Genomic DNA, 144,179 nt, shown 5'->3' on the forward strand with positions numbered 1-144,179 from the left:
TTTTTCTGTCAGCAACTTGCGGGTACATTGTGTGGTCTGTTGAGAAAGCGAGAAAGTTCCAATATACAAAGTAATATCAAATATACGGCAGAGGGTGTCCGGCTATATTAACTTGAAGTAGTTAAACGGACCGAAAAATTTTAGAGGAGGCGCAAAATCAAAGGAAATGAAATTGTCTCTCTCTTTTTGTGTATGTGCGCGTGTGTGTGGGTTTGTGTGTGTGTGTGTGTGTGTGTGTGTGTGTGTGTGTGTGTGTGTGTGTGTGTGTGTGTGTGTGTGTGTGTGTGTGTCTGTGTGTGTGTGTTGGTGTGTCAGTTATGGTGTGGGACGTTGCGTCCGGACGCTCAATGTCCACAGTCTTGCTTGTCGTGAAAGCAAGGTCTACAGTTGAGGTAAGATAGAAATGATAATTGTAACGCTGCAACGCATATTCCTTATCGTAAGAATACCTTGGTAAAAAGGGCTGGGAGTGGAATGCTATAATACATGAATTGTTTTGCATAAATTGATACTGGCTTTCAAGAATTAATTCCTTTCATAAAGCCATATCTGTATCTTTATTCTTGAAAATATCTGGCAAAGAAACAATTTTATCGTTCCTCTTCAAAGCATTTTTTTCCTCCTCTTCAAAGTTTGACTCTGAATTTCCGAGCGGTCTTTCCCCTGAATGACCCCCTAGCCTTTTATGTCTGAAAGCCAGGCTACGCAGAGTCGCACAGGTCGTCAACCGCCGAAGAAACCTACATTTCATTATTATTAATATTTTTATGATATCAACACCCTGAAACAAGACAGCATAACACATAGCGCGGTGTCGAGAAGCAGCCTTCATGTCCAAAAACTTAAAAACATTTCAATATCAATACAACTGAGAAAGTGTGGTCTGACTGGCTAAAACGTAACTTTACAAGTTCAATTTTGACGAATCAATTCGTTCACGTCTACGCTGTGTAGGTTCTTTTTTTTTTGTTTGTTTCAACGTACATGAAATAATTCAGCTTTGAAATGTTGCCTTTACATTCTAATCCAATTTCCAAACATGAACCAACCTTCTGATGAAAAGGGGATGGTAATGTCCTTTTACCCTTAAAGAAAAGAATATACCACACCTGCACACGACTCCACAGGACATCAACGCGCTGGATGGGATCTCTTCCCTAAATAAACTTCCACCACTACTACTAACGCGTAGATGACGTATCTCGCAACACTTATTAAAGCTGATGGCATACACAAACACAATTTTTTTTTCAATAATCTGTTTGATTTCTGTAATTTTGCATAACAATACATTCATCTTGAATGTATAACAATATACAATCAACAATAATTGATCGCACCAAAAACATACTCAATGGAGTGACCCGAAGATCATAACACACATTTTAAATCTACACAGAAAATTACACGTACACACGCAAAAACCTTCCTTATGCCTCCTACCCCCTTATCTGCCCACCCCCCCCCCCCCCCCCCCGCAGTTCTATCAGGGTTCCTGCTCACATCCCAATCCTACACTTCAATGAATGATGTTTGATAATAAAATTCTACATACAAGCACTCGCGCGCGCGCACACACACGCATATCTAAATAAATGAATGAATAAATAAATAAATAAATAAATAGATAAACAAATATATTTTTATATATAATAGAGAGAGAAAAAAAGGGAGAGAGAGAGATACAGACAAGCAGAGTGAAAGAGGGAGGAGAGACAAAGAGAATTTGCATTTATATGTTTCTATTTTATAAGTACTTCTAATCTTTCTTTTTTTTCAATTTTTGTCGTGTTTTTTATCGAAGCAAAACATCTTCCTCACTGTGTTTTCTTAGGATATAGCAGGGAGGTTACCTCCCTGAATAAGTAGTAGAACGAATTTGACGGGTGTGCGATGCTTTAGATTCCACCAATCTAAATATGAAGATAGGTGTAACATTTTTGTGAGCAGCTAACCTGGCGTGGCAATTTCGTTATCACTGGGTAAATGAACAGGACAGCAAGTGTGACGAGAATTGACCTGATCTTTTACAACAGTAATAAGGGTAGGTAAGCGCACAAAGAGTTAACAGATATCGAATATGGCATAGCTTCATTCACAGAGATACAGCCACTTGATGAGTTGGTCGCTCTAAGTTGATATCGAACTCTGTTTTCGTTTAACTTGTCCATGGCTGCAAGGGAGAAGTGGAAGTTGATTACAACGAATTTTGTATCGAGGCAGCTCTGTTTGCATCACCACATCATCACTCTTCGCTGTGAATTTCGATTTGATCAGAATCGGTACGAAAAGAAACCTTTAATGGCCCGGTCCGATACGTTGGCATCAAATGTATTCGAATATTCATGGCATTTGATTAGTTCGAAATTCATTATAGTGATTTGTAGGTCGCCAATTAAAAGCAGGAGCAGAGAAAACTGATTTTTTTTTTCTCCGAAGTTGAAAATGATCAGTGGGGAATAACTTCTCGAATTGATTCAAAACATTATCTCATAATGTCGTATGTCAAACTGATTCCAATGAATGTGGTGTATGTGTGCCTTGTATGAGTATATGTGTGTGTTTTCGTGAATAGTATCACATTAACTTGCGTGTTCATGACGGCATTATTTGACAACATATACACGTATATGTTGTTCCACGTGCTCCATTCCGGGTAAGTTTTCAACCATTACATGGTAGATCATTTCATCCTTCTTCACTGTACATGATGATTCATCTGAAAACACAGGGCAGAGTGAATTCTTGGCTCAAATGAGTGGTGATAAATCAAATTCTTTCGAGACATTTACATTTAGTATCTCATTCTAACCACTAATGTCTCGCCAGAAACACATGACAAATTTTACGACATGCCAGTCTCTAATTTGATATCATCAAGTTTCAAGGACCAATTGCATTGTGTATCCAGCCCTTTTCGAAAAAAAAAAAATGCATCGCATTTCTTTTTTATCATTGTTGGTAGAGGGGAACATTGCGTGTTTTTTAAATGTTTAATGGATTTATAATCAATATGTTTGGAGATGCTTTTGTATCATTTTCGCATTTGTGAATAACGATCGTCCACTATGACAGAATTATTAACTACTGCGTGAGATTGGGTGCGTGTCTACCACACACATACACTGAATGAAAATTCTGTAAGCTTTTGCGTAAGGCAACGAGGCAGCACAACACAAAAGCGAAAATACATTCTCATTTTTTTTCTCTGTTTCTGCACAATATCAACAGCTTTAGGCTTGCTTAATCAACTGTGCGATTTTTCCTTTCTTCGTCCTAATTTGATAAGCAAGATGTGTTTCCAGTACCTCGCTGATTGTGTGCTCAGCCCACAGAATTCCAAATGGTGTGCCTTCTGAATTTTAGACGAATTTCCCTTCATATTTTACCATTATCGGCACACACAAAAATTTACGGCACCCCTTCTCGAAGTAAGTATCAATAATAGAATCTCAAAAAGCTACAATGTCAATGGAGAGTGTGGTTACCTTGGCGAGGGACAAGCTCAGAAGTGAAAGTCAACTCCTGAGAAAGAATGGTTGTCTCCGCCTTTTAAACACACGGAACGATCAACATTGTCAACATACATTAAGATATTCTGTTCTGCATTTATCAAATTAATCAAAGTTCGCGCGCGTGTACATACTTTGTCTCCCTTGCTTCGATATTCTCGCTATATATAACACGCGGAAATAACCGGGGGAAAAAAAATCATCGCAGTTAAAATTTCGGGCTTGATTTATGGAAGCGAAACAGTTTGCATTTCTTTACTCGTGAAAAGACATAATGAGTCACTATACATGACGAAAGAGAGAAGGAAAGAGACAAAAGGGGGAAGGTGGAAGGGAGAGAAGAGAGGGAATTGGTGGTTGGTGAGAGGGAAATCAAATGCAAGGCTGAAGAAAAAAAATAATGTTGCAGGAGGCATCAAGCTTCGCTCCTTCACAGTAATGACGGACACGACAAAAGAACAAGATGGCGGTCTATGAGTATGATTGTAATCGAATTCTAGACGAGCTTGCACACTTTCCTCAACTATGTGCACATTTTCTTTAACATCTCCCACACATTCGATCTCTCCTTATGATATTTACACGCATACAAGCACACTTTTTTTTTCGTTCTGATCAATGTATAATGTTATCATGGATATTATATTCCATTCATTGTCTGAGCATGCGCGCTGTGTGTATACATATATTAGTTATACGTCATACTTTGTATCAAAACTGTACCATGTAGAATAGAGTGTTATTCATAGAATATTGAAGAGGTATTTTTCTAAGCTTTACTTAAGTAATTCATTCCTCTAGATTATACCAAAAAGCCATCAGAGTAGAGAACATTGTTCAAAGGAAAAGAAAAAATAGTAAGATTGCAATTCTTAACTGTTTTGCAGCATTGGTAAGTCAGCTGTGCGAATTAATGACGCAATACATTCTCTTTCTTTTTTCATAAATTTTCACAAGTGCCAATGGCCGTGATGTTTTGGAGGGAGCATCTTTAACGAGCAGCAAGACCAATGTTGTCACTTGAATGTGTCATTGTTCTCACACTTTCATTTCGCTGCTTCTCTTGTGTGTACGTGTGTATTTGTGTGTGTGTGTGTGTGTGTGTGTGTGTTATGCTTAGACGAGCTGGGAAGTCTACATGGTACTGGGAGCCGCAAAATCTCGTGCCAGGTATGCGGGGCTCTTTCGTCCGGCCTGCACTTTGGCGTGTTCACGTGCGAAGGATGCAAGGTGAGTTAATTTGGGGAGATTATCTACCACTCTTTAGTCTATTCTCATAATCATTGAGTTAAAGACCTACAGGAATAGACCCTTTCTCTCTTTCTATCTCTCTCTCTCTCTAAAAAAACAAAAAACAAAAAACAAAAAACAAACAAAAAAAAACACCCTCCCAAAAAAAAAAAAAAAAAAAAAAAAAAACGAGTGAAAATGTTCACTCTTGAAGGAGTGAATAACAGAAAAGAGTGAGTTTAGAGTGAAATCGGAGTAGTAAAAATTTTCATTTTCATTAATTTTGGAGTAACATCAGGGATCAATCGAAGATTTTGGAGTGATTGAGGTCACTCCAGAATGATTGAAAATAAAGATTTTCACTCGAAATTCACTCCAATTTCACTCTAAACTCACTTTTTTCTGTTATTCACTCCTTCAAGAGTGAACATTTTCACTCGATTCATTTTTTAGAGAGGTCATCTCGCTAATGTGTCAGACACAATTTACTTGTACGTACAGACTCCATCATTTAGATTAGGTCTCATTATACCTTGCAACTGATTGACAAATTGCCCTACATCGACGTAAATCAGTTGCAATGAAAACATCTCGACGGAAGAATTTCATGAATTTGAATCATTATACCTTGATTCGTAATCAATTCTTGAATCCCCACAAAGCTGTCATATCCACTGCCTCAATCAGCATAGCATTTCTTACTGTGATTTACATGAATGATATGCTACCGTTGATAGAATACCGAGTTGTTGTGTTGTTCCGTTTTTCCAATCCTATCTCCAATGCTCTTTTAGAACATCCCACCATGACCTTCACGAAAAATCTGCACTATACTGTCTTCAGTCTCTTTGTCTAGTATAGCGATAATAATAATAATAATAGTTGATATTTTTAGAGCGCCTTTTCCACTGGATACAAAGCGCTATGAGATGTCATCCCTGGTCGCCATAGGAGACAAAATGTATTCAAATTACCAGCCAATGACAGTACAAGTCCAGTGCATAGACGCCATGGATAAAAGAGAGCAACATTTGCTTCAATGTGATCATTTTGACATTCATACTGATTACTATTTTCCTATCATTTTCGTCCAATATTTACCCTTTATTGTAGTTCCATTTAACAACAAGTTTTTTTTTTCTTCCTTGCACAAATAATAATGAGATATATCTTACCAATCCTGCATAAACAAGTTTGAGTTGTCAGGACTTATTTGCCATGAAGAAAGCCTTATACACAGCATTGCAATAACCCATTCGTTAAAGTTGATTCCGCTCTGTACCATGCATGCATGATTTCACGAGTTTCCTTTGAGAGATACGCCAAGTGAAATTCATTGCCAAATTGCATGCTTACCTATGATGCTTCCACGTTTAGATTTCAATTTTGCGTACAGACTGCATGCCTCATTTAACGATGTCCCACCTATGTTATCTTCCCAGAGGCGACTCACAGTTTGAATCTATGCACCAATTTCAAGTGGTCTCTATACCTTCTACTAATGTCACCATTGTAAAAGTTTTGTCCTTGCAGTGAATTGTTGTTATTGTTTTTATTCCTCTTTCTCTCTCTCTCTCTCTCTCAAAAAAAAATCCTAAATTAATCATTGCTGAGTATATCACTACGATTGAAACGTAGCGCAATGAACAATTCCAAAACCTATCTGTGCGCTTCTTTTAAGAGAGTAAAACTTTTCCCTGACGAGTGAGATAATGGACGGAAAAGATTGGATCGTTGAACATCAAAGGATCACAGCAGTTCACGAATAACGACTCAAATTAATCGTTTTTATAATAATCTAACCGAATCACCGGCCCATACGCAGGTTTTATGCGAGAAAGGGGAAATAATGATTGTATTGTTGTGATTCTTCCCACAGTCTAATGACTTTCTTTTGTGCGGGCCGATATTGATTGAGCACCACGCGCACGCCGGGCTTGAAAGATAAGGGAGATACATGAATAATGAATATCCGATAACATTTTGTAAACACTGGCGTATACGACGAGGGTGGAGGCGAGGGCATTGAATTTGGTCCTCTCTATAACCGGAACGCGCAGTACAGAATCAAAACAATGGGTAACGGCGGTCCGAGGTATGTTCATTCTTAATTAACAAAACAATATCGTCAATCGTCAATTTTCCGGAAAATATAGAAAAGGGATTGTAATTAGGGGATGTTTAGCAGCTGTGTAAGAGCTGGATTTGCAGTCGACAAAGCATAATTTTAAAGATTTAAACAAGTTGTGTATCATTAGACACACACACACGCACTCACATGCACGCTCTCGCTGAGACTTGCGAACGAATGGCGAAGATGATTGTCATCCTAAACTCTAAATGCTATTCGGGCGGGGGAAAAATATGTCCAAAAGTTACTGTTGCCATGAAGATTTTGACTTAATTGTTCTTCTTCTCATGCACTGTGAGGGTAATGTGATCAAATCGTATATCAGAGAAAAGCAGAGAACTAGTACAGCTGTGTGACGTATACATATATATAGTAGCGCGACACTAAAAAGCGCGTCCTCAATTATTGGAAGACCTTGTGCATGCGTGACTCTCTTATTAGATCGATTTGGTGTATGGTTCTTTATCTTAAAAAAAAAAAAACAACAAAACAAACAAACAGAACATGACTGAAAACAGAATTTGTTAATTTTCATTTTACATCTCAGCACCGAAACTATGCCTGAACAGTGACAATGGGTCGTGATCATATACCGACTAATAATTTACCTAAGTTAAAAACGGGTATGAACAACATGCGATGCCATCTAAAACTTAATTTAAGCGAACAAGAGCGTGGAGAAATCTTGAACATATTTTCACCTCTACACGTCTCCTGATTTCAGTGTCTTTGGGTGTTGGGTGTATTTGCATCATACGCGCGTAAAATATTTATCTATTTATTTATTTATTTATTTCTAATCTTTTGTCAGGGTAGTCCATTCACCAATAAATAGTGGTCTTCCATGGAGCCCTGAATAATATTGATGAACATATGTACATTAAATAGCAAAACGTATATACAGAAATATGCAATTCTATGTATCAAAAAATTTCATTGCTGCTACCTCTTTAACACTATGCTACACACACATACACATGCTTTAAAAAAAACTTCAGGTTATTCTAAACTCTGCTGCAAAGCTTGCGTCAAGGACACATGAGTTAATAACAGTTTTATTACCTATATTTGATAACATGTTGCATTTAAGATCTTATATACCTAAAGTTATGTTTTCATTGATTAGCTCTCAGAGTCTCTTGTAAATGAAGAGACAGCAAGATAATTCTCTTATCACGAAAAGATTTGTATGTAGTACCCCCAAATTTACACATATTTTGATGTTATGCTGCCTATAAACCATGGAATAACCTTGTAAATGACGTTATGCACACGCAATACAAACGTTTGAGAGATCTTTAAAAGGATCTTTCTTGGGTTTTTTTTTTCATTGTAATTTAGTACATGTGAATGTGCTCTTAGCAGCATTTTGGTTGTATTTCTCAATTGTCCACTTTTCCTTGAAGCACATTATAGAGACCTAATCAAAAGTTTTATGGGCTAGAAAAGAACTGTTTTAATGATGAAGAAAATTGTATTTCAAATATTATCAAGACTTTCAGATACGCACGGGGTGCAGGTGAAATATCAAGGTTTTGGCATTCAAGCCTATTATAATCATAATAATTATGCTTGAATGCTTGCACGTTAATCCAGGGTACCATGATTATGATAATCATGGATAATTTGCATAAATTTGTCACATATACATACTTAATGTAAGTATTGTCTATGTTGTTTTTTGTGTAAATGAGATTAAATTTATGTTTTGATTTTGTTCTGAGGTTGTCAAACAAAGTGTATTTTGAATGAATTCTAATCTGACATTCTTGGAACATTATTATGTTTCACACTGGCATGTACATGCATGCATTGATACATTTTCTTATGTATACATGCACATTATGTATATACGTATTTTTTCATTCATTCATTCATATATTTATTTCAAAAAGAAAGAAGCTGCTCTTTTAGATGGTACTGGAATGATATACTGTTTATACCGTCACAATAAGAAAGATTTGAAATGTGTATTCATCTACCTCTTATAAATCTTTGTGAGACGCAGAGACATAGCTTGCCCATTAGTCCGATTTCATATACATTCATATGTGTATATACATAAACATATATATATATATATATATATATATATATATATATATATACATACATATATATATATACATATATATATATATATATATATAAATGTATATATATGATAAGTATACATATATATCTATATATTTCGTTCAACAATATTCGTCTTACCAAATTTGGTTTATCAGAGGGCACCTTCGCATTTCTTCAAAAGGTCTCGTCACAATTATCGGTATCGCAGCCCACGTGCGTGCCTAAACTCCTTCCCGATGTTCCACTGAAGAGCTCAAGGCTGGTTACTGATATTTTAACGCGTTTTTTCTCTTTTTTTTTATTTTCCCTCGGATGTCGTATGCTATCGACATCAAAATAAAAGAAAGAGGAAAATGATGTTAGACCAAGGTCGAAATCGACGCCATTATAATATACGGGCTGCACACCAGGTGGCCGTAGCTTCTTCGCGTATCGTGTGACAGGACACGCTTGTAGCGAATTATTTCAAGCTTCTTTGCACTTTGTGTTCGCAGAAGGCCACCATCCTTCGATTTCTCCTTTTCGTATCCCCCCCCCCTCCTGTATCTCTTTTTCCGCTATATACCTTCCTCGCTTACCTCCCTTCCGAGCAGCTCGAGTCGCAACAAACTGAGAATGTTCCTGTGCAAGTGTAATCTAGTTAGATAATCGTCATTGTGTTCCCGTGAAAGGGGCAATTGCGACCGAAGAAAAAGTGATGAGAATTAGGAAGAAAGAGACAGTATATGGTATAGGGAGGTACGCGCGGAAAGAAATTAGATATCGGTCCTAGTAAAAAAAAAAAAGGAAAAAAAAGGCTATGAAAGAAAGGAAAATATCACACACAAACGCACACACACACACACACACATGTATATACATTGCATATATATATATATATATATATATACAACTGTATATATATATATATGTAGGAAATATATATTATATACATAATATGATATATATCATATATATACATATATATATATATATATATATATATACACTCGTTTCATCGATGAATTGTGTGTAATAAGAAATAATAAGGACAATTCAGAAGGAAAGAAACAAAGAGCGAGAGGAATTTAATGTTGTGATATGTATGGAAGATACTGTAAGTGAAAACAGATGAAATATTAAAGACTATGATAGAGGAATGGAATATATTCCATCAACGTAGAAAACAGACGCAGATTTGATTACCAGGAAAATCATATCTATAACAAGTATGATAAACATTAGTACAACTAATTAGACAAATCTAAAAAAAGGAGCGATGGATAACTTAAAGAGAGGAATTATGGGAGAGGAAACTAGTAGCTAAAGTAAAGGAAAGAGAAAGGGAGGGGGTGAGATTGACAACCTTAATTTACATTCTGCGTTTATCAGAATGGGAAGCAGTTGGAGTGAAACTTTCAGGAATGTTAACGAAATTATTTCCACAATGGTATAGAATAAGATAATGTACATATAGCAACAAACACAAGTTAAAACATAGGGTTAGAGTAAATAATCAAGGGGAAAACACCCTTATCTTTAGGAGATGTTGACTAAAGTCAAATTGTTACTATTGTACGATATACAGAATAATATGCAAAATTAATGTGCATGTGTTGTATATGCGTAAGTATACGTTGCAAGTATGTTTCCAATATGTCAATAACATTACTATAACCCTTGAATTTTCTCTTTTTCCATACCTGAGGCAGTGCTTCTACAGAAGAAGTATTCGTGAAGGGGCCAATTACGCATGCGCAAAGGAGAGGAATTGTGAAATTACCATGGAAACGAGAAATTCCTGCAGATTCTGCCGGTTCCAGAAATGCATCGCATTAGGAATGTCAAAGGAAGGTAAGTCGGACGGACATGTAATGATTTGGTCTTGGCTGTTTTATTTTCACTCTCATGCAGAACGAGAGCAAGAAACGAGAAAGAGAAAAAACATGAGACTTGAGAGATGGCTATAAAGGTCTGAATGGAGAACGCTAATGGAAAACAGATATCAGTGGATGTAAAATTGGGACAGAGAGCGATGAATGGTCACAGTACTTAATATTCTAGAACGCATATACATTATACAGAGCAGTTCAGTAATAACGGATTTCAACAAAGAAGGCAGACCAGCAAGCTTATTAGGAGATTATTGCGTTAGGTTATTCAACAAAGATAATGGCTCATGGACAAGTCTTGGTATCGTGGTTTCTTCACTGCGTTTGCAGAAACGGATTCTTTAAGTTGTGGTGAAGCGTACTCGTATGCTCTCTTTGCGTGCACGTACTATCCCAAGGTTGCGCGCTCTGAGCCCATACTTTACCCAATGTCCGCGTACTATTCCAAGGTTATTAGAGGTGATGAAATTCAAATTTGCTCGGTATAAAGGCGTAATTCAGTGTACGCGTTTTTTTTTTCTTATCTTAAAAAAAGGGGTTTTGAGGACACACGCCAGTACCGTCATTACACCACACGTGTGATTGATCATGGATGTAATCAATCGATCGTTCGTATTAATGGGACAGAACCTTGATGATGACGTCATCACGCGTCATAAATGAGGCTCTTCATTACTATAGGCCTTAGTATTGATCAATAATTTACAAACTAGTGTTTCGCAAGAGCAAGATTCTTTATTTCCCACTCCCATCGCATTTTCTTCTAGTGCTTTTGAGCATTCCTCCCCATTTCCGGCATTTCCGTACAGCTAAAATAACCTGTAACTGTGATACTGTGATGTTATTTATGTATTCAATTTCTGTCAAATATTTATATGTTTCTGTTGGGAATGGAAAAATGAATAAATGAATAATACCCTATTTCTTAGATGCTGAGACACCAACGACCACGGATCGACTCATTTTGTAACTTTCAACAAGACGGAGGTTTTGAATCTTACATTCGTAAATCATCGTCTTTGTGTTACAGTCTCCCTTGTAAATCTCTAAGCCCACACTGCAATTTGCATTTTCTTAGATTGACTAGCATGCAAGTATTAGTAAGAAAATGGAATAATTACAATACAGAATACTATCACTGTTTGCCACTAAACCTCACTCTTGTACTGGACGTGTCATCATTATGTGTCGTATACACATTGTTCAAAGTGTTTCTCCAAAGTTAGAGCTAAATGCGTTCTTATTCTTTATTCGTCATTGCTATAGATAAAACATATAAGTCTAAACCTAATTATTGTAGTTGTACAGCGAAAGTTTGTGATTCAACTTGCCCAACATCAAGTAGAATTGAAGTGAGAATTCTCATGTATGTTCCCTATATTCAGTACACGTATATCACTCGGATATGATATTATGACTAGAATATTTTACCGGAAATACAATAATTTTTGTCATAAAGTTACAGCTATAAGAAGCATTAACAACGGCGAATAGATTGCATAACATCACATTGGAATATCAAGAGAACGACGAAGTAGAATTTAGAATCAACACAAATTTGATTTGCAATGTTTGACAAATTCCTCAATAAGTTTTAGGTAAATAACCTTTCTTCTTATGTGTAAACCAAAAAAGCACGCTTTTTGTAAGCTAGATTAATGGAAATTGTTAAGCGCTTACATTACATAAATAGCGATGCTGCCTTTTATCTGTGTTTAGGGTTTCAGTGGAAAAGGCAAGAGTCGCTTTACTTTTAAAGTACTTATTTTACTGGCACATCTCTAATGTCACAAATAGAGAGAGAAAAAGAAATCAATCGTTTGTTTCATAAATTCCATAAAGGTGATTGATAAAAAAGGAACATGTAAACAAGAGCACCGCCTGAAAAGAAACAGTCTATGATAGAATGGTCCACTGCCGATGAGAATGTAATTACAAAGTTGAATAGCACTATAATCTCTGCTTGAATGGCTAATTACAGTATCGCATTCACATAAAATTGCTTGCTCTTGGATACCGAAGCGCTAGTCTAGAGACGATACTGAACATCGTCTGACATTGAAACCGACTTATTGATTGCCTTTTCGTGCTATATCGTGGTAATAAAGCGGTGCGGAGTGTTTTGACGAATCGACGCATTGTCTCCAGCCGGCGAGAACGGGCGGGAAGAGCGGGCAAAGTTCGCTTAACAATGCCCGCTGACCATCATGTTACTTCCAACTAAATGCTTGTTGATGAAACGTCGCCAGAATTAACCCCCGAAGAACAATCATTTCAAAGTTTCCGCAGATCCCAATACAGGAAGAGCCTTGCTATTCGCTCCTCAACTGTTTAATTCAACCTGTTGGATTTTTTTTCTTTTTCTTCATCAATTTGCTCTGTCGTGATTTAGTGGGTAATTTCGTATTGATTTTCGGGAATGAACAGCGATGAGGTCGTTAGTTTTGTGGGTCTAGATCAATAATATAGCCCTAAAACTGATTTCTGGCCTATGTAAATCTCCATTTGCACAATGGCATCGGCGTAATGACAGAATCAAACATACTGCCGACACGGACACTGCTTTTCTCATATCGCGAATATTCAAAAACAACATCTCCTATTGTGATTTTTGACGTACCGAGACAATGGTGTTCACCCCATCCTCGGGCTTCTGTTATACCCTTTACGTTCTCATATAACATGCTCAATAAGTTCTTCGTGACCTTCGAACATAATGACAACTTCTTCGCATAGATTCTGGAAAAAGTGGGCTGAAAACACACTGTGGGCGTTTATCTAATACCAGAGGCGAGTATTCAACGTCGATCCAGGGTGTGTAACTGAATGTCATCAGACATTAGACTTTGTCGATGTTACTTAGGTGGTATGTGATTAAAAAAAAAAAAAAATTGGCAAATTACTTCGTAAAATAGCAAAACGAAAGAGACAAGGTCACACAAACGAATATCCAGTCTGACTTCAGGTATCATCATTATAGTACAAGTGTATACTGTTTATCACTTGTATATTTACCATTATCATAGCCCATTGAAGTGAAGCTTATAGCTCTGGACGACTGAAGATATTAAGTCGAGAAATAGCTTTTATGTAGGCCCATCGTGGTTCTGTTACTTCCTCGAGACACCTTCGTACCATAATCTCACCATCGTCATTTCTGTCCTGTACTTTATTTTGAAATGTGCAAACCAAAAACATGGTTGTACGCGTTTGTACTCTCTCCTTCTTCTTCTTTTTTTTTTTTGTAAATGTCAAAGCAGTTGTAATTCCATTGAGAAATAAAGTAATATGAAAATGAATTGAACTGAAGAGATTAAATTCGATAATACAGACGGAACAAACTCAAAATAAGCGAGCCGTGAACAAATGAATATTGAATGGAGAATTCAGAAAATAAAGATAGAAAATAAAGTGAAACCATCCTTGTCTGACATCTTTTATGAAAGAAAAAAAATAATATAAAGGTAAGTTAACTTGAGCAGCTGTTGAGTAAGACTGTACTTACGTGTACAGAGGGTTAAGCGTGTTATAGGGGTATAGGGAGCCTGTAGTAAGAACAAATTTTAGCAAGTTTCCATGAGAACGTAATTTTGAATCCTGTCAGGATCTGAGACATGTTTAATCTAGTGATTCAGATAAAACATTCGATAACCATACTCGTTTTTGTTTGTTTTTTGTTTGTTTGTTTGTTTTTAAGCAGAAGAAAAGAGAGGAAATTAATAGTTCTCAAAATGAATAGCATGAGAGAGAACAACGAGTGTGAAGTGGGGGAGGGGAGGGGCTGGCGGAAAAGGGCTGTGAAACTCAGATAGGAGGAAAGGAAGCATGCAGCTAGTGGAAATGATTAGGCATGGATAAAGGAGTAGGATATACAGTGGACTCCCGTTATAACGAAGTCCTCGGGACCAGCAGTTTTCTTTCGTTATATCTAAATTTCGTTATAACCGAAAAAACAAACAAACATAGAGCAGAAAATGTTGTGGTCTGAATTTTTGCTTTGTTGTAAGCGGAATTTCGTTATAATTGGAGTGCACTGTATTGGATTCACTGTAGGTCTACATTATGGTGATTCAGTTGTAATTGTGACCTTCACTTCTCTGTTGTCGTTCAGGCATTAAGCTCGGGAGGCGTCCCAAGGCCGAGAACGAGCCTCTGCAACACATGTGCTTCTCTACACGGAGGGACATCGGTTCGAGTTCCATTGTTGCGGGCAGTCCCCGCAGCCTGTCCTGGTCACCCACTTACAATGGGCACGTGTCACAGGCGGACTTCAAGTCCCATCCCAGGGATCTCGAACTCGAGACCATGGCCAAGTTTGGCGTCTACGACGGGGCCTACCATATGAAACCCGAGAAGATTGGTAACTGTGACCAGTGCAGCGAACAATATCCACTACAATACACCTATATCTCTCAAACGGGCGTACACGAGGAGGTGAGCGGGTATGCTTCTCTGGAAATTGGTAGCATTCCTCAGAATATGCCTTGGAAGATCGAGTCCCAGTACAATGCCAACTGCTGCATCCAACCAAACTACCCAATGATGTGCTCTCCGCATACCACCGTCCCCGCGAGTATGGCCAGCGACGGATGGCAGATGTCGGAGCCGAGTCCGTCGACGACGAGCGAGATATCCTCGGACGATCAGTGGGATAACGCCTTGCGGACATCGGCTCCGACGCTGAAAACTCCCGTGAGCCTCACGATACCCGAGGTCCAAGCTGGAGCAGTGGCCGCACTAGCTTATGCCAACATGTACAGGGATAAAACAGGTGACGAAACAAACAATAGTAGCCACGTATCTACATCAGACAGTACCGACCGCAATTCTTTGCAAGCCATAGACCCTAGCCAAACGGATATAGACCATTCTAAAAGTTACACTGAACTCGTTCCCAGAAAATCCTCGTGCAGTGAAGAAAACCTCACAGCCGCCGGGAACTGGAATAGCCAGAACGGCGCCAACAGAGACCCCGAAGAAACTGAGTTGCACCTGCAACCACAGAGTGAAAGCGAGCGCCACGCCGCGGCGGACGTGACGGTGCGAAACATCTCACTCCCTCAGCAGACGATCGTAGGAGCTAAACCGAACACCAAGGCGGACGCCCGAAAAAGAAAGTCGGTCGACTCGGAGTCCCTCAACAACAACCACTATCCAAAGAGGAGGAAAAGCTGGTCGTCGGGACCAGACTCAGAGGATGAGGCGCAGGACGAAATATCGGGGGAAGAAGAGGAGGAACACGGAGAGACAAATAATGAAGGTGGCTTCGGAGGAGAGGCGCAGCGGGACACGGACGCGGTGGCGAGGCTTCCCCTGACACTCGTCACCAGATTGAAGGGAGCTTTCTTAGAAGTCACGGGCAGGATTAAAGCCCTGTGGCAGCAACATTTCTGCGATCAGGCATTAGTAAGTATTTACGCACACATTTTGCCTGTATGTAAGCTTGTGCATGTATGTGTTTATAAATTCGCGTTTGTGTGTATGCGTGAAAGTATGTATTTATATCATGGGTGTATATCGGTATATATAGGCCTATATAAACTTACATAATATAAGTTTATATAGGCCTATTTATACCGATATATATATATATATATATATATATATATATATATCATATATATGTATATGTGCACATATATATATATATATATATATATAAACATGTTTGTGTGTTTGTGTGTATGCGTGTATGTGAGTTTGTGTATTGTCTTCATTTGTCTGCCTGACTGTACGTTTATATGTATGTGTATCTCATATGTATGCCTAGATGTAGACCTTCACGTTTATGCTCATTTGTTTGTATGCATTTGTGTTTACTGCTTTCTGAGCGATCATTATCACTGTTGTTATCTTAATCGTGCTAAAAGAAAATACATTATGTCAGAACAATGTGTACTTCAATCATCATCTGGCTTTGTAAACAATGAAAGGGGTTTCTTTCTTCGTTTCACGCGAAATAAATGTGACTATGCGAGCCAATGCTTAGATTCACAATAATACATTATTCTGTGTAAATGTCCTTGATAACAATATCTCCAGTTAGTTAGCATTCCAAAGGTTTCCTTGGTATTCATTTCAGAGTGTGATCGATATTGAAGTATTATTTTACAGTTGAACAATATCAAAATCGATGATTAAGAAAAAACACAAACATTTTGTTAATTTATATGTATAAGTTTTCAAATAATTTAATGACAAATCGAGTGAAAGCACTCAGATATTCTAATCTGGCTCTCAGGCTTAGAAATATCAAACATTCATTTAGTACGTTTTAACAAAAGTGTTACTCATAAATGTGCCTGCGATTTTGTTTTTACAAAGCTCATGAAAGTCTTGCCATTTTCTATTTGAAATACTCATGGATAAAATGATAACAATAATGATAGTCCGCACGCTTGGCACAACAAATTGCAACGACAGCATGAAAAAAAAAATCATTCTGATACGACGGGGAGCTTAGCTTGATAATATCTTTTTCATGAAGATTTTCAATATAATCTTCTTCTGTTTGTGGTAGGCGGGAGACAAGGTGTACGAAAGACAGATGGATGAGTTTGTTCATATGAGGAGAACAGACGTCAGACAAATAATCACCGCCTATGCCTACAAAATATATGGTAAGTATTCCAAAGGAGTTTTCACTAAGCCGACTTTGAGAGTTAGCGACTTTCCCATTTGCTTGTTGCCTCCCTCAAATAAAAAAAAAATTATACAAAATAGTGTTTTCTTGATGAAATAGAAACTATGCAATGTATTCTTCCTGGCAGTCATCTTTGTTAGGTTACAATAGGTATAGATTATAGGTACAGTAGACAATTGCGGTTTTATGCCGATGATAGAAGTTATCCTTTAGATTTCATTTAACAAAAGGCAGCGAGATTTAGGAGTAAACATGTAAGGTGAGAACACTATCACTCAGCAAACTTCCATATTGGTTGTGAGAAATATCAGCACATGTATTTCTTGAAATCGTTATTTTGTAAAACTTTCTTTTTAATTGTCTGACATTGGCGAAAAAAAAAGAAGAAATGAAATGGATTAGTATGTCAACAATGTCAACATTTTGTAAAGCAGATTACGCATTGCAGATGAATGGTGTTTTTACCTTCCCGTCAATCCAGCCTCTTGAAAATTCAACATGCTTTCACTTTTTTTAGCGTATGAAAGAGCACTTGACTAACCGCTTTTAGAAAGCAGAGGAAATGTTTACCACCCTTGACATATGTCAGTGTCAAGTTGATGGAACGTGTAATTATCATGAAAAAAAAAACGAATTTTTGTGGAATTCTCTTTATATTTTCTTTACATTGTTGTTCACACATGTCGTCGTAAACTCTAGTAGTCCTCCTTTTCAGTAATTACAACACCAAAACTTTAAGAATTAATAACTTTTCCATCGATTGTCTGATTTTTCTCAAACTTTTACTGTGTTGTACTAATGTTGCTGTTTTCACTCAATCCACATTGCTCTTTGGGTTTTGGTTTCTTTCAAGCAAGTATGGGTTTCGCCCAAGAGGTTGCAAAGTATTAAGGCTGAGTCATGCATCTTGCGCTCCGTGCCGAATACATGTCGATTATAATCAACGTTGATTCCACTGTGCTCTCCCTTCCCTCACCACGCCCTCGCCCCTCCTCCAACCCCTGCCCCCACCCCCACCCTCTTTACCCCCAACAAGGTTCTCTCCCTGGCTCAAGCTGCAGCGAGAGGGCGCTAATCGTCATCTCGCGTCTCTGCCTCCTGCACCACACGTACGCCCAGCACGACGCGGACAAGACGGCCGAACGAGCAGCAATTATTTGTGCGCTGTCTCTTGTTCCATCGGGTACGTCGTCATTATCGCAACATTTATGCTTCAAACGAAAAAAAAATCCAAAGTAGATATGCCTAACAGCAAATGATTAAAAAAAAACTGGTTCACACAAGAACGCACACAATTCTAGTAAATAGAATTTACTATGACACTGCTGCTAGAGTTGATTCGGGGATGATGTGTTTATGTTGTCAGCAACATATGTTTTGTTGTTGTTGTTGTTGTTGTTGTCGTCGTCGTCGTCGTTATTGTTGTTGTTGTTGTTGTTGTTTTATCCATTGTGTAGTTTGCTCTTTTACCGTGTACTGATGATTTTTTTTTTGCAATAATTGAAAAGAAATCGTCAAAATGGAAAATATTCATTAGTATGTTCTATACCATGAACTACCGTAGCTCCATGTCTACTCTTAGAAATAGAATAAAAACTTCAAAATATGGTGTGTCAGTGATAATGTGTGCATAATTATGTGCCCATGTCCCCATTGAGAATTTACCGTTTTTGCTTAATGTATACACACACATGCCTGAAAGAGGGAATACGTCCTTTATAGCTTCCCTTGGAGAGACTCGAGGTAACACCATCGCTATGGTGTGTTTCTCCAAGCGCCTCTTCTCCAAATGACCTATTAAACGCATTTTCGTTCACAAGTCTATCACTATCTCTATCATATACAGGTAGTTCACAGTTGAACCAGTTGAGCAGCAGACAGCACAGTTTATATGCCGCCCTCTTTAACTATCTTAAGGGTATGTATTCCGTTACGTCATAACCCTTGTGCTAAATCCTTCAAAAAGTGCATTCCCATTCCATATTCAAGTTTACTTGGTTTTTTTTTTCCAAATAGGTAAATAACATTAGATGAACAGAATATGGTTGAATGCTGTTGTTACCATGACTGCAGGTCAAGTACAGGTACAGGTCAAGGAATCTATTCTGATAAGCTTTGGAAAGAAGAAGCCACCAACGAATGCAAGAAATGTGAATTGGAAAAGCTTGCTGTTTAAGGTTTTTGTATAACATGATCTATGCATATAGGGCCTAAATATTCATGATGTCGAATCCAACAGCATTTACCTCATACTGTAGGGCCTACTAGTACTCGCAGGTATCGCCTTAATCCGCTCATTGCGTACAGCAGATCTAGAAGAACGGGTCGTGTAACTCTGTTAACGCTTCAATGCAACTTACAGTCACAACTAATTATCAATGCTGGCTTATAAAACCCTGCATTCTGGTAACACATTGCTGTCGAAATTTCCGTATTTTGTACAGATTTTGCAGATCCGTCATTCTGTAGTCTCCAAAACTGCTTAGTCTACTACGTATTTCAATTGGTTGTTTCACGAAATAAGAGTTGGGAGAATCATTTTGACTTCATCCACACACACAGTGATATGAGTAATCCTCTTTCGAGATTATCTTTAGGTTTATCAAATGCTTTCATTCTTTTCTCATGAGGTGAAGCTCCGTAGACTCTGGATATTGACAATGCTCCTAACAAGTGAATGCCCTTTTGCTACATTGTGGTGATATCTTTGGGTAGGCTAATATGAAGTTGTCTTTTACATACAATCTGTGTTTTCTTACTCTTTTCTCCCTTGAACAGGACAAGATTATGAGACTGGCACGCTGCAAATCGACTAGACTAACAGGACAATTTAGTTGGAACTAAATCGGAATGGCTTGCTGAAACCGTTACAAGACCTTTTTTTTTTGTGTAGCAAATCCATTTTGTCTGGGAGTCAATCTGGTTTTCTGTCTCAAAAAAGATCTAGCGTTGGGTCTTGGTCAATTCTCTTCTCCCCTTCCCTCCCTTCCCCCTCACCTCGATGGGACAATCTCGGGGTGGTGAGTTCGAAAAGCAAGGTTTTTCTGTAGGCCTATATTTTCCGATTTTTTTTTCTTTTACGAGTCAAAAAATGGGCCAGCGGCAACACCCGACAGCAGCAGCAGCAGCAACAACAGCAACAACAACAACAACAACAACAGCAACGATGATAATAATAATAGGCCTAATGATAATGATAATAATAGTAATAATAATGATGATGATGGTAATAATAATAATAATAATAATAATAATAATAATAATAATAACAATAATAGTAGTAATAATAATAATAATAATAATAATAATAATAACAACAGCAGCAGCAGCAACAACAACAACAAACAAACAAAAAACAACAACTCTCCATTTTTGTACAAACATACGTGTACGTACTTGTTAGTGTCGCTCTGCGTGCTGTGTGCAGAGCAGGGACTTCCCCTCATGATCACACGAAAGCGTCCCTATCAACAGCCGAAGGGATGGATCCAGCTGACGGTGAGCTGAGCTGATACACGCGAAAAGAACTAACTAGTCTGTGTTCTTCTAGGATGGAGCAGGGAGTTGAGACAAAATGTGAAAGTATGTCGTAACTGCATTTGGATCGAAATGTTTATACGGACTTTTGTTGCTGTTGAGACAACTGCTTTTAACGTTTGTGGATCCAAGAGATGTTAGATGTTAGCGACGAGATTGTGTAGTCCCAGCTATAAGAAGAAGTGTTAGCTATTATTAGTAGCTATCTGTCATCTGCGCTTTACGGCTCAATCGACATCTTGCTTGCAATAGTGGCATAGCTCGTGGAAAAGGCAACTTCTCCAACATGATCTCATCATCTACATAAAGGCATTTCTGCCTCCTTCGATCTCGAGGATTTAAAAGAGCTGTGTAAACTTTTTTTAAACAATTGATAATATGCACTACATACATCATCACATGTAGATCTAACTACACGCAGCCGCTGTCGTGAAGCGACAGCGCTGTGCTTTGCACAGCGGTCTGGTCAGGCTAATGTAGATCTAAATGAAAGAGCAAACAAATCCGTTATGGCATGTTGAGCAGTGAATGAGGCGGTAGAGTCAAAATACAAACAAAGCCAAGGAGACAGTGCAGTGAGGAGTGTATGAAAATCTGACTTACTGTTATAAAGCTGTGCAATACTAGCAACAGTAAAGTGCAAGCTTAAAACGTGCAGTGGACGGATTTCTCTTTAAACTTTTAGTTAATTAGTGCTAGTGGGTGTTCATTTGCCCCCTGAAACCCAACAATTTACCAGTATGAGGAGACATAGTCAAAGACAAAAAAAGCAGAGGGAAAGTGGCCGGTCTGCTGACATGGCTTCAAAGGACCCCCCGACCAGACAATCTCGGTCAAAAGATGATTCCATGGAAATGAAAGTTAAGCAGCTTGTCAATAGTCTTGGGTTCTTGTTCATTGTCCTTGCTATATTCGCTGGCTTTGCATCGACGATGATATTTACCATACCACAAACTGTGGAGGACCTGGATTTTACAGGGTGGAAGCATCGCTTGTACATCACATACGCCTTGGTAGCGAGCTTGGGGCATTTCATCCTTGCCATGCACACAGACACTAGCCTGAAGATCGTACACAGTGTTGTGCAGCAGTGTGAAATTGATCAGCGGACCTCCCAGCCTTTCCGGGCTCACCAGTGTCGCTTGTGCGAGTCTGTCATCTTAAAGCATGACCACCACTGTTTCATGCTGGGAAAGTGCATAGGCTACCACAACCAAAAATACTTCATCTGGTTCTGCTTCCACATTGCAATGGCAGCATTCTACATGCTTTTCCAGATCGCTCTTTACCTCAGCTTGGCCTATGATGTCCAGTTTCCAGGTGCCTGGACATATTTTGTCCTCCTGCCCAGAGCCGTCATGAGATTTGTGCGAGGGGAAACGGAATGTATGGAACTTGCTTTGACCATGTACCTGTACATCTGCTTAATTGGGGGTTTTGTTGCTCTGGGGTTCTTTATGTGGGAGGTTGGCATCAGTGCAGCTGGACTGACATCATTTGAAGCTTTACATGGACAAAAGAGAAAAACAAAACATTCCAACACTATTTCTCACAATTTAAAAGATACTTTTGGAGCCTATTGGTTCCTCGGCATGATTTTGCCAGTGCGATTACCCCAGTGCGGCACTGGCCTGTACAGCATGAAGAGTTGCAGCTAAAAGTGTAAAAGCAAGCAAATATGTGAGTTTTCATGTGTCACAAGAAGTTTGCCTAAGGAAGATTTCATCAAGGTGCAAATCAATGCACCTACAATGTACAGCATTGTGAGCAACTGAAATATACTTGTCAAGTACTGTTTTTGTAGCAAGTGTGGGCAGGTTACAACTAATACAAGGATAACACTGCCAAAAGTTATGACGAGAGTACTACTGTACAAATATTGGTATGTATTGCTTACATTAGCGTGCTAGTCAGTGAAGTGTTGACTCTTTGATGTGTTGGCTAATTAATATGTACAGTACATCTGTACAAGTGGAGGTCATACAGTACATGTATTCAGTACTGGTATATTACAAATGTAGGTCACATCAAAGTACAGAATGACTGTCTTATACTGAACAGTCTTCTTTTTTTTTCAGGGATTGATTCATGTTACTGAAGAAAGCAAGGCAAAGAATGATCTTGTAGCTATCACTTTTGAAATGGCTGAAAATAGCAATTGAAAAGAAAAACCCTTTCTTCAGACAGAAACCCACATGGACACTGGTGTACAGATACTGTGGTTACCACAATTTGCAAAACAATGTGTATTACACGTACCATCAGAATTACAAATGGGATCTGATACATGTACTGTTATAACTTCATAGGTTCACCTGAAAGGTTTTTTTTTTCTGAAAATTAAAGAAAGAAATTTGTAATGATATGCAAAAAGTAGTTTGTGTTTGTCAACACATTGATTTTGTTCATCATTACCCAAGCATCTCCCAGGGTTCAGATCAGTACTATGCTGAGGATGTTGTAACATGTCTTAAAAGTACATTTGCATTGTTACGTACGTTGTACAGTGCTTTAAAATTGCATTCATCCATGCAGCAGTTGAAGCATTTGGAAAGTTTAATGAAGTGTACCTTTAAATGCAATTGATATAAAAAAAAGAAAGGCATGAAACAAAGTTTTTTTTTAATGCAGATAAGTTTCTGTAAAATCTGACGAAGGATTATCAAGGTTAATGGCTTGAATAAAAGATAATATTTAACAATTGTCACTTGTCAATTATTAGTATGTCATGTCACCATGAATTGTAATTTCTTCTCCTTTGATGTGTTATGAAGTTTCCCAGAAAATGAACAGTTTTCTCAAAATATGTTGTACAACTAGTTTCATCATTGATCGGGAATGTCACACATGTTTGTTCTAGAACAGGATGCCGTTTTACATAATTGCAATAAGCAATCAAAATCATTACATGTAGAATTGATCTGAATGAGGAGATTCAGTCTGTAACTTGGTTTCAATGTACAAGGTGTATAAAACAATAATTGTAAACTCCAAGACTGGGGTGGGGAGAGGGGGGGGGGGACTTATCAAAGAACAACTAAGAAGAAATTACTTGTCTAAATAGTATGTTTGAAAATGCCAAATTATTCAACAGTGCAAGTGTTAGAATCCACACGACTGTACTCATGTGATCACCACTGTCAATTCATGGAAATCTTATACTAATTTGCTACAGTAACTGTATGTACACAAATACGGATGTGACTTCTAAATCTTTCTTTGCATCATTTGACTCAGTACAACTTGTATTTTCTTTTTTCCCCTTGTTTATCATTGTTTGGATAATACACCACTACACTGTACATGCATTAGATTTCATTAATAAAGTAAAACATGAATGAAAGAATCTTACAAGTGTCATGAGAAAGGAAATATGTTCCATGGAAACGTGTGTGAGAGAGCTTTCCCAGTGCTTGGTATATTCATTGGCTATTAAAGAGAATACAGTACAATGTAATCTTGTAACCTGATGTATAGACAAGACATGTTGCACATGTGTACAGTATTTGTGTGTGTGTGTGTGTGTGTGTGTGTGTGTGTGTGTGTGTTATGTATGAATGCATGTTTAGATTTTAGAAAAGTTTCACTATGACCAAGGCGGTGAATCATCTCACCTCTGCAAGGACATACCTAATTATTATATGTACTTGTATAATGCAATTTACTTTATTCCCCTTCTTTATCATATATACATGTATAATTTGAAGTTTTCTTGCAAAAGGACCTAAATCCACTTTATAGCTAATTCTGAGTAAATTAAGGTTTTCTTATTTCACACAATTCTATACTTCCATTTTAAGAAGTTCTATTATGTGTAAGAGTCTTCATCAAAGTTAACAAAAAATGATTTGAAAAAATCCTGCAGATGTCATGAATTTTATGATTTCTTTTTTTTTTAATTATTATTGGGCCCTTTTGAAAGAAAAGTCTTGAAGGGTAATATGTAGCTTTCACATTTTAATTACAAAGTAGGTTTATCTATGAACGGAATGTGACAACTGCCTCTTGTATCTGTTACCCCTCCATCATCAGTCAGTCAGTTTTGGTTGAGATGGGATAGTTGGAAACCACTTACAGTGTATGAGATGTGAAAGAGCATATGATTCTATGTGGAATTCAAAGTTTGTTTGAAGACGATTGGTTCTGAAATGGCTGAGACTGTAAAAAAACAAAGTAAAACAAATGGTCCTAATAAAAGATGGGTCTCATCTTTTAGTAGGATCTCTATTTTTGGATATCAACCATTTCAAAACCAATCTCTATCAAATGGACTTTGAGTTACTCTGAGAATTGTATCCTGTTTCATATTTTAAGAGGTTTCTCATTATCTCACAAAAAAAAAAGAAAAAAAGTTGGGAACCTGAAGCCCCATCTCAACCAAAACTATACCATCTGTCTTTACTGTTCACTTGGCTACTGGAAACCTTGCCTGATATAGCAATGACTTAAAATTGATTATGAAAAAAAAATGAACATCAATAGCCATTTATGCCAGCAATTTCTACAAAGTACAATGCGTTGCACAAAGATGTGATCCTTAGTAGGGTTTACCTTCCCTTTTCCACCATCACCATCTTTATTCTTCATTATCAACATCATCATCATCATCACTATCATTATCAATATCACCATTATCATCATCTTTGCCATGGTTGATTTTGTAATTTCTTATCAATTTTTAACAAACTTCTTGACACTTGGAATTCAGATTATAGTCAGATTGGTGCACATGGTGAATGTCTATTTAGGTATGTAAAAAACTACCAAATGATTAAAATGGATGTAGGCCCTTTTGCAAGTAAGCTTGTCATATACATTATATATATGATATATGATATATATATATATATATATATATATATATATATATATATATATATATAAACATGCATATACACATGTATACATACATTTGCGTGTGTGTGTGTGTATGTGTACTCTCAAATCTGCTGACACATTCCTCATTAGATTATGTTCAAACTCTGAAGAGTGTATAATACAGTACTAATGCTTTTATATCATTACAAAATGTGACAAATATAATACAAGTGCATATTATGTACAAAAAGATCTGTTATTTCACAGAATTTTTATACACTGAATATCCACAATGCACTGCAGTTGATAAAACAACATACAGTGCACTCCCGTTATAAAGAACATGGTTATAATGAAATTCTGATTTCAACAAAGTAAAAATTCGGGCCTCAACGTTATCCACTCTATGTATTATTCTTGTTTATTTGTTTGGTCATAATGAAATTTCGATATAACAATACTGAGTATAACGAGGACTTCGTGATAACGGGAGTCCACTGTAGTTAATTTACATGTGACAATAAAAGACTCCGCACAGAACTGCTCATTTGTCCATGTTACACAGCACAACATTATATTTAAATATACCACTGATACTGTACATATATGTACATGACTTTTTTTCAGTTGTGTAAATGCTTGGCAAAATTCATGTACTGTATACTGTGCATTTAAAAAAAAAATCCACAAGATGTGAAAGCATTGTCTTTTGTTATCTATGATTACTGTAAAAGTGGAAATTTTCGCGGTGTTGTAATTTTCGCGCATTTCGCGCAACCAAAAACTAGTGCGAAAATAAAAGCACGCGAATATTTTTGCTTGCCATATGTTCCTGTGCGTGATGTTTTGATTCCGTGGAATTTGAAACACGCCAAACTCTTCTTACCGGGCCAAGTGTGAAAAATTATTCGCGCGAAAATATCCACTCTTACAATTAATTGATTACCTCTTACACCACACATTTTGTAGTGTAACTGCTGTTCTGTGAACAAAGTTTACCCTGAAAAGTTTGTGTTAATAGCTAAGCAAAAATCTATCATCTAAGTTTGGTCACAAACAGACAGATACATCTAAAGCTTTGAGCCATAATCGAAACGCGCCGTAAAAACTTAACATTGGGCCCTAAAGTTCATTGACTCTTGCCTGTGACCTTGACCTTGAGGTGACCTTCATGTTTTTTAAAATGTGTAACTTTGTATAACTACTCTTCCCTCCAAGTTTGATTGAAATTTTAGTCCTCAGTAGAGAGTTGTTCAAGTTTTTGTACTGTTATGGACGGACGACGGACAGACAGACGCCACAGGCGATCTCTTAGTCTCCCCACACCTCCGGTGGGCTCGACAAAAATCATTATTTTTTGGTTTTGGTCAGAATTGGCTCAAACTTCACTGTATTGTTCCTCTCATTTTTCTGCTTCTATTCACACACACTACTTTTCAGGGAGGGCTCCCCTTTAAAGGAGAACTACACCTCACATTTAAGTAGACTTGACTGAAATGAGTACAACATACATGTATATAGGCATGATAACAGCAAAAGAGTCATCAAATTGTTCAATCTGTTGATAAAGATTACTTAATCTGTTAACAATTTTACTGTAAGGGTCCAGACATATTGCTCTCCGCCGACGACAGAGGTTAGAAGTTCATGCACTTGTGAGTCATGTGTACCCTCCCTCACAGTTCTGAGGGAAAGTCATTAGCATAGAACAATTGGTCTGGAATCTTTTTTTTTTCCCTTTGTTTCTCAGGATTGCGCTATCACTAGACTTGACGTGTACAGAGTTAGCAGCTTGAATAATGTAAAGATATGATAAAAAGAGTCCAGAAACTGGACTCCTCAGGCAAACTTTCTGATTGGAAGGAACTACCTTTGCTATAAAAGCTTGCACATATGAAGGTTCAGAGTATGCAGTTAACCTGGTCTTTGGCAGAATTAATTATCTTACTTTTATGCAGTTATTGATATATCATATCATTTTCATGTTTTTAACAAGTATTTTTTTTAATGGGGAACTACCACTTTCCTTTTACCTTTATTTTCCTGCTGAATACTATAATTGCTGGAGGAGAAGTCGTAAAAAGAAAATGAATACTGATACAACACATGATATAATGTTGACACAAATTTGCTCTTTATCATCTAAAATGGTACAACACCATGATTCCTGTTCATATAAGACACCCTTCATCACACATTTCTGCACCCATAATACTCTGAAGTCAATCAGAGCTATGACTTACAACATCTATGTATAAAAAGTCACAATAACATAAATGTCAAAACTCACTCTTTCCTTCCTCTTTTGCATATAACAGTTCGTGGAGTATCAATATTACACTGTACATCAATGGCTGGACGGCATTTCATATATTTACAAACTTGAAAGTACACTGGCTGTTTGAACACAGGGACCACCTCAAAGCTGAGCTAGAATAGTTCCAACAACCTAGAAGGATTTAATATAAAAGGTAGAAATCAATCATTACAAAGGCATATCAGAGGCGAGTTGGTGCGGGCTGTCAAGGAGCAAGAATTCAAATCAGACAAGCTCATTATTACACAAGAGACAGCAAGGATTATACACTATATAAAGCACCAAAGTTTTCTGGTTTCCATCTGACCATGAGCAGTAATTGGAATGAAGTGTTGGAAAAAAGGATTAATTAAGTTGTACCAGATCGTTCACTCAGAATTTGTATAAGTTACTCTAACTCGAGTGGTAATGAGGCAAAACATTTATGTACTCTTTATCTGTCACATGCACTTACTATCTAAAACCAGTCTTTTCTTTCTTGCTATATTAAGCTTTTTATAAGCTTATAGATTTTAAATTACAGCAGTGCAGAAATACACTTTTTTTTTTAATGTAAACATAATTCTATCAAGAAGAGATAGATTTTATGCATTATAAAATTCTGAAAAAAAAAATACAATGTTACATGAATGAGTTCAATGTAGAGTCAGTATTAATCACAACATTATTGACATCATTAGGCTTTTTCAAAAATTCACACAAAAATTGCAGAATAAGATCACATGAGCAAAAAAACACCAAAAAGCAAGTCATAAAATCTCTGTGCACTGTACTCCAGGTACAAATTGTTAACACAGGGAATGAGAATTCATAAAGTATGAAAAAAAAAATCAAAGAGACACGTACCTCTGCTTTTTTACCAATAGTATCCTTCCTCTTACACAGCTTGGCAATGACATCGGTGAGTGCGACAGACCCGGTGTATATACCAGCTATACTCCTACAGAAAAGAGAAGGGTGAACACAAGTCAATTCAGAAAGGGTGAATATTGATATACATTTGTGTCGCAAAGCACACGTATGGAATCATAAATATGCTGGGTGGCGACAACATAAACTAGACAGATCTGAATGGTAAGCAGACTTTTCTTTGGGAGGTTTCCCATTCTGTATGTCAAACAATGGATTTCTATATACATAAGAATCCTTGATCACAAGCAGAACATGATATCCTAGCAGAGCTGCCAACCCTGGTTCCAACATTATGATTGTGTTGGCTCCTGAAGTACATTCCCTTCTCCATTCAAACACAACAGAGGAAATCAATTTCATGATGCTAAACATTCTGCTATTGTGATTCCATCTCACCGTGTCAAAGGCATACAATCTGAAGTGTGAACTGTACAGTCATCCAATATACTCTGCTTAACGGTAAAGGTATGGTCAGTCCACTAGCTGCTCTGAAATACACTTATCAATAAAGTGGAACCTGTCTATAGCGACCACCTGCCGTATGCGACCACTAAACACAATTCCCCCAAGAGAAAAGTCATGTTAACAACCCTGTCTATAGCGGCCACCTGTTTACAACAGTCAATTTTCCATCTCCCTTGGAGTGGCCGCTGTAGACAGGTTTGACTGTGTAATGATGTATTCATGAAATCACATCGCCCACATTCAGACTTCAAAGTACTGAAAAAAGAACCTGTGCACAATTGCCCTCTGCCTTTAGCAGCCAAACCTCTTTTCTGTAAAGATAGCCTCCACTCACTAGTAAATGAAACGGCCAACTTCGTGGAGTTTTTTGTACCATCCACAAAGATAAAGACCTTGTACAGATAATTGTAGGATGCCATTTTTAATGTTAGGCTGGCTTATCAAATAGTAGCAGTAGAATAACATACAGCAATCTGTGACTTCTAGTAGCTGCATGCCCCCTCCCCCCCCCCCCCCCCCCCCCCCCCCCACCATGCACAGAGTAATTCATTCATTTCATATGCTCAAGCTTTGTTCATTCCCTGGACAAAAAAATACAACTGTACTTCTTGTCTGCTCTGATACAAAATACCTAGCTTGGCTGACTTACCTACTCTCCTGTAAGCTCCCTGAGAATTTGGAGTTCCTATGCGCCACAAGATCCGTCCACCAGAAATGCAACATGGTCCGTATAACATCCAGGCTTGTTTTCACATAACTTAAAGAGGGAAAGAGATTTGAAATTAAGATTGAAATGTTTTTTGGCCATTGCATGTGGCCATAATTTAGGGTTTGGGTACTTTAAAAAAAAAAAAAAATTATTTCATGTGCAATCAACTTTGCCTGAGTCAAAGGGTGCATTCGAGCGCTCTAAAGCGAACCAAAGCGAACTGAACCAAAGCGTTGCGTACCGAACTGTGCCAAATTTGAAGCGTTCGAGCGCTCTGTCGAGAAAAAGTACATCAAGAGTTATTTTTAGAAAAGGTCACGCATTTTTGTTGCAAGAATGTCATCCATCTGGTGCTTGAACTACTTACAGCTGTCCCAAACAAAGAGAATGATGGTTTTGCATTGTGACGCATGCGCATGATACGCGCATGCTTTACAGCGAACTTTCGGTACGCTTTTGGAGCACATCGGAAAGTGGTCCACTTTTGGCTCGGTACAGTACGGTATGGTACAATTTAGGAGAGTTCGAGCGCTCCTCTGGAGCGGGTACAGTACGGTACAGTTCGCTTTAGGAGAGTGCTCGAACACACCCAAAGTTGCGTAAGTTGTATTTCTGCCAAAGTAGGAGTACATGTATATCTACAGACTACTGTGAGAAGAGAGAGTATAGATTACATAATGTAAGCAAATGATTGTTGTAATATGTTGTAAGTCCACAAACATCAAATCAAAAGAATGCGCATCAGTCTTGAAAGCCTTGCTACAGATTTATCTTGATATCCCAACAGCTTCTCTAAAATATATATAAAAAAAGAAAAAAACAACAACAACAGAACATAGTATAAAAAGCAAACAACAAAACATTTAACACAAAAATCAGGAGGCTTTGAGAGGATGAAAAGTTGACATCAGTGGAGGATGGATAACTTGTATACTTACTCTTCAAACTTGCTGCCAAGGAGTTTCCTGAGGGAGGGGAGCAGCTCAAAGCAAGCTCCCATGGACAGCTGTTTGCTGACTGGAGTCTTGTTTTTCATGCTGTAAAAAGAAGACAAAAATAATCAGCAGCAAGGCAATAGGATCTATGGAGTCCGGACATTGACATCAACCATATCCCATAATGCAACAGTGTCTGCAAGCCACTATTTTTTTGTTTGGTTGTAATAATTATACACAATGATAAATCCATCTACAAAAAAAAAAAAATTTGCTGGTACAGGGTTCCAAGGCAATTATTGTTTGTTTGTTTGTTTTTTCATTTTTCTAATGAAGCTTGTATGATGAGGTCCATGAGAAAATTTTTGTAGATTTATTGACAAAAGTGGCCCACATATCTTGCATACAAAAATGACTTTGTCTAGGGACACCAATGTATGGAAGTGTGCATTGATAAGCTGTATGCTGTCCATAAACACTCACAATGCATACTGCATAAACATCTATTCAACATTATTCCACATCCACATGACAAGAATTTCACCCAACAAACACATAACACAAAATACTGTAAAAGGGACTGAAAGATTCATTAGAAATCAAGAGTCATTTAAAAAGATTTATTCAGTATAAAGCTGAAAAGAGTGACAAAAACAGATAAGACAAGAGAAATACAGTTGACTTCCATAATAATAACAAAGTCCTGTGGACCAGCAGTTTTCTTTCTTTATACATGTATCAAAACTTTGTTATAACTGAACAAATAAAGAATAAAGATATAGGGCTGATAATGTTGGAGAATGAATTTTTTCCTGTTGTGACCAGAATTTTGTTACAACCATGTTTGCTACAATGAGAGTACAATGTATTATATGAAGCATATAAAGTATATGGAGTACATGAATCATAGGAAATATATGAAGTATATGAAGTATGTACATGAAATACATGTATATGAAGTATATTAAGTATATGAAATATGTGAAATATATGAAGTATATGAAGTACATGAAATATATGAAGTATATTAAGTATATGAAATATGTGAAATATATGAAATACATGAAGTATATGAAGTATATGAAGCATAGGAAATATATGAAGTACATGAAATATGTGAAGTATATCAAGTATATGAAATATATGAAGTATAAGAAGTATATGAAGCATAGGAAATATATATGAAGTACATGAAATATATGAAGTAGTTGAAATATATGAAGTATATGAAATATTTAGTATATAAAGGGTTCTGCTCTCATACCAATTGACTAGTACGGGAAGGGCATCCACGGTGGCAGCATCATCCTCTGTCCTCAGGAGATACGAGATGAAGGTGTTGGGTCCCTGGCGCCAAAATGTCAGGGCTGCGTTGAGATGGATCAGACGGTTGGATAGGACTGATTGGATTGTCAGGTGACCTGCATGCAGCTAAAAAATGAAAAGGAACCAAGACAGGAAACAGTAAGAATACCAATTAAGTACATTTATCCCAGGGTAAGAATGGTGTGTGGGTAAATGGATAAGAAAATTGATGATATTATACACTCAAAGTAAAATGGACACTACTATAAAAGCCTTGAATGGTTTAAGTTTTGCATAGTGATCGGCTTCAAATTATTGGTTAGCTGATAAAATTCAAAACTCTAATGGACTTATCATAAAAACATGATAGCACTGCTTTTAGCAATAGTAGATACTGGTAACATGCATAGACCTACATATTGTAGCTTGAGAGAGGTAATCCCCCTTCCCCCTCCCCCACCCCCACCCAAATAAAACCCTCAGCAACTACAACAACAACAACAACAATGAGGAACACAACATTTTATACTGATTCTTTTGACACAATTGCAACAAAACAAAATTTCTGTGACGCAAACAATATGAAGAAACAATAACCTCCAGTCCTTCAAAAGCTAAAACACAGAAAACAAACAAACAAAGAACAAAAGAATCACAGACATGTAATTGAACAGGACTTTGACACAACACTTTGTCATCACCTGTTCACAGCAGTCAGTGACTGACTTTCTACAATACTGATAATTAATCTAATAGGTCAATATTGGATTGAATTTTATGGCCTCCTAGCCCTCAAATTTGCATTTTGATTATTATGATTTGGTAATCTGCCAATCTTCAGAAATTGTTAAACTCTTTACCTCAGGAGGCGGAGGGGGAGGTGTGCCCTTGCCAGCTAACTCTGAGTGACGACCTGCCGGAATATTCTCCTTGTTCAGATCCTTGCACCTGATGTCATCGTTGTAGGGCGGGAGAAGGAAAGGCCTCTCAACATGGTGCCTTGCAGACGGTTTCCTTGGAGATGGTGACTTTACCTGGCAGTGAATTCAAGTCAGAAAACTTTAGTGTTATCATGTCTATACCAGACTTCATATTGACATAGTCTGGCACCAGGTTTGTTTGTTTGTTTTTCTTTGTTGTTGTTGTCGCTCATTTTACTAAAATAAGAATAACATGCAATGATGAATAAATCAACAGCATGTTCCAAAAAGAAGGTAGGAACTTCTATTTCACCCTATAATGAAACTAAAAAGCCATGATGTAACATTTATGATTTTTTTTTTCCTTGTGAGAAAATGCAAGAAATGAACCATCTCTGCATCAGGGGTCTGAACTTGAGGACTATGGGTACACACAATTTCTTGCAGCAACTTGTATGAACCCCTTCAAACTGTGACCTGACCATCTTTTTGATCATCATTGTGCAGTCATCTTCAATTATGTTTTTTCAGGTGTATGCGTGAAAAGGATTCTCAGTTTTGTGTGAGAGCCAACCTCCACTCAGGATGGTAGAGCTTTTTTTCTGCCAGTCTCTTCCTCTTTGTGCCACTTCTCATCACCTGTTGCTTTATCTTCCCAGCTGTGTCCTTGCCATGTCTTCCTGCAACATTTTTTTTCTTTTTTTCCCTTATAAGCAAATTTTCACTAAACACAACTTTCATATCTATTGTATTCAAAGTTGTTGACACAATGTCTATTGGATGTCATACGTCTATTGTCCCATGGCAATGAAGTTGTCCTATCTCAATCTTGTATACATTATAACACAAATTGCCTGCAACAATTGATGGTAGAGTTGGTTAATCCAAAACGAACTCTAGCCTTGTCAAAGGAAACCCTCTGTGGAGAAACCATGCATAAGAATTTAAATTTTGTCTCGACCACTATCAGTTATCCAAATTAATTCTTGAGACTAGAGTCAAATCTGCAGAGAGACACTAAACAAGCAAAGCAACCTTTATGAAGAGAGATAACAGTCAACCTTTAGAAGAAAAAAAAAATGGTCGTTCTGGGCCCCATTTCATAAGAGATGTTAGGATAGCAACTTTTGCTGGAAGGACAACTTCTAATAGCAACAGCCAATCAGAAAGTTGGATTTTGTCATAACCATGGCAATTGCCATTCCAGCAAGAGTTGCCGTCATATCAACTTTTTATGCAATGGGGCCCTGGAAAGTCATGGCAGCCATTTTGAAAATGAATAGACCCACTACTTTTCCATGGTAATTCAATGTAGAAGGTTCAAACTACACTACAGGTGGACATGTGTGAGGGCAGGCACGTTATATTCATTCGCAGAGGTGGGTGGAGTACACATAGGGTTCACATTTCAAGACATAAGGCAGAGCTCTGAAGTTTGATATTCAATGGGTATATATGAAATAGCATTCCATGTGACTGAATTTTTAGAATAATTACACATACGACTTAGAGAGCATTATTCTAAGTATGGTTATATACATCTCTTGGTAATGCAACTTTTGTAGACACAAGAAGCTAAACAGACAAAATATCTTGCCGTGGCATCAGACAAATGTGGTGAGATCATGTTTTGCTTCCTCCGGCATAGCTACCTGTAGTTCTCACAGTCTCCCTCTGGCTGAAAGCCAGACTCGCTCTTGTCTAGTCTGTACAGTGTGTATCAAGTACTGGCCTCATCCACTTACCTGTCCATGCTTATTGGCCACCTGCAGCGGCTGTCTGTATGCCTTCTTCACAGGAACCTGGTAGGAAGGTCGCTTTGCAGCACTTGGTAGGAATGAAGCAGAAGAAGAAGGAAATTTCACTGTGTTTACTGCATTGCGTACACTCATAATTATCCCCATATCAGATATGTTCATTATGTTTATTGGTGATTAATCAGCATGCAGAAAAGTAAATATGGGGTATGAATTCGTCGTTTACTCATTGCTGAATTTGTCACAGATTGTAACTGATGAATAAATATTTTACAAAGCTCATGGATGCACAACATCAGTATTGAAACAAATCATGTCCTTACTGGTAAACCAAAAAAAGAAAATTATAGATAAGAATTTTCAACATTGGGCAATGTAGTAAATAATAGATAAAGGCTCATGTAGTTAAACCATGATGTAAACCTTACACAATCAAGCAGAAACACACACACACAAAAAAGAATAGAACACTGGATATGCCTTTTAGCATGAACTCAACAACAAAAGAAAAGGATAATCTTTGAAAGGACGCTATATCCAAATGTCCTCTAGAATGCTTTTTAACTCATTACAGCTTGATTTGATGCAATGTGGAGATGAACAAATAGCTAAGCTCCTTACGGTTTGTTGCCGTGCCTCAGTCCAGCATAGTTTGACTGTCCAGGTTTGGATGGCTGTATGGAAAGAGAGAAAGAAGCAATGCCAACAGCTGCTATACCAATAATCCATCATTCATTCATATCACTAAGTAGAATATGTGTTGAGCCTTCTCTAACTTGCAAACATTTGTGACAATAATACTTCTTGTTGCTAAAACCCTACAAGCATGCATAAAGGAATTGATTAATCATATAATTTTGAATACATGTATTTATATTTTCCTCTTTGATGTGACAGCACATTGTATTCTACAGAATAGATCCTTTCATAGATTTTAGATAGTAGTAAATGTACATAAAGAAATTAAATGGAAAAAAAGGGTAAAAAAGGGTAAACTTCTCACCTTTCCTTTGATGTCATTATTGCTGACCCACACATACTTGTTCTTGTTCCAATCCCATTTCACAAATCCACCGTCTGCATTGTGGCCTCTTGCTCTATCTGCCATGACTCGTCAATCACTTGGTACAGTGCAGGTCTGCTTTCAAAAGATAATTGAATTGATCAGAAATTTAGCACTGTCAACATAAATACACTTGCTGCAATGTAAGAATATCAAACAAATCCCTTGCTGAATTAATTTACAATTGAATTTGATATGTTACATTGTATAATTATCAAACCTCTAAATTGTCCATGCTTGATAAATTCCTTCCCATCTCCCTGATATTACTGTACTACTTTACTACTTAGAACCACTACTCTTTAGTGTTGCAAAACTCATTTTCATGGACAAAATGAATCATCCATCCAATTAAATGCTATTGTCATGTAGAATTCCATTTACAATGTCAGTATTTCTCTAGGCCGCTGCTATTATCTACTTGCTTGAGGTCATTCTGGGATTATGTGGGAGTCAATATTGCATTAGTATGATTACGAGCCTTCGGCCCTTGGCCAATGATACAGGGCCCTACCTAGAGTACCTATTAAACTATGCACGGTTAAATGCTAAAGGTGAAATCATACTGTAATTGTAAATTTCCAACCACCACAATACAAATTAGCAATCCCAGTTTGATTGCTCAAAACTAACTTTGATTTGCAACATAATGTAACAATTAGAAGACTAGTGTAGTGACAAAGGCCTACATTATAGAGTATATTGTAGAACATCCAGTGCAAGCCAATGTGTAACAAATTATGTTAGCACATAGAAAACATTGTATATAGGGAAGTCAGGTCGAAACAGAACATAGCCCAACCAGATGCTGTGCCTGTTGTGACTTCTGTACAGCAACATAGCAGGGCTGTGTATAGTATGAGTTAGGCCTAGTTCAGTAGTTGACTTGAAACATATGACCAACTTAGATCAGCCTGTATCTTGTCGTCGGGGATACCAATACGTTCAGCGGAGACTGCTACGTCTGGCTTCATGGAATCCTCTCTTTATATGGAGAACCGTAAAAGTAAAGAAAAAATATGATAAAAAACCTTGCAGACAGACAGATTTTTCTGTCTAATGGATAGATCTACACATACACTGTAAATAGAACCCTAGTTGAAACAGTGCAGTGTCAGCTCAGTGATGCTAATAATAAAGTTTTTTTCTAGAGCTACTTCCCATTGCATTGGTCTGCAACTTCGAAGTTTGAATGTTACGTATGAACAGGCAACAAGAAATGCAGGATATTTCGTGTATTAATATCAAGTTTTCACTTATTATCAGTGACAGTACGTAACTATACACAACCCAGTCGCTGTATCCCCAGGCATTGAATTGGCATTACCATATAAATGCATTACCACTACCTGCAGATACAGCAACCTGCTGGGTCGGGCTACAGCATTGACAGTGCAGTGCAGTGCCAGTGCCAGTAAGACTATTAAAGAGTCTAAAATGATTTTAAATAAACGCACATGTGCTTCCAAATTTCTTTGCCCGCAAAATTTGGGATCAATTCTAGATGTTCTAAGCTGTACAGCGTCCGGACAAGTAAAAAGAATAAACAACAACCAGAGTGTTCCTAAAACAAACATAGTTTGCGTCATTAACTTCAGCGACGGACACTCGTGCATAACTGTTAAAGTGTAACAACTGTTAGATCCTAAGCTTCCGTCGCGTCGAGCGAGACATCGAAGAGCATGTCCCCCTGAACGGTCCCGCTGGGTTACCATAAGCTAGCCGTGTAGGACCGCAGCGTGCGTAGCACTGCATGCATGCCCGAAGTTTTGCACGAACAATCAGATGGAAACAGTTGTAAAACCACACAACAGGACGTTTGTAAATAAAACAAGATGTCTGTTTTCTTTATTCTTATGTTATCACATGAACAATCAAAAATTTACTATCACTACGTACCAGAGAGTATTAAAGTCAGTCGGTCTTTTCTCAGATCTATCGTAACTTCTGCCGGGTTTTAATTGCAGGCGCAGGCGGCGAGCTATTTAATATTCAAATAAGCTCACTGACCCCGATTCAAACCTACCACCGTTTGGATTCCGGCAATGTGATTGGCTGACTTTGACAGCGAGGTGGGGCGTAGCCAGCGGTATTATGTGAGGTACCTCGGATCGATCGAGGGCAGCCGCACGTCACACCGGATTCGCGGAGAGCTCTTGAAAAGAGATTTAGTAAAGTTAAGAGATGTAGTAATAAGTTTATGATGGATACCGGTCGGTGGCCTCGAAAAATAATATGTAAAAAAAAAAAGACGAAAAGAATAAGAAAAAGAGTGCTATGACGCAATTGGCATTGGTAACTACGTATTACGTATTAATGTATGTATATTGGTGTACATGCATGTACATGTATGCATGTGTGTATGTATGTAGGCCTAAGTAGGCCCTATGTATGTATGTATGTTTGTATGAGTATATGCACTACTCATAGTACATAAACTTCACTGAATGACTGTAATGGTAATTACAAGTTTTGTTCAATATTGTCCTAAGTTTGTTTCGATTGTAAAGTTTTTGATACATTTATTACATTGTATCTGAAAAAGAAAAAGCACTGAGGCAATAGCCATTGGTCAGTAAAAATGAAAGTATGTAAGATATGTACATGTATGATATTTTGTACTTGATATGCATTCACAATTCTAACTACATGACTGTATTGGTAAGTCGGGCCTACAAGTCTTGTTCAATATCGCCATAAGTTCTTTTTGATTGTTTTTAGGTTCCTCATCAGCCCATAAAAATGGACTCCGGAGACTGCATGTCTAATATCCAGTGGTTAATCGGGCATCCCCCGAATACAGAGGCCTTTAAAGGGGATGGCTAGTAACTGATCAGTGGGAATCAGTGGGAAATTGGGAATGCTGGGGGATGATTGTTCCAATCCTTGTGGGATTCATTTAAGAGTGCATTATATAATAATCTATTGTTGTGTGAAAATTGTTTGCGTCAGAATGGTCTCATATTCAAGTTGTGCAGTTTAATGTTTCCAGGTTAGGCATGCCTGTAAAGTGACGGGGCACTGAGCTGCACATGACTTAAATATGAGACCGTTCTGAAGCAAATGATTTTCACACAACAATAGATATATAATGTACTCTTAAATGAATCCCACAAGGATTGGAACAATCATCCCCCAGCATTCCCACTGATTCCCACTGATCAGTTACTAGCCATCCCCTTTAAAGAATATGTAGGGGCATATGATAATGTCAAATGAATACAGAGAGATAGATATAAAGAGAGAGGGAAGGGCAAGAAGAGAGGGAGACAGATTATTTTGGTCATTTTTAGACTTTGCACAATTTCTGCTGATTGAAGGAGAAGGCATAGCAGCATAAATAATAGTTCTCCTCACGGAAGACCAATATTGGCCATTGTAATGGGACCTTTTTTCACATAAGATCAATTTTCACCAGGGCTACTCAGGTGGAGCTCAGAATATGATGAAAAAGAACAAGGGGCGGGGCCGTTTCGCCACCCCTGCGGACACTGAAGTGAGGGGCCCTATATATAATGTCCTATTTGGGCAGAGCTGTGCCCCTTCGTTCTACTCAAAATATATTCACCTTTCATTATTTCCACTCGTGCCCCGCCAGAGGCTCGCACAGAAATGAACAGGAGAAAGAAAATCACAGTACGGAGTAAAAAGGATGGAGTATCATTTTAACCAGCATTCATTGCAACTGATTGACATATTGCCCTACATCGACGTAAAAAAGCACTGAATTGATCAGTGTTTTAGTAGTAGCTATGATAAAAATGCAATGAAATGCAATCAAAACATCTCGACTGCAGCATTTCATGAATTTGAATGATTACCCATAATTATGTACCCGCTGCATACTATAAGGACTAGAACCAACACTTGCTGTGGGGTGGAAGCTCGGTGGTCTAGTGGAGATGACGCCTGTCCGGAGATCAGGAGGTCATAGGTTCGAATCCTGCTCGAGTATGTACGCCCATGATTTTTTTTTTAATCATGGCTACTACTAAAACACTGATCAATCAGTGCTTATTTACGTCGATGTAGTGCAGTTTGTCAATCAGTTGCAATGAAACCATCTCGACTGAAGAATTTCAGGAATTTGATTAACCGGCATTTTTTCTTATATCTGACCCTGTTAAACCTAATTTAACTGCTGCAGTAGATTCGGGACGGGACTATGTTTATGTTCAGAATGATCGCTTGCATCCCTATTATCACTGAAGCATCACTATATTATACATGCTCACAAGGAAAAGACACACTTTAGTAATATGATTTCTTTTTTCAATGTACCATTAATCACGGCGTTGACCTACGCAGATTTGGGGTTCTTACAATGACAGCATGGACCTACTACAAATGGGCATTGATTTATCGCTCGGATATCAATTATTAGTTTCTGTCAAAAGCGTCACAAAAGCATATTTTATACGTGTCTTTCGTACTTTGTTCTCATAATTACCGCCCACATCCAACATGGATTAAAAAACAAAACAGGAAAAAAACGGCACTTTGAGAAATCTAAAACCTACATGCGCAGAAGATTTGATTTGATTTGATTTGTTTCCGCTTAATTCCGTTACATCAGATATGATTATGTACAAGTCATTTATGACAAACAGTATATCGACATACAGTTTTTAGTACAAAACAAGACAAATACAAACAGCTTAGGGAACTTAAACAGAAGGGTATCCAAAATAAGCCGAGTCTTGACGGTATGGAGACTCTATGATAATGATAACTCTCTTGAATTAAGACTTTTGTACGTGCATTTGTAGTGTATATTGGGAAATCATCAATTACGCAATTTCATTTGTGAAATGCACGTGTACTGTACAAGAGAAAGCAAATATTTTGGCAGGTTGATAGTGAATTGTAATCTATTTTTCCCAATTTTGCGTACTGTTTCTGAGTAAACATGGACAGTAACGGTAGACGACAAAATAAAGTGCCTTAGGGATGGTACAGTATTGGTGGAGATGAAAATAGGGCTTTAACTTTTTTGCGAGATACCAAAAAGTACTTTTGAAATAATACAGAGCATACCATTCTCAGAGGAATACAACGTTTATTTGATGAAAATCGGGTTTGAAATAGCTGAAACATCAAAAAACAAAACGATCGTAATAAAATGTGAGTCCCACACTAAATTTATTAGGATCACTCTGTTTTGGATATCTCAGCCATTTCAAAATCAATTTTCATCAAATAAACGTTGAAATCCTCATGGAATTACATGCTCTTTCATATTTCAGAAGAGGTTTCTCACAATCTCACCAAGAAATGATAAAAACCTGCAGTTAAGTCTCAACTTAAACTATACTAAACGATCCCCTAAGCAACGTTACATGCGTGTCCACAAGTGTCCACTTTAGTCATTACCAATTTTGTGACACAAAATTTTTATGGTTTGAGGTTTGCTGCTCCCCATCATTAGTGTTTATTCAAAGGAGATTAACCCGTTCCATGCTGAATTCTGAATTCCCCATAGACTTGATACACAGGCCGCCAGGCTCCCGTAGTGAATGGGTTAAAAGACGCCTGAGCCAAATTAAGACCGAAATGAGGGAAACGGCTCTTTTGTCAGTGACGATGCACAATCGTCATTGTCCAAGCACCTTGAATGCACTCATCAAGATGCACATAATCACGTGACGGCGGGGATGTATGGGACGGTATCAGGGCACTTACCCCCCGAGGGCAATTACTCCCGGCTAAATACTGGTTAGTGATAAGTTTAGAGTAAAGATTAGGGTTGGGGTAGGTTTAGGGCCTAGAGTTTGGGTTTTTGTTAGGATTGGGTTCGGAATTAGGATTAGGGTTAGGATGAGGGGAAGGGTCCGTGTAATTGCTCAGGGGGTAATTGCCGTGGACCCGATGGGATCAAAGAAAGACCTCCGTTCATGGTCACTATACTAGACAGTGTGTGGTAGGTCCAATATGATACTGTGAAACATAATTATGTATTAGGCCCTTACGCGGTTTGATCACGAGAACATCGTCATGGATGCATGTAAAACTACCTGCTGCTTCTGCACGGACTTGCGCGGAAACAGTTTTAGTCCAAATGTCATTGAAGGAGCACTTGCAATGATTTCATAGAATGATTAGATTATCAAAATATTACAAGAAATGCTCTACACACAATCATGATGTATAAGCGACACAAGGTAATGGTAGTTCAGATCTAGGCAATGTCTTTATCGGACCACATCCGATATTGTATTTCATTATTGATGAACAATTTGAATCCTGAACACTCTACAATAAAAAAAAATATTCTATATACACCTGAAGATAATTTTCATCTCGTGAGAATCCAAATCTCGGTAAAACGAGAAAAAGCTGTCTAACGAAGTTCGCATATAATAAACAGTGTAGAAGACAGATTAAGTGTTCTCGGTGTGTCGGTGTCTGATATGGGATCTCACTCTGAGGGCCGAGTGACGACCGTATGTTGTATGATATGCCATTAGGTATAAACATCTTTGTAACTTGATGTGTAGACACACATTCGCACGCATATAATTGCCAAGATTTTGGGATATGTAGTCGAGTGGCATTTCATGTACAATACCCTACCATGTTCAATGTGGCTATTATAAATTATTTCATCAAACCGAACAAGCAGAAAGGTCAGATTTTTTTTTCACCAGAATCTGACGTATAAGTTAGAACATAAATATGACATCCGTGGTGACAGTTCATGAGATTGAAAATCCAAAACGGTTACGTAAGTTGCAACTACATATCAACAGTCAAAATGAGGTAATAAGGTCACGGTCTTGCGAGTTTCCCTTTAACCAACAGAGAAAAATCGTTAGTACATATCTTTTGTTTGCCAGTTTGCTTTTGTTTCGTTTCGTTTTTGTTTTTGCAGTGCAACTCATGCCACGACTGCACACACTCAACTCACGGTTTGACTCTGCACTTGTTCGTGCTACCCCTGCGCACACGCCCAACTCGCACATAAATAATTATGGTGCACATGCTGCACATTTACTACTTGTCTCAGTCTCACTCTCTCTCCACCTCTCTCCCTCCCTCTCTCTCTCTCTCTCTCTCTCTCTCTCTCTCTCTCTCTTTTCCCCGATATTTAGCCTCCCGTAACCCTCTATCTCAAGCTCTCTTTCTCTCTCTCTCTAAATTCACCTTTACCTTCCTACATTATCCCTTCCATCCACAAGAAACACTTAAGTTCATTCCGTTAAGATTCCGAGGGTCCATTTTCCATCTTCGAACCGATATACATTCTCTTTTCTTCTCGCCCTTCTTTCTATTTCTTTCTCTCTTTACCATTCTTCCTTTCACTTTTACACTCTAATTTTCTTCCTTTCCTCCAACTTTAAAGGGGAATTCCGGACAAGGTAACAATTAGTAAATTGCACAGGCACAGCAGTAGAAATTGGGTAAAAATCGGATAAAAAGTATAAAGGAAGGTATGAAACTTGAAAGATTCACTAATTTTTGCGAAACAGTTCTCGAACAGCTGATATGAATAGGCTATGCAAATGAATGAGCTCATGATCTCATCACCTCACAATGACATCATCAACTCAGTGTTTGCATATTCATATCGACCGTTCATGAACTGTTGTGAAAATTGGGGAAACTTCACAATTTCATAACTTCCCTCATTTTTATCAGTTTTAGATCAAATTTTCGCTGTCGTACTTGTACAATTTGTACTCTTTCTGTTCAGACTTACTTTTAACTGGCCAAGAATTTATTTTTGTCTTTTAAGCGCGTGGCATAACTGGGACATGGGTAGAAGACGATAATATTGGAACACTGCACGAGTACTGTCTTAAAAACTTACCGAGGTAAATATTTATTAGATTTTCGATAGTCATTTACTCTCTTTTCAAGTGGACAACATTATACAATGATTCAAAGAGAGACAAAGTACACTGTTTGCGGTTCAATGAAAGAGAATAGTCAAAGTGCCGCGGAACGTACATCATTAGTGTGTGAATTTAAGATTTGTTTTTCTCCATTCTGGAGCACGTACTTATCTAGACAATATTCGTTAATCCAGTTAGAGCACAATGCTCCTTGTAAGGAGTCTTTCGAATCAGAATGATATAAATATATATATGAACTTCGATTCTAAAATGCTAAAAATAGTATATGCTTTAATACCTGACATGCAAACACATTTATAACAGTTTGTACCGTTTGTCAAGTGGAGAGCACATTTTGGAGATGATTCGCAACATAATAAATCGAGAAAATCGAGAAAAGATTTTTTTAAAAATCTGATTGATCGCTGTGTGAGAATTTGGGCAATTCTCGGACATGAATGGCATTTTCCCTCTCATAAGTCTCCTTTTGGGGTTTAAAGTACTATTTTGTCATCAAAGAAAACAAACCTGAAGGCATGGTCTGACTTTCTTTGACTCTCATGCTCCTAATGTTGTACCATCCCTCATACAGTAATAAAATGCTGCCGTCTTGGACACAAGCTGTTGGAACTTGATCGTTTGCCCCATAAAATCCCTCCATGGATTGCTTTCAGAATATGCACACGACGTCCTATACGATATTATGTACAGATGTTTTGCACTATTTCTTTTGTTAATACCTCACATTACGCTTCACATTTCCTTCTTCATTGCAAATGATAAATGATGATATATTTGCATGTCATATGTTAATAGATATACGTACATAATATTTGTTATGCCTCTGATTTGTGATGACATACAATATGTTGCATTCTCGATGAACGTTTTAAACCTCTATTATACATCCGATTAAAATCCTGACTGACAAAAAGCAAATGAACTGTAAGTTCTCGATAACGAAAAATTCTAGGCCATGAGCTTGCCTTTAGATATGATTATATTAGAACGGACATTATATGATTAAGATATTAAGGAACAATCCTTATAAATTACAAACGATATAATCATTTCTGCCACAGTATTGTTCAATATTTAATAACTTTACAAAATGAGTACAAATAAGCAATCTACGAGCTACAACAGCAACGGCGCATGCGTGCATAAACCACATTCACAAACCACATACGCATTTGGCACACACAAAATACACAGAAGACATTTCATCATTGCATAAAGTCAGTTGCCTTTCTTTACTTTACATTTTTCGTTTTACATACATCATAAATAGATGAACAAGAACACGTACATACCGCTATGATTATGTTTATCTCGTTAAAATGCGTTTCACAGCCTTTTTTTGTAATCTTTCCAAACTTAAAAGAAAAAAACTCTTTGAAATCAAAATTTCCACATCATTTTCAATCATGTCATATTTCTATCGGCAACAGAAATTTTGATGTCACTTAGACAATGCACAATATTTGAGGGAAGCTCAAGTTAATTTAGCAGAACGTAAATGTTGATAAGGTCATGCATAATTACTCTGTACACAAGTAAAATACACCAATACGATGACAGATTTGAATATAGTTTTGTGAAAAGTGTACAATTACATCACTTCTTCGCCGCGAAACCCAGGCAAAACACCATGAGAAATGCTGAGTATTTCATTCATACGAGTTCAACCGTGTTTAACCGAATGTGGCGGCCTTGGTGAGGGTGGCCTATTTGTTACGGCTCGTAACGTAGCAGCGGGGTAGGCTCTCGTCCATTCTTCGCCCAAACATGCGTCGATTCCGCAGAATTCAATCAAAGTTTTAACACGCAATATACACAGTACACATTCACACTGCACTGATTCCAATATCATCGCTTCTCGTTCATGTTGTTTTGCAGCTGTTACAGATTCGCGCTTCATATTCAGCGGAGAGAATCCCTCTAATTAACCAACGTGAGAATGCTTCTCGCAGACTTCAGTGTGTCTACAAGTCGTCATTCTCTCGCACCTTCCGCAGTCGACATGCCTTCGTTACACATCTAGTCTTCTTGGTGGTTTAGTTCTTTCTGCAGCGACAAGTAAAAGGTCTCGGCTATAACTTTCTAATAACCAACGTTGATGGCACCATTGTAGATTGATTTGCGTCCATCAAATTAATTTCTCACCGTTCCGGCGCCATCCGGGCGAGATCGACGCGTGTTTCCGTGCAGCGAGTGCGTCGTCCTGTTCGAGAGCTGAACTAGTGTCTTCGACATTGAATACATTATCACGCAAGAGTCGCTGAAATGACCGCTCAGAAATGCGATCATTATCGAGAAAGGCAGAAAGGCAGGTTGCAGAAGTGTTCACGCCCACGGGTTGTGAATTTATGTTGTTGTCATTCAAGTGGAAGTCCTGTTTTGTAGTTTTTTGTTTTTTTCTCTCCTGCAGTTGCTTCGTGAAGTCTGTTTGGCCTAAAAATCTGAAATAGATACAAAAGAAAATGAATTTTAAGTGAGCTTCTTCAGTTTTATGGTCTTAAAGAAATGTATTGTCCTTTATTTTACACTGTCACGCAAACTACTGTAGATACCTTACAACGTCAGCCATTACATGTTTTTCCCAATTAAAATGATGATTTGCCCATTGTTTTGGACCATTTTTACGAGTATTCTGTTTACCAATAATTATTTAGGTAGCCCATACTTGACTCAATGTATGGCTAGGATGACATGTGAATCAACACTGTTCGTTGAGCCACCTTCCAGCATTTAATTACCATGTTCTTCATTTACCAATTCTATACAAGATTTTAAAATCCTCACCAACTTCTCGCAGGGCTTTACAGGGTCTCGATATACATGTAGGTAATGGCAAAGTAACAAAACACACGGTGCAGCCCAGGCTATTTTTCATGGAATATATTTCAGATTTCCATACATGATTTATATTTCTATCTTTCTCTCGCCCAACAGTAGCGTGAATAAGAAATTCAATCCATAAAGAGAATTCTGATGAAAAACCCTCTTTTGCGTCGGATTAGAAAGGATTACGGTTGTACAAAAGTTGATGTCAAGGAAGGCACGGAAAAGGACGAATTATTACTAATAGTCATTTTATTTCACCGCGATCCTCCACACACTTCGTTTTGTGTGCTACCGGTGCTCTGTAATCAGGCCTATTGCAATGCCTCTTATTAAGTGTTCACGTCGAATCAGAAATTAGGTACAAACATATGATAACCCAATTTGTAGGTTTAACATCTATTTCGCAAGATCCTATATGAACACGACAACCACCATGGCCGATTTTGTTAGAAGTCCAGTCAATAACCGTGCTATCATACCGCCCTCTATGCCATCCTTCACTAATACGAGAGAAAGAGAAATGGCACAATATCATACCACAACTGACCTGATAAGCATTTGTATTCCATATCCGAGAAGAAGACCATTTCTTGTGAGAAGCAGTAGAGTCCTAGTCGCCCGCCTCGTAACGTCGAGTCGTAGAGGGGACCGGAGTCGGCCAGCACGCTGCTACCTTCCCATGCTGTCACCCTGCGGAAGATAAGGTGAAAGTTTCCTTGGTTACCGGGGAAAGAAAGATGGTTCTCAAGTTATCACGTGGGAATGTAAGCATGTCATGATTTCGTAGTCTTGTTCTCTGAATTCCTGTTCCTTTACAATGTGCATACGGCTGTAGTGTGTGGATGATGATGATGAATGCACGACTTTGTTCTTCGACAACCATTTTGGTCATCACCGGGTTCCAAGACTCAAATATAATTAATACACGAGTAGAAAAGTCTCAATGAAGGGGGAAGGGGTTGAGGTAAGACGCGGGTTAACCAAAAACAAGACGCTGTTCATTAGAAGCATATTCTTTGTCAAGATGACGATTAGTATCAGCGACAATTGCAACTGTTCCAGGAATATGACGTCATTTCCCATAAAATTCGGGTATTGTCTACTAACCTCACGATAAAAAGGCCTAATTCATCAATGTTTAATTGTTAATGAGATAGTGCCTTCTACGGGAGTTATGATTGAAAGAGAGATCAAACCTGCTTCACATTTGGCATATGAGGGCGCCCACAAAGATTGGTGGTAGTTCTGAATCAATGACATGCGTAAACTAGAAATGAGAGCGCAACAGTTTGGAATCCCTGGTCATGTGGAAGGCATGTCTACATTGTGCATACTTAAACGTCCAATTTTGGCCTTGCCTGAAAAAAAAAATGTATGCCGTTAACCCTTGATTAATTCTAGGTGGTGACTGAAAGACTAAAACAAAAATACATCATAGATAAAAATAAAGAGCAAAGTGACTTATGAAGACCAAATTCATTTTTCTGTGCTAATTTTTCACGGTACAATGTAGTTCATGCGAGTGGCACACGCATGGCTATCCCGATATATATCAAGTACTATATAACTTTCTTCAGACAAAATCTGGTGAAAGTTGGAGAGCTGGCAATCCCAACCCCCCCCCCCCCCAAAAAAAAAAAAAAAAAAATTAGAAAAAGAAAAAAAAAGAGAGAGAGTGTTAACACTTTTGAGACACATAGGTTAAAATAAGGATAGAAAGGAAACTCGGTAATGTTGCATCCCTAAGAAGTGTTCGTCCTCTCCTGCCCCTTTCGGCACTTCCTGTCCTCTTTCATTTGTAGCTCATTGTCTGCCAGCAGCATCACTGATGCCACATATATAACAAAAACCTTCGGGCATCCACCGACCTGAGGGTCAGCGGAAGGGAGCGGGACAGGGTGCGAGGAGTGACCCGCTTTCTCCGTGTCTTTGTGCACGAGACTGTCGTCACGGTGGCACCCTATTTTGAGGCCAGTCCGGCCAGAGGGGGAAAGGAAATTTCTTCTAATTGAACTATGATGCTTTGAACAAAGAGATCTGATTCTCCCCCTCAAAAAACTCCCCTCAGAAATAAGCTCACAAACCAGGATAGGTGAAATTAGTCTCCGGTTGTGTCTCTTTGGCCACCACAAGATTTGTTCACGTATTACTAAAAGATTCGTTACTAAAGATTCGTTATGAATATAGTCTTGAATATTTCATAATAAATAAACTAAATTCTATTACTGATTTATTTATTCCATCGATGTGGTATAAAGGGAATGTTTTGCTAATTTCGTGCTCTACGTAAATGTGTGCTGCATCTAAACGCTCGTGAACTGCGAAATTCCTTAGATTATCATAATACAGTTTTAAAAGGTGCGGAAATCGTTGGACTTTAAACGGATCACGTTTGTGTGTGTGTGTGTGTGTGTGTGTGTGTGTGTGTGTGTGTGTGTGTGTGTGCGTGTGTGTGTTTCCGCTCTAATAGTTATACGTCATTATTGCTTCCTTGCTTTTTATCTTTTTCAAATAATCATGTGTATAGATGAGTGATTGTAGATCTTTTTTCGGGGGGGGGGGGGGGGGGGACTATAATAGGACAAGGTGGGGTAAGTAGTTACATTGTAGTTACTTTCCCCCAAAAGGGCCGGGGTAAAATACTCACTGGATGAAACCATCGCTGGGTCTATGCGTCACTGTCCACCTGTAGGCGGTAAAGTCTTTCCATCCGATCTTATTAGGATCGCTCCAAATCAGTTTTACCTATGGGGAAAAACAAACAAACACAAAAATTAATCATGATGCTATCAAAGCCATCAAGGACGATGATGGACATGAAAGATTTCCTGATAATTGATATGTCATTGATAACACTATACTGGACGACAGAAACCTTAAAACTCTTTACTCCTAATATCGCTGTAATCTTTTCATCTAGTTTACTGCCCGTACTTAGTTACTTCTTGTCCCTGTCAACGCTTAAACGCGCGAAACTGTCCGTTGTCTGATTATCTGTGTCGATAATTCATATCATCAGCAAAATACTTTTCCCAACAGAGGTTTCCATGAACTCTAGGTAAGAACCAGGGTAATTACCGTGGAGTTCACGTCTCACTTTTAAATATTTCTATGACTGGGATTCGTTCAGGTCATTAAGGAAGAGTGTGACAATAAATTACGGATAAAAGGCTTTTGCTCCCTCTCTTCCTCCCGATCACTAGTGGGAGGCATCACCCACGGTCTGGCGGGAATCTGTAACGCCTGCTTCTCATCATAGGGTTTTTCGGCTGGCGTCAGTCATGGGCGGGTTAGAAGCATTCATCACCCCGACACCTCCGGGATGGAAACAGTACCGGACATCGTTCATTGGCACGGGACCAACCTCCCGTTCTTTATACTATCCTTCTCTCAAATGAAGAACCTCTTTTTTTCTCTCCAAAACACCTCAAAATTCTAGAACGCGTCAAGTGGTTAAGTCCACGCAGTATTCAGCTCTATGCAAGTATTTGATGTGGCATTTGTCTGGGTGTAAGACACGACCAAGTCTTCCCATTCACTCATCTCTCCGTTTTATCTAATATCTATCCATCTATCCATCCACATACCTAGTGAATAATCGTTTTGTATGACGTTGTTAATTTGTTAATCATTCATTCCTAGTTCTTAAAATCAACATTCTTTCTTCTTTTTTCTGTTTAACACATTTGTGCGTTTTGTGGTTCATTATCATCCCTCATTGATTTAACTAAACCGATCAATGACACCTTGATCAAATCGACCGAATCAAATTTAAGACAGTGCAAAACGTATCGAGTCCACTTTCTTTTACTCTCTTTCAAAGATTTTCATACTATCATATTGAAAAATAAGAGTGAAAAAAAAAAAAGAACAAAAAAGGGACAAAACCCAAGAGAGTCAGAGAGAAAGGACGGGGGGGGGGGGGGGGAGAAGAAAGACACACACAAAACAAAAATGGGACAGAGATAGAAAAGGTTAGTTATCACAACATTTTTGCCGCAATATCCTGACGTTGTTATTTCAAAATATCAACTTTTATCCTCCCGTCATACAGGACAATATAAACTACTCCCGAGACGACTTGTGGCTACTAGGGCTAGTACTCGTCTCTTCCCTTTCCTTCCACAGTCTTAAATGACGTCACATCTGATTTTTATTAATATTCATCAGACATCTAATGCCGCCATTGATGCAAAATAAAAGCTCTTTGTTAAAGTTCCATTTTGGTTAATTTGAAATGCAAGAAATTAATCGTAGTTAACGGCATTAAGGATTAATCTGGTAAGCCAAAAGCTCCTGATAACTTAATGATCATAATAATGACCTGATAATCATAGAACTTCACCCCTTTAATCATCATCGACTATAAGCTTGGGTCATCAAAGAGACAGGAAAGAATCACAGTTCGTCGAAGTGATAAACTCGGATTAATGAAATTACTCTAGTAGGAGTCCGACTGCTTACAGAAGTTACTAAGTTACGAACGACGTTTTACAATCAATTTATCGTATTCTATTAATAGTTCAGAAACGTCTTCTCCATCGAAGTTGATTCTCTCTTTTTCATAGCTTTCACGTTCTTCTTTTTCTTGCACGACACTCTTCCTTAAGGAGAGGTTTGCTAGTTTCTTTTTTTAGCTCCAGCGGAAATTGAGTTAGGCTCAAATTTTGAGATCTTCGCAAACTGTTTCGGTTTCCGATCAAGAATCCTTTGGGTGGAGTATGCTGGAATAAAAGTGCAGCGGGCTGACTTTGGGGTGGGGGAGGGGAGCTGAAGAAAATAAAAGTGTCAGTACTGGAGAAAGGGCAAGGGGCATTGAGGTGGGGAGGAGGAGGTGGGACGGTGACATGGCAAAAAGTCTAGCGGTGACTCACTGTACATCCGATTTCAGCGCTCAGGGGAGTACGGCATGAACATGCCATGCACGGTCTGCGCCACTAAAACGCCCTCTAGGGGCCGAGAACGCGGGGGAATATTAAATGAGCGACTTGGGAATAGTTTCCAAATATAGCCACGATCGCTTTCTCGTCACTTTTTTTTTTTCGTTGCCATGGAGGGGTGCGGGAGTTTCCTCATGTGTAGAAATGTCAAGGTCGTATACGGGATTCAAGGCTGTTCTGGACGTGTTCTTTCACAGGCACTGACCACTGCCGTATTCTTCGTTGCTTGATAGTGTTGAACAAGCATCGTTACCTTTGTCAAAATATATCATCCAATCATCAATTTACTGTGTTCCTTTTTAGGATAGCATCATAATCATATGGGCATGGCATCTACACCCATTCCATAAATAAAAAGTTTTCTTTAATCTGACTCTCAGTTTGGAACACATAGAATCTACTTCTATGATAATCTGTTTATTTTCATATTGATCTTCCATTATGATCAAGGCATAACACTGCAGGAGTTCTTCTTCTTTTTTTCGTTCTCACCTGGTCTTCTGTGTCACCAGTGTGCCACATAGCATTTCTCAAGTATTCACCGGGACCAGTTGTAGAGTTGATCAGCTGTGGAGGCGACAAAGAAAAGATGGAAAATAGATACTTCTTTCAGGTCCACATCACTGCAGTGGTAACGACACATTTATTCATGGGTGCAGCTAGCCCAACGTCAACGCAATGACATGTAGTCGTCATCAACTAACAACTGTACGTAATTTTAATCGTGAGCAACTGCAGATTAATTTACTAAACATTGCTCATAAGCCAAGGTTTTGTGTTAACTTTTTGTCATTTTCACACAGCAATGCAAAATTCAAAATTCAAAACAATTCTGTTACATCATCTAGTGCGCACGTCAAATGACATGTTCTTTTTATGTGTTTCTAAATGTGAGAAAAGTTTGCAATCATAAATTTCGATTCTCTAAGAATCTTGTGACTAATGTCTGACGGGGTATTCAATATTAGTGTTAATAGACTAAATTCTAAATTTGGTGAACACTTTTTGTTTATGATCATTGTTATCAAATTTATATTCGACAGCTGTATCCGCATGATTAGGCAAATACTCTTCTTCCGCACTTTAATAGAAAGCTCACACAATGCGCGATACCGACCTTGAGCTGTAGGCCAGCCGTGGCTTCGGCCGGGCTGGGTTTGGGCTGCCAGTATCTCTGCGTCACCTGCTTCCACATGACGGCGTAGAATCGGTGGTTGGACTGGTAGCCGAAGATGAAGCCGGCGTAGTCGTCGTCCTTGGCGGTGTTCACGTAGAAGGTACCACTGAACTGAACACTCTCGAACTCGTCATACCCTTGGATTCAGGAAAGGAAAGAAATTCGTTTAACTAAGAAGACACGTATAGCCTGTGTGACTATTAGTTTCACGGGTAGTACTTTTTTTTGAGGGGGGGGGGGAGACTGAGAAGCAAATCTTATTAGCTGGCTTATATTATATAAACTCATCACAAAATTATAATTGACGGGGAAAGAGTTAGTGTCAAGGGTACGTACTAGCATAATAAATCCATCGTCAAGTCGCTGGAGAGTCTCCTGCTCATGAATACAAACACTTGTGGTTTCAATTTCAATTTCAATTTCAATTTCAACTTATAAGGACGCCTTGCAAAAACAACAAACAAACAAAAAAACAAACAATCAAACAAACTCTGCCAAATCTACGCAAATGAAGGATACTGTATGACCGTGAAGGCAAGATAATTAATATGGTGTGTAATAATGAGAAGAGAATCATACTCAAACGCAACATAAGATTAACGAATAGTGATCACTGAAAGAGTAGACACCAGGGCGTGGCCTTGGTAGGGATTTGTTAGACCATGGATTGACACTAACCTACAGCTAGACCAGGATCGCTGTTGATGGTCTGTACCAGCTCCAGCCCGTGGTTGCGCACCATCCAGTTGGGCTCCAGCTGCGAGGCTCCTGACGGGTCCATGGGCACCATCTGGAAGGCGGAGAGATCGGTACGCTGGATCATGGCGTTCTCCGGGCAGGCGTCCATGATGTCCGAGTAACCGTCGCCATCGAAGTCGGCCTCGCACGCATCGCCGCGACCGTTCTCTGCGATCGACATCGGGTGAAATAATTTTCAAATTATCATGACAGTGACAATAATGTTTATGACAATGATAATAACAGCAATAGTCACGTATATCACAATTATTATCATCATTACCAGTTATCATCATCATCATCACGATCATTATGTTTTTCATGGAATCAGTATATATAATCATTATCATCCTGACAACCACAATCAATCATCGATATAATTTTAATCTGTTACAAGTCAGACACCTCAATCTTCATTCGGTAACTTTACGAAAGAATGAAAACATGGGCAGATCTTGAAATTGGATGACTTTTTGGTTTTGTTTTGTCTTGTTCCTGCAAACATGTGTCTTAAAAAAAAAATAACTTCTCGTAAGAAACGGTCATTATCTGTGGTGAAATGTGTCATTCCTGAAGGCTGCTGCCCAGCCCATGGCCTAGCCCGTGGGGCACGTTATCACGGACAAATAGACGTACCATCGGTGTCATTCTGACTTGGGTTGAAGATAAGTCTGCAGTTATCATCGCGGTCGAGCACGCCGTCGTTGTCATCGTCGGGATCGCATGCATCACCTGAACAGTGTGAAGACAGACGAAAGTGACAAAATGTCTTAATATTTCGCAGGCAGGGGTACAAGCACTACTTAAAAAGCAGAACTATCACTCATACTAGTTCCATGCTATATGTTACATTAAGACTTAGTATGTGCCTGTTTTATGACTCGTGTGATTCTACGACTGTACATGTTTGGTTTAATGCGCTGAAAGAGCTGAAAAACCAGAAATTTCCCAACATGCAGTGGAAAGGAAAATTGCGCAACACGTGGCCATCTGATGAAAAATCTCCACGTGTTATATAGTCCTTGCAGATTTGCGTTTTGGTCAATGACACACAACTCACTCTCTTTGTGGATCACAGATGTTATTGTTTGACATCAGGATACGTTCGGGGAAGGGAGATTGAGAGAGGGATGGTGGAAGTCCACTATTGTCTAAAAATTGCACGTGCAGGATGCGAAACCGTGATTTGATATGACATCGGGGAATATTTCTGCGATGTTGCCATCAGTGTTTCGCACCGTTGTGATTGGATAAGAGGGACAATTTCCTCTTGACAACATGAAAACTTCAGCGGGAAGTGAACTCTAGCGTTGGGAAAAGAAAAAGGAGAGAGAGCTCAGCCAAGGCACGAGATATTGATTCGGGCATGTATGTCTGGGTCTCTGCCAACTAATTTCCCCTCTCCCTTTATCTTCTATTTCGCTAGAGGCTCGGAAAGAATCCTAAATTGCGCAAATTTCCTCCCCGTTTCTCCGATAGATTCAAGCGTGTGATAAGTTCAGAGGCCCTAAACTCCCAAAGGGCGCCTTACTCTTAATGCAATCTGCCGGGAAATGGATAGGAAGAGGGCTTCAGTGCTTGTTGGATTTACAGCGGGATGGGGGGGGGGGGGGAGGTAGGAGTAAGGGATGGCATCTTGAGAGCAATTCAGCTGCAATTACACGATGAATAGGAGGAAGAGAAAGAGCATGAGCAGGGAAGAGAAATCCCAGAGCGGTAACAACCAGAACTAATATTTGGGGAGCGTGAGCATTCATGATAACTTGACGAGATGTGAAGACAAATTTCCCAAGAGCTAGCTTTTGTGACAAATTAGAAACTGACCTGGTTAAACAAAGGGGTTGATTTCGATGATACATGGCATTGTTATCATAACTTCCCTTGGCTGATAACCTATTTCGATGGGCAACATCTATTTTCTACGAAACCATCAGGGGGGAAAACCCTGGCAAGTAACCCCAGATAAGCTAGATGTGAAAGATCTATCGGACAATATCGCACTTGCGGTACAGGCTCAGTTGCTCAACATGGGTACTCTGTTCTACATTTTAAGATAAATCTTTAGAATACCCTTCACCCCACAAAGAATTCTTGTCCAAGTTTGTAGGGTCAGTGTCCATGTACAGCAATGAAAATTATCCTTATCTGTGTACTCCTCCTCAGCATCACTTTTGTCCATGGCGCGATAATTATATAAGAGAACATTTCATTCAAAGAAAGAAGTGAGAAACAGCCTAGTAAAAAGTAACACCTCTTTCTGAATATTCTGGCCTTTTAAACGCCATTGTGTCATGCAACTATAACGTGGATGCCTCACATAGGTGCAATGACCACTTCACTGACAAAAAAAATTGTAAAGTTCACAAGCTTTGTGTCATTCGTGTCCTAAACGATTTGTTTAGTGAATAGAATGTCATTACTTCCACTATTTCTTCGAAAACACATTTTCTCCCTGACTCTGATCAAAATTTGTCGATATTATATATTAATGTGTTCCTAAATACCTTCCCTTACAAGGAATAGAAGTCACTTGTATTGTGGCCCTAGTATGGGAAGTCATGTTTGATTGGCAACGAAGGGTCAAAATTTTTCCTATCGGTTCTAAAATCGCGCCCTGATTTTCAATCCTCTGCAGGTCATGTAGGCCTATCAAACACATATAGTGCGTTTTATGTGTTGAAAACGTCTCTGCATTTTTACTCTGCACGAAATTAGCATGGTAGAACATTATTTTGTTTTAGTAGTCATAATTGCTGATGATTACGTTCTCCTCAATTCACTAACCTAAGCCATCGTTGTCGTGGTCCTTCTGGCTGGCATTAGGGATACCAGGGCAGTTGTCTAGGTTGTCCTGGTGACCGTCGCCGTCCTCGTCGATGTCGGTGTCGCATTCGTCACCCACATTATCGTCATCGGTGTCGATCTACATCAGAGAAAACGGACGGGTTTGTTTAAGGTATACTGGTGTAATAATTCGCTTGAAGATATGATTCTGATTGAAAAACTACTAAATATATTGACACTGAATTGGTGAATTGGATCATTATTTTAATTTTCTGTATGGGTGTGTGTAATTCATGGCATGGTTTTGGATCTCATTAATTCCCCCATCCCCTCTTTCTTTCTTCCTGTCTCTAAATACAGGAAATACACCTTACTACCAAAAAGAGGCAGAAACAAACAGCTTGGCATATTCATTGGCAGTTACGAGAATGAGAGACGAGCATGCGATATTGTCATACGACATTTTGGAATGTGGTGAAAATAACGGCTATAGGGAGTAAATCGCATTGGCTGTTTTCCATTTGATCTGAACGATTCAAATGTCGTGTCAACCACAAATTACTCCCCACTCCAGCGTAGTGCAAATGATGAATTGCAAATAGACTTAAATAAGTTTGTCACTGAAATTGATAGAAATGCTCTCAAACCAAAAAAGAGACACAATAATTCATAAATTTAATTCAACGAGTCATAAAGTTAGACTTGCGCATGCGCCACGATTATAACCCTGTTTCCTCCTCACTATTCCATTGAATAACGATCATAGAGGTTTTGTCACTCTTAATGGACCAGGTAAGAAGTTGAAATATTGTTAGAGTCTTCCATGACGTCATAGTCCTTTTGTCCACTCAGACGACGGCATGGTCTAGCCACGCCCTCACACGTACCTGGAAGGGGTTGAAGTCGAAGGGACAGTTATCGCACACATCGCCAAAGTTATCGGTGTCGCTATCGTCCTGGTTTGCGTTGGCGTGCTTGGGGCAGTTGTCCATCATGTTGTCCCAGCCTGCATGTCAGAAAGTCGTCAACAGATGAAAAAAAAGTATGAAAAAATAATGCCTCCGGCACTCTTCGGCGGAGGCATAAAAAATGATCATGATAAGAATTAAGGGAAGGAAGGGAAGGGAAAGTGCAACAAACTCATGTTTTGCTCTCTGGTTTTAAAAGTCTCTAAAATCACGTCCACAATCTTTGCCAATAACAAGGGAAGCGAGTTGACAAAGTGCGCGCAAACAGTTACACACACACAAAAAAAATAAAACCAGAGGTCCTCACTGTAACCTCGTCTGGAACAAACAGTGTCTCACTAATGAGCGGAAATAAGCTACATCATCCATTCATTGATTTTTGGCGAAGGGCCACGACTTCTCTGAACGATATATCAGCAAGTGTTTACGATAATTAGCTGTCTAGGAGAGCAACACATGACAAAGGTAATCTCCGGTGACCTCAGGCGTCACTTACCGTCGTCGTCGATGTCGTCGTCGCATTCGTCACCATATTCGTCACCGTCAACATTTTCCTGCCGCTTGTTGGCATGTCGAGGGCAGTTGTCACAGGCGTTGCCGACGAGATCGCCGTCCTGATCCTCTTGCCAGCGGTTTGCCACCAGCGGACAGTTGTCCTGCGGAATGACGGGGACAGAGTGACGATGGGAGGTAAACGAGTTTCATTTCGAGGAGAAATAGAAAATTGATAGCTTAATGTGATAGCTTGTTGAGTCTTCATGAGTAGGATAACTTGGTTTCTGGCTCCCACTCAGCAAAGCAATTATTACTCCCTGACAAGAATTAGTACATTGACTCCTGAGAAGTCATTTCATTCTGAAGCTGGGGCGTCAATATATTGCCGTGTAAAACATGCTCACCGGCAGCAACGAGGTGTGTACTTACTATTCCACGAAGCTGTACATACAGTTTTACATTTACGTCTAATATATTCCTTGAGATCTTTTGCATGCACTCAGAAGACGCAGAAAAATGAATGATCATAAGACTGAGTATAAGTGAATTGGTCCAATCTGATTCAAACTGTGACCTTACCCTCTCGTCAATGATGCCGTCGTCGTCGTCATCATCGTCGCAAGCGTCTCCCTCTCCGTCCCCATCATTGTCCTCTTGACCGCTGTTTGGCACGCTTATGCAGTTGTCCTAGAATGTCGAGAAAGAAAGAGTAGAATGTAATCAGTCATGCGGGTCTGGAGACCTGCAAAATGTGGGTGATATTTCATGATTTGTAGTCCTGAATTTAGAGTCTGGTTATATTTCATGCCTTAGAGAGAGTGAGAGAGAGAGAGAGAGAAAGGGAGAAGGAGAGGGAAAGTATTGTAACATAATAAATGTAACTGCAGTGGGAATAAACGAAATGGAAGCAAGAATTAGAGCATTCGCTCTTCATCAATATCATACACATTTAACTAAAATCATTTTTCTAAATATGAATTGCAGCAGCGTTTCTTGATATCGATTGGCATCCCAAGTCCCCTGTTAGAGTGTATATAAAAGGTGGAGTTCTGAGATCTCAAACCTTTTTCCGCACCGTAACGACATGAGGAGAAAATGACGGTCACCGACTATGGATAGCCCTTACCTTCACACAGTGAACGTAGTCACCCATTCCAGAGCAGTCGAGATCGATGTCGGGTCGACCATCAAGATCGCTGTCGAGTCCGCAAGCGTAGCCATCCCCAGCGTATCCAGTTCGACACTGCAGATACGGCGGTAAGAAACAAGGAGAGAGAGAGAGAGAGAGAGGAAAACATGAAAATTACTTATCTGAATATCTCAATAGACAATTGTCGATTATCGTATTCCAGCAGTAAATATATTTCCTTCATTGCTGCATCGCTGTAGTAGAAGTAGTAGTAGTAGTAGAAGTAGTAGTAGTGGTACATGTAGTAGTAGTAGTAGTAGTAGTAGAAGTAGTAGTAGTAGTAGTAGTAGTAGTAGTAGTAGCAGTAGTAGTAGTAGTAGTAGTAGAAGTAGTAGTAGAAGTAGTAGTATCAGTAGTAGTAGTAGTAGTAGTAGTAGAGTAGAAGTTGTGAGATAAGTAGTAGAAGCACTATAGTAGTATAAGTAGAAGATGAAACAGTAGTAAGAAAAGTAGCAGTCCCTATGGTGGTCGTAGAAACAAAATATTATAATTGGATATAGCACTATTAATGGAGGTAACAATAGTAAAATAACAAGAACCAAATAAGAATATGAATTGCAGTGATAGAGATGGGGGTCATCGATGCTCAAATACACACACAATCTACACAGTAGGAACGTGGGGGCATGCAGCGCAAAATATCTTGTTATTCCCAGTCATACAAACAGGAACCACAGTTCTCTCAGAAGAGTGCGGCGCCGATTGTCCTATTTGTTATTTTCTCAGACGAGGTCATTTTCTTTTTCTTATTTTGACTCGCTTGTCCATGGGAATTCACCTTTTGAAAAAGATGACCTACAAATAGGTCAATATACTGTGGTATATATTCTGAAGTAAAAAAAAAATTGTGATAAACAGTCGCTTCGTTAGCATATCCGATTTCATTTGACGGTGAATCATATCATTCCGATTGTAAATGGCAAGGCAAAAAATGGTTGCTGTTTTATAATCTTAAAAAACTGAATTCAATGAAGAAAAAGAAAACTTTGAAAAAAAAACACTCGCAAGTATGTAACATACAAACATGGAAACCAAGAACTATTGTTTGTCAAACAGTCTCCGCTCACCTATCGCAACGTTACAGTATTCTCTTCCCCTTTCATGCATTTTCCAGATTGAAAAAACAACATGCATGACGAAAAGAAAAAGTGAATACCGAGTAGCTATTGAACGAAATTATTTAAACATGCCGATTACAACATCAAATTGCTATCTTTGGGGATGAAAATAAGGATGCAATTCTTCTGTACTAGTGAGTATGTTTACATTGGAAGAAAACAAAGCCTGTTACGGTATATCGCTCTATCACAAAGAAATGAATTACTATTATAAACAAAACATGTGTTTTGTTTTCTTCTGTTGCAACATAGCTTGTTTTATGAGTGACTAGATAATTCTCGTCAAGTTTTCCAAAAGTACATAGCATTTTCTTTTCATGTCGTTTTCTCAAACTGCAACGTATGAAAACTCAATACACGCGCTACTAATACATCACATTGTAGTGTGCTTCAAGAGTTGTAAGGGCCGTCTACTGCTGGTATGAAGGTGACGTCAACACTGACGTCACAGCATGCCCATGCATTACAGTACAAAACGAGACATGTCTTCGCAGAAATAAAGTGGAAGGCAGTAGCTATTCCAGGGTACGACCAGGGAGGGGGAAAGAGACACCTTCCTGGTACGAGTTCTCCCCTCGGGATCGAGCCCTGTATGCGAGTACCACGAGAGCTCGTTCGTCGGAAGAGGGAGCGCTATCTTATACCTCACGATTCTTATCGACAGGTAGAAACTGACCGACGTGTTTGATCAAAATCTGCGTTTACAGAGTTTGTGGTTTTTATGACGGAAACCTGATGGGACAAGGAGGAAAAAAAAAAACATAATATACCAAGTCTGATTCAACCAAATGACGCAAAGGATCTGTTCCTTGTTCTTCAATTACCCAGTATCGTTTAAAGTTGATAAGGAGAATTTCTCAAACGAGTTATCACTCACACCATCAGTGTCACGCAGAAAGGGTTTTACACTTCACCTAATGGGCCTGATATACACTCATTCATTCTATGTTCTTTACACCAACAACCTTTTATCTAAAACATACTGAACATGACATATGTAATAAGGATTTATATATTCACGCTCCATCCAAATATTTTAACACACACTTTTCTATTAAATATACTCTGAACGCTGTTCATACCCAAACACAACATCATTCTGGAATCTACGTAGACAGACAGACAGACAAGACAGATAAAGCCCACAGACAGACAAATAGACACACACACATACAACCACACACGACATTTCCTTACATATATCAAAAGCCATTCATAACGCTTTGTAAGATCACACATCGCTTCTCCGTCGTCCTACTCCCGACGAAGAAGCCCTCGTACTGAGATAATTTCTTATTGAGAGAAAGAAGAGAGGGAAAGAAAGAGACTGAGCGGGGAAAAAACCTACATCAAAAACCCGTGTGCACCTCAAATTCAATTGGCGTATCCCTGACCCCTTGCGGCAACCTACCCTACAGCTATGGTCACGAAATGTGAGGACTCCGAACAGACATATCAGCGGGTCATTATCGTGCAAGCTAACGAATGCCCAGAGGCGGCACGCACGATTGAACGACACCCTGCCGTGAGAATAAGAAGTATTTAAGTCAGTTTTTTTTTCTTACTTTTATATGAAAACAAAAGTGTACCCAGCGTATTATCAAAGATTGGCGGGAAAGGGCGCTGTTCATCTCACTTCTCACTACACAGAGATAATCTTGAGAAGTGGGTGATTGTTTTCAAATTCCTACTTCGTAATACTTCTGATCAGCGCGGAGATGCCGTCATATTGAATTATCTCAAATACCCCACGACTGTCAGCGCGGGCGGTAGTCAGAGCAAAAGAAAAAAAAAGAATACAATAAAAAAGAAACGATTGACAGATGACTTGTCGCGTCCTGCTTTGAAGTTCTCGCCATCTTTCAGATGTCATAGCTCACATTGCAGAAGGCTTTCTCGTTCGAGAAGTGCCTAAAGAAGGCGGTATCATCAATGGCGAAAAACAAACAAACAAACAAAAAAATACACAAAACACAGAGCCGTTATCCATTTCACCTTGGCACTGGCGCTATTCAATAGATTAGTAAAAAAACCATGAAATACCTTTCATATTGACAAATAAATTTTCTGAAAGCTGATAGTGTTACTGTTGCTTAACATTAAGTTAAAAGTCATACATACTACTCCCCCTCCCTTACATTATGTAGATTTAAAAAATGAAGACGAAAAAAGGGTAGTTTTGGGGTTCTTAGGTGACTTTCAACAAACCACTCATGCTACTCTGTTTGTTTGTTTTTTCGATATTCTCTTTCAGCCATTTCAACACCAATTTTCATCAAACAAACTTCTTAATTCCTCTTAGGATTGTATGCTCTTTAATATTTCATGTAAGTGGTTTCTAATCATCTCACAAAAAGTTAAAACCTGAATCACCACCTCATCCAAAGCTATACCACCCCTTTAATGGTGGTTTGGGTAGGTACAATAGAAATATGACCAGAAAACCCCAGAGTGCTAAATTGTCATTATTTCCTCTTCCTGCTGGCAGTCAATGCTTTTTGGTGTCCAATGCAATAACGCACTCAGGTATACTACCGATGACACATGTCATGATCCATTATAACGCCGATGGTGAAAAGAAATAATAAAACAGAGGGAGGGATGGCATGCTGTATAAACGAGCATCATGTACCCCAGAGAGGTGGGAGAGCCCCTCCCTGATGTACCTGTAAAAGGAACTTTTTGACATTGCCACCCATCGAGCTGGAGGAATTCTGATATTGTTGACAGATTTAGACGGGGCTCCCGCGCACGGAATTTGGTCTCTTTTGTCTACTTTTTTCCAGCGCTGACGACATGAGCCTCAACCACGGGCAAGAGCAGAGCGCGGGGGCCGAGCGAAGTTCACGTGCCGATGGAATGTGAAAATGTTGTTTTATTATCGCAGACTTCTCTACGCAAACAAGTGACCGAGATCAGCAGAAATTTCATGATCTGATGATGTTGAATTGAAGTTAGTCACCAGGGGCAGAAAGTCTTCGTGGAAAATTGCGGAAGAAGTGACAAACTAAAATCATTGACATGAATTTGACGTGTGACCCTTTCTAGAGTTATTACTTCAAAGCGGCTTCAGCTCGGAAATCATAACCCTGTGCATGAGCAACATATCATCAGCTGATGGCTAGATATCAGAAAATATGACTAGACTAAAAACGTCATAAAAACCCTCCTCTTGAAATATGAAATAAAGAAGAGGAAGAAGGAAGATGGAGAGGGGGGCGTTAAGGGGCGGAGAAGAAATGGAGACATGCACACTAAATAGAATACGAATGAGGGGCGGACGAGAAAAGTGAAAAAAAAAGAAGAAAGCAACTAAAGAATAGGGACATGATGACGTGTCGAACAAATTGAAAGTAGGAGAAAACAAAAGAAGGACAAAGTAGAAGATAATTATAGACAGAGGGAATTGAGAGGCCTGAGGATGAGGGAAGATGGGAGTACACTGAGAACAGAGAAAGAAGCAGAAGACACAAATGCACCAAAGAATGATGAGAAAAGGGTACAGACAACGACAACGTCGTTGTCTTGTCCTCATTGTCTGAATAGGACCATGGACCATAAGACTATATGTGAACAGAATACGGGTGATAAGGTGGCATACCGCCTTTGTAATTTACTCTAAATCTTGCTCAGTTTCTGAAGAAGCACAGCAACTTGCATCCGTGTGTTTCCTCCATGTATATGTTATGCTCTGATCTAAAATCGCAGCAGAGGAGCTCGCAGATAACGGTAGAAAAGAAGTTAACACCCATTACAGGCACGACACGTGCACTCACAACGCCTTCATTTCAACACAAGCTCGTACAGACACGTAACCCTTGTTCGAATAATGGAGAAGAAAATGAAATATATATTTCATCCAAGTATCTCGTTTATGAAAGAGGGGTGGGGAGGGAGGAAAGACACTCAATATAATCAGTCACAGGAGGGAAGTATCATTACTTCCTTGGTCACAGCAACAAGTAGTAACATGAGTTCTTAACATACCCGACATCCATACTGCGGCTGACTGTATGGCCCAAAGAACGTGCACTTCGCATCTGCGGCGCAGTTGTGCGTTCCTTCCGTGCAAGGGTTGATAGGAATACATTGCTGTGGAGGGAAAGAGAGATATTTCAGAAGAAGTCTCAAGGTTAGATATACTCTATATGTCACGTAACCCATGCAAACATACATATACAAGGCTAATAACAGTCATACATGATTTGTATTTGATTTGTTGTCCTGAAACCAAGAAATGATCATAATCAAATTAACCTTCTGTGAGACGAATAGAAGATGTTGTCATGGTGACGATGAGCCCCCCCCCCCCCCCCCCCACCCTTAAAGAAATGTCATGGCATCCAGCGTGAACTGAACAGGCGTAGATGTCGGAAATGAGTTTCATCACGAGGGAAATTTGAAATCGTCATGCACAATAAACAAACTCTCACCAGGGTCATTACGAAAACTGATGTTACCGACGACAAAGAAAAAAGATTAAATTATTTCAATCGAACTTAAGCAGACTCGTTCATAATATTAAAAAAAGGATATGTTTGCTGGAGGTATAGGAGCCAATATGCGAGTAAAAACACTATTATGCTGAATGAGAGAAGTGGGTGCTTCAGGACATTCACCCTACAGTCTTTATGTATCCATTCAGCAGGAATTCTTCGTCTTCCTGAAAAGTTTCTGTTACTCCGATCAAGACGTCAAACCGAAGGATAAATCCCTTCAAAACGCTTCGTGTTTTCGTTTCATCCATTCCATCGAATGGTCATTCTACGACAGCACTTCACAAACATTTGATTGCTGCTAGCAAAACACACGTGCAGCCCAAGGACAACAAACAAGTGCAGTTTGATGCCCTTTTTAAATGCCGAGGACGCAAGACTGCGAAATCTATCAGGGCAAGTCTCGGCTGGAGACAACCGCGGCCGGCCGGTGCCAAACGTACGTGACCTTTGACCTTTAAGACGAGCTGTCCTTCGAAATAAGGAAAATATGAAACATAGCAGCTCGAATAGACCTTCAATCGCACACCTGTATTCTAACTATATTCGCCAATACCTCCAGACTAAAAACTGCCCGTAAATAAGGGGGGACGTCGTCACCTTCTCAAATGTTGGCGATTTTCTTCCCGGTGCAAACTTCAGGGAAACGGCTTCTCCACGATTCCTTACACATTTCCACTTCCTAAGTCGAGGTGTACAGCTATAACGACATACTTGACCCCCCCCCCTTCCCCTTTCCTTTCTTACCTGACCTCTCCATTCCTGTCACCAAACTATCTTTGCATGGCGACACCCATCTACATTATGCCAGGATCCCATACTTGAAATAATTCCTATGGAATCTTCCCCATTTATCGCATCTAAATCCAGAGACGGATAAGTCAGTGGTGACAGGGACGTATTTTCCCTGAAGATGCAGCGGTCGTACCAAATGTTGCAAACAATACTATGACACTTAGCAGCAGAACCAAGGTGTGATCCGATGAAAGAAAACTTAAATAATGGTAGGATTGGGATTTTTGCGATAGCAATTAATCGGAGCTCATCGATGTTCTTCATCGGATCCGATTACATGCAATGATGGCAATTCACATTTGTCGTTATCACACTAACTAAGTGCTGCCTGATCGTCTTCTCAACGTGGGACGATGTAAGCTGGTGGATTATCTAAGGTCGATTTTTTTTCCTCCCCCGTGGGAATATCCGGACATGTGTTCAGTCCGATCAAAGCGGTGACGAAACATTAACGTGACTTTGATGTCGTTGGACTACAGTCACCACCACTTGGAGGGTTTATTTGTGCAGCACTGGCTCCATCAGGGACGAGGATGTTATTCACAACGGCGAACTACTTTCCAAAGAGCGGGAGTAGTACACGTGGAATGTGGGTCAAGAAGCTTATTTGTCTTCCTCTCCTTTTTCTTCAATAAATGTGACAAAATGAATAAGTGTCTGGAGAAAATATAGCAGTATCTAGGTCATTTTGCGTAAACAGCCAAGCCACTCACTTATTGCCACCTACATGTAGTCAATGATATTCTTCAAACAGAAAAACATTAACCCAAATGTTTCATCAAAAAGTAAGCTTATCGATCTAAATAAACAGTGCTGAAACATGGCTTTATAGAAGATAAATATATTATGTTACAAATAAAGAAAACAGTAAGGAGAAGGGTAATGAACTTGAGCCTTGGGCAATGGGGAACATTTCCGGACCACGGCTAAGATCGTCGCGGATGGTGATGGTGACTAAAGGTGCGACAGCCCGAAAAGTAAACAGATGTAACTGGGCGTGTAACATGAAGCGTCTCAAGGGGGCGCGATTTCCCCTTCTGGACTTCAAGAGTAGAAAGGTCATGGGCACCGCTGACTGTCATCGGGCGCTTCGTTGCAGCTCCGCCCAGCTCTTCTCCAACCATTTTTTTGGCAACCGTGAACCATTTTCCTGCTGAACCCTTCCTCCTGCACCTCCCTCCCTCCCTCCCCTCCCCCTCTCTCTATCTATAATCTCCCTCTCCTCCTTTCTACTCAACCCCTAACGTTTTTCTTCTTCACGTGCTCAAACATCACGTTCACTCAATTCCCTAGATAACTACTATCGCTTGGTTTCGCTTATGGAATTAAAAAAAAAGAAAAAAAAAGGGATTTTCGGTGCCAACCTTCTTTCTATTTCCCGCCTAAGGACATTAATCTTTTTGTAAATGTCTTAGACATCATAAAACCACATTACTTAACTTTTTCCCTCTTCATGCATACCAAACAAACATTTCGCCCGTGCCCCCCTCATTCACCCCTACAAGGTCCAGAAGGCCAATACGGCCCACTCGTATTGATTCCCTTGATACTCATGTTTCTCCTTCTTTCTCATCAAACTCATTTGGCATTCCAGTCACTGACAATCGCTACGATGACATGAGCTTTCCCCCCCCCCCCCGTACCAATGAAAGAAAAATTGCTGAGTAAGTGTAAATGATCATGATTTCAACGAGAATATTTTTCACGGGCATTTTGATAGGGAAAAAAAATCACTACCAACTGGATTCAAAGTTTGCGAGAAATCTTCGTCCTTGTCAAGTGTCACTGCTATCGACACTGCTATAGATCATATTGCATGATAACGTTTGGTTGTGAACCCTTTATAGGAGAGGGCATGTTTAGAGATAGACATCTACAAAGAGTTATTGCCTGCCACAAAATGTTGCGACCTTTTTGCTCTTCTATCGCTCAAAAATGAATAACACACAACAGCTTTCAGTTGCTATCACTCCTATATGCTGACACCATCTGCTGCATTTTTTGGATTTTGGAGTACTCGTCATTTAATTTAGACGTCAAGTATCTCTGCTTTACTCTAGAGATACATTCAATTATCTTTTTTTCTCCTTCTTCTTCTTATAGATAACAAGAAATGTTACCATCTTTGAACAAAAAAAAACAAACTCAGAATGTCTGCAATCATGGATGGAAACACAAAAAGCCAAGGATATCTGCTTAGGCAAACCAACATTACAACATTACAACATCGAAAAACAGTACGTGCATGCCTATTCACGTTGGTTTAATTCACACTATTATCACGTCTATAAAAACATGATATCGAAAGCCGATCTGCAGAAGGCCGGTATAATGGCCAGGGTTCATTCTTACCTGCCTATACCTGCTGGCGTGGAAGATACCAATTCCATTGGGCTGGTTGCCACGGTAACCCGCCGGACACTCCAGACATGAGTAGCCGGGTACACGGTTGACGCATCGATGCTGTCCGTCGTAGTTAAAGCAGGTGTTGTAAACTTCTTGGCACTGCAAAAGGGGTGAAAGGCAAGAAAAACAAACACATAAGAGTACATGAAAGCACCTGAAAATACCTGTCTCATCTTTGGAATGAAAATAGACGTTTATCGGGCGGGCATCTCCATAGTTTCTCTGTCAAATTTGATGGTGTTTGCTTTCGCTAATCCTGCTACGTCATTGCTCATTCCTTTGCCCGTTTTTCAATACTTTCTAACAGTGGGCGCTATAATGTGGCCCAACTCTTTTTCTTGGAATGCTCAGGCATGTCTTACGAGGAGCGACAGTTGGTGGGTGGCTTACAGCTCTGATTTCGTTGTGGTTTGAAAAAAAAATGCCCTGAGTCATCTTAAAATTTTTAGAATAACAACTAATGCCTGCATGTTGCGGTATAGCTGCTGATGCCTGTTGTGGTATAGCTGCTGTAAATCACGTATGCAGCGGCGCACAATATTGCTACCCGTATCTTGGATAGGTTGCAAACTTACTAGCATCACACTCCATGTCACAGTGCATTCAAACGCATAAACAAACACACACACACGCACACACGTATACACCAACGACTGCTTTTAGTACTGTCATGAAATATCAACAGCAATACACGAGTTGTTATTCAATATGGATTATACCAAGCATGAAGAACAACAATTCTTTCATACGTACAACTCCAAAAATAACGAGCATTAGACCTGCGACGTTAATGTTCTCGACTTGCCTCCTTCCGGTTCCGGGTTGGACAATGGAAACAGCTGTCTCGGGCATGTGTAGAACAACATTCTTTTGTTGCCTAATAGCGGCGTCTCTTCCCATAGCAGACCTACAGCTTGCCATTACACAACAGCAAGATATGGGATGAATAATTTGTCTGAAAGGTCGCTTACCTCGTTCACGTCATGGCAAATTTGACCGTCCCCGCGGTAGCCAACTGGACATGGCCCACACTCGAACACGCCTTCGTCTGAACTTCTGCAGTCTACACCCTCGAAGCAGGGGCTTGACAGGCATCCGTCTGAAAGAACATTATTTCCCGCGTAAAGATTTACGGGATTTGATTTGATCCGACGCCCTCCGTTCTTACGGTTCAAGACGGAGACTGTTGGTACCTGAAGTATACTTTACAATATAGGCCAAAAGTTCATTGAGGCAAGGGGCTTCAGAAGCTCCCTGATTGAAGACAGACTGCATCAAAACAACAATTGATGGAATTAACTGGATTCTTTAACAACATCTTTGACAGGGGAACAAGTTGAATGAATTGATTGTGGGTAAGCCTGGATGAAGACAAGGCATTTGAAGAAAAGGTCTTTGATGCGCAAACCCTTTTCTGACGCGACAATATGCTGTTAATGAAGTATCGTAGCACAATCAATTCGGTTTTTTTTTTTACTTTATTTAAATTTTGCTATATACTCTATATGCGATGAAGGAAAGTGAGAATTATCATATGCGTATTCTTATGAAAATAATCTTTAAAAGCAATTTGTTTGTGTTGGGTAAGGGGCAATTTCATATCATAAGAGTTCATTTACCAAATCCTGACATTGGTTGCCATGTAAAGTCATGAATTCCCCCCCCCCTTTTTTTTTTCAAGCTAACACAAAGCAGTTTGCAACAGCAGAGTAACAACCATGTGTTGGGGGGGGGGGGGTGGAACTAATGGTCTGTTTACAAGATTCACAAGAACATTGATGTGGATGGAACCTGGGCACATTTTGCAACGATTCAGTTTTTAAAATTAACAACCGCACACTTATGACCTTAACAAATCCTTGCTAAAATCCTATGCGAGCGTCGAACGAGCTTCATTTTACTCGTTGCTCAATTTGCAATTTGCGAGACCGGTTCCAGTTCTTAACAAAGCGCTGGCAAACACTGATTCCTATTTCCTGGTTTACACAGCTGGCAGTACTCTCTGCTTTTCTTTTTTGTTTAATTATTTTCTCTTATTTTACCTTTTTTCCGTCATCCAGGACAGACTTTGCGTCAATATCAAGAGTTAACATAATCAAAAATACGTACACCCCCACCACAAAAAAAAAGAAGGAAAAAAAAAGAAGGAAAAAGTGTCTACAATGCAGACAAACAGGATCAAGCAATATTTTCATTTCAGCGACACTATGATGAACACGTGCATCCGATCTGTGTTGGGGCAAAATAAGGTAGGCACGTTCCTTTTGTGTATGTTTTCCATGAAGTTGAATTATTCCTCGCGCCAAATCACAAAAGAGAAGCTACCATCAAGCGATGTTCTGTAATCATTGGCAATGAAGTGAGTGAACACTCCTCCCTCCTCGTCTATGAAGTGCTTACTGCTATGTGTGTAAGTTTCTGACAAGTGTTCTTTCGTATAATAGGCTACTTTAATACATCACTGTTATGAGACACGCAATGTGAAAATATCTATGCACATTGTATTTCTTTTGATATATGTATTATACATCACATCACAAACTAAGGAAGGAGAAGATAGGAAGGAGAGGGGAGATGAAAGGAAGGAGAGGAAAAAAAGCAGAAGGAGAAGAAGAACGCTAAAGGAAAAGCAGAGAAGGAAAAGTGGGGAAGTTGGACTCACCAATTGGGCACGGTTTCTCATTGCACATCTGTTCCTGACGTGAGATGCCAGTGCAGTTCCTGCCGCCGTGGGCCGGTGCGGGACTGTCGCAGAAGCGGAATCTTTCCTGTCGGCCGCCGTCGCAAGAATGGGTACAGGCCGTCCAGAGTGACCACTCACCCCAGGCACCGTCCACTGCAATGTGAAAGCAAAGGGGACTGTCAATGACCTATGTAATTAGAAAATGATAGAGGACGTCTTTTACGGTTGCACCCAGTACTTCGTCGATGTAAAGTATCCTCAGGAGAAAAGTATAGGTTGTAATGACGACGCTTATGAATGCGATTTTTTTTTAATGTCGATACTAATCAAGGTTGGATTTTGATTGACTGTCAAAAATTGAGAGGTGAATTGGGCATACTTGAATACGAAGGTATGACATTTACTTCTCTTTCATACTTCATTTTCCATTCCATAATATTTTAGTTTATTGGATACTTTTGTTTTTACTGTAGTTTTCCCTACCTCGTTTGAAATACGCCAAATCATAAATCCGAAAGTGTGAAGAGGTCCGGATAAAACATATCCAAACAAGTTTAAATTGATAAACAGACGATGTAAGTCAGAGAAGTAGAATTAAAAGAGTGTTTATTCTACAAGTTGAACCCAATTCAATCGGAAGTCCGGTAAAGATCTGTAACAACATACTCCAGCGATTGCAGGATTCTACAACCAATTATTATGCTTACGATGATATCCTTATCCTGGTCTACAGACAGAGATTTGGTTAGTTAGGGAAGGAAGGGAAGAATTTCCGAAATCCTGAGGCAAAACATTTGATATCCCCCGAGGAAATTGTGTCCAGAAAATGGTTAAAGACCAGATCAATGTCTGATCACATTTACACCTCAACTGTGTGCCAAGCAGCCAGCAACTGACGGCTTCAAACCCCGGCACTGGTGGCGTCCCAAGGAGCGGACCGACTGCACGTGCAGTCAATCTCGTTTACGATCATCCGCAGGTCCTGACTAGATTACAGTTTACCATTAATTCGTGCATAGCCACAACAATAGAAGCCGAGAACGGAAGACAATCACGGTTGATGCCACGTTGAGTGTCTGCCGTAATACCTTATCATTTATGGGATTTATTGTGGTTTTTTATTGCTAAATTCCGCCCAAACTGTCTGTACGTGAGTAGGATACGACAGGAACTATTTCCCCTCTATAAAGCAGACAATCACGCATTGTGCACGTGGGAAATATTGTCACTTTATTCAACCCTTAACGTCCCCTTCCTTTCGCGCATTTTGGAAATCTCTCAAGGGATTTCAATGATGATAATATACATGTTTGTTGAAAAAAAAAGATAACATTGTAATGAGGGGCAATTAGAATATTAGTTTTGGTGTGGACAGGTCGTAGAGATAGGTAATTTCCCCAAAATAAACTTTCAAAAATGACATGACGCGTTACTCTCTTTATAGCACATGGGAACTGGAGGGGTAACTGCTCAATTTCAAGAAGGGGTAGCAGTTTACTTCAAAACTTTGACAGACGAGACGGTACGTAGATGCCTGACGTAAATTTCTTATGTCGGGGAAGATCCGATGACTTCTTTTTAAAGAAAGGCTAATCTGATTGGGAAATTCCTCTTCCGCAAAGAGATTAAGGGGACAGGTTTTGTCCAGAAATTTTCGAAAACAGGATGGATATCCCAATGTTTGATGTCTCAAAGACTTGACGATACACAGGTAACGCAGGGGCATAACTTAATGAGCCAGTTGTGTCTTCGCATTTGGCAAAGTCAAGAGTGTGCGCTCCTTGAAATCCCCGAATAGCCCTGGAAAGGTGCCTGTTTTGTGATTTCAATTAAGAAAAAAAAAACACACACACACAAACACACACACACACACACTCAACTAACCAAACATATCCTTTTCATCACTTTCACTGATGTGCAAGCGATCTGTAGGTCTGACTTTTGTCCATATGTAAGTGATCTTGACATACTCAATGATCTCTAAGCATCGCACAGTTGACGATTCGTTCTTTCAAACACAATTACTTCTTCTCTTTTTCGGTACTCCCATTGCAACCTATACGGATCATTTTATGCTCTTATGGACCCTCGTGGCTCATAAAGACTTCGACGACTAAGGGCGGTGAGTTGGCTCAGTTGGCTCAGTCGGTAGCGCGTCTGCCTCACGATCCTAAGGACCCGGGTTCGAACCCGAGTCTGGACTGAGCAATGTTGTGTGTAAACATACCGTCCCTTCTAGCATGAGGCAAACACTCTGTCCCTCGCATAGGACATAAAATGGAGGTTCCATGTATTGAGAGAGTCACAACTCATGCCGTAAAAGATCCCGCTTCATTCATTCATCGCAAAGAGCAGGGTGTTTAACCCGGTGAAGTGGTCCCACCTCACATCCAACTGGACCCCCATGGAAAACCAGCTGAGCGTAGCTGAATATGAGCTATCCAGCCATCTTCTCAGATGGAAATGAACGAACCAGCCATCTTCTCAGATGGAAATGAACGAACAAACAAAAACAAACAAACAAACAAACGACAGACAGTCGTTATTTTTGTTAAAGAGTCGTCCTCACCACGAGGAGCTCTCACACACACTGGATAAGAGACCCAACGTAGCTCATCGCCTAACGAATCTGGCAAGTGCTCGAGTTTTCCGTCGACTAAACAATGAAACGAGGCCTTGAAGAGCTAAGCGATCGAAATATAGTTACAAAATGAATATAAGATCATGTAATTATGCACCTACATACACAAAGATGAAACTGGATTTGATAGTTGTAAAACTTGTCAATCCAGAGAAGGATTCAAGTTAAACTTTAGAAACACGCTATCATTGCGCGGTTGTAACATACGGTTGGAATTTGACGCAAATTCCCTAGAACTTATACAAGTGTGCTCATACCTTTAATTTCTGAATGCGCACTATGTTGTTTTGTATGGTCTCAATTTTTCCTAACTGCTGAGGTAGTAGATGTAGGATAACAGATTGGATTTGATTACCCAGAGTTACGACTGCTTAAAACAAACCCACGAGTGCCGACTGCAAGGAGTGGGCAGACAAAACTTGGTGGACTATAATTCACGATTTCTGTGGGTATATCAGTCATTACCATCCAAGGGTATGGAAGTTCACCTTTCACGCAGTCACTAATCTAAATCATTCACAGCTCTACCAAAATTTGACCAGGCATTCTCAAGTAGAAGATGAAAATGTACAATAAGGGCCCAAGTTTTTTAAGATTCCTTAATTTGGGGAGATTGGGGCCCCCTGGGGCCCTCTGGGTGGGGCATCGTGCCCATTTTCATAAATTGAGATCCTGAGCCCCTAGGGATGCTACCTGCCAAGTCTGACGAAAATACATCATGAGGTTTTCAGGAAGAAGATGAAAATGTACAATTCAGGCCCCCATTTGGACCTTCCCAATCAACCCCCCCCCCCCCCCTGCCCCCAAGAGGGGCACCCCTGGATCTCCTATGAACAAACTTGAAACTACAGTCATTAATGTACTCACTCATAGTATTATCTTAGCTCTATAACTTCTGATTCTAGAGAAGATTTTTAAAGATTCCTTCATTTTGAAGGTTTGGGCCCCCCTTGGGGCCCCCTGGGTGGGGCATGGTGCCCATTTGAACAAATTGAGATCCTAACCCCCTAGGAATGCTACCTGCCAAGTTTGGTGAAAATGGGTCATGGGGTTCTCAAGAAGAAGATAAAAATGTACAATTTAGGCCCTATTAGGACCCCACCTCACCCCCTCCCCTGGGTCCCAAGGGAGGCACCCCTGATTCTGCCATGAACAAACTTGAAACTGCAGTCATCAATGTACAAACTCATAGTATTAACTTAGCTCTATCACTTCTGGTTCTAGAGAAGAAACTTTTGACAGATTCCTTAATTTTGGGGCGTTTGGGCCCCCTGGGGGCCCCCTGGGTGGGGCATGGTGCCCATTTTAACAAATTGAGTTCCTAACCCCCTATGGATGCTACCTGCCAAGTTTGGTGAAAATGGGTCATGGATTCTCAAGAAGAAGATGAAAATGTACAATTTAGGCCCCTTTAGAACCCCTCCCCACCGCCCTCCCCTGGGTCCCAAGGGGGGAACCCCTGATTCTGCCATGAACAAACTTGAAACTACAATCATCAATGTACTAACCCATAGTACTAACTTAGCTCTATCACTTCTGGTTCTAGAGAAGAAGATTTTGACAGATTCCTTAATTTTGGGGGGTTTGGGCCCCCCTGGGGGCCCCCTGGGTGGGGCATGGTGCCCATTTTAACAAATTGAGTTCCTAACCCCTAGGGATGCTACCTGCCAAGTTTGATGAAAATCAGTCTTGGGGTTTTCAAGAAGAAGATGAAAATAAAATGTAAAAAGTTTACGCACGACGCACGACGCACGACGCACGACGCACGACGCACGACGGACGCCGGACGAAGGGCGATCGCAATAGCTCACTTGAGCCTTTGGCTCAGGTGAGCTAAAAAGGAGATTCTTGATGAACTAATACGTGTTGCTCTGAGTTCTTAACTCACCGCATAAGTTCATTTAATTTCACTGGAGATGGGCACTGTGAAAAACACAAAGAATCTTTCCCTATATGGGTGATGCCAGTAGGCATGCGTCGGGTGATGAAAAGGCCCCGCCCTTCGAATTTGCTATCACGTGTCACGTGATTACAAGGATGCGGTGATTAAAGGATGAATACACACACATACACACACCTTCACACACACACGCACATACACACACTGATTGCGGATGCAGGCCCCTAGACATCACAAATGATATGCCAAGACTTGATGCGGGCGCAACATCCGTTGTCCTTTCGATACATCCTACCCTTTGAGTCTAGAGGAAGTTGTCCCCACACACTATTCACCGCCGATGTCTGGGCGATTAGGCAGTGAAAAAGGTCCCTGCTTACTGTTATTTGACTTTGTTACTTTTTTTATTCAATCTAACTTTCCATGCTAGCGCACACTCATGCGAATTAGCAACCTCCAAGGAACCCATGTCTTAACGTTAGACGAATGCACGACTGTTTCGATGTCATCACTCTAGTGCACATTCAATGAGTAAGCTAGTTTAACTTTTTTCTTCTTCTTCTACGTTCTCGTCTGCTCCTTCCGTCTTCGAATATTATCACCTTCTGCGACTATAGTATAAAAGTTTGTATCACAAGATGACATTGCTTTTACGGCAGTCACTACTGTATTATCCCTACCATGATGTCTACTACCAGCGTGACTACTTGTATTTCACAACAGAGTACTTCTGCTGGCTGTGCAGCAATACCAATACAATTCTCATTTCATACATGCCATTATCAGCAACAGGTGTACTGTTAAATGAATAAATACAAACAACAAAATAAGAACAACAACAACAACAACAACAAGAAAGAACAAATTGTCATTCTGCCCTGCTTAGAACCGGAAAAGGAGTAGGAATGAACAAAAGCAACGCCAGTTGTGCTGCTTCTTACCTGGGCAAGGTTCCCTCTGACACAGTCTCTCTTCCCGTCCAGCTCCGAAGGCCTCGCCCAGACAACGTGCTCCGCCGTTCTGCGGGGGCGGCGAGTTGCAGGATCGCACACGGGTCTCCGTGCCGACACCGCACGTGATCGTACAGGCCCACGGCGTCCAGTTGCTCCAGCCGCCGTCGACCACAGCTGCAAAGAGAAGACACGTCGTATTTGGTCGAGGTTTTGGTACAGTGTATCACTTGTGATCGCGATCAGTCACGTATCATCCGGAGACTTATACAACAAAAGGACTTTATTCACACACTCATATCATATAAGTAGGCCTACATTATGACGCACATGCAAATATGACTTACACAGTAAATATACTTTTTCTTGTGTCGGCAAAACATTAGTAGTAGAATGGTGAGAGCCTTTCAGTTTCAGAATCTTTTCACTCTTTCACCTTCTCTTCTCTCTCATCACACCTTCCCCACCCGCCTCTTCCTTCCTCACTATCTGTCTCTCTCTGGAGCATTGTGAATGTTTACATTCCGCATTCTGATGGCATTAGTCATTTTGAGGGAGAGAGAAAAAAAGATCATTTTCCGGCAGCGGTCCAGGGGGTTGCCATGAAGCCACGCCTCACTGTTTCGAGGTCCGTCAACATTATTTTGTCAGGTTTTAAAGCAAGTCCATCGCTGGGAGATTCGCAGTAACTTTGTGAGTCATTGTCTCGATACAAATGCATAAAGCAAAAGGGGGTGGGGGTATGGGACACACCATCAAAAAAAAAAAAAAAAAGGGGAAAAAAGGACAGTCACAGCATCCCGGTCATGAGATTTACGTCTACCACTCATAAGTTTATAATAATTTCATAGTGCGGAATCTCAGCACGTAGCTAGGAGGATCTGGCCCGGCGGGCTTGGATGAGCTGCGGCGTGTCACGCGAGGAATGCTATGCACAATTTCACTTCTCATCCCCTCCAACAGAGAGGAATATATAGACACACTGTGAAAACCGTTCGGATGCGCCAAGGGTCAGATCCATGGCGACCCGCAGCGCATCGTGTGGCGCGAAGGAGTAGGGTTGGGGATGGATAGTCTCATTTAGGTCGTCTGTACGATTCACCATCTTTTTGTTTTTAATACGTTTGAGTCTGATTTCATCTGTCACGTTGTCTTGCTGCTACAAATAAGTCTTGTCGGTCCGGAAGTTCGTCATCTACGCACTCTCATTCATGCCTTCAATATCCCCTCCATAGTCTGCCCCTTGCAATCTGCAATATTTTCTGCAGAAGCGCTGTATACTTTGATTATCACATTAAATATGCAGTATTGCACTGAACTATACTATTTGCACATCTATCCCTGCACTATTAAGTAGCTAACCGACATGAGGTAAGTTAGAGATTTTGATTCGCTCGGGCATTTCCTCTGCATATTACTTAAACTGCATAACCCTTTAACGCACGTTATGCGCTTCCCATTGTCCTTCATTCTCCCCTCCTTCTCTCTCTCCCTCTCTCTCTCTCTGCCTGTCTGTCTGCCTGTCTGTCTGTCTGTCTGTACGCTCCGTCCTCTGAAGTCACTTTTCTATCTTCATAAACTACAATATTTTAGTTCTCTTTCCTTTTATTTCGCTCTCACTTTCCATCTCTTTATATCTCTCTGTCCAACTCTAGTCGTCAACGCTCTCCCTCCTTGTTTTCGCCGTACCAAACTTCTTCCTTTCGAGGCAGCTGGTGGCGCCCCATAAACAGAGCTGCCGCTGATGGATGTGTTTATGGAGTACTTACATATTCGCCCTAATTCTTCTCTCAGAAGTGTCGTATCAGTGAGAGAATATACGACTTGTGGAAACACGTGCGAGTCATTTCGACTCTCTGATCCATAAACCGATACTGAGAACATGTTTGCGATTGGACTACGTATAAGTTAACAGTAAATGTTTTGATGAACACCTTGGAAGTTGATATCAAATGGGAAAGTGGAGCACATAACACACACTATTGTTTAACCCACACATCAATAATCGCATCCGGTGTCGATTTCCAGCAAAAGGCAAAAAACGTGGCTGCATGCCATGAAACCCAATCAACACAAGAAAACAGTGGAGACGAGAATTCAACCAGGGAGGTGGCCTCCCTGATTCAACCAATCTCTGAATGTAAACGAATGTTTACCCGCTTTTCCTGACCGGTAGCCAAGAAGCCCTAGGCAAAATTCACCGAACCAAGGTTTAGTTAAAGTAATGCACGTGTAGGCGCATGTGATTGATTATACATCTAGTGGAATGTTGGGTAAAGTATATATAGTTACTTAACATACACAACTTGCTTTGCACAGCTCCCAGCAAGGAGGATAAAAATAACTCATTGTACAGCAGGATTACCAATGTTCTCAACAACAACAACAACAAATATATATATACATGATTCACAACAGTAGTTCAATATGAAAACTCCGTGAGAGACGTATTAAACTTGACGAATTTTCGCCCATAGGGCTTTGTCAATTTAGACTTGACAAAGCCCTATGGGCGAAAATTCGTCAAAGCTACATCTCTCACGGAGTTTTCATATTGAACTACTGTTATGAATCAATACTTTCTTGGACTCCGGAGCAGAAACCTATTGCTGTTATATACACATATATATATGTATACATATATAATATATGAAATCTCAACTCATCCAACATGAAGTTAAACATCGCACATAGTAATGTAATATCATCACTGAACTATGCATGTCAGCAGACGATACGACGTGTGCAAGCAAAAATGGTAGAACTTACTAACGCATGGGTCCCTTATACAGTTCCTGGTCTGCACGCTTGGACCGTTACAGGGGTACCTGGTCCTGTCGCATGATCGCCCCCTCTTCTCCGTTCCAGTGCCACATGTCAGCGAGCAGGAGGTCCATTCTGTCCACTCACTCCAGCCCTGGTCTTCATCTGTAGCAAGGACAAGTCAAACATGTCTTTGTTTTTTTCTTCAGAGATAATTATTACCGACAACCATTTCAACTCGATCTGACAGTCCGAGATTCTCCGACAAGGAGACTTTTACGGCAAAAACCCCTTTTGTATATTCAACGATGTCGGCCCTTTCATTGCACGGTTTCAAATGTCTACATAAAGAGAGTCACACGATAACTTTACTTTATAATGACTTTGGTTACTATGGCAACGGCTACAAATGATAAAAGCTGATTGGTTATTGACCACCTGTTCTCTTGATCGCTGTAGCAATGACTTTACATGGTATAAACACTGCATGAGCAGTCATTGTAATAATGTTGTTTGAGATTAGACCTCTACACAATATCTTAAGGTGATTGTAGAAACAATCAATTCTACATAAGAATGATCGAGTAACTTATCAACGACTATAGCGACAACACAAGGGTTACTCTCTTTCGGCTATAATAACAAAGGCAAAGGGTGGAAGGCTTAATGGTTTACTCAATTTGCAAGTTCCAAACTGAACTGTATACCAGTGCTGTCTTAGAACGTAGGGTAGTCTGCGAAAAATACACGAGACAAACTGAACGAGATTTATATCACCATGAAATTACTGTGGACTAACATAGGGCATCAATGAAGTAATGGTATTCGGCACTTACTTCCCTATTAGGCTTTCATGTCATCTGCATAGAGCCAAACGTATATGAACTAAAGATAAAGTACATCTTATGTATCACTGCCAGATGCTGCGATCTAGGCACCCATGCGTCATCAAACTTCACGCTCTGAAAATTACGGCGAAATTGAGGTAGCCTTCAAATGCTTGCGGTTGCAGAACTTGTCGGGATGAGAGCAATTTATTTGGAAATCATGTGTGACTAATCAGTGTCAAATCGGGTTTTTTTCCCCATTGCTGAGATGAAAAAAGATCATTACCATCCCCACCGTCTTGCCACAAACCGATTTGACCGTTTTAGAGCTTACACGACCACATTTATCATCACACAATGTCAAAGTATGCGTAGTCTCGCTATAACGAATTCTTTCCATACTAACTCGTCAAGGATGGGATTTAAATAGTACTATGTCAATGATAAGTCTTTACGTTGATTTTGTACATGTCATTGCCTGGGAGTTACGAGGGGTGAGTCATACGAAGTTAAAACTATGTTTACAGTAGACTAGTCTTCAAATGTTGCCTCGTGGAGGACACATTCCAAGCAACATTCAACCCAAGACTTATCACGCAAATAGAAAATCCAAGATATTTACTCAATCGTTCTCAAACGGTGCCTGAAGATTCTGAGACAGTCTGACAGAAGTAAATGCAAGACATGCCATACAAAATTATGTTCGCCACTCTGACATGGAAAGAATTGGCAAGAAATTATGAGGAAAGTGGTTATTAGTTGGTGCGTGATATGAGAGAAATAATTATTAATGGAGGTATGCGTCGGTTGCTTACCGGGGCATTGCGGGCAACACTCGCCGGGTTTGATGACGGGATTCTGACAAGTCTGTGGCTGGCATTCGATGAGACGGCAAGTGACGGAGGGGGCCTGTCAAGACCAAAAATGGAAGAAAAAAAAGACAAGAGTTAAAAAGATATTCGTACAATTATCACTTGACGACCACAAAGATCAATTCATGGTGATGAGGAGTCCCCCTATCGGAAATGATTAGACTAGCGGTTTGGAAAAGCCCCCACAAGTGATTAAGCTCACTAGGAAGTAGTTAATATAAATGTCATTATTTTTATTTTCAAGCGGGGCTAGAAACATTTATTTTTTCAGGCACATCACATGCATGATGCACTGTTAAGATTTCCTCTCTTTCTGTGCAGGTATGTGTTGTCACAACAATGTGACGCGTGACAAATTCAGCAGAGATAAAAAGGCGCCTAAAGTTGGTTTTCGCTGCTACTCACGTTGCATTCACAGGTCGTGCAGGCATCGTCTTTCCACTGCTCAAAATTCTGCCTGATCTGGTTTTTGTAGAAGCATCCATCCAGCCAAGGCGGTGTCTGGCTCGGTATCCGGTTATCCTGCGCGAAGGAATGCAAGAGATATTATTATGACGTCGAGCTATATATGTGGCAGATTTATGTTCAAAGCACCACCGTGTAGGTTGATACTAAAATCTGTACGTAGAGAGACCGACTCTTTTACGAGCGAGTTTTCAGTGTACGCACGTCCCAAATGAACGCAAATAACATTATGTTTTTGTGGAAAACTGAATTATGGGTTTTTTCATTGGCAACAAAGAAGAGTCCCCTCTCTAAAAGCTACGATGGTGCTCTACCGAAGATTTTTTTTTTATTCAACTTAGTGAGTTAGAGATAAAATATCCGCTTGAACTTTGTGGTCGGTAAAACACTACTGTTCTCAGCAGCACACTCAGAGACATCAGCATTATAGAGAGGGTGAAGGATCACAAAATTTCAATCATTTTGTTCTCTTTTTATTTTGGTCTAAATGTATCCCCGTTGCTAGTATACCCGAAAACAAAGTCTTGCTTCATAGGTTTGTTATTGGTAAAAGTCATAGACGCATGTATTGTTCACGCCACCTACAACTCATGCAAATGAATTCTTCAAGCATTGCTTGTCGTACGCACGTAACCTCTTACATTCTCTATAGCGTGCAAAACAAGCTTCGGCTACTCATGGTCTTCAAACCCCCCCCCCCCCCCCCCCAAAAAAAAAAAAAAAAAAAAAAAAAGTAAAGAGAGGGAGAGTGAGAGAAGGAAATTTCTTGAAACCTGCTAACGATTACAATGATCCTTCGATTGTTGTCGCTTACGTAATGGATGACACATTTTGACATAAGCCCAGACACCTGCCTGTTATGTACATTTGTGTCTGTGTGGAGGGAAATGTGTCAAGAACAAACACAAAGTTTCACCCACTGATTACGAGAATTGGGTGAGCCTTGTGTAAAGGCTACGAAGTGTACCGTGTTTCGGAGACAATAGATTAAGAAAATGTTTAAAGACTTTTTTTTCCATTTTGCTAGCAACGATCGAAACGTACTGGACTACACAGTGTGTTTTTACAAATTTAATGTTAACATATGGACCCCGAAGGTTAGATTAATAATGCGCATGTTCCAAAAGGTGATTAATTTCTGAATCATTGCATCTGATCTAATGAATATGTCGGAACCCAATCTTGCATACAACTCGACCACGTATATTGTGTATAAAGCATTGCAGCTGTTGCCTTTACAGAGAGGTTTCCTTACTATTTCCGTCATCCGGGTGAGAATATTTTCTTGTCCTTGCGAGAGAACATCCACTACAGCCTGTAGGTTGGAGACCTGTTCGCATGTCATACTGCACTGCCCGTTTTGATTGAGTTGGTTGTTGATGCCAGGCAGATCCGGTTGATAAGGTGGGTACACGGGCAGGCGATCGCCGATGAGACCGTCGTTGAGCAGGCCGTCGACCATGTCAGGGTTGACGGGAAGGTCGGAGTTAATCAACTCGCCCGGCACCGGCTTGGACGGGCGGGGAGTGTTCGTGGCCGTCGAAGCCGATGGCGACTCGGGCACCGATGGCACCTTCGACGGCAGCTGGCCCTGGGAAGGTGGCACGACCTCGGGCTGGGACGGAGGGATGCTGGGGACCTCTTCCATTGGAGGAAGTGGGCCAACGCCCACGTGGATAGGCGGGACATTTTCATCTCCTGGAGTGAGAAAGATGAGATACGTCATTCACTGTTACCATAGCAATCGTGTGGTGAGATGGAACGCACAAACTCATATTAGAGAAACGAAACGTTTCCATAAGCACAAAAACCCATAAAATCCGAGTATAGAAGTGAATGGTATTTTGATACTGAAAGGTAACGGTATCTCTGCACACAGACAAAAGCTGAAGAATATTTACATTTAAAAGTCATAGACGATAGATATTGACTGTCGATAATTCAGATCCGACTAGAGACACTGTATCCTCATCAGCCACATTCAATACAATATCGGAAAAAAATATGTACGTATTCGAGTGCTGCGACTCCCAGCTTATGGCATTGCCAGCCATTAAGCATACCTTGTCGAAAATACCTTAGAAAGACAGCCCCCCCCCCCCGCCCGTAAAGCATCCCGCAATGCATTAAGCGTAATGCATACATGCACTATTTAGGATTATTCAATGCGTATAATATGCTTGTGTACACTTTTCGCGCATCCTACAAAAACAGGATTATTACATTCAGCAGGCATTCCACTAGTCAACAAAGAACAGGTATTAATGCTTTGATAGTAGTTGTATATGTGTGGTCTCCCTCTTTAGGTCCTAATGATAGATTAGCCAGATAAGTGTGGATCTTAATTGTGGTATTCACTTCCAACCGTCCTAAAAGATAGCAATTGAAATCATTCTATAATGTCGCGCCCCCACTGGATGCTCCTAAACCAAACGTGTATAATGCAGTCTCTCTGTGAAATCGTCACTGCATCCTCCTGTCAAAATAAAAAATTAGCCAGGGAGAAAATTGTCCATCTAATCGAATAATTGCCGCACAAATCGCGAAAAACTGATGATAATTATATGTGACAGTGCACCTCAAAACAAACAAAAAGTCGCCAGACATGAATTTTTAGTTAAGACCATATTCTGAAAGAGCAGACTTTAAGCTTTAAAATGATGTATAACTCAAATCAAATGGACTCTCCTAACCTATCTAAATATTGGAAAGAAATGACAAACTCAGGAAAAGTGTGAACTGAGAAAAGAGGCTCTGAAGTACAGTGTCCATTCAAGCGCTTAATCTTTACCAAACCGTGCTGGCTGTGCGATGAATGGGACAAAAAACAGGAAGTAAACCACCAGAGTAACAACAATGAAGGGATTATCAGATTAAATTGAAATTAAGCATGCCTCATTAACACATTCTGTCCATAATTAATGCCAACTTTTAAAGCAGTGGCACTATTTTTTCAAAAGTTATTAGAGTTGAAAGTGAAGAGTGTGGACAAGGTTTTTCAGAAATGAAAAAGGGATTCGAAAGACGCATATAATCACACTATTCTGCCAAAAATGTTCGAGATAAACTGCTAAAAAAACACACTTTCCTGCCCGTTTTATGATACCAAATTTTAGCATAATGTAAAAGAAGAACCGCTCTTTCAGAAAATATGAAAAAGTCAAGTTTGGCTAGGTTGACCCATTTCACTTATTTTCAGTCCTCACGCCAAATCAGTGTATGCGACTTTATGTTCGTTTTGAGTTGCACGGTCACATATCGAGCATACAGAACCGTCCGGACTACACTCACTGTAATCTGCGTGTCATTTATCTCACCAACTTCGTCACTATTGGGGAAATCATAACTAAAAGGTTCCTACTATAGAAGTAAAGATCAGTGTAGGGAATATCAACAAACGCATGACTTCATTCGCGCCCTGTAAAGGGAGGGGTGGTTTACTGATGACGATATCGCTCAACGATTACACGTCACTGATGAGCAACAAGAGACATCGAGCTCAAATCCACCTGGACGACTCCTTGGAGCACACGACAGTATTGGTCCCAAAACTTCTACGATGATCTCATTCTCAGACTGCCCAGAACGAAGGACGTGCGAACGTCAGTCAACCCCATGGAGGGTTGGGGGACGGGGTAGATTTTCGTGATCATCTGGGGTTCTGTGGTATTCAGTACACGGTGGATATTGAATGAAATTGACAGAAAGCCCATTCACTTGCTGTGTAAATCATCGTTTTTGACAATGCGGCATCGTTTAGCAAAGTGTCCCTGGCAGGTGGCACTTCCCGAACAATTAAAACGACTCAACAAGCCCTTTCCGAGACAATATCGGAATGACGAATAATGGACACGCATGGAGACATATTTATCTTCTTGAAAGTATGATGAACAAATCTACGAATACGGTATTAAACGGAGAAAACCATGATTAAGAGAAATGAATTATTATCATCATTAACTCATGGTCATTCGAAATCACGGTAGACCATGGACGACAATGTGACAGCGTCCCTACTCAATTTACATAATATATCTAGCGCCTTATTCTCGATGAACCTGCACGAATCACACAGTATTATGAAAAATAAGGTAAACATGGTGTAGGTATATAAGGGTAATATATGATCCATGATAAATATTTTGCCTTTTCACAGATTGCAGCAAGATGATATTATTGAATGAATAGGCCAACGTTAAATTGACTCAGAAAAGAGGGATTAATTATTTCAATCAGATGGGGGAGGAGAGATGGGCGGATAGGTAGAAATACGCAAATTATAATCACACAAACACAAAGACATGACGACCGACCGAGAAAAATAGACAAATAGACAGACAGACAGACAGACAGACCGTGAGAAGGGACAGAAAGAGAGAGAGGGAGAGAGTAAATCTTGTCTCCTCTGAGACACAGTTGGAGACATATAGAGAAAGTCCTGTGAGAAATTCTATTTGAAGGACTTTCTCCAGATCACTACAAGGATCCTTCGGCAAGAAAACGGAATTATTTCACCCCTTGTGTATCTTTCTTGCTCTCTTTCTCTGTAATTCTTTTTGTTACGGTAATGATAGCAGAGCCCCTTTCTTGTTTATCTAACCGCAAGAAGTAGCACAAAGCAGTCACATAAGATGGTAACAAGGCACATAAGCATGCGAAAACCTCATGAGAGAGGATTCACCACCTATAGAGACAGGAAGATGCGAATGTGTACGCAAATATGCTGCTCTATTCAGCTATCCCTCACACGGCTGCTCAACGACGAAAGGCAGAGACCTACACAGTTCACGCCATTTACAAAGGGGAACTCTGGTGGGATTTGCGTCCAGTTCCCGGTAATTTTCTACGCACTTTTTCTTATTCTTTCCGGACGTAACTACCCCTTGGGTGGGTGTTACCTTTCCCTTTCACATATTGACTATCCCTCCTGGTACGATATAGCCATTGAGACTCACATTGACAAATCGTTCATTTTCCTTTTTGTGTGAAGGCCATCACCCGATAAGCTTGCTGATGACACCTCCTTCAACCTCATGATACACACACACAAGTGTTTGTCAAGCATGTAGAATACGACTAGAAAGTAATTGAGTCTATACGGCGCAGACCATTGACAAGGAATCCAGACTAATTCTCCCTTTTCCATCTTTTCTGCTTTTTTATTGTGTGTGTTTTTTTCCAATCCTTATCCTTTTTTCAGGCACTCATATCTGGTCCGATGGGCATAGATGATTTCACTGCTACGCAAAGCATTGGTAGTGTTGAGAGGTAGCTGACCTTTGTCAGGGAAACAGTTATCTGCAGATATAAAAGTGCAGTATTACATTGTATTCTCTGAGATTATTATTTTTCCCCTTTCTCTACGTAATCTAGCGGCAGTCTTCGCCTGGAATTGTACTGCAAATAGATCATTAGCTTTCACATGTGATCATTTCTGTCATTTGCGGAAGAGAGGATGCAGTACCAGCAAAGAGTTGAGTCATGCATGCATAAAAGTGGATTCTTCACAATGTCGAGCGAGCGGCCGGTGGTGTTTTATTGGATCACTCAAGGTCCAGCGCAGGTGTGATAAAAATTAAATAATCATTTAGTATTGGAAAATGATGACAAACGACATAGAAAATACTAACCTACAACATTCCTATAACACAACAACAACAACAACAACAACAATTTATCGGGTCCTGGTTAAGGAATTTGGATGTTGGTGAAGATATCGTCCTTAAAAAGTTATTAACAGCTTTAACTATCCAAGTTTTGGAAGTGTTTCTCGTCGATCCCCCGTTCCCATCACGCCATTGTACACGGAGAAGAAAAAGAAACATACACACACACAAACACACACACACACACACACACCTGCATCCACCTATCACTATGTGAAGTATGTGCTGATATCGATACATGTCGCTGTCTGACAGGGTCATGTAGCGGGTCCTTTACTTGTCTCTCTTTCTGAGATTATACCGGCTGAATGTCATCCCCACATCTCCAATCCTCTCCCCTCCTTGTTCCCGCCAAAATCTTGTAATATCACCTCTGCATGTTTAGTCGTCCATGGTTGCTATATTGTCGTAGTGCGTAGATCCGCATCTGTGTTTACATAAGACGAATTTCCGCCTGATGGTTAAAAATTCTCTTCCCCTCCGGAATACTCAGTCACCATGGAGATAGCATTCAGCGAAGTCACTTTTTTTTCCTCGTACAATGATCCTCCAGATCTCGGGGCAAATTCCATCCAGTCAGCACGTTCCAATACGACCGGAGCACGAACCTGACGAAGGTAACATTTCTTCCCCATGATGACTACACTACCACATAAAGGGTGCTTGGCTGATAGATACACCCCAGTAACATTAACTGCAACTACTGTAAAAACTTCGTTTGAGTTGTCAGTTATGCAGGTGCTTAAAGTGCTTCTCAACCAGTGAACCGCGAAGCTCTCACGGGTGGGCTGCAATGTCTTCCCAAAATAAAATAAAAAATAAAAAAGATTTGTATTCGATCTACACAAGTAACTATAGCCCTCAAAACCTGAAGGAGCCAAAGTGGGCCTCGGGTTGAAAAAAAAAAACAACACAAATGTTGAGAAGCTCGGGCTCAAGACATCTGCAAATATCTGCATTAGTTACCACTTGAAAAGACATGGGTCCCGTTATTATACTGGTAACTTTACAAGATCGGTAACGCTGCAATCAATGACAAAAGAAGATGATTTCATCCTCGTGACCTGCTAAGAGTGCTACATATCGAAAGTTATTGCTTGATTGGTAAGTTTGGCAACTTCCGATGCTTGTAAAAATGCAAACGATAACATTGATATATCAATCCAAGGCATATGCTAATCTAACATCATCTAGAGGGGATCAAATGATATTCTGGAATTATGTCATGGATAACCATCTCAAAGCCCATGTTTATCATTGGGGACAGTGATTAAAAAATGTTCGAGTTATCACATTTGATATATAATAGTTCAGTGGTATCACAAAACATATAAAAATGTTTGCAACAGAGTCACAAATATATGGAAATATGAATAAATTTCTCAATGAACCATAAATGTAGACGGTTTATTCTAGCATGGAGCTACAGCTCCATGATTCTGAAAACGATTTTAATAAACCTATTGTTCACATTTTGTTTATTATACAATACTTTGATCATTCTGATTGATACATATAATATATTGATTATACTGATTAACATTTTTACATTGGTTGTTTCCATCCCTTACTCACATTTTATAACTATTTTACTTGGGCTTTTTTTTTTCATCTACAAATGATAAACAGTGGCTTTACGGCTTTAATCTCTTGACATTTGTTTTTTTTTTTAAAAGCTTGTGCAAATGGCCGTTACTACCTTTAAACCAACGTCCTCGAACGTGGGCGTACGAGCTAACTTGGGTAACCTCGCAAGGGCGGCCGCAGAGGTACGGACTGGAAACACGATCCTCAAACCATCTTTTGGGGAGGAAAGCCACGCCCAAATTCGCAAACGAAATCATGTCGTTATCCTCTTACCTCCCCCCTTGCCCGTCTCCCCTCGCGCTATCCTGCCAAAAGGGCGGGTTCGCCTTCCGTCTGTAAACTTGAGGTCTGTGCGCGAATGCCCTCTTAGCCTCTTGTCTACAAGACATGATCCTTTCCACAGATTTCGTGATAAGATTCACCTCCCTGATTCCAACAGACAATGAGTTAATGTCAGCGCAGCAAACTTTCGTTCGTACCGTCAAATAAGACCAGATACATGTGCACATGTCTTCCCCCCCCCCCCCATCAAATGGATGTGTTACTGCGAAATCTGATATTAGTGCATCATGTGCTACTGGATTTTTTTTTTCACAACGGAATGTTAATGACCTGTCCTATCTTTACATACCGGGTAAACAGTATCAAGTGTGAGCAAATACATTTTCATTATGATAAGGTGTTGACACTGCATACAATGGAGCGTCAAATTGAAAAAGAAACACACCTCGAATCTGGTTAGTCAAAGTGACATATGTAAACTAAATGGGCATTTATTATGGGATTGCTATAACGTTGGGAAAGACTTAACTGACGTCGAGTCCAAAGTTCTATGTTTTCCAAAACTGTTTTTCCAAAATACAGAGATATCACAGCAATTCAATTCACATACAATGCCATTTTCTCTGAAAGTGCACGATGACACCCGTGTTCATGAGGCCCGGGCAACCCGTTTTTTTTTTTTTTTTTTTCCAGCAGGTGCGTTTCGTGAAGTATGAGAGTATTGAAGACAGACAAGAGATATGGTATAAATCTCTTTTTCAATACAATACCCTCGAATATCCACAAAACATCCACGAAGGAACTAAGCAATGAAGATTTTACCCCCAAAACAGTAACAGTACGGCCTTCTGACATTGTGCGCAGACGATTTTCCCGAAAGGAGAAGATTGATCACTTATGGAATGAAACTGACTGACCCGCCTTTCTGTTTGAAAAAAAAAAAATGCGTTTAGTCCAATTATGTTTTCGCTAATATTCGTCTCGATTTCGCATTAGGAACCTATTGTAGACCAGATCATGTCAGTTTTGTCCAAAATTTAGTGGAAGGTCACATCAAGTCCCTGTCTTCTTTTCAGCACTTGCTTCAGATCTTCTTTTGTTCCTACCAAATGGGAGGTCAAAACCAAAATTCGGAAAATAAAACCTTAAAGGGATGATACAGTATTGGTGGAGATTAGAATTGGGCTTATAACTTTTTGCGAGATACCAAGAAAACACTTATGATATAGTACAGAGCATACCATTTTAAGAGGAATTCAAAGTTTATTTGATGAAAATCGGGTTTGCAATGACTGAAACATCCAAAAACAAAGTAAAACAACGCGATCGTAATAAAGTGTGGGTCCCACACTTTATTAGAATTGCTCTTTTTTTTGACATCTCAGCCATTTCAAAACCAATTTCTATCAAATAAACGATGAATTCCTCATAGAATTACATGCTCTCTCATATTTCATAAGAGGTTTCTCATTATCTCACCAAAAAATGTTAGAAAGCTGAAATTAGGTCCCAACCAAAACTATACGATCCCTTTAAGAGGGCATATTATTATCATGGTCGGGCTATTTCAACGCGCCTGCTGACCATGCTTGTGAAATATGGGTAGAAAAAAGAAAAAGAAATAAATCATCAACAGGCGTCATATTTCATATCATTTTATTGCAAGACGTCATGTTGGAGGGTCAGAACTTTAAAGAACTATTTTGAACACAACTTTTGTTGCTGGAATCACAAAATTCACATCCCAAAATCAGTGGGACTCCCAAAGAAAACGCAGAAGATCACGAAAAGGGCAGACGTTTCATTTGTGTCGTGTGCGTATGCGGATCGATACGCACTAGAACAACACAATATAATTATAAACTTCATTTTGTTCTATGTTAGTGAACAGAAAGACTAACAAATGAACACACAAAGGAATTTGAGACAATATTTCTGTATTCCTGCAATCAAAGTGATTCACAAGTTGCATTTCTTTTTCAATAATCATTGACAAGACTCTACCGCTTGCTGCAACAATGATGCGATTGGTGATGTTTATCCTGTACGTGAATAGAGGCAGATGTTTTCTACCTACTCATTTTGAATCCTTATGGCGTCTATCAGCTCAGCCCAGCTACAATCAGAATTTGAACTGCAGATGGGACACAAAATTACCATTTGCGAAAAGCGAACGACTTTCTTTTTACTTCTAATCCTTCTTAAACGGTAATAAAACGCTTCGATATGTAGAAACACTTTCGTTGAAATCCGCATTATACGAAGTTGACATGCTCCAGCAAATCTAAATGGTAAAGGGTAAATAAAGAGATTTATTGATCACTATTGAAAAGGGAATCGTGCAACTCCGTCTGTCATGGTTGGAATGTCATTTCATTTCAGCGATTCTCTCGTTTTTAGGTACCAAATCTTTTCCTGCACTAATCTCGTCCCGTCTCCTCGTCATGTATCAACCTCGTCTCCGCAAAATGCCAACGAGTTGTGTGCGATTCTTGACCCGTGACCCGTAAGCATGATTAGCAATTGACTTGTCAACCATAGATTGTCTCAGTTCGTCTGATCGTGTTTGCTCACGTACGAGTCGGGAGGTTTGAGCCAGTTTGTCAGCACCAGCATTCTTTGACATCATGCTGCGCAAACAGAACGGAAGAAAACAGTCCAGATCATGTCTTTCACTTCCTCTTTCTTTCGATCGGGGAGTGAAGGTATTTAACTTCACATGCCTACCTCTTGTCAATTCCCATCACATCTTTCTGCAAAGAAAAAAAAAAGACTCTTCCATCCACCCCCACCAGAAAGAGACACAGGTCATACAGGAAGTAACATTCCAGAACGAAAGCCCAAAACTTCCGACAACATCGTTCGCGAGAGAGTATCTTTATAAATCTATTCTTTTCTCCTGTTTGGTACTAGTTTGTCCGTGCCCTGACAAAACCGTTCTTTTCCATTATCCCCATGGGAAATATCCCTATGACGTAACCAACTTGCAAAGGGCTCGGAGCACTGGCCAATGACCTTTGATGATGAATTGTGGGCCATCGAAATCAACTCACGAAAATATTTTGTGAAGAAAATAATAGTCTAAAATCAGCGACCAAAATTAACAACAACGTAGTGATGCAACGGAGTAGGGCCTACACATAACCAGGAAAGTACTCTGCATGCGCTCTTTCTGATTTATACTCATTCTTACTCACAAGCAACCATAATCATGAGCAATTGATATGATGAAAACGAACGGATTGAAAATTTGAGAAGCAAACTGACTTATGCTTTCGCCGAGCGACTGAGCTAACATTCTCTCGTGTAAAAATCGACAGCGCCAAAGATATGGGTTCTAGCACAACGCGAGTACTGCTGCCAATGCTACAAAAAAGACTCAGGATCCGCTGTCATATTTATGTGAAGAACAAGTTCATAGATCGATATCAATTATTTAATGCGAGGCACATTAGGCTGACAGGTGTATTGTGCGCGCACGACAGCAATATCACATTGTGCCACGCACGTTTGCTGTTTTCTAAACTTCAACGGAAAACATGCATGTCGGCGCTTGAAAGAATGGGGAGACATTCATTGTTCCGACAATGTTTTCTCTCTATTGACGAGAACGCTGTGGTGTCAAGTTGTCAATTCAATTTTGGTAGGCCGCAATTTCACGCCGAACCACAATTTCTCGAAGTGCCTCAGGATTCTTCATAACACCATTGATTACAGAGGTTTCGCCGTAATCTAATGGAGCGTGTGAATTCGTGTCAATGATGTGAACAATATATCAAATCATCGACGAATATTTTCTTGCTCTTCAGCAGCATACAAATCGAATGTGAGATTGGCTGTTAACTTGTATATCGCCTCGAGCGTCAGCAACTGAAGTTCAGACCGTTAAATATGTCGAAAATACCAACCAGACAAACAATTCGACTGGATTGGGTTCGCATGCCAGAATGTTCAGAGATTGACGTCGAAATGGCAGCAGAACATTTCAGCTGTGAGCTTGAAACCTAGACGTGGACCAGCCTGAAGATGGCGTTTCCATGGTAACGATGGATTGCATTAAAGGGACGGGGATGATGGGAGGCGAGAGAATGAGACGCGAAGCAGACCTTGAAAGTTGGATCTTCAGGGATTATGATTTATCAAGTATGTATGGGCTTCCCTGAAAAAGGATGTCACGTGACAGATGGAAAGTTTGGCAAAGGCTCGAAGATGGTTGACGACCTCTGACCTCAAACACGAGCATTCTAATATTTCTACAATGATGTATGTCTTTCCTTCTCTCTGTCTTGATTTCTGTCGGTTATAGAATTTAGATTTACAACCACATATAATAGCTCGCTGTTAGTTTACAAATTACATTACATCAGTCATTTTTTAATACGCTTTCCAAATACGGCATTTCATATCACACTTTTGTAATTATTCTGACATCAATCAAACTTGGCAGGATAAAAACTTGTGTTGCTACGTTCTCATGACTGTCAGCACGAATGCTTCGTAGCATCATTCAAGTTGTCGTCTGTTTTTGTCATATGTCATATCCAAAATGAACGTTATGAAAAGGTAAACTAGTTTACGTGTCGGAGTGCATGCTCTGATTGGCAGAAAGAATGCGGCTTCGTTCGAAACAGAGTTGGAAGCACAATGAAATATAGGGCTGGGTCCATATCTTGCACACGTGTTGCTGCTTCGTGAGGTTTTTCGTGTTACCTCGGCATCTTCTCGTATATCATGGAATTGATATCAACAATCACATGAACTCAGAGGGGAAAAACATTTATGTTTATTTGCTTTGTCAGACCGCCAGAATCCGCGCCAGGAGTGTTGTCTCCGAGGCTTCTCCACCTTCAAAACTTGAACTTGTCGAAATTCTGTCCATAATTGGAGATACGGGGGAAACATTCCAATGAATGACGAGCTCATGCACCAACCAAACTTTGTTTTTTTTTCCCTCCCCTTCCCCTTCCCCCCTCCCTCATATTTTGGGGGGTTTCTCAATACGACTCTTGGGAAACAACGCCACATTATATTTGATGACCTTTCATATTGGAGAGGACAAGATCAAACGAGCGAATCCCTCTCAGAGGATGTCTGGCCTTCCCTCAGTCTGCACTGGTTGCTGCCTCGACTGGGTAGGTCGAACCTGTGGCAGTGGGGGATGAGGTCTACGAGAAATTGGGCTGAGTGAGCGAAACGGAACTTCAGAGGGCGAGTGAGGAAGAGACGACAAAATACTTAGCCGATAGAGAGGACGAGAGTGGGAAGAGAGATAGAAAGATGTTTCACTATTCTCTCTCCTCCGTCTTCAGAGGAGTGGAGGATTCAACCGTCTTTCTGCCATCTGTACTCTCAGGGCCGTGGAAGACACCTCTGTCAAAGGTCAAAATGATCGCTGATCTTGCGCTTACTGGAGCACAGCAAGTGCACTGACTCTGACAGTCCAATATAAAGACAGAAAAGGAAAATTTCCCAATGTCTCTCTCTCTCTCTCTCTCTCTCTCTCTCTCGGTCTCTTTTTCCTCCATTTTTTGTTATTCGATGAATACAGACAAGGGGAAGAAGAAGGAAAAAAAGAGCATCTTGAATTGTGAACGCCTTGAGTTCGCAGCTGGCAAGGATTTGAAACTTTAAAGATTTATCTGGTTTCTTCCGCTGCAAAATGCATTACTCTCCAAAGTTCCCCCTGTGTGCTCCAATTATGTCGGGGCGTGCAGCTGGTATCATCCGTTTGACTGGTGCTATTTTCCCTTCAAACCAAGAGCTGAACAACGCGAGTGCCGTAAACACACACATTGAGTGGCAGAGTCTCACGTGAATTACTTCCAAATATCATATTTTGTGATTCATTCTTTTCCCCCCATCAACTACTTAAAAACAATCACTTCAGAGAAAACTACGTGATTCGCTGCGAATGTATTTTGAATGACCGACTTTGTCTCCCTTGACTATTTTTCCGCTCGTGTTGTGCGTGTCTTTCCTTCTCATCCAAATCAAAATAACATTCTACGATCACTCAATTAATGTCCAACTTGAACTTTGAACCTTGATTCAATCTTAAGTAAACTACGGTCAAACTAACGGCCCAGGAATGCCTATGGTAGCAAAATAAGCAGTTTTGATAAGCACAGCTAACTTTCCTTTGGAGCACTGCCTCTTCAGCCTCACTCTTCAAAGGCAATGTCATCTCAAGATGACCAGAGTCCTGAGGCACAATACCAAAATAACAGAATTCCACGTGAAGTACAGACGAAGAAGCAGGTTGAATAAACTGAAGCCGATTATGACGTAGCAACTATGCCATGACGACATAAGCAGGTCCATATTGGAGAACCTGGAGAACCATATATCGCAGCACTGGGAAAATTTGAGGTGGACGGTTTGAATAACCTCGCGAAGGGCCCAGCCCGACGATGGGAATTGCTCGACGAACAAAGGAAGAAGGTGACGCCGATACACAAGCATGTCCTTGATTGACAATGGATACAAACAATCTCTTAACGCAGACTCTGGGTCCTAAAGCGTTTGGACTTGTGACTTGCAGGACCTAAAGGTACCACTCTCGTTACCTTTTGAAAACGACAACAAGCAGATGCGTCTGTTTTTCCTTCAAGAAAGTGATGGCAACGTCGTCACCCTTAATAGATTCTTTGAGCCGGCAATTTGCTTGTTTCATTTTGTCCTATAATGCGCATTAAAGAAATTATGGAAACCATTACAATGCCTTGCAGTCATGTTTCGATATCAAACATGTTAAAAAACAGTTTTCGGTTGTCTTTTTTTTTCAACCACATGTACTGTTTCAGTGAAATAACAAGTTCTAATGCACACGAACCACGATGGATGAGGTTATATGAATAAAGATAATTTCCAATGTTCGAGATTCAGTATCGATAAGGCGTGACCGTTAGGTTACTCAATGACCGTAAGGTTACTCAATACTTACGCTCAGGGAACACAGGCAGTTGGCTCTGATGACTGACAACGTCGTACTCGTCCTGCATGTCGTAGCTCGACGACTGACTCGAACTCGCCTCGATCTCGCAGCCCTGTGCCCGCAGGACTCGGGTACCACGAAGGGCTCGGGTACCAGGCGGGGCGAAGATGAATCGAACCTCTTCAATCACGCCCTGCGAATGGCAAAGACAAAAAGTCATATCAAACATTTAATTGGACTTACAGTACTATCGGAACTACAAAATTATACATTCCTCTCCCTCTTCCCTTCTCTTTCTCCCTCTCTCTCTCTCTCTTTGACATTCAAAAAGCTCACTCATTCATAATTACATACATGCATAAATAAATCCTGATACAGTGGATGTCCGAAAGGGTTTTAACCTACAGCTGACCTAGGCAGGTCTGCAAGTAAGTTCCTGTTGCCTCCTTACATCATCTTGGAAATCAATGCCCTGAAGAAATGATAAATTGTATTACACCGTCTGGTGCAATTCAAATGCCAAGGTGGTGAAGGTGTTTACTATTGATACAATTTGATTTAAACTACACCCTGGCTCGTCATAAAGATCAAGAAGGCATTTGTGTATCAAGTCGTTTAGACACACAAAGCAACCCGCGCCAGAATGCATGTCTTCTTGAAGACGTTACATCATCTACGACCGTCTTGTACGTGCGGAAGGAAACAGTCAGTTAGCAAGGTCTCAGGAAAGAATGAGGAAGCTCGACGCACTCAGGGCTAATTAGCACAACCGTTACATTGTCAACACCTATCTGCGGAAGACTTTCTCTGCCTTAACAGTGCAGTGTACGATTTGTGATCAGGTACACAAACCATATGACTAATGATTGTTCTCTGATTCAAAGCGACTGGAGCGCGCGTCTTGTTAGAGGACGAATTAAGAGCAACTGTTATGGACAGTAATTAGTTACTCCAAGCCCCGGAGGACCGCTGACATCGCTCAAGAAATCCTTTCGTTTCTTTCAGGTCGAAAGGCGCAGATCATTGAATTACTCGCGGTATGATGCGTGGGTTATTTTGTAATCAAAAAAATGAATACAAAAGTTGATTTAGCATTGTCAAATGTGAAATAAAGGATAGTGTGATCAAGGTAATACATACACACTGTGCGATAAACCAGGGAGGTGAGACAAAACCTCCCGGAATAGACCCACGTAACATAATATAGCGTAATGTTCTTTCTATACAAATACACACTTCACACCACATAATGTGTCACTGTTTTATTTGTTTGTATTTTGTCACAAATACAAACAAATAAGACAGTGACACATTTTTACGTACAAGTAATGTTTTGTAGACGACGTGGAGGTGACTGAATACACAAACGTGCGACAACATTGCACTGCTGTGATCGTTCATGTTTATTCGATGTTAAGTTACACTGCTAAAGGGAATTCGAGACATCCCAAAATTTTGTCTGTTTTGACAGTGTCTTCCGTAGGGTATATTAGTATTTCGAAGATTCGACTATAGTGTCACTGACAAGCCTCCACTGCTTTACTCTAGGCAAGTAAAGTCTGTCACTACCATCAGGAGCGAATTTATTCCCATGACGTTTGAAAGAGACAGGCTTTTGAGGGTCAAACAACATTCCTATTGGGTTTTCAGACACCTTCAGTGAGTAGGGAGTGAGAAGCGATACTTGCTTGAAACAAGGAGCTGCTTGGTTAGTGTTTATCTTCGGGGATCAAGATTTTTCTGCGACAGTAGTTTTTGCATATTAAAAAAATAATCTTATATTGCTGTCATTTTCTCCCTGACAGTGACACGTAATAGTCAAGAAGAAGAAAATATTTGATCGTCGGCAAGACGAACGTACATGTCTTTGCAATGACGTGTGCGACTGCGGAAACGGTCCAGTTTCTCCTCGCGCCGCGTCCGTTCCTGTCACATGCCGCGCGCATCCTGCTGAGATACTGGCTTCTCTTGGCACCCGAAAAGTTGAGATAATCAGGCTAATATAACGCAAGTTATTATCTTCCCCTGAGGATCCATGCAGTTGATCTCCATAAACAGATCATATCATAAGGTTGTGTTCTTGACCAAGATCTTTCCAGAAAATTACACCTTTGTGTGTGTGTGTGTGTGTGTGTGTGTGTGTGTGTGTGTGTGTGTTTCTAATCTCGAGTAGAATAACTTGAGCCTTTAATATTTGCACTTTTGAATGACGGGCAAAATGTAATTTTGGTGTGCAACGTCATTCAATAAAGCTGGATGACATGAAACTCAACATTATAAAATCTATCGATACATTATTCAAAGTGATGCACAGTGTGGGAGTTCGTAAGCGATGGTGCAGTGACGTATCGCTTGGTATGCTGCAAATGCAGCACTTTTGCTCTTTGTTCATTTCACGTGTGAACAAACTAGCTTCAGACACGCCCTCCTCCAGTTTCCCTGGAAGCATTTTATGTAAGTTTGTGCGACTGCGATAGCACCTTTTTAGCATGGACTCTCTACCTATCAAAGAAAGTAGCAATGCTTGTGGTTAGCTGTAACTCAAGCGCGTACGGTATCAGGAAAGTGTAAATACTTTTCTTTCATCCATCACATCGTTGTTTCTCTTCGTTAAACAAAAAGAAAGCAACGCCCGATTGGTCATGGCGACACACCAACATCGTTTGACCATGGAGCTAGTAGCTCCATGGTTTGACTTTCATAAGAGCCACCCTGGGAGGTATCGCGTCTTGCTATGCAATTTAGAAGGGAGTTACAAAACAAAGAAAGAAACCCTTACGTCTGAAGAGTAAACAACTAAATAGATAGGTAGTTTACAATGGTACATAATTTAGAGAAGAGCTATAAGTATAAGTGTTGAAAGGTTGGCTGAGCAATGAATGACAGTGTCCCAATATTCATTCCATGTACGCTGGATTAGATTGACACGTCACGAAATAAGTCCGAGGAACAACATGACATAATTGTATATTGGTCTGTTGTTAAAAAACAAAGTGTCAATACTCAAATCCTTGTACACGACTTCTATAATTGAAGACATAGAACATAACTATCACTGACGTCTGCTACTTGGCGAGTAGACAAGACACTCTGAGCTGTTCAACTTCTTCTCTGGCGATTAAAGATATAAAAGTTCGTAGGCCTATCGTATGTATAAATGCTAGTAGTATCCCTCTTCACACTCCAGACTTGCAACAAACCGATGGTGTTCGGAGGCGACAAAGATCGGTCGCGATGGCAACCAAAATAATGGTTACAAGGACAGGAAACATTTATTTACGTTTGTGCATTTGAAAGAAAGTCATGTTAGGGGAAAACAATGCACTGCCAATTGAAAATTTCATGCATTAATATAAATGATACGAGAACATTTCAAGTCATAAAAAAACGGTGTCGAAACATTCGTCTTTGCAGCTGGTATTCTCCCTCCCCTCCCTCTCTTACGAGTTCTCGTCTCTATGGACTCGCAAGCCGTTAACATTTCTGCCAAATTCTGCGGCATATTATCCCCTTTTGGTTGTTTGTGTGGTCTTGTTTTTCAAGTATGTACGAATCAATTTGAATGCCCTCATAACTTTTTTTATGTACTGAACTGACCCTTCCTATCATCTAAAAAAATCATCACTCATTCTTCAAGATGCAATGCAGAGAAACATCAGCTGGTAGACTGGTATCATAGATATACTGTCTTGTTGTCATGTCGCTGGTCACCATTGTAGAGAAATCAAAGAGAAAAAAAAATGGGCAGCAGCTGCGTAAAATCTAAGATTCAACTCAGCAAAAAGGAAATGACACTTGACCCTCTTATATCTCAGTGAAGAGTTCCCTTTTTTTATGTGGCTGTGTATGTTTCAAAATGAGAGTGGTATTTCGATTTGTAAGACAGTAAACTCAGAAATAGAGAGCCAGCACCTTCTCTTCACACATCTAGTGTGCTGTGAAGTATGATTGTCGGTGTAAAAGTTTACCGTGTCATTTTCATCACGCGCCTATCTCGGGGCGCCACAAGACATGCATAGAGACAGCTATATAGGCCCGTCGGTCGTCAGTTGTTGTAGCTTTTAGTGTTCACGATGCCACCGCACTGCGTGTTCGTCAGCATTTCGTAGCACCTCCCTGCTTTTACGTAACTACCCGGCATTGTGTGTATCAGTGTGTGTCTGTGTGTGTCTGTGTGTGCATGTGCCGAATGTGTTTCGGCACTTTCACATCCCTGGTTTCAGCGTAGAGCTAATGAATTGTAGCTACACATGCTTTCAGGTTGGAGACTGCGGATCCTTCTTGTCAAACTCGGCGACATGGAGCTTTCTTTCTACAATAATTTGCAATTTGTACGAGAGGTCCACGAACGGAGCTATTCCACAAGAGTATCTGAATAAAATTGTGAGAATCTGTGTTTTCTGGCCCTCGGAGAAACAGAAAGAAAGGGTAATAAAAACAGAACAACAAACAAAGTTGTTGTTGATTCTTTGACGAGTGGCTCGATGTAACGCCTTCTCCACGTCCGGTCAGCTGTGACAATTCTTCAAATGCAAATCCTCTTGGTATAGAGGCTTGATGGCCAAGATCTCAAAATGGTTGAACTTTGTCGGCAATACTTTTGATATCTTCCCATTAACCTATACAGATGACTAGGAGCCGTGACTTCAGTTGAAGGTCGCGGTGCAACGACTGCAAGAGGAGAGGCGATCCATTTATTGTTGCCCACTTGAGTCCAGTTTGACCGGAAGCAACATTGCATAGGTTTCCGAAATCTTCATGCAATCTGTACTCCATGACAGAGGATTTCATCAATGCATTTTGGAGGTTCCACCCCCCCCCCCCCTGCTCATTATTTTTTTTTAGGCTAGTCTGATCATTCACGGTTCTCACAGAGTCGAACAAACAAGAAAATAATCAAAGCAACTTGTAGAAGGTGAATCTTTTAACAAAACGTCGAAGGGGGTAAATGAGTGATAAGACAAGTAAGAGAAGTGTCATCAATCACGTGACTACGTTTCATCTCGCTTTACTTCTCATGGGCTGTGTCTAAACAATGACCTTCTTTATCTACATTAGATATTAATTTCCCGGTAAACTGTGGGCTTAGAAACATCCGTATTAAGCGCCTAATAAATGTATTGTATTATAATTATCATTATCATTATTATTATTATTATTATTATTATTATTATTATTATCATCATCATTATTATTATTATTATTGTTATCATTATTATTATTATTATTATTATTATTATTATTATTATTATTATTATTATTATTTGCAGGGAGGGGATTATTTATTCTATGTGGTTTCCGGAGTAAGAGTAGAAACGAATTAAAAAAAAAGGAAGAAAAAAGTAGTAAAGAAGAAAAGTCAACGATATTTCACCAGAATCATAGCACTTTTCATCAATATTAAAGGTGGTGACAATTCACGCATGAGTGAATTTGAGTGACATCCAAGTTACGTGCTCATGAAAATATTCAATTGTTTGATAAGGCGTGTATTGACAATCAAGCGAAAAACGCTACTCAACCCATACAGTCTGGTACGTTTGTTTTTACAATGCCAATAGTGTATACAGTACGTACTGCGTATTTTTTAGTTGATTGCGATTCACTGGACGGAAACATACCTTCAAGCTAATCTTGCAGTAATGATTACCATATTGCCTAAAGTAATACACCACGTTCTGGAATACATGACTGCATGGACTCATAAAAAAAATCTCTGTTATGTGCTCCAATCAAACAATAATAAAGATGTATGAATGAAGTAATGGAATAACGCAATGCACATTGGTCTGACCAAGGCGAGCTCGCTTGGTCCGTGGCCAAACTATAACTGTAGTTATTAACAGTTAGCACAGCATGGCTTTGCTGTGCGCAAGGTGTAACAGCGCGTAACACAATTTTGAACACACTATCTCCAAAGACCACAGTGTCGTGAGCGCCGTTCCCAATGTAATCATGGAAATGATTCTCAGTGTGATGATGTTTACACTGTGGTCACTGTTCACTAGTTACAATTCTGAACAGGTGGTGTGTCAAGTTCGCGTAACTCGGCGAACCAACCTTGCCGCCGCACTGCATGGTGCTACGCTGCGCCAACATGGACAAACGCAACAGGCACACTTGTTTTCATACAGCAAAAAATAACGTTCATCTGACGAAGCAGTTTTCGGCCTGAAGATCTAGACAGATATTGCACTTTATTCGTGTTCTCTTTGTCATTTCTTCGGAGCTACTGAATGCAGTTCCTCATTCATTGCACAAAGGGGAAAACCGCAAAGAGCAAACATCTACTCAGTATATACCTAAATGCTCATATATCAACATGTCAACTACACCCATCAAAGAAAGCGCAGAGATTGACTATGTTAAAGATGTTCTATGCTCTATACGTATGAAAATGCGCACAATACGCGAGGGAATTCGAGTGAATGATTACAGGGCCATCATAGTGTCAGAAGGACAATAAAATCATCAGAATCGCCAGAATGGGTGCTGGTTTGTTTGGTGGTTTGCCAGCGCCCGCAGCTCATTGAAGCTGCTGAGTTATGTGGTAAGGGAACAAGGTTGTTCTTTGACGCCGTGTTCTGCTTACTGAAATGTCGGTATCGGCAATGACACAGAGCTATAAGAAGACTCATACTGATTGTCTTAACACTCTGATGCAATGCGCTTGTAACAGGAGAAAATGGAAGAAATAAACAAACCCCGCACAGCACATGAACTCACCTCGAGTGTTTCTGGTACCACATTCGCGTTTGAATTACCCCGCATTTGGCAGGGAGACACCTCTTCCCATAAGCTGTCGGATGACCAAATTGAGACCTCATGAACAGCCCTTACTGATTTTGTCGGACAGATGCTCACAATTATGACTAAATCGTCTAGAGAGAAAGGATAGGAACATGCCAAGGAGTGAGCTATGGGTGCCGTAGAAAGTTGTCCCCTTGGAAATGACGTCCCCGATATCGCCATTCCAATACTGCTGCATATCATGATGGATATTGGCAACACTGCACGCTGCATGCTGTGTAAACTTATCACAGAGCCCACACTCCTCTACATTTCATCTGTCTTCTTTCAACTCAATCCCTTAAAACATACAGAGAATCAGCTACCATAAGTTGACGAATACTCTTTCTAGTTTAGATCTTATCATGTATGTATCACAGTTATCTTTGGTGCTGGACGGTGTAGCAGTATCTTCTGCTACATTTTCAAGGAATCCGCATTCCTCTCTGAGCAATCCTACTCGGACTTAAAACACGCTTTCATGGCGGACCCTCGTGCCCCAAGTAGGCCTACAATCTGCCCTAAACCCGAAACAGGTGCGCGTAAACATACGGGCATGATTCTCTCTTTTTCTTCGTGGACATTTCAGGGAATGAAAACACATGTTCAAGGCTAAAACGACAACAAACCCGGTAGCAAGGCTCGGGGCGGAATCGATTGCTGTGTATGCGTTTACAACGTGGTGAGCGTTAGGTTTGCAGAGCTATTGACATTGCCACAGCCCTCATTTTTAAACGCCTTCGTCCTCAACTTCTGTGAGACAAGGAAGGTGGAAGCTCTCTTCACCTCCCTGGTGTGACGTAGCATGTGTGTAAGTATGATTTCTGCACTCATCATTGGACCAGTACATCTCGTTCCGGTTTGAGGGTATGCTACCCATAATTTCTGCCTAGTTAATGCATCGAAACACTGACAAACTCAGAGATGGTAAGAAAGTTCTCTGCAGAGCACGCATACCAGCCGCTACAGGGTGATGGGAACCACCTCCCTGGAATGCAGTAAATTCTCACAACAGATACTTTTTTTTCCTTCTGGCAAAATGATTTAAAAATCTAGTCTGAATCATTCATTATACTTACGATCTATAGGTAGCCATGCATGAGTGGAAAGCCATGCATGTAATTTTCTGGAGTAATGATTTAAATGCTCTACTCTTGTGAGACAGATATGCAAGATCTTCCTCAAGGAAGATTATTACCACAACTTAATATCATACTGCTTTGTTTCGGTGCTCTTTTCGCTCGCAACAGAGGCTATTAAAGATTTTTAATGAAAGAATTGCATAATTTTTTGAACGTTTTCCCCCTCAGAATGGTTATTGAAATAAATGCCATAACTTCTTAAAATGACTACTACTCAAATCTTGAATGAAAAAATCGCGAAACTTTTGAATGTCTTCACCCTAATGGTCTAACTCTTACAAATAATTGATGGCGGATGAGCTCCCCTTCCCTAGCTGCCGACATGTCAAATGTTACATGGAGGACACAGAAAATCTGAGCATGACATAAGCCGCAGCCTTCGCCTACCATTCTGACGAAAAGTATAATAGATGACATACCACTCAACATCGGCACTTCGTCAATTGATTACAAAGTTCGTCGTAAGACATGAACGATTGGTCATTCGCTGCTTCCCTCTCTAGAATGCAATCGTACATCATCATCCGGGGGACGACCCATTACTCAAAGCGACGCAAGAAGCACGCGGCGCCAGCATCCATCCATTCACTCGAAAAGCCAAGCCTGAGAAACGATGAGTCAACGTTCTCGCTCTACGATCGATTTCTGAAGCGTCGCGTCTTTTCGACAGTGTCCGCTTGAGATTCGACATTCAAGGGCATCGTCTGCGCAGACAGATACTTGTGATATTGACTTATCATCCGCCAGGGTGAGTGGAGTGATACCGTAGAGGTACTTTAATGTTCCCCGATAGAGTCGTACGGGATGACATAATTAAATGTTCTGTCGTAAAGATTCTAGGCCAAAATGCTTGCCTACATTTCGTGTGAATCTTGGAAGACAGCAGCCAATATGTATGTCACCGTAACCGCATCACATGTATAATCTCTTCGGGTGGTGGTGGTGGTAGTGATGGGGGAGGGGGAGGGATGAAGATGGTCTATCTTCAATTAAAGAAATATTTGTCATATTTTCGTATATAATTTCGTAATTATAGACGGTTGCGACATGTACAATAACAAAAAATCGCCTTGGCATAATTGCTCTTGTCATCTTTGCCTATAATTCCTCTACGACATTTACAAGTATATGCACAATTCTATAAGCATACATTTTCCATCTGTATGCTGTTGATTTTCAAATCTTTTATCATTTGTTCTTTACATATTCTGAAGAAGGCATATAGGGCCTTACCGAGACTTCCTAGCTACACTGCGTTTAACGCTCATAACACTATGGTTGATCTTCCATGGATAAGAACATGGTGACTCCTCGTCAGTCTGGTAAACATGTTTTTGTCACTATCTCTGTCAACAGTTTACACGTGAATGACACGTCCTCGTGAACCCTGCCCAGATCCATCAATAAATTGCATTTCTTCAAGATCCCAAGTTCGCCTTATGCCATCTGTTTCTGCCATCCATGTGGCCGTGTTTCTCCCATCTTTTTCTTTCTGTTGCGCCGTCCATGGACTTCAACTCGGCTTCTTCGTATTTAGTCGTCCCAAATCTGTTCCTGTATTTATTCTTTGTTTTATTTTGCTAAAATGCAATCTCTTGGAGATAATAAAGTGAATCTCTTGTACAATATAAAGTGATGTGGCATGCACCAAGTGAATATCTTCGGAGTCCATTTGGACGCAAATCCTGACCCAAAGAACAGTGATGGTTTTCGATCGCCACTGATCCAATAGTATTAAAATCACGACAAGAAAGAAGCGACAAACAGGTAGACCCACATACAGGTTTGTTTCTGGTTCTGAGGGGCAGGTACAGGTTCTCTCAATCTCTGCAGATGCCAATACGGGACTAAATTGTACTCGACCCTCTGGCGGAATTCATTACTTTGTTTTAAACTTTAGGTTCAGGTGCATCAAATTGTCATCTTTTTTATTCTTTATTTGCGACATATTTAGTGGTTAAGATATCTTTTGATGTGAATTTGGCTTTATAAGTTTGTGTGTACTCGTGGGTTTTTTTTACGTTAACGTTTGACCATCAGGTATGTGGTACACCGTCATTAGACCTATTAGGCAGCACCTTGTGCTAAAATACTTTGAACCATATTGCTAGTCGTTACTGAGTAAACGGAGAAGACACAAACGCGAATTTCAACCCGAGGGACCTTCATTCCTAGAAACATTCCATCCAAATGTATTTTACAATGTTTATCACTACAGAGAATTCTCGTCACAAGAACTAGTTCGTGACATTGTCAACTGACATGATGCATAAAGGCTAAAGAATGCTCAAGTGAAACTCAATATGACTTTTGTCAGTCCCACCTGCTTTTTAGACATCACGTCAGATCAAATCCAACACCGGACTGCGATCGGAAACACATATCATAAATGTTTCTAACATACAACATAGATAGCGTGAGAAGCGAACGTCATATTAACGGTGGGGTGAAGCGAGTACACAAATAGAAACGATCACCAAACACCTTTCCCTACGAAAACGAGACTGACAACAAGAGACATAACGTAAACATCTACAGGAGAGGACCAAATCGTTCTCACTGACGCGCCCCACCCAAATCCCACCCCCTCCATCCGCCAATGTCGTTATGAGTATAATATTAAAAAAAAAGGATTCGCCACTGACCTTGAAATCCGGCACGTCTCGTCTGTTCTTGAGTCCCTTTCCAAGACGCAGCGAGTACTCCGAGGATGTCACGTCATAGACGAAGGAGGCGTACATGATCTGCAGACCTATCCTCTCGCAGTCGACGTAGAGGATGACGAGGTTGCCCTGAACGTCCAGCGTGAATGTGTGCCAGGCCTTGTCGTCGCCCCCGGCGAGTCCCAGCGGCTGAAACTCAAGAGTAGCCTCCTGCATCTCGTCATCGCTCTCGTACGAGTAATGCACGATCGCCCGGTCGTCCTTGCGGTTGATGACGAGGCCGAACAGCCGGCGCGTCCGGTCGTGGGAGTCAATCGACACCACGGATCCCTTGGCCTTGTTGCCCATGCGGACTTTGGCGACGAGCACGAAACCGTCTTCCGTTCGCATGGTCTCCCCGAGTCTCGTTACCTGTATGGTGTTGGCAGCAATGTCCCCTTTGGATGGCTTAATCTTGTATGCCATCACGTTCTCCTCTTCCCCTCTTGCCAAACTTACGCCGGGCGATGCTGCCGAAATACCGACATCTTGCAGCACATTGAACTCCACCCAAGATGATTGTGCTGGAAGATGGACAAGGAATGAAAAGATATCCATTAAAAAGAAATATAAGAGGGCGAGGAGTGGGACAAGGGGCATCGGGGATTGGCTTTGGAATATTTTGTTTTTAATAGAACAAAAACAGACAAGGCTATTCATTACTTACATACGATGTGAAGCGTATGCCAGGCATTTCAAGATAAGGATCTGATTCTGATTAATTTACTACTCTACTGGAGATGCACGCACTCAAGTTGATATCTTATGCAATCCATTCGGTATTTCTTACTACACTTCCCTATTTCTTTACCTGCGTAATAAAGCGAGATTTAAGTAATCCGGCATTAAAACCTATCGAATTTTACATCAAAATCCGAGTTGGTTGCGGGGGCATTGTGGTGCAAGCTCAAATTTCTTCTGGTTTCCACACTGCTATTCGAATCTCTCACAGCGCACAGATTCTCAACACAGGCCAAGTGGGAATGACAAATGTAATATCAACCTCATTAGTTTGAAAGGGCTGTGTGTTACTTGTCCACATGATGGGGGAAATGTGACGATTTCCTTGTTGCATTTTCTGCGGATAAGATTCCTGATTAGTGTGGTTTGCCTGTAAAGCATTTCATGTCATCGGCACTGACTTAAGTACTTACGCCAAACTCTTTCAAAGGGGGGCCCACGATACTTATCGTCGTAACTTTTTACGACAAAAAGTGACAAAATGAGATATGACCTACTTCTTCGGCGACCCAATGACACTGTGTCTTTTCAATACTCGCTAGATGGGGTAGATGTGCATAGTTGGTGACGTGGTGTAGCAGTATGTGGTATAATGGCGGAGTTTACAGGCACGGGATCGATATTTGCCTGTTATTTCTGCTACCGTGCCTGCATTGTTGCTTTCACATCAGTAGACGATAACTACCTTTCTTTACACGTCTGATTCCGGAAAGCTCATTTCAAGTGATGTTTAATTCTTGCTTTGCTCACTAGGGTTCTTCTAACTATCGTTCTTGCCCAGATACGGATGACTGAAAAGCAGGGCTTCGTGGACGGAAGCGATGACTTATGATATTTGCAGTCGCGCTGCATGGGGTAAGGCTCGATCGGTCCAGGGGTATACGAGACGGGTGCTTTGCGTTAGGTTGGGGAGAGACGGGGTGGTGGAATGATGATATGCCTTTCTAGACTGAATGATCAAGGGCAAGCAATTAGCGATGTTCCTTTTCAACCAAACCTCTCTTTAAGTCACCGCCAGTCGATAGGGCGAATCATTCCACGTCACGGCTCATTACCGAGCTGATTTTCTTTTTGTTGTTGTTCATGCTATCTGTACTGCCGCCATGGATTTCACTCGTATTCTGGGTTAGCTCTGAGAAAGTTCCCATCCTCTGAAAAGCTTTTAGTTATCTTATCCCTTTTGGATGTACCGCGTCTGGCTATTCATTGTCGACTGAACATTGCTACAAAGAATTCGTATCACACAGAATATATTTGCACGCACAAGGCACTGTGAATACTGGATTTTATGTGACTTGATATTATCAGATTACAAAAATATGTCACGCATGCCATCCTCTACACTTTAGCTTTTTATCATAAATCACAGTCAATGATTCACAATTTGCTCAGCTGCTCAGAGTGGATTCCAACTCGCGTGAACTTTCTGCACAAAGCTCGACAAACGCATTGCGATACAATACTGTATGAATGTTGGGATAATGAAATGAACTACATCATTTGTGATCAAAGGCAAAAAAAGGTAACATTTAGGCCTACCTCGCCCGTTGCTTTGTTGCATTGCAAACCTTTAAATTCCCCCCCCAAAAAAAAAAAAAAAAAAAAAAACAGCCCCCACACACAAAACTTTAAACTTTTCATGATACCTTCTCTAAATAAGTAAATAAGTAATTGATCATCCTCCAATTGCCACCCAAAGACCACTAATTTACCTGACCATTCACTTTATAAAGTCTGTACTCGATGTCTGTAATACCCGACAATGTCAATGTTATACATGGAACCACTGTGGAAGGAGAGGGATCATCTCGCGCCTACCTGATTGGATTTCTAACTGTGCATGCTTTACCTGAAGGTGAAAATGGCGTCTCGTTCCTACAGACCTATAATCCAATCAACATGAGATGGTTGTATTTCTCTCATCTAGAGGGGGTTTTCCCTTCCTCTATTATACCCTACAAGAGTTTCCGATGTCAGAAGAACGGTTCTCATTAAAAAAGCAAAAATTCTCGGACTTCTAATCGGATCGCTGGTGTTTTGATCAGCACGCGGGACAGGGCGGAATCGTGAGAATAGGAAAGGGCTGCTTCGGGGGGAAGTTGGTGGAGCACAGTCTATGCCTGAGAAATTTTCTGCCCTTGTGACTTCTAATGGAGCAACGTGGGCGTTAGTGATTGAGCTCTGACTACTGACACCTTTTCTGTTGGGAGCAGCCACGATTTATTGTGCCTGTGGTGAGTGTACCCGACTGGGGAGAGTCTAGGCAGCGTGTATTGTCTCATCGAGTCCCACAGCACACGACATGGCGCGCTCGCGTCGTCGCACACGAGTACTAGTATCGCAGTTCGAGTAAGCGATTAAACAAGAATAGACAGAAAGAAATGCCTCAGCAGTAGTTTAGGGCAATCGGCATTATGGAATAGCACAAACATTGATCAATCCGCTATCAGGGTGATCCGAGTCCTTTTTTGTTTGCGACTAATATGCCCTCCCTTTCTGTTGAATACTGGGAGCGGAACGCCAAGCCGTGTGTTAAAGTTTACACGCTGCGCTCTTGTAGGCATTCAAACACACCACCCACAATTTCATGGAAGCCACACAGTGGCAGGACTACATACAATAACTCAGCAGAAAGCTTTTTAGACCGTTTTTCCACGCACGTATTGATGGCAATCCCCTATCAACTATAGCTACCACAAACTACTAAATCAGTGAGAGTCATTTTCAGAATAGTAAAAAAAAAAGAAAAAAAAACCTTGACAAATTTTCATGGGGCCCTGTTAATATTCAGTTGTACTCTCTAGTTGTCAATTTATAAGTTTAGATAAAATATGCCTCAGATCTACTTAGTGTCCATGGATTACGTGAAATTAAGGCATACATGTCCGTCAGTCTCTTTTCCTTTTCATTTAATAACATATTCGATTTTATTACATTCTTCATTTGCATACCACGTTTGTCTTTGTATAAGTGGTTTCAGTAATTTGATCATGCTAACATAGACTTCATTCACTGTCGTTTAACGGTTTCTATGAAATACTAATAATTACTATAAATATGTTTGAGTAATACAACTACAAACAAAGTTATATTCACTGACCTATTCAAGTTTTCACACGATGTACACCAAACATCATTAGTCGTACTAAATTCTCTGAATAGTCTATCAACTTAACTCTTCGCTACATTACCAATTCATTTTTACTTAAGTGTAGCCGTAAATATATATAAAATACCATAGTCGATAGCATAATATATATATATATATATATATATATATATATATATATATATATAAAGAGGGTCCTGTAGACATTTTTCAATAGTGATTTGCCATTTTTATACATACATGGTATATATTCTTTTCCCATTAGCATAGCTTTGTGTCTGTTGGGGACCACCAGTGGCGTTTGGTCATCAGTCTCAAGCCAGGCAAGTGGTCTGTCTTTGATGGCAAAGAATGCATTCAAAGTGAACGCATTCAAGCAGATAGATAATGATGATATCGGGGAGTGTCATTCAATTCTCGTTAATCTCAAGAGGAATCCGCGATTGTCCAAATTCGAAATGGTTGGACTCACACGAGAGCCATGTTTGTTCGTCTCAGGGCTATTATATTCAGCGCGGGGGGGAAATATGCCAAGGCACTGTTCAGCACTTTGATGGCATTCCGAGAGAATGTCGTAAAATAGTTGCAAACACACCGTTTTTACTATACCTTTCCAGAATGTTTCCTTTGTTTCCTTTTCTGTATCATTCGGTTTAATGCTTTCCCGTCTGTCCATCGTTTAAATACGCTATATAAAGGATTAATGTGCACACAATGTATTCACTGTCAGCTGTCTCTTCAAATTCACATCATTACAAGGACATTGAATGTGCGAAAATAACAAACAAATGTACGTGATGTATTGAAAAAGAAGAAGAAAAGAAGGCAATCTATTTTTGTCTACCATTATCTCAAATAAAAGTATTGTATAAGCACCACCTCCAGTTACGCACTGTTTCAGCACGCATATTGCCTCCTGTGCTTTAGACCAGGGCTTATGAGTCATAGGTATAGTCAAAAGAGTCCTGAAGTACGTATAGCCACAGTTTGATGCGCAAATTTAACAGGTCTGAAATGAAAGAGGGTTTTCATATCCAATCATCGGCGAATTCAGAAACAACAGGGCATAGCATCACGAAGGAAAAAAATGCGCTTAGTGGCGACCTCCTAGTATACTCCTTGTGGAGTGGTGGTATAGTGGTGGTGGTGGGGGGGGGGGGCGATTGTTCCGTGCAGAACCTCATTTGTGCGGTAGAACTCCTGTCAGAGCATCGTGTAATACAGTCAGATTATATTAATGTTAATGAAACAATTAGGATAATCTGTTTCATGTTTGGGTTGTCCATTACAAGTCATCATTATCAGGCAGAATGTGACATTATTGGCCAAAGACCGTGGCATCTGATGCTCAAAATGAACCCATTCCATAAGGTGAACACGCAAGATACATGTATAAGTCCATGGGGGCTTCCATGGGGGCTTTAGAACCCCAAAAGTAACCACCTATAATGCGTGTATTCTGCAGTGTTTAAAATATATCTTTCTCTCTGTGCCTAGCAGCATATTCTACTCCATATATAGCAGGGAGTTCCGATCTAACTCAGACGATATGGCACAGGCCTAGAAGATAAGACCTGCATCCGAGTGCGGACGGTACACGTACAATCTTAGACTCCCGAAGTAAGCACTTTTGGCACTCCACTCCTCTGCGTGCTCGGGATATACACTATACAACTGTACATGTACAGAGTGTTCGTTCGAGATTTTTTGTTTGTTTGTTTTCGCTTGTTTGTTTTATTTTTTGTTTGTTTGTTTTCGCTTGTTTGTTTTATTTTTTGTTTGTTTGTTTGTTTGGTTTGTTTTGTTTTTCCAAGCTCGGGAATTTTCCAGAAGAGCAAAGGAATGCAATAACGTATAACGAGTATTCAAGTCGGATGACAGCAACTTGATGTAAATCAATTGTCTGTGCGTACAAGCATTAAAGGTATCGTATAGTTTTGGTTGAGACCAAACTTCAGGTTTCTAACATTTTTTGGTGAGATAATGGGAAACCTCTTATGAAATATGAAAAAGCATGTAATTCTATGAGGAATTCAACGTTTATTTGATGAAAATTGGTTTTGAAATGGCTGAGATATCCAAAAAAGAGCGATTCTAATAAAGTGTGGGACCCACACTTTATTATGATTGTGTTTTTTTTACTTTGTTTTTGGATGTTTCGGTCATTCCGAACCCGATTTTCATGAAATATACTTTGAATTCCTCCTTAACTGGTATGCTCTGTACTATATTATAAGTGTTTTCTTGGTATCTCGCAAAAAGTTTAAAAGCCCAATTCTCATCTCCACCAATACTGTACCATCCCTTTAACATGTAACCTGGGGCTGTAATATTATTGTATGTAGCTCCATGGCGTGTAACCATAGGATGTACACGCGAGTAAACGTTGTAAGAATAATATTATCAACATGATTCTGTCACAAATAGATGACTCTTGCGTCGAGATGCTTTTATTGTAACCGATTGACAAAATGCCCTTCGTCGACGTACATAAGCACAATCAAATGATGTTATATCTTATAGAGTGATAACCATGATAAAAACAAAACAAAACAAAACAAAACAAAACAAAACAAAACAAACTGTGGGCATACATAGCGGGTTGGACCCGAACCCTGCCCCAGTGAGAGACTAATTACATCTATTGAAGAACAGGTTGTCAATGCCCAACTTTAAGACTGATCAGAAAATCACAGACGTCATGGATACTTGATCCTCGTAATTAGTCGTAATTAAGTGTTCGAGTCGGTGGGGGTGAAGGATCCGCTGTCCTCTACGATAGCATCGGCATGAATGCCCAAAAGCGTGTGAGCGGCACAAGGAACTAACTATGCAAACCAGCACCTGTCCGAAAGTTTCGTCGCCGGAGCTCCCGCCAATTCATGGGACGGGACATGGGTGGACGTTTATCAAACCGCTCCACGGCTGTCGATGCGTAATTCGGTTAATCAAAAGGGATATGGAACAGCCACCTTACTACACGGATTTAATCGAGTGCGGTTAGTTTTCCAAAGCTTATGGCAATTACGTGCGACATCTCTTCTTTCGCATCACGCTCTCCTTCTTAATGTTTCTATTTTTCACACCCTTAAAATATCATATTCTTTTGGGACACAGGCCACAAATGAAACTCTTTTGAATGAAATTGTCTACGTGTTCATTGGAAGTATTTTCTTTCTCCAAGCCAATCTGTCTCACATTTACATTAATTTGATTGCGAAGGACACTCACTTTTAGTGTCAGTAATACGAAAGCAGATTTACCAATAAACCACGATGATTATATTTCACTAGCAGGACCTACATTGTATATTTGAAATATTTCCTCTACTACTGTACATTCAATACTCCATTGCTTTAAATCTCTCTGCTTCATACGTTCGTCTTACCATTGAACTACATACATATGAGATTATAACCGTATAAATGCATACCACTGCATATGATTTGAATTTATAATTATGCCGAAATTTTGTTAAGATTTGTTAAACTGTTTGGAAAATGCAATGCAGAAATAAAACTGAACTGAACTGAATTGAACCATGAAGCTAGAACTGTAGGTCCATGAATGAGCAGTTTAAATGTAGGCCTACTTACTACGGGCCTGGAAAATTGTCTTTTAGCTTCTGAATACGTGGCATTAATACAAGTGACAGATTTACAGAATTACAGATTACAACATCTGCCGGGATATCGCACTTTGCTGCAAAACATGTCTGTTTTTCTTTTTAGAATGTGGTTCAGCTCTTTAGGTATAGTGCAAGTAGAATAAGATCATGATCAGATGCTATTTTCGGAGTGAATTGCAACGGAAATATATTGTCGAATGCCTCAGCTGTGCTATGACCTTCTCTTTACATCCGATATGTTTCCTTTTCCTTCTCTCTATACTTTCTGTGTGTCCTTGTCTGTCTTTCTGTTTGTCTTGCTATCCGTTCCCCTTCATTATTACAGATATAGAAGTGAAATACATTTCACATCTCTGATCTATTTTCTTTATCAACAATACCAGAAAGTTTTATTATTCACAGGTCTTGTTCTCTAAGGTTACATTCCTCCGTTTGGCGCTTCTGTGTGGTGTTTGGGCAAAGAAAAGATGCTGTGATTTATATTCCCCTTCGGAAACATTTCAAACTCTTCGGCTGTGCAGTCTATATACACAACCCCTTTCAGGCGACGTGAATAGAGCAGATTGGGTATTATTAATGTGAAGGCTTAACGTTCCTTTGATAGCGCATAGCAGAATAACATTTTCTTGACGTCAACCTTCAAATGCTGACACATCGGGGTTTTTTTTTCCGCCAGCTCTACAATAATCTTCACCACGAGTAGTTTCTTTCTATAGAAAAAAAGGAAGCTGTTTTCTCCCTTCCCCCTATCCTCTTTCTCTCTTCTCCTTTTCTGTGCACGAATGTCCCGAGATTGAACTTTGTAAAGCAAGACCCCCTTCCTTCTACCAGACGTGCTGTGTTACTCACGCTAAATGCATCTTTAAAAAATACTCGTCTTTTACAACGCACCATGATGCTTATTAACATACATCAGGTTATTGCTGAAATTCGTGCACATAAATTGCCTGTATTATAATCTCCTGATGTATTTGTATAAATTACATGAAAACTAACAAGCTACTTTGGGTAGTTGAATTCAAACACGAGAGCAGCCGTGAAATTGTTTTTTTTTTTTCAATCCCAAACATTTATGTAGATTCAGTGAGTAAAGAATAGTCGCAGAACTCATCAGTGAAATATAAGAAAAATCGAATGATCCGTTCAAGACTTATGAGTAATAAAGTTTTCATCAATCACCGGTGGATACAACAAAGGCTACAACAATGGGTCCTTCATATGGCAGTTACAACACATAGGCCCTATAATGTTGTGCTGATTTATCATTACCTATGCTTCTTTGTGAATATATTTCTCTTTCCCTATGCGAGTCATTTCAATTTGTCATGTATTGTTTTTGGCTATGCAAAAACATCGATTAGAGCCTATATAGAATTGGTGGTTTCATCGGCAATTCATGTATAGACTGCGGACGTCAGCAATTATTCACTCCGAAAACTGTCTTCGTGTCCATAATGTCGATTTATCTTGTTTTTATCTTCTTCTTTTTTTACGGAGATGGTTAATTTCTTGACTGAAGATTGGTCTGTATCTTGTCGTCGAGGGATCAAGTTAAGCGGAGACTACGTCTGGCTTCAAAAATGAATAAAAATGATTTAAAAAAAAAAACTCTTCCGGGCAGACGGATTTTTCTGTCTAGTTTACGGCATGCAATGTTAATGTATAAAAATATAGGCTATTTTAACAAAAAGAAGAGTCCAAGTATTCAGTCCTAAGGACGCATACAGATTTTCAAGTATAAAGCTAACGAATTGATAAGAATGCTTGATATATAGGACCCCTACGCCATTTAGCGTAAATGCCATTTCATAGGTCATTTGCAAATAAACCGATCCTATGGGACGGATATTTCGATTGACACTTTATACAATAAACTCATGAATTACAAAATCAACTGACTTATCTTATCAACCGAAGTTCCTGTCAACCTCCTACTGTTTACCATGCCTAACCGCTCCCAAAGTATTTCCGAGGGGTAGTCGTATTATTGTTGAACCATAGTTCCTTCCACTTGTAAAAACATACAGCTTCGTTTTGTCCACACTCCTGTGGGTACGCAGAGCCAAGCCATGAATGCCAAAAACCTGCACTCACTTAAAGGTATAATTTGCTATTTGCAGATGAAACGAAAACCCAACATTAGTAATTTAAAATAGTTCTAAAATGTGAGTTACGGATAGAAACAACCACTGTAAAATTTTGAATGAGTAAAATCGAATTAAGTATTGTTAAATTTACAAAATTTGAACAACAGTTATAATAAAAATGTTTCCACACTAATCCGTCTACAGTTACTGTTTATTTAGAAAAATACAGATATCTCCTTATATTTTAGGCTTTGTCGCGAAAAATTGTTTATGATATAGGATGTTTTGAGGTACACCAGACCTACACATATGCATGGAATGTCATACCATTATCTTTTTTTAAAATCACTGTTCCCAAAGGTAAACAAGACCTTTAACACGCAAATTGACAATTAAAAACGAATGTCAAGGCAATATCAAGCAAGTGCTCCACGGAGGCAACAGACAACTAGTATTCAGCAACTTCAGCTGCAGGGTAAAACTTGGCTATCATTACAGGAGTTATGTACTCACCTCTCATGGCTGGCAATATTACAGCCAGTAAAATTGAGATACACGCAGCAAACGGTATTCTTTCCATGGTTGGTTGTTTCTCCTTTTGTGTGTATGTGTGTGTGTCTGTGTTTAATTCCTTCGCTCTATTTTTCCCCTCAACGCCCCAATTAGGCGTCGAGCCTCCAGAAGGCTGTGTAACTTCCTCGCAATCTGCAAACCAAATGGTGGGAAGAGAAGTGAGAAAACAATGTTAGCAAGGAGCCAAATTATAATACGTGGAAGTGTCACAGTTGGCTAGATATTGATGCCGTTATTAGAGTCAGTACTGTTAAAAGAGTCAACACATGCAACATAATATTCTGGAGAAAGGTTTTGTACTAATTAATGTTACAAATATTTTCAAAAAATCTGTTTATATATCAAACGTATAATTTTACATGCAGAGTGTTGAAAAAACAACAACAGAAGCGCACGTTAGTCAAGTTATAATTACCAGCGTTCTGTCCAGTTGAATGTTAAATCCGTATGGCTCTTCGCCGACTTTGCGGGCAGGACAAGCACGACGACGCTTATACTGTTATCCTCATCCAGCGGGTTATCGTTTTATTCCGAATGGATGGAACCAAACAAGATAAAAAGTTTGGGGGAAAGTATCCCAACAATGTATTAATCCAAATCACGCAATCAGTCGCTCACACAGCTATCACCGTAACATTTCTCGCGAAAAAAAAAGAGAAAAAATGATTCCTTCTCACTAGGGAAACCAAGTTCTCTCCACGCAGCAAGGCGTTACTCCCGCTCATTCAGTGCTGAATATGACTGGCTCATTCACATTCGCGTCTCGCTGACTCCTCTCCAGTCTTCTGCCACTCGATATCTTTCTCGTAAATGTGAAACTGTGTCTGCGTCTTGTTTCACGCGAATAATATGAGCTCCGCGGTTCACCACTCCAAACGTCAATCATCTGACAGTAGGACGGAAACTCCTGATTCGAACCAATCAGCGACGCAGACTGCGTAGCCTAGCAACGCTGGAGCGAACCCCAGAGCTCGGCCGTCCCGAAGAGTTGAAGAGAACCGAACTCCGGCCAAACTGTGCTGGGGTTGCAATACCAGCGAAGTTAGTACTTTGGGCTATTATTTCTAAACCTTTTCACGTCGCTGCGTAACTGTGCACTGTTTTATCGGTAAAATCAAGTAAACTATTCATATTTCGGTCACAATATTATTTCTTTTGATATGGATGAGAGTCAATAGTAATGTCATTTACACTCAAACAATATACGAGAATGTGTTCACAATGTCGTCAATACTACAAGAGTTCTAACTACAAATCAAGCTCTAGACTAGCCACTGATGCACGTTCCCCGCTGCGCTGGCACGAAAATCCTGATGTTGAGGCCGAGCACGATGTAGCAGAGTTAGGCAAAATACGCACAATCGCAATTCTTCACTGAAAATTCGGGAACGATCCCAAGGACGGTATCTAACGAGTCTTGATTTTGCTTCTTTTCAAATAAAAATTCAAATTCAAACTTTCATAAGGGATTAAAATCATATGTCTCAAAATAATGTATGGTCACAGGGTTTCTGTTCATATATGATAAGAAATGCATGGTGTACATTGGAACTTAGTAGTTGGATGGAGCAAATTGGTGATGTTTCCAAGCATCAGAGACTGAATGTAATGACTTCACTTCATTTGTCTATATCCACGTCATCCTTATGCATTATCTTGTTTCTCCCAAGATGTTTTATTCTTATGTAGAGCTGATGTTATCTCTTTATAATGTACAATTCAAAACGGTGGATGATTCTCAGTCTTGTTTTTGCCATCATTGGCGACTATAGAGTAATGATAGGAAGACACAACGATTCTTCGTTAAGATGACAGAGTTGCCTTGGAGTCTAACAGGAAATATCTTTATGTCCGATGTGTTCATTCTCAATGTGTAATGATTGGCTAGTTCTAAGATTATCAACAGTTTGTTCTCAGAGCGACTTCATTATAACATTATTGCTGGTTTTGTGAAGACTTCTTCAACTGGATGGAAAATGGGAGGAAAAAAAACAGAAAGCGAGAAAACTGCAGAGGGTAGAACTCAAAACTACAATCAATGTTGAAAGGGGTAAACACGTGCTCGCGCACGAGAGAGAAAAATGTCACGTTGACGCCATTTTGTTTGCCTAAAGGTAACAACCAATCCAAGCATTCCGAGTACATTCTGGTTGGCAAATGGAAGTATAAAAGTTCAGACAATGCTTGATCCCAACAACCTACATACATCATCGTTCTCTTTGCACTGCCGATGCACGGCTATGAAAGGGCTTTGCACACTACGCTGTGAGTTGCATTTTAGATAGTCACTGGATGTGTATCATTGGTTCACGCTGATAAATAGCTCTTTTCTCCTTTCTTTTTTGTCTCTTTAAAAGCGTGTCCTGAAGTTTCCAAGTCGATGTGCTTGCTTACTGTATGTTTACACTCTGTTCCAACTTACTTTACTGACAGTGCCCAACTCACACAAGAAATAACGGAACGGAATGTATACGCATTACAAAAGAAGGGCCTATTAGATAACAATCAAACAATGGTACACATGATCATAATCAATCTAACGAGTTATTCCAAGCCTACCAAATAGAATATCTCATTGTAGCACCAGTCATTTCATGGGCAACTACATTCACATGAACGAGACCTTTTCGGCTCTTGTCAGAGCTAATGATCCAGCGACGGATGAGTAATATCCATTCAATTTGTTTTCAATGCCAACGTACAGCTTGCTTTCAGCGTAGGAATGCGCGCTCTTTGAAGAATTTTGTTGATGGGGTTTTCAAAATCTCTTTGACAACAGTTTGCCAAGAATTGCGAGCGTGTAAATGGTCCATGCGTATACATTTTTTTTAACGAAATTGTGAGCATTTTTGTGAACTGACACGTATTTTCCAAGTCTTCACCCCTCCTCCTCCCGCCTTCTTTAACGATACCTTCAAATAAAATGATGATACTGGCAGTAAAATAAAAATAGTAATAATTAATCATACCAATGATAGACCGATTTAGTGATACACTAAAATTCCATGAATACCAACATACCACAAGTTATATTCCTGCACACCGGCCGGAAGCCTGCCCGGAGATTGTCAGGCATATAATTATAGCAATAGTAATTAGAATGTATTCAAAATGGATTCCTAGAACTGCAGTGTGTGTACAGGATACAGGTTAATCGAATAGCTCTTTACGAGTTCCTCGGGAGAGGTGGGGGATGGGGGGGGGGGATGGGGAAGGGGAACTAACTAGGAACTTCAAAAACTCAATAAACTGTCTTGTAATATGTTATGTCTTCCGTCCAAGGAACTCATCATCTACTGTACAGTCAGTTTGTGCTGGCGGGTGTGTTTATGTTTTATCATCACTTTAAAAGACCATCAAGGTCGTGGGATTCTTATCGTCTGAATATAGATGGAACGAACACCTTTATAGTCGGAAGGCGTGCGGTGCGGCATTGGACGGAGGGCTGCATTCGTGAGATGGACGCCACGTGAGATGGACGCCATTTCTTGTCTTGTAAAGTCCACATCACATCACCCCAATATCTGTCACAATATCACAATATATGTCATCCGATGTGCATCAAGAAACTAGGGTCTTTTATCAACGAATTTTCCATAAAATCAACCAGAAATGTATGTGTGTGTGGGGGGGGGGGGGGGGGGGGACTTAACGTGGACAGCAGTGTCACAATCATTGGGTAATTGGTACTGTGTTTTGATTATACGGTCTTCTTGTTATCACCACTATGCTTATAATTGACGTCTCTATCATAAACGTCACCATCATCACAACGAAGGTGACCAATTTGCCGTGAGTATACACAAACCTTTTGCAAGCTTTATGAAAAGAAGTTAAAACACACATTACGATTCACGTGCATGTGGACTAGTCGTCATGCAGAGCGCTTTCTTTTCATGGATCCATATAACCTTTTTCGGTGGAAGAATATACCATCAGTAAACAATTTTGGTATCTTTAGGTCACTATACTTTGGCGAAACGTCGATTTGACGGGATTTTCGAGAGAAAATTCTAGGAATCTGAGCAGGTGAGGAAGGGGGGGGGGGGTGGAAAGAGGAATGAAAATAAAAAAAGGTGTCGGATGTGGATAACATCGTAAAGTTAGGTGTTTGTAGTATATTCGTCCAAAGAGGTTGGTTCTTCCTTGTCTTGTCGTTCAACCGGATATGACAAGGGAGGAAATAATAAACGACGGATATTTCCTGAGAAGGCTACTCAGACTTCTTCGAAGACTTGCCTCTCCAAAAATAGTTACGAGTATGGTGCTGGTTTCGCCCGCTGGGCGGAGTCGAAAGAAATTATTAAGTTCATTTGAATGTTTAAATCTGCTGCCTAGAATGAGGGCGGTTGGAAAGCTTAACGTCATGCTCGTATCTCATCGATCAGAAAAGATGTCCGCGGAGATTTATGCAGAATAACACAGCTCAGCTAAGTCAACCGACTAAATAAACACTTCAATATTATAGAAATGGATTGGAGCCTTGTTTATTAAAGAGTCTACTCCAAAGGAAGTTGTGAATCCAGTGACGTTAATCTTAATTAATTTGCTGCCTACGAAAATTCCATAGAAAGAAACTATAGCTAAAACAACTGTTTGGGATCATGTTGATTCTTCGTTCACGCCTTTTCAACAGTAATGAAGTATAGAAACAGAACGTCATTACGTTAATTTGACCTTTAATTTGGGCAAAATACTTGGAAAGGAGAAAACATGGAAGAACTATGAAGTATAGGGCTAATGACCGAGTTGAGCTTTGTACGTGATAATCAACGGAGCTCCGTCAACGCAATTAAACATTTGCAAATTGATCCTTCTAAGAAAGTATTCGCTATTTCCTCTCTTCGTTGGAATCACTCTGCCCTTATACTACTGCCAATAAAGGAAAGAGTCTTACTTCCTTCTACCCCTCACCATCAACCCCGTCTTCCCAGACAGGTCATGCCCTTTCATAAGAACGGAAGTTTTGGCGTTGAAGTGCATTCGCTTTTCTTTAACACAAACAGTTAGAAACAACAAAAACATAGTGACATGGGCGTCTCTCACAGAGAGATAAATATAAACCCGACGTCTTCAAACGGACTGCATTACAAGATAAACTTGACCCCTTTTTAGGCGATGATGTCGACAGCGAGTGATTACTGTAACATTCATCGATGCTGCTCGATAGATTTACTAAAGGAAGTGGTATATAATAATATACAACACACTTTGTTTTGGATGTCTTCTTGCAAAACCATTGATAGCATTCATTCACTTGAATTGCTGCTCCGGCTACTTTCTTAACAGAGGTTTTGAATTTTAGAGTGAAGACATAAGACTCTTACAACTTTCGTACCCCCCGCTTTGCATACTTTACGTTAAAGCCTTGATTCACGTGATTGTTATGTATGAATGTTTCATTTATTTTTCTGGCGAATCTCCATGTAATTTACGCTCAAAATTATATTCATCTTTGTACTTTGCATATAACATTAGAATAGTCTGCGTGAGAAAAGTTAAATAGAACTATCCAATACATCTTCCGTTAGACTGTAACATATTTGGCCAACTTTGAAAAAAAAAAGAGAGTGGTGGCACAATGCTCACTACACAACATTAGGTGTCATTTGGACGAGGAATGCCGTGATCGCTGCCACATTTATCAACACCCATTAGAATAGACAGCGGAAATACCTAAATAACATGAAATTTTTATTGAGGTCTACCAAAGCCACATTAATTACGGCAGCAGGCGCCGAACCACAGCCCATCGACGCATGCCGTATGGCGCACACAAGTCTTACGTCGTGTGTAATAACGAGTCTTGAGAGAGAAATGGTGCAACACACATTATAGGCTACATAGTCAGTCTGGCATGACGTAACTGGGCATGGGAGGGTATTCCCCACTTCATAAATCGTTGCCACCCTCATTTGCGAAACATAGCGCGGCATTCGAACATAGATTAAAGGGGAGGTCTTCCCCACAGTCAAGTTGATTTTTTTTTTGTTGATAAACTCAAATGCAAAGATCAGTGAGAGTTTCTGGTAGAATCGCAGAAAAGTAGGAAAGTTAGGATATGTAAAGATTTCATGTTTTTAAGAAACAGGAGTATTGTTATTGTCTTATAGACAATTTGCGAATTAGACAGGGTAATGATGCCATGGTTCAATATCTCACATTAGCTTGAATATATGCATTATTTGGGTCGTTTTTTATATGAGTCCAAAACTAAGAAACGACATATTTTGCATTAAATCATTCAGACGTGTTTTTGCATTAAGGACTTTTTGAGAGGGCGTTGGAACGGCTGTGAATTTGATGAAATGATTCCTAGTGACATTGGTCATGTAGGTACTATGGAAATGTGAAACATTAATAGGATAACGTCATCGTCCCATCATATTCACATTCGTGACTTTGTATTTCCATAATCTAACTCTCTTGGTTCTCTAGATTAAAAAAAAAAGATATATAGACCTCAATTTTTCCTTCTTTAAACTGGTTGCTTTAAATCTGTTGTGATGTATAAGTGAGCATGATGGGTTCTTCCCGCCCCATTTGAGAAAAGATCGTCGCGCGGTCGAACTGATATTCACTAATGAAGTATGACGTGATGACTCATGAGGTCTGCACATGTCGCAACATCCCAAAGATAGCTAAAACGAAATATGAACAAGTTTGGTATTTTGGAAACCTGGCCACTGTAATGCGTCTTGGGGATTACAGAAGATCTTTTGAAACCATCAAATGAATAGGCTCATTTCTCACTCTTAAACTATTAGCCAGTTTCAGAGTCAAGTGCTGCTCTGTTGCAAATGACGTCATCTTCATGTAGAATGTGGAGGAAATCATGACCATTTCTAACAGAAGGGCTTGCAAAATGTTGATCTTGTATACAAAGGACAATCAAGATTGTCGGTTGGTTTGTTTAGATTGTATGAATTTGTGAATAAATTCATGAAAAAAAAGATCTCCTCATGATAGGAGAGGAAACTTTTCGAAATATCCGCTTTCTAAGATTGAAATACCACTGCACAATCAAGTTGGCTGATGAATAAGCAAAATATCTAACACATGAATTCCATGTAAATCGGACTTAATGAAAGGTTTGTTCTCTTTTTATTGAACTCAATTTCAACACGGCGTAAACGTTTTCAAGCAAGTTATATAATCGGTATAAGGGCTCAATTTCAATCTGGAAACACACTAATTCTGTATTTCAATTTGCATGAAGGTATGCTTAAGAGAACTAGACAATGTAACGAATAGCATCAGGAGCACGGAAATAACATTTGCTTCAAAAGAATCCGCTGGTTTAAACCAAAAAAGAAGAAAAATAACGTGTCACTTTGTTTAACTTTCACAAGTCGTATGCAATTCTCGGGGAAATTTGGATTCAGTGTTGTTGCCGGTACAATATCTGATCACTTTTGTATAAGTTCCGTTTACGCCCTTGTAAAAACAAGCGAAACACGTGCTCCTCATCAAGCCAGAGAAACTAAAGCCGAGTTTGAAAGGTAATTCAGTCTCCATCTTGTTTCATTCCGAACGAAGTGTCCATATGTGCGCATTGCTCGCCGAAGTCTCTATCGAAATGACAGCAAGAAGCTTATCAACGGATGACATTTTCCCGGGGAAATCGTTGCGGAAGACGCATAAAGAAGGTGGTAATTTCGGGCTCTGTATAATGCTTTTACGGGAAGGTTGCGTTACGTGACGAGCGCTGAAGGCACACAATTCACACTGACAGCGGAATCGATCGACATGAAAAGTCACGTCTAATGTGGCATGGCCAGTCTGTGGCAGGAAACCGATACGGCAACGCCTAGACAGAATCGATTAAGCCGTGAGATGTCTGTGGGGAGTAGGCCAGCTGGTGCGTATGTCTATGCAAAACTGTACATCGCTGGCCAACTATTTCGGGTGACTCTATTATGGATATGCCTTTAAGAGAACGAATAACGTCATTGGGCTAAGACGATTGGAAAACATAGATTTTTAACTTTTGTTGATAGCACTTGGACAAATAGCGTATCTTCGGTAGATCGGAAATGCGAAAATCATTAATCGGAAACTGAACGTCCAACATGATGATATGATAACAAGACAGAAATTTGATAAAATGACGTTTTGGAATTCCTCTTTTCAAGTGCTTTTACAATATTTCAAAAACCATAGATAGATGTTTCTAACGTTGCAAGAGTTTGCATAGGGCATGAGTTTGCATAGGGCATGAACCTACCTATCTGATGTTTGAAAGTTTGAAGTCAAATTTTCGCCGTTCGCTGTATACCCTTACAGACTTCAAGGCAACAGTAGGTATAGATAAACAGTTCACCCTCCACAATTATACTAGTAAGTGGACAGGATCCTTGGTAAAACTCATTGCATAGTTCAATTCATTTTAGAGGATTAGTTTCGAAAAACAATGTTTGAATTCATAAAGAACTGAGCATTGATAGGAAACTGTTGAATTATTTGATATCTTTATACAAAAGAAAAGTATTACGTACATCCAAAGAAGCCCAATTTTTAGAATGTCCAAGTTTTTTCAAGTTTTCGTGATATTACAGAAATTACACCTACTTAATGTGGTTATCAACTCATCTTGTAGGGGTACCTATACACTTTTGCTTTATAGAAAGTCTATCCAAATTTGTCACTAACAAAAAAGGGGTCAAGGAGAGAATTATGTGATGAAATATCCACGTCATCTTGACAAGATATAAAGTTGTTCCAATATCACTTTTTTTCTCTCTCTCTTCGATAAGATACTCCTACATGAAATGGATCTGCCATCATCATCATCCCTTTTCTGCATGATCGCATTCGCCTTGCACTTCCCCCCGTTTATATGTCAGTACACACCGGGTGAATGCACGCCTCACCTCAAACCGGCGGACAGGTGCTCTTCCCAGACGGACCAGAGACCGGGCAACGTGCCTTACCTTGCCCGCTTCGACCGTCAAACCGTCTGACAGTCTGAAGTTGGTTTCTTACGCTCCGCTGCAATCCTTCATCATCCACCTTGCAAACTCGCCCGGAGGACTTTCAACTCGCCACTCTGGCAGTATAACGCTGATATTATTTTTTTTTTTTCGGCTTCTTTTGACTTCGGAAGGGCATGAATGAATTAGACCTCGTTATTCCCATGATTTTGATTTCGATCTACAGTAGATGACCTCGTATTGAATACTGTGGAATAAAGACACGTCGTCGGGAATGAACAGGGGGTGTTGAACGGAGAGTGCAAATATTACCCATGTCAAGTTTGAGTTCATTGTAATGACAAAAACACGAACAAGGATAAGAACATGTCAATGAAACACATGAAGATAACAGACAGTGTTACTTCAGACCCAACACATTATGATAACGTGCATATTCATCATACTTTAAGTTATCATATAAATATAAATGTAATTCTACATAAATTACAGATATATGATACTTCGAATATCAAAGAAATTGCTCTTAATATCAGACTTCTTCAAAGGAGTGCATATCCAAATCCTATCTAAACCACGATTATAATGCAATCGATTTGTATAGGATGGTAAAACTTCTTTAAGTTAATTGGTATCAATTTGTCCTTACTGAATGTTGAAGTCTTTGGTGAAAGGAAAAAAAAAATGCGTTGATTATCGTTCAATTAGGCATAATATATTATGGCTTTTTGTTACTCTAAAATGACACGGCAATTTATTTAAACCGCAATATATCTCGACCTAAATTACACGCACTTAGAGCACGTTTTGCGTCTTATGGCATTTATAATTATGACGTGGGGGGGGGGGGGGCATGGACTTTTGCCTGTAAAATGGGATCTTTGGTTCACGAAATGTCGGGCAACAAGTAAGGGTAAGTACAGCGCCCGTCTGGTGCGAGGGAGGACAAGAAAGAATAGGAAGTGTATAAGGGCGACACGTACTTCACAAGCAGTCTGTACGTGTGTATGTTTTGTGTGCGTGTATGTCTGTTCATGTGTGTGCGTATTGAGCACGTATGTATGAACAATAATCATACGAATACGAAATGATCCTACGTCACTCGCGAGTCGGTGACACGCAATATAACTTTTAACCTTGTGAAATCAAACTTAGGGCTGGAGACAATTTGGGTCGGGAAAACTAATGGTCTGTAATGTCGAGGTTAGTTTACAAGTCGAGACATAGATTTTAACCTTGACCATTCATCATTCATGAAACCAGAACTCTACCACGATTTTGATAAATTTAAGTTACAACCGAAATCCGGGATTTAGGTCATAGCATGAATGTAAATCATTTTCTCTAGTATTATCTGACAACCTCGACCAGATAAACAAAAGTGAAAAGGCCCAAAGTCCGACTGTTCCCTTTCAAATTAGATTGGATCATTCTGTATTGATAAGGGAAGAATACCAACAGACGATGAGGACGAATACAAAGTGAGTAGCACAATGGAAGTGTCGACCTTTCCAAAGTTGGAAGAATAAGTCATTTCCTTTCCAAAAAGATCTTACGTTTTCGTTAAAAGCACCGATCTTCCAAATTCCTGCAGAGATTACCCTTCAAATAGGAACAGAAAATTACCTACCAAGGGACCGATAAAAAGAAAATAACACTAAGAAGCAGAACAACAATCAACTTAGCAGAATTCATTGATATCACCAATTTTCGCGATTTCCAGACAGATTACAATCCACATGGTAAAAACCCACAACTACCTCTTTTAGCAATAATCATGCGATTGATCAAATTCTCAGATATCTGGCGACATTAATCTCATATTCTCTTCTTCCTCCAAGACCCGACAGCTCAGTTTATTTTGATGAATCTGACTGCGTCAAAGTGATGCATTCTTCTCGGAGAACTCTCCTCGCAAGATCACACCCGTCTTGCCATGTTATGATAACAGCTGTTTCGCTGAAGGAGAACGGTCGTTCTAGACAGTGAGACACAACCGGTATCTTTGGTAGTAAGTTGCGAAGATGCTTTCAGGCTTAAGGCATTCCCTTAAGTTAGCAGTTATTGGAGTATATACCTTAATACCATGGCAACTGAAACAATTTGTTATTTTGTCTTTTGCATTAAGACGCAAGAAGACTATATACACAAAATGAACAAGGTATAGGCGAATGCCGTATTCACCCTACCATCTGTTTGGACGAGATGTGACTTTTAGAAATAGGCAAAAACTCGTGAGTGAGTGATCGAGTGAGCATCCATTTAAAGAGATAAGCCCGCTTTTCTTCGTCATTTTTCTTTTTCGGCAAAAAGGTTTATTTCCGAGCCGAAAGGTCATTAACTGCTCTTTCGCTCCATCTCAATCTCTCCTCGATCATGTTAATGGCCGGCAAAGTGCCGGTCTCTTTACACCGTATTGTCGCAGGTGCTGTTTACCTGGTGATCAAGGCGATAGCTGCATTCCCACACCTATAGACCAGAGTTAGACGACAATTAAACACCGTTTCTGTACAATAAAAAAACAAAATGCGAGCGAACGGCTACCGTGTAAACGATTACGATCTCAACTTAGATCTCAAACAATTAATAGATTTGAGTGCTATTTGTGGGACTGTATAAAATGGCAGTAAAACTCAACTGCTGCGCATTGTGCGATTATCCGGACAAATTTTGATGAACCTTCGCCTAATCTTCGAACAAGATTGCACTTCGCCGGCTTGAGATTCAATCAGTGCATGTATACCATCCAGAGAGATAAATCAGGCTAAGTAGGTGTTTTGTACATGTTATTGCTGTTGTTCATGGAAGGATGGATAATGCGTTGAAGGGGTGAAATGAGACGAGATGCAGAAAGTGTGAAATATTTCCTCTACGATTCGAAGTCTAACAGAGCTTTCGATACTAAAATTCAATGTTATCTTTATTGTCGTCGTAATTGCAAACGGAGATGTTTGCATTACATTCGCCAGATTCTTCAGAAAAGGAGTTGAGCGAGTGACAAACTTGCACGTGGATGCGTTGCTGTGTGTGATATGTCGTATAGCGTTTACTGTTAGTCCCATCAGAAGTACATTATTTCCTACAACATCAACTCCAAATAGAAAAAAAAAAAACTGTTTGTGAAGTCATATAAAGAGACTGTTACTTGGTGATCCCAAGTAATCTTCAGATCACTTCCGCTATAGTTGTTTGTTGATTATTATCTTGAATAATCAAGATATTCACAATTATAAAGGAGGTAGATCTACTAAGAAGTACTGTTCGACCTTTGAACATTTACACTGCCTTAAGTGCTTGAATAACACCTTAAATGTTTCACGGTAAGCAAACTCTTTCAAATGAGATTTGAGATAATGGGAGAGTTTATTGGCTGAAACGAATGCTAAGAGCCCCCTCATCCATCAAGCATGAGATCATGTTAGCTCTGGCTGCTTAAAGTGTGAACCGTTCTGAAATGTTACAAGGAATTTTCGGTTCTTATCTGTACAAGTGCTCTTGGAGGAAATCTTGCTCAAACTTTCAATTTCCTTGCTCCCACTTTCCTGCTGAAAAACTGCACGCACGAATGCGAGTATGTGTGTGTGTGTTTTCTGTATGTGTGTGTTTGTACCAGTGTATGTCTGAAGTGCCATAAACACTGCAACAGTATCACGTTACTTCTTGTTTCTCACATGGGAAAAAAGGGAATATAAATAGAAATGGGTTCTTCCTGATTGTGACGTTTCCTCCATTCTTACAAATGCCATCTCCAAGCGATCTGGCCCGATGATCAGATAACATTCTACCCTTCCACAGAATCATTTAAAGTTATAAAAAAAAATCCACACCATGTCCAAGTAGAAATTGATGAATTAGTCACATCATACGATCAGTAAACGGCATATTGAGAATTTCTTTTAAATGCTACAAGATATTGACACCATACGGAAGTTTTGACCGCTACGTTTCTAATCAACAGCGGAGCAGTGGCATCAGTCACAAGCAAAATTTAAGTTCAGATAAGATCAGGCGATCATATATACAATACCCGCCTCACAACTCTCTCATTAATACAGACTAAAAGAATACAAAGTAAAACAACAAATGCCATTTGATATAATTTGCGTAACTACATTAGATTTGATGATATCATGTTGGCAATATGTGAAACATAATAATTCTATAATTTTTTTTTTGGTAATTTCCTGTCCGGATTTAAGAAATATCAACCATCTTGTTCCTTTGAATCAAATCGATTTAAGTCTGAAGCAGATTTGCACTTTTTATATAGCATATTGTTACAAACTCTACCATCTCTTTGCTTTCAATTTTGAAGTCACAATTTCTCTTGCTGTAGACTCAAATCGATAGAAATAACTGAAAAGAGCGAATTAATCTTGTTGGGGATAGCAGGAGGTTTAGAGGCTGATATGAAAGACTCAAATTCGCTTTTCATAATCATTCACATACATCTCCACTCCTAACTCCCGCATTCCCAAATTTAAAAAACACAACATATTAAGTAAGCGGGAAACAAATGTTTCACTTGAATCCATTGTCTCGGAGTTAAAGGACAAGTCCGCCTTCATACATGTTGATTGAGTGAATGCAGCAATCATAAGTAAAATACATCAGTGAAAGTTTGGGCAAAATCTGACAATCCGTTCAAAAGTTATGTTTTTTTTTAAGTGTCTGGACAGTCACTGCTGGATGAGAAGACTACTACAGTTATGATGTCACATGCGTAGAACGATATAATGAAAATATAATGAGAATTTCACAAAATTCCATTAAAAAAACAAAAACAAACCAACACTTTCCCTTGACTTGTCACTGACGTATGTTATGGGCAATATTATTCCCCTGCCTTCTGAAAGAGGCAAGTCAAGTATTCTTTGATATGCGAGAAAAGTGAAAAACATGCTGAATTTTTTTTCTTTTCTTCATATCGTTGCACACATGTGACATCACAAACTGTAGTAGTCTTCTCATCCAGTGACTGAGCAGAAACTTACAAAAATCCTAACTTGTGAATGGATTGTCCGATTTTCTTAAAAATCTCACTGATGTCACCAATATTGCTGTATTTAAGCCATTCACATGTCTATGAAGGTGGACTTGTCCTTTAATGGTTTGCCCTACCAATCTACTTAATGGATGGCATTCCGTTTTCACTACAGCACAACATGATATATGCACCTTGAGTCACGAGAAGCGTCGCGGAACATAGCGACGTACTCAGAAATGTTATTCATGCCTTCACGTAACTTAATTAGGCGTACTCTTCGCATCATTATCAATAATTGTCATCCATTAGTCAGTCAAGATTGAATCAAATTATCACGCTAATTGACTGGTTCTCCAGGGGGATAGAACTGCGGCAGGGGTATAGAGGGGCAGAAGAAAAATATCAAACCGCTAAATTAACCCTTTCTGTGTAAATGAGCCAAATGTGCACAAATTTCACACACACACACTCACACACACACACACACACACACACACACACACACACACACACACACACACACAGAGGATAATAATCTGGCATGCAAAGGGTTAAAAGAGTAGGGCATGCAAAGACACTTGTTCTAAACATTACATGCACCCTGTAAGAGCGTGGGGGAAACCGAACTTATTCCGGCATCCTAACATCGATGTCTCGCGGATTGCGAGATTGTATAGCTTTGTAATAAAACATCGGAGATGGAAGATGGACAGAAAGATCAAAGAAAGCGAATGGGGAAAGGATAGATCGATGGAGCTGGGAGATATTGAAGAGAGACAGAGAGACAGGGATTTATTTTTACCCCTTCGTGGGCGAATGTTTAGCTGACCTACGTAGTTTTTTGGTGTCAAGGGAAGAAGTCATACCTGGAGGAGAAAGTGTTTTCTGGCGGGCTGCGTCGGCGATGACAGCTCATACTTGACCTTAAGGCGTGTCCGAGGAAGTGGCGTTCGACCAGCATCACACGCCACTTCTTGGCTGCCACTGTGAACATGTCCCTGCCAACTAAAACACCTCCACACATGCTCTTTCTTTCTCCTTGAAGTGTCTATACAGTTGTTTTCGTTTTCCAGGAGACTCTATCCCATGTTAAGTTCCCAGTTTCAGAGCAGATTGATGTGCATTCTTTGTTGTATTTGATATGATAGGGAAACCTGTTTAATGTCGACGTTGCCGAACAAACATGATTTTATTGCAACAATAACATAACGTGTGTCTACGTACTGATCCATTGAAATCTTATAGCAATGATTCCAGTCAGAGATCGGTGCATATTATACAAATAGACAAAATATGCTTCGTTACAACGGACTGTTATTCACTCAGAGTAATAAAAAAAAAGTATGTGGTTGAATGTCTTGCCTTGATGCACTGCAGGCTTCAAATTATGTCTTCCAAGAAGAGAATCTCGCCTAACTGCGTAATTTCGTCTCGCCGATAAATCAAAATTATGTGCTTTGTGAAAGAATTGTTTCTGATGTATACCTCGTCGAGAACATTAATGTAGAGGCTGTCCGGAAGCAGTACTATTAAACTGTCGATCTGCTGCTGAGAAATGTTACACCTGTTTTCAGCGAAGTTCTGATACACTCATCACGTTCATACGAGACGAATCAAAAGCAAATAAGAAAATAAATCAAAGAGCAAATTACGATCCCGGCCCCTAAAATACTACATAATCAGACTCTGCATTTTGGCGCACAGACATGACAAATGGAGAAAGATTTATCAAAATTTCCAATGAAATTTCATCATAATATATTGATGATTCGTTATGATGTCATGGAAGTGAGTCGTGATATCTAGGGTGATCAAAAGACAGGGTAAGTACTCTTCAAATTTTCAAAGAGACTTTGCTGAACACACGGAAAGGATTGTGTTAGGACTGATCATCGGCATATCACCTATAATCCCTATAATTTGGTATCATTATTTCCATCTTATCAAAGTGACAGTGTTCAGCTCTTGTCACTGATATTTAGTAGTTTAGCGTCCAACAACAGAAGGACTCTGACGTAATCGCCAAGGTCGCAACTTGACCATTCTTTGATACTTAAACACCACCTGGAATCACACAGTCGCCAAATTTCATTGAAATGTTTTCTTAAGTTTTCGGCGTAAAGTTCGCCGTAGTTATGGTAAACGTAAAAAGCAATTTTCCTCCCTACCTGTTCATATATTGTTGTCGTTGTCGTTTAAAAAAGAAAGTTTTATCAAAATCAATTCACACCGTCTGTGTAGGAGGGGGAATGGTTCTTTGTAATGGCTGTCGAGTGGGCTTAAGAAGAAAAAAAGAAGAAATACATCGTAGTTTTCGGTTAACGTCACATCATGGTCGTGCGTAATCTTTATGTTCAAACATTGACCTGATGATGACAGTTAGTACGAAGAGATTCTTTATGTTTGAAAACTCCAATTAGACGCCGATTAAAGAGATATACTAGTCGAATACCTAGCAGGGCTTCCATCTGCATGATCTGTAAATTGCTATGTCTCTAGCTCAACAACTAGTATCGAGACTTCATCACATAAACCTGAGCATGGTCTCACGTCTTTAGTTTCGGTGGTTCAAAACAGAATTGGTTGGATGCATCTTGGACGATCGTCACGACTTCATGAACCAGTCTTCAAATGCCGGCCGACTGTTACTGCTGATCACTGCTGATATTCATGTTACAGAGACTGAAAAAAGAGAGAGCTAGAAGAAAAGAGATGTGATAAAGAGGGAAAGGGAGAGATAACATGTGAGGGTGTGCCTGGATTGTGGATGTGCGTGTATGAGTGAGACGGATCGTGATGATCATGACGATAAAAGAATTCTTCGCTGCCATTCGGGATCTTGTTACCGGCTATAAGAATCGTTGAAATATCTGCCTCCACCATCACAATCTTATTGTTAAAGTAAATTATTTTCTCAAGCTATGTTAGCAATCCGAGTGACGACAAAGATATTTCAGAGTCATCCGTGTAGTTTTTTCTCTACCCCCCCCCCTCTCTCTCTCTCTCTCTCTGCTGTATGGAGCTGATGCAGGGAAGATTGTCCACCCACCGCTTCTGGAGAAGGGTTCAAGGTAGTCATCTGCACAGCCGTAGAGTTGATTCGTTGGAGATTACTCCCTAGAATTCACTGGCATGGAGACATTTGATCTTTGATGACACATTGACGACGCTGGTGATCATCACTGCCACTGCCTTCCTCATCCACAAGGTTGTGCATGTGATGTGTACAGCTGGAATGTCGACAAAAGTGCCACATCTGTCGCATGTACCGCACAAGTCGTACGTTCAAGGCTGTACATTCCCCCTCTCTCTCTGATATATGCCAACTGTCTCCGATACTTTACCTTTAAATGGCATTGGGTTTGTAAATGGTACATGTCAAATATTCAGTTTTATTTTCTCTTTACAATTACAATTCGAATATTCATTAAAAATTTCCTCTCATACTATTGCTTGTTTGTTTTTCTGTCTACTTACAGAAAAATTCAACCGTTTTGAGAGACAGCGTTTTAACGAGTTTCGGTCTACCAAAGAAATAGCTCCACCCGCGATTGAGAGCAAAGCTAAAAAGATTTCTGACGTTACCACCATTCAAACGTCAGTAAGTTGTCGAGTGTGTCATCTTTGTGAGATTCCGATTTATTTTCCTGCAACCAAGGAATCAACTTCCTTTGTTCTTAACACACTCGATCTGAACACTGAAAAGATGTTGAAAACATTAAAGAAAGTTATAAGGAGTGTGGAAAGAGATTGACAATTTGCGGAATATTCTGCAATCTTTCGATCTCTCGGAGTCCTGGCTCAGTACAAAAGTTGAATGACATCCTTGACAACTTTTTTTTTCATTAAGTTTTTGTTGCGGTTTTTTTCTGGAGGGACGATTTCTACCAATTATCATAGCCCGTCATGTTCATACCAGAGCACGTCCACCACCTGCGACAGATACATCAGCCTCCTTCACCTCATTACTGTAATAATTCTTGTATCAATGAGACAACCTGCTCAATTACGCAGTCACATCTTGAAGCGGAGTTCCCAGGCTCAGTGATCCTTGAATGCGGCTGACAGTTATATACCCATACTTCACGTTCCCTTGTCTTTTGTTTTCTTCTTTGAAAAGCAGTCACCTCTTTTCCTCATTACCTCGATTTCTAAACTAATTAGGCAGGCGTCACACCATCCCGAAATTGAACAAAGATGGACAAGGCAATAAAGAAAATGTTGAAATTTGACTCTGATCGTCTGAACATCGGGTCATTCATGAGGGCACCTTAAGGGGAAATCCGGTCCAAATATAAGTGAATCTGATAAGAAGTAGTCAAATAATCCGAGTTCAACGATAAAATTTTGATCAAAATGGGGTGAAAAATAAGGAAGTTATGACATTTTCAAGTTTCGCTAATTTTTCAGGAAACAGTTCTTGAACGGTCAATATGAATATGCAAATGGCATTCAATCAAATTTTTACCGTTGAACTCGTAAGATTTTACTATTTTTTTAATCAGACTGACTTATATTTGAACTGGATTTCCCCCTTTAAGATACTGTATAAACTCTGGGGGTCTTCAGCAGCTTCGTGAGCGGTGGCAAAATCTTCGTGAGCCCTCGTGTTCCCTTTTTGTGTCCTTCGGGTAAACTTCTTATAGATTCACATCTTCGTGTCGCCTTCGTGCGCGGTTCGGGTGCCTCTGTGTGACCTTCTGTAGGCATCGTACTTGCTATTGATTGACTTTTAATCAAGTGTTAGGCCAACTTCGCGCGGAATTGAAAATTCCATATTCGTTTGCCCACCTTGTGTCAATTTCTGGACGATGTGATGCCACCATTAGGACCTTCATCAGACGACTGGCTTGGACAAAAAAAAATACAGCTGTATGGAGCGTGTCAATGAAAACTGAAGCAGACGTTATCAAGGTAACATTTGTTGGGTTACATAACTGCAAAGGGGGAAAAACATGAGCACATGCACAGACATGTGAATGTGCTAATAAATATTCCATTTCCATTCTACTGCATGCAACGGGAGCCTGTCAGATGAGAGGGAAAGTGCGAGAGGAAGATCGGAATTAAAGGTTTCGTGAACATTACTGAGTATTTTTTGCTTGAAACTATCCTGTTACTCACTCCAGGAGAAATTTCAGTGTGCAGAGATTGTACACAAAAAGGATGATGATGATGATGATAATAATGATAATACTAATGCTAATGCTTCTTCTTCTACTACTACTACTACCACTAATGATGATAATAATAATGATAATAATAACATAATAAAATAATAGTAATAATAATAATAATGATAATCATCATCATCATCATCATCATCATCATCATCATCTAGTTATATATATGCAAACTAAAACACTTTAAAACTGAAATTGACTGCAAGAAAAAAATAAAAGATGTATTGAAACTAATATACTGAGTATTAAAGAGAGAAAGGGAAGGAGACATGAAGAACAGGCGAGTAGAAAGATCCCGGATGCTGCGAGGTGGTTCCGGGCAAAGCGTCACCTGTTATCACCTTTAGGGGTAGCACCCTAAATATCCAAGTTCAACCTGAGCGTGTTCGTTCGGATGGTTAGTGACCTGTAAGGTGCGCTATGAACAGATTCATTGACAAGACCAAGTCGATCACCTTTCTTGATTGCCGTGACTCCGCCCCTCCCACCTCCCCCGCTATCTTCTGACCTTTTTTTTTTTAATTAAAGACTCTTATTTCATCCATCCGAGCAAGAGAAGTGAGGGGTCATTGCATCAGTTTTGAGGATGTGCGCTGTCTCAAGGCGAGATATTCTACACGGATTGAGGGCTGGGTGTAGACAGCGCGAATGACGTTCCTGCATGTAGAAAGCATAACTATAAACAGATGCACAGTCGAACACATACATACACTATATCATTGCAATATGCACCATGATCTGAGAGAAGAAAAGAGTAGAGGAACTAGGTATAAGGACAGACATACAGCTAGACAGACAAACAAACACATAGACAGACCAACCAATGCCAATTACAAAACTAAGTCTAAATCTAGCCTTCTTAGTCAAATGATACGTATCCTAGCGCCAATGAGATATATCTCAATAGAGATGATGATTATTCTTTGCGTATGCTCACTACATACGATATTTACCATGAAGGCTTTCCAGCCGTTTTTATGAATTACAATGATATCTATTTTGTATCCGGGAACTCTAAACAATTAGTAGAAGAGGCTTTTTTTCACACCTGGGTGTCATTACTAATGTGTCCCGGAGGATCAAAATTTAGCAAGGCTTGCAGCTCATGTTACGAGACATCGTTAGTGAAAGCAAGCACACAAGATCATTACTATTCCCACACTATTGCATCTGCGGATGCTATATTGCTAGTTACAAAATTTGCCGTCAAACCGCTATTTCCCATGACTTTATACAGTTACGAAGCAAAAAGAAAAAAAAAACAGATTGATTTTGTGCTATGTTATCCAGACATCATTAGAAAACATTCAGGCGATAACACGATCACTCACATAGGATCGTCGCATTTAGAGTAAAATCGAGTTTGACGCACATCGCCACACAGCGGATAATTGAGAACTTATTCGCAGAATATCGCTTCCTCAGACCATACGTGAGAAAATAGCTGCTGCTTTTACCTCGTGTTCCTTGAAAATGTCGTTTTGATTAAGACTTCTAAACGAGATTGAGCGATAGCCGGAAAACGGAGTGATTTGTGGTTATGCCAAATGAGTGACTGCCGCTGAAAGTATTCATCATTCATTTAGCTCGTCTCGTATCTTGGGTGCTTGATATTCCAGTTACAAAGAAAAAAAATGATATGTCATTGCGCGTCGCAGGCAGATCGAATACTGTCGCGTCAAAATCGTGAAAGCAGTACTGAGCTTCAACAATCTGGAAACTTACCTCCTGTCTTAAAATTGATGGGAATTATATAGATATATTTTTTTAGCAGGTTGAATATAAACGCAAATATGTAATTCATTTTCCTGTAATTACCAAAGCGCCGGACAGCGCAGATGTTTGGGTCGTATAATCGGGCCTTGGTCCCAAATTCGCGCTGCTGCGCCTAAGCTACAAGTGGCCTCGCGAAAGAGACATTACCATACAATGACTAGTCAGGCATTCCAGGCAAATGAGCAGAAAAATCTGATTAACGGTAGTAAAGACTGCAAAGACTGCCCACATGGAGGAGTGTAAGTTCGTATGGAGGAGTGTAAGTTCGTAAAAGAATAAAACGGAATTACACAACTTGATTTTTTTTTGCAATATTTTTCTTCAGTTTCAGTTTGTTTAGTTTTTCCACTTGTACGAATGAAATCATCATGACAAATCAACGTTCTCATCAGCATTAAAGAGTGCTTAACAAGTACTTGAAGAAATTAATATAATTTTGTGTATACAAGAACATATATCTTATTTTTGCAGTTCAGGTTGCAGAGACGGTCGCCAATTAACAGTTTGACTGGGATATGACGGCCTCAGGGAGCAAGAAAATTGACATCAAACGTGATGACAACAATATGAGAAATATATTGACGTTAATGTGATGCATTTGAATGGCTCTGGCTCTTTCAACTAGGCTAATGCATGCTGCATTAATACTTAACTTCTTTTTTTTTTCAACAATGATGTAAATTATGTGCCTACCGAAGGAGCAAGTAGTAAGTGAAATAAAAAATGAAGATGCTTGCATAGGTGCTCGTTACTCGTCGATTAGATAAAAAAAGGAGAGATTGAAGAAGGGAAAAATGACAGCAACATATTACTATCTAGGTCAAGCCTCTTAAAGTCACATGTATTACAAAGGACTGTCGAGTTGATCTAGGGATCAACCTTAGGATCAACTTGGAGGGATTTCTAGAAATTTCTAGATTTCTCAGATTTCTAGATTACTGAAAAAAAAAGAGAGAAGTCAGCCGAAGCCCGGATAATTATGAAAGCTGTGCTTTGAGGAAAGACTTTGATATCATTTAAGATGGCGCAGTATACTGTCACCTTACACGGGTGCATTTCTTTATTGACTTCATTCCATGACAACGTTCTTGAAGTCAGTCTTAACGCCCCAAAGTCTCATCCCATTTTAGGTTATGACGATACAGGACGATGCTCAGTGACGTGCAGGACAACATTCATCAAGGACACTTTTCTTCCGTGCATCGTCTTCCAAGTGCTTTATATATTACAGCCGTATTCAGGCTGGGTATGTACTCCACCCAAATTTTGCTGTCGAGCCGCAGACCTCTAACCAGTATTACTGATGACGTTAATAAACGATGATCGAGGAGAGAGAAAATCAAAAGGTCTGAAGACAAGTTATCGAGCACACCATGCTACACCCTCGCCGATAGCGAGATAATGGTGAACTTTGTTCGATAGTCCTTTTCTCGCTCTTTTTTATTCGTTCTTTAGTCTTCTTTTAAAACAAACGATTTGATCACTTTACTCACAAACTTGTTTTCCACAATGCCGTGGAGTATATCTCAATTCTTCCACCGGTCTTCAGGCCTCCCCATGCAGACTTCATAATTATTCCCAATTCCCAACGTTTTAATAAACCTTCCTGGTCTTACCTATCGCTTTGTTCACGGCCTTTAACACATTCTCAGTTCTACCTGTTCTCATACCTTTCACTCATACACACATATTGGCATTTTCTTCTCACCCGCCCGACCGACGTTTCTCCCTATGCGCCGAGGTCGGAAATGCCTATTTCCCGCGAGCCTGCATAGGTAACCGCTTGGCGGCAAACAAACCTTGGAAGCTGTGGAAATTGAGCCGTAAGCCGCTTTGCTCAATGCCTAATTACCTCTCACTACAAGAAACCTTCAGCTCCTATGCTTCGAGTCCACCAACGATTGATCCAAGTCGAATCAATTCTGTAGGCGCGTTGATGACACTCATCACAATTCCAACTCAATGGCTGTATACGTGAAAGAGTGGCACCCCCGCCAGATCGGCGAATTGAACTCTCCTTCGCCTCTGTAATGATTTGACTGAAATTAGTTGATTTTCGTTTGTGTGTGTGTGTGTGTGTGTGTATGTGTGTGTGTGTGTGTGTGTGTGTGTGTGTGTGTTTGTGTGTGTGTGAGTCTAATTAGAACAACACAATGGATGCGACAGAATTCACTTCATTTTAACCCCGGTATCTGTTTCACGAATGCCATGCTGATACTAGTACCTTATTCAAACCATCTCAGCGTGTCGAAGTGATTATCAGATGAGAAAGAAGCATTTGGTTTCGATTAATTTAGCGTCTCCCAACATCATTCACTCTGAGTTCAATTAATAAAGAATAATAATGAATGTCATTAATATCTCCTCGTCACCCATCTCTCAAAGTTCTTCCCAACGTTTATTCTATGAATAATCACAGATACCTTCTCTAAGTTCTCGTGTTGCCTGAAATAAAAAAAAAACACTTTTATCACTCACGACAATTTTTGTTTCTGTTATTGTGATGTTGGGGGTTGCAGTTTGGTCGTGTTTTTTTGTCTTTCTTTTTTGGTAGCTAATGTGTTGTGGTCAATTTCACTATTCCATTTGAACATGATGTGGAATCGTACTTTAATGAGTCTCACCAGATTTATAGGTAAAGTAAGGTGTACGTTATAGCCACAAATTGAACCCCCCCCCAAAAAAAAAAAGACAATGAAGGAGCTATGCCTCTTTTTGCTGGACGTTGTGGAGCATAAATCACGGTGAATGTATCAATTATATTGACACGGATGACCCACAATTCTTTGACAAAACTCGAGTCTTGAGCTTGCAGTTTCATTTTGAAACCTACAAAAAAAATCACATAACAAGAGACAAGAGACAAGATGCCTATAACGTGTAATCATATAGCTTTCAAAATACATACATGACTTCTTTCAGACCTTCGCTGGTGACGTTTCGGAATTGGTGTTCTTCCAGATAATATACTGCACTCTGTCTTAATTGAACATTCTGCAGAGACATTACACTAGGAACGACGACGACTTATATAAGGAAGCTTAAAGGCATTATTTACCATTTGGAGATGAAACAAAACCCAGCTTTAGCGCTACAACATAGTTCTAAAATGAGTTAGGGATAGAAACAACCAATGTAAAAAATCTAATCAGTATAATTAGTGTTAGGTATTGTTGAATATACAAACTATGGGCAATAGTTATAATAAAACTGTTTCCAGACTAAACCGTCTATAGTTATGGTTTGTTGAGAAAATAGTGATATCTACTTGCATTTTAGGCTTTATTGCGAATTTTTTTACATGGTAGGATGTTTTGTGATACAACTGATCTACACTACTATTAGCATCAAATGTTCAGTTCAGTTCAGTTCAGTTTTTATTTCTGCATTTCAAAATCAATACAAATCAACAAATCAACAAAATACTTACATAGTCATTTATACAGCTAATATTCGTAACGTTTGGATCTTACATACATTTTCTTCTTTTTTTTCAAGAACGAATATCATATATGAAAGGAAGCAATAGGAAATGATAAAAATGAAATGCAGGGGACCATCATCATAAGCTAAGCTTGACGAGGATGATGGCCCCAGGTAAAGAGATACATAAAGAAAATCTTGCCACTCACTGAGTGGGGGGTAATTGTGCAATGGGCTCAACGAAGAGATACATAAAGAAAATCTTGCCACTCACTGAGTGGGAAGTAATTGTGCGAAGGGCGTGTGATATCTCGAACATTTTTTTAAAACTCACTGCTCCCAATGGTAAACAATACCTTTAAAAATGCCACCTAGAAGACGAGATCTCGACTTCCCTGGTCTAAAACAAAAAAAAAAAAACAAAAAACAAAAAACGAGAAGACGAGATGTACTGAGTGACCTCGTCCTTTCGACTTCTCGGACACGAAAAGTCTAGAAGACTCATCTCTCCTTCTCGCCCTCACCAGGAAAAGCGCTCGAAAAGGCGCTCGAGAACGGCGAGGAACTCTCGTCTTTTCGTTGGCATGTCTAAACTTCCGTATTTCAGCTTCAAGAGTCGGGATATAATCAGAGTGATTATAGTGACGAGACAGCGGATGATGATACAGATTTATTGAAAATGAGGTAGGTCTGTCTCCTACAGAGGTAGATTAAAGGTCGATGTTCGTTATTCCGAAGGTTCATTAATCCTTGATATAAATAAGATCTGTTATTCGAGACATTTGTTACGTTATACTGAAGGTTCGTTATTCCGGGGTTTGTTACTATAAATAGAAAATTAACGAATCCTCGGAATAACGAACCTTCGGAATAACGATCGAAACTGATTTTATTTTTGGAATAAGGAACCTTTGAGACAACGAACCTTCGAAATAACGAATTGTATTAAACCAGATCAACTCACCTAGGGTAGCTCACTCTCAATGGCTGTTTACGTGTGATGTTATGCAGCTGCCATATATGGGAGAGAGAAATTTAGATAAAGTCTAGTAATGTACATAGATAATGAGAAGCACAGAGTGTTCCACCGCAATGACACATGAGCAGACGCTTTACTTGTGTACATGTACATAGCAGCAAAGTTTGGAATATGCTATTTAAAGGAATCTTGTTTTTCAGCAATGTCAACAACCCAAGACGGTTCCGGAACACGAAAAATTGTGACGTCACAATGAGTATATCTGTTCTGGTAAATGTGCAATGTCCGATATTTCATATCTTCTTGAATGACATAATTTTTGTCATGATATTGACCATACAATGATCTTAACGCATTCTCATGGAGACAATATTGATGGAGGAAAAACATGTTTTGATCTTTTTAGGTACATATCAAATGAAGACGACTTCTTCGCTAGTGACGTCTAGGTCACATGGCTTAAATGGCTTCTCTTAAGGTCCTTGACGTCTTATTAGATGATTTCACTTTTATGAAGCAAAACTCCCTTGATGTGTGTTCGACTGCGGTCAAACTTTGCTAAATTTGCCTTGATTTCATTAAGATTTCTTTAAAAGCAACCAGTCCAAAAACATCACCACCACTACAACAACAATAAGTTTGCAGTTAATTTTTCCGCATAAGATTCTCCCCAAGGTGGGAACATGCACACACGGCACTTTTTTCCCCTTTAAACTCTGAAAATTTGCAATCCAGTTGAAAGTGGAAGAATCAATTTCTTGTTCTCATTTGTCCCACCTTACAACCGATTATTAAATTACTTTGACATCTTTATGCGATGTCCAACTGAACTGGAACCCCGAGAACGGTAGGGCAGCTGTATAAATGAATATCTTATCGAAAGTAGGCCAAGTTTCATCTGGTCAGGAGATGCCATTAAAGTGCCCGACTTAATAGCTTTTACATCCAACCAAGAAAAAGGAGGGCGTACTTGCCTTATGATACAAGACACAAGAGTAGAGCAAATGCATTATTCTACTGCGACAGAAGTGGTCTCTTGTCCACTCCGATGGAGATGTTACAAATAATTTCATTACGACTTGCCGAATAGTTTACAGCGAAGGTGAGGTCTCCTTTAACAGATAAAGTCAAACCGTTAAGCCTATAGGCCAAGATGTCATCTGGAGGGGATAACGCGTTTGGTTCATCCACGTGAGCGAATCGATGGTGATTCCAGCTAGACGAGATGTCGTTACGGGGAGCAACTGTCGCGGACACATGTAGACAATGCGCGCTAAAAATACTAGGCGTGGCAGGTGCCGCTGACAGGTTTTCTCCTCCTCCAGCCGAGGCGCCAGAAGCAACCAGCCATTCATGAACATCTCCTAAAATAGTCCATCACTCTCATCGCATCAACTGAAGAGACATGAAGGAGGAGGAGGAGCAAGATGTTGTCTGTCTGTCTGTCTGTCTGACTGTCTTTTACGTCCTTTTTGTATTCTTCATCCCATCTCTGGCCGATGTCCCATCTCATGATCACTCAATATCTTCCTTCTCAAGTGATACCCCTAACGAGGTGAATGAACTTAACTTGGAATGACTAAACGAAACATAAACAAAACAAAAGTACCATGGAACTCAAGCCTGTAGAGGAATATCACATGCTAAAATGCACAAGTACTTTATTTTCCAATAAACGTTCAAAAGGATCTTTTGATCATGAACTAATGTAGGTTAGTCCATAAACCCTCCGGGTAGAGCTTACCAAGTTTGGTCAGGTACCGGGGCAGGATCCGACGATTTCAAATGTTGCAAAAAAATAAAAGGGTCGACAAGAGTGCCCTCAACCTTTATTTAGTCAAAACGAAAGTCCTCTCGTATATAATGTTCTGTTGTTTTTCAGGAAACTGTCTTCGAACAGCTATCTCTGGAAAATGACAAGCATTTTAATGATTACGATGCTGTGTGCTCACACTACGTTAATTGTATCTATAAGGCTTAGTAAATCTATATGATATGATATGATATGATATGATATGATATGATATGATATGATATGATATATGATATGATATGATATGATATGATATGATATGATATGATATGATATGATATGATATGATATGATATGATATGATATGATATGATATGAAATGATATGTTAGGGGGCTCATGAATAATATTCTAATAAACAGGAATCTACCTTTAAGCCTGGACAGTAATTGTCTCTTCGCGTGTTGAACTGTTCGACATCCGTGTCCACCGGCCTACATCATAAAAACCTTGACCGGGGAAGATCCCGTGGAGAAAGCACCCCGATTCGCCTCATCACTGCGTCTTCATCATGATACATGCAGTGGTTGAAATTACTTGCGACGTGGAACTATGGTTAAAGGACAATGGAAATTATCCTTGACAGGATTAGATTTCTTGTTTGTTTGTTTGTTGTTGTTGTTTTTTCATTTCATTTGTTGGTTTCTGCAACTTTGTCTTAAAAATCTTACATAGAAAATTTACGTACAAAATATGTTGAAACTAAGGATACATTTTTATTTCGTGATGCTTTTTTTATTACCGAATGTTTTGATG

At 39.9% G+C, this 144,179-nt stretch overlaps 3 protein-coding genes across 3 annotated transcripts; 1 reads left to right on the top strand and 2 right to left on the bottom strand.

The window, feature by feature from the left end:
- The first annotated feature begins 21,797 nt into the window (after positions 1-21,797).
- Positions 21,798-22,658, top strand: LOC139736193 (palmitoyltransferase ZDHHC22-like). Its single transcript, XM_071646927.1, has one exon. It carries the CDS (start codon positions 21,798-21,800, stop codon positions 22,656-22,658), a length of 861 nt encoding a protein of 286 aa, XP_071503028.1.
- A 5,579-nt stretch (positions 22,659-28,237) lies between these two features.
- Positions 28,238-36,246, bottom strand: LOC139736218 (KATNB1-like protein 1). Its single transcript, XM_071646952.1, has 9 exons — positions 36,142-36,246; positions 35,760-35,812; positions 35,127-35,208; positions 33,322-33,495; positions 32,421-32,587; positions 31,160-31,258; positions 30,162-30,269; positions 28,982-29,075; positions 28,238-28,267 (listed from the first exon to the last, which is right to left on the bottom strand). The coding sequence occupies exons 1-9, from the start codon at positions 36,244-36,246 to the stop codon at positions 28,238-28,240; spliced, it is 912 nt and encodes a 303-aa protein (XP_071503053.1).
- Positions 36,247-45,955: 9,709 nt separating this feature from the next.
- On the bottom strand, positions 45,956-117,054 carry LOC139736194 (thrombospondin-1-like). Its single transcript, XM_071646928.1, has 25 exons — positions 116,746-117,054; positions 116,271-116,462; positions 106,136-106,716; positions 95,569-95,752; positions 82,346-82,788; positions 81,031-81,147; positions 80,569-80,662; positions 78,933-79,091; positions 76,155-76,340; positions 70,652-70,825; positions 68,961-69,088; positions 67,936-68,088; positions 64,280-64,384; positions 59,112-59,228; positions 58,565-58,672; positions 57,987-58,146; positions 57,410-57,528; positions 56,523-56,661; positions 54,375-54,470; positions 53,679-53,906; positions 52,941-53,137; positions 52,316-52,390; positions 49,531-49,628; positions 47,431-47,573; positions 45,956-46,498 (listed from the first exon to the last, which is right to left on the bottom strand). Exons 2-25 carry the CDS (start codon positions 116,335-116,337, stop codon positions 46,491-46,493), a joined length of 3,879 nt encoding a protein of 1,292 aa, XP_071503029.1. The 5' UTR covers positions 116,338-116,462; positions 116,746-117,054; the 3' UTR covers positions 45,956-46,490.
- Positions 117,055-144,179: the final 27,125 nt, after the last annotated feature.

This window comes from Diadema antillarum, unplaced genomic scaffold (assembly GCF_040938485.1).
Source record: "Diadema antillarum isolate AM-2024a unplaced genomic scaffold, OU_Dant_1.0 seq00000633_RagTag, whole genome shotgun sequence".
Lineage (NCBI taxonomy): Eukaryota > Metazoa > Echinodermata > Echinoidea > Diadematoida > Diadematidae > Diadema > Diadema antillarum.

Excerpts from the sequence above, each read along its gene's own strand:
- LOC139736194 (XM_071646928.1), bottom strand. The coding sequence starts at position 116,337 with ATGGAAAGAATACCGTTTGCTGCGTGTATCTCAATTTTACTGGCTGTA. Across the intron at positions 106,717-116,270 it reads AATATTGCCAGCCATGAGAG|CACAATCATCTTGGGTGGAG; the intron begins GTGAGTACATAA and ends TCCATCTTCCAG. Across the intron at positions 49,629-52,315 it reads CTGGTGACACAGAAGACCAG|GTAAAACTGATTTGGAGCGA; the intron begins GTGAGAACGAAA and ends TTTTCCCCATAG.
- LOC139736193 (XM_071646927.1), top strand. The coding sequence starts at position 21,798 with ATGGCTTCAAAGGACCCCCCGACCAGACAATCTCGGTCAAAAGATGAT.
- LOC139736218 (XM_071646952.1), bottom strand. The coding sequence starts at position 36,246 with ATGGCAGATAGAGCAAGAGGCCACAATGCAGACGGTGGATTTGTGAAA. Across the intron at positions 35,209-35,759 it reads CTGAGGCACGGCAACAAACC|TGCTGCAAAGCGACCTTCCT; the intron begins GTAAGGAGCTTA and ends ATTCCTACCAAG. Across the intron at positions 33,496-35,126 it reads TGGCCAATAAGCATGGACAG|GTAAAGTCACCATCTCCAAG; the intron begins GTAAGTGGATGA and ends ATTCACTGCCAG.